The 140,537-nt window shown below is 38.0% G+C and overlaps 1 long non-coding RNA gene across 1 annotated transcript; it reads right to left on the bottom strand.

Annotated features, from left to right (window-relative positions):
* Positions 1 to 43,242: 43,242 nt before the first annotated feature.
* LOC308181572 lies at positions 43,243 to 104,511 on the bottom strand. Its single transcript, XR_013941505.1, has 4 exons — positions 104,374 to 104,511; positions 76,939 to 77,024; positions 53,278 to 53,634; positions 43,243 to 48,540 (listed from the first exon to the last, which is right to left on the bottom strand). It is a non-coding gene; the product is annotated as an uncharacterized lncRNA (long non-coding RNA).
* Positions 104,512 to 140,537: the final 36,026 nt, after the last annotated feature.

Here is a 140,537-nt window from a genome sequence, read left to right as displayed (position 1 = left end):
CTTGCACTCAGGAATGGAGGACACTGCCCAGATGAGAGAAATAAAAGCAGCAATGACATTTTATGCCACTTTGAGGCATGAAAGTGTTCTACTTAGAGAACTCTATATGCTGTATATGTGTTTGCCCAAAATGTAGAAGTTGAAGGAAAAGAATATAGGATACTAGCTTCCTTGAGGAAGTAAGAGTATATCTACATCCCGTGTTAGGTGCTGGCTAACATTAGTGCCATACAGGGGTCATTCTTTCAGCACGTCTTAATTTCCTGGATGCTAAGAACACTGACTGATGAGGAGCCCATTATCTTTGTGCTACAGATGGACTGTCAAAGACATGACAGTGCTCTATCTTTATATGTGCCTAGGAAATGTGCTACTAGCATTGTGCATATATAAGCTGACTAATATATAAATAAACTAATGATTACTCTCAATACATGCCTCTCCTTCTGGAGTTTTGTTTCAACAGATGGTCACAGTGACCTTCAGAATATATATTTTAAGTAATAGACTAGTGGTAGACTGCCTGAGATGCTGTAACACAGGAAAAAAAAAAGGAGATAAAAACATTTTGTGTGAGTACATAATGTACTTCTGATAATTGTCCAAGTATGTGTGTATCAGTGAGTCTATGTAATTCAACTTCTGCCTTCATCCAGGCTAATTTAGCACATGCCTGTAGCTCTCCTCGTAGGGCATGAAGGTGTTGCAGAAAGTCCTTCTTCTTGCTGTGCTTTTTGGTTGGGGGTGGATTGCAAAAAACACAGGTTTTTGTTCTGGTGTAACGGAGGATCTACACTCTTCTTTTGTAAACCCTCTATCAGATCAAGTGTGTAACAACATAAAGAGATTACGGAGTTTTTTTTCTAAAGTTCAATGCTTCATATAGTTGGCTTTTCTAATAGGCTAAAGATTCACTTTAAAAAAAAAAAAAAGGTTTTAAGCACACAAGAACTCCCAGTGAAGTCAGAGAGTTTATCTATACAGCTGCAACTGCATCTAGTCAAACATTTTAACCATGTAGGGCTTAAGCTGCAATCCAGTGGTAAACTGAAGATGTGTAGTCAGAATTTAAATATAGCAGCCTCACAAATTTGAAACAGGCACTTACGAAACTCTTATTTCCACAATTAACAATGTATACTAGGATAATTTTAACACAGTCTAGTGACAGGCAGTACCTGAAATAAGCATTATTACCCCATCTGGTGAGAAGCTAGACACCACTGTTTTATGGAGGGACAATATATCCCTGCGCAATGCTACTGTGAAGTCTCCAACCAGCAGGTATTAAGATCTATTAGTTTTCATATAAGCAAGATATTGCTTAATTAGCCAGTTCAAGTTTCTACTGGAAATTTCTATTGAGCTGGATTTGTTTGGTCTGTAAAAGACAAATCCAAAGCTAGCCTGCTCCACTGAATCTGCTGGACACCGTGGAAGCAAGACCTTATAAGACTCCGCAAAATACCTGTGTCACCTTGAGTTTGTGTATGGCTGCAGCTTCCTTTGAATTCCCAATAGAGTTTGGGGTATGAATGTTTTTTTTTGAAACATTCCACTTGGATCACCTAAATTAAGTTAACTGAGAGAATTTTGGAAATGAAAAGCCTAATCTTCTCCAGTGGCTGCTGTTGAATTTCTTCCTGAGAAAAAAAGTTGTTGTATAAGGCTGTAGTTTAAAGGGAGTGGAGCCATAAATGAAGGGACTGTTGTCATTGTGGATGATGGTCCTGAATTAGCTATACAGGGAAGTTAGTAGGAATAGGATGGTTTCACCAGGAAGAGTGGAGTTGTCTGACTTTTGATCTTACTTCCTGCTATATATAGTATTGTTGCGGCCTCGCCTTGAATACTGTGTGCAGTTCTGAGCTCCACAACATAAAAAGGATGTTAAGGTCCTTGAAAGTGTCCATAGGAAGGTAAAAAATCTGGAAAAAAGGCTGGAAGGCAAGTTCTGTGAAGGGAGGCCGAGGACACCTAGGTTGTCCAGTCTGGAGAAGGGGAGGCTTCAAGGCACTGAAGTGGTCAGGCAGGTGGACTGGATGATTTTTGAAGGTCCCTTCCAACTGAACTATTCCTTTCTGTTCTGCTGTTCTATTCTATTCTAAAGCTAAACACAAATCCTTAAAAAAAAAACACAACTTTTTGTTTCTTTGTTTTTGATGCTATACCCTTTCTGCCTGGGTAAAAAATAGCTAGTTACTTCTGGAGTAAAAGGAGCTGACTAATATTGATCTTTAGATTGGATCTTTGGATCCCCTTCCTCCTCCTTCACCCCAGCTTTATTGCTGAGCATGGCATCGTATGGTATGGAATATCCCTTTGGCCAGTCTGGGCCAGCTGTCCTGGCTGTGTCCTTGCGCACCCCCAGCCTCCTCACTGGCAGGGCGATATGAGAAGCTGAAAAGTCCTTGACTTAGTGTAAGTACTGCTCTGCAACAACTAAAACAACAAAACCAGAACACCTCCTCCTGGACACCATTATCCACTGGGATAATCTCTCTCAGCTCACTGTCTTGACTTATACACACCTGAGGATCAAGCCTACACCTTTTTTCCCTCAAAGAAGTATTGATACTCACAAATGTTAAGTAAATGAAATGTTACATCACAGGAGCTATTTAAAAATGGTGCTTTATCACAATTTCTATTGGAATTAGAAATTACCAATTACCAATGATGGATAATTTTCTACAAAGAAAAGTAGCCAAGACCATTACAAAAGGGTCTGGGTACAACTTCCCAAGACCTTAGTTTCAACACTGTGGTTCAAGGAATAGGGAATGAGGTCCTAAGTATATCAGTGAAAGGATACTCTGAAAAATATGATTGCACTCTAATGTCATATGGTACTGAAGACTGGAAGCCCAAGAATGGTTTATTTAAGAGGCATTAAGAACCTGTGGCTTCAACCTTGTTTAAGAACACTAAAAATGATCCATCTAGTTTTCAATCAGCTCTTACCAGTTTAATATCTGATAGGCCTTGGTTAGGGACCTATATATTAGACAGATTTGGAGGGCTGGGATATGGACTGGGAGCTAGCTCAGTATACTCTGTGTATTAGCTGCTGTTGATTAATGTGCTTCCAGAAATGGGGAAAAATAGTATTGACAACATGACTAGCTGTTTAGGAAGAACACATGAGCCTCACCACTTTCTGTGGTCTGTTCTTCATGTAGGCATTTTGATACCGACTGCTGTAATGTTAGAGATGGCAAAGGATATATCCTTTACTACTCCTTTCTAGTATTTGTTTATGGATTTGGGGCCTATGAATTGTTTTAATCCCTTTCTGAACCTGCTGATGCTGTCTGCTTTCCTGTGGCAGCATATTCCAGAAATTCACTCCACACTGCGTAACGAAACATTCTTTTATCTGTTTGAAATTGATCTCCTGCTATTTTTATCAAGCACTCCCTGTTCTTGTACTGAGGAATTTAGTGAGTTTAGTTCAGTATTTGTCTTAGCCGCTGCCACCCTGAATTTTGTAAACTTTAATCGTATCTCTTATCTCTCTCCTCTCCAGATTGAAGAGTCCCAGCCTTTTTAGTCTCTTCTTGGGAGGCAGCTGCTTTATTGGCTTACCATTTCATCTGATCTCAAACATTGCTATGTCTTTCTTGACATGCAGAGCAACAGCACAGTATTCAGGATATGGGCACTTCTCAGCTTTATATGACACCAATATGATACTAGCTGTCTTGTTCTCAATATTCTTCCTGGTAACTTGTTGGCTTTTTTGGCTGCCATTACATACAGAACTGGTGATTTGAGGGAACTGTTGATGAAACCAACTCCTCTTTCTGGAACTGCAGCTGCCACTTCTGAGGTCAGCATTGTGTAGGTATGGTTTAGATAACTTTTCCCTAGATGTATTTATTATCTTTTGTTCATCTACACTGAGGATCACCTGATATCACTGTTGCCCACTCACTTTTGTGATTTCCTTCTGTAGTGCCTTTTTACTGCTATCTGACAAAAATGAGCTTAGTAGCATCTGCAGACTCAGAGATTTTGTCAAATCCTGCCTCAAGGAGCATGCAGTCCTCTTCTGCGGTTACACTGCTTAACACAACAGGGAATCTTGATTCTTGGCTGGACCACAGGCACTATTTTAATGATAATAAGTATTTAGGCATGAAGTCTTGAGGCATGAAAGTATGGCTATAATTCTCAGGCTATATGATCTCTCTTGTTCACTTACAGCACAATCTTAATGTGTTTGTGTTTCAGTCTAGTGGCTTGACTGCACCACGTGTAAACATGCCAACACTGTTTTAAAACTAGCTTGCCTAGGGACAGACAGCAATTTAGTCATGATAATTGGGGCTTTCTACTCTCAGCTGGCACCTTACATGTGCCTTTCATAGCTATTGCAGCTGAATCCTTTAGTACTTGATTCTATCTAGAGCAAAACTAGGTAGAATAAATGCAGACAAAGCTGCAGAATAGGCAGAAATACCAAAGAAACAAAATCTGGGTTTACAAGAATATATTTTCACCAGTTCTTTAACTCTGTGGAGGCTAATTTCATTCCTAAATTATATTTCAATAGGAATTTAAAGATATGCTTGATACATAATTGATAATACTAAAGGCAGTGGCTTCAATGCATGTAATATGTAACCCGATATTATGTGCTACATGGGGCATCGCAGTGCAAAATTATCTGGCAGTAACAGTGACAGAAGGCAAATAGTCTAACTTTGCTTTAGATAAAAATTACACTAAAAATATAAAGGAAATGCTCCTGAGAAAAAAGTTATGATAGTTTCACCAGCACTTCACATTTAAATACCATAAGTAATAAATTTTAAAAAGAACTAATGTTTTTCTATTAAACTGTCATGACTCCCCTCATCTTTTCACAATGTAATAGTTTGCAAACAGAATACTAAAGACAACTGTGGATCATTGCTAATTCTGTTAACTGGATGATTAAAATGACAAGAACATCTGCAAACAACTGTTGCTAGTATTATTGCTGTGCCTGGAAGCTCTGCTATAGTTAAAGATCTGACAGTGTTTCCATTTTTAAATCTCATTTTAATCCTCATTGGGTTTAAACCTGGCATTCATATTCTCAGTCCAGATGACAGGTTTTGGACAACATTTTGAATTAGCCATATTTAAGTTACAGAATTTTGAGAGAGCCAAGAATGGTTTGTAAGATGCATTTTATGCTTTAGAAGATATTTAACACTCCCCCTGAAATTATTCAAATCGTAAGTTTATTATGATTATTATTTATTCTTGATTATTCTGAATAACAGCAAAATGTTTAAATGATGTGACCATTTGAAGTGGCCAAATACGTGAAGCATGTGGACACAAATTCTGCAAGCACACGTACTTAACTTCATAAACAGGGTTACCACCCCCACCATCTACCCTGAACTTTTGTAGAGTTGTTCAAGGGCAGAAAATGAAATGAACATCCACATCTTTTTTGGGTGGCCAATAAATTGCCCTGGTGCTTGTACAGAAATATGTTTTAATCTCACTGGAGGCCACACTGTCTGCTAGGATGGAATCATATTTAATTGAAGTTGATGGCACACACTGATTAACTTCAGTATGACCCTGATTTCACTATCTAGGTAATACAAATAATATAATTGGCTTTACCTTCACAGATTGTGCATATACAATTCAGAATTTTACTAGTTATTTTGTCACCCAGCAAGGTGGAATGGAAGTGGCACAAGAGAGACTCCCTGGTAGGTCCCTCTGGGTTTTCCTGCATAAATCCCAGCACTAGGACTTCAAGGAAGGTTCAGCAGTGGGAAATGTGCACTGGAGCTACATGTAGGTCCAAATTATCCCAAAGCTTAAAGCATTGTAAATACTGAAATAAATGTAAGTCTTACTTACTTTTCTCATTAGTAGTAACTGTACATGGTCTGAAAAGTTAGCTGTCTTGCGTTCTTGATTTTCCAGCTGGTAGAATTTTGTAAGCACAGAAATTTCTTTACAAAAAAATGTTGCCAAACATTTCATAATCTGTCTCGTTGAAGTTCAGAAATAGGGTGATGTATTATCAAATTACAGAATGTATTTTAAAATACATTTGTAAAGTGCAATTATCTTTGAATGTCTCCATTTGTGCAAAGTGATCTTGTTGAAAAGAGATTTAGTTTATGATACCGCATGTGTCCTATAAAAATCCAGTAGGGATGAAGCCTGTAAACAAAGTGGTGCCCTTTTTGAATTACATATTTTTAAGTAATGGACTTTCCAGCATAAAGGCATATGAATCTTCTTTTGTTACTTATCAAAATTATCAGTTTCCCAAAGACACTTTTGGGATATATATTGAAATATTAAGCTTCCTTTTTTTTTTTTTTTGAAAAGAAAAACAATGCAAAACACCACCGCCACCACCAAAAAAAATAGGCCAAGGACATTCCCATCAGTTTCACTAAGCATAGTTGCAGAAATGTAAGTCATCTAAATAAAAAGACTGTGTTTTCAGAGCTTCTTAAAACATTAGCCAAAATAAAACTGGAAAAGAGAAAAGACCAATACATTTTCCATTTAATTATTGGCACTATGCAAGAGAAAATAGTTTTTCTTAACTGTTTTCAACTAAACTGCCACATTCTGATATAAAGTATGTACCAATAAGTGATTTTCTGACCACAATATAAACATATGAATTATACTGTAGAACACTTTGTGCTAATAATAGGTTATATGAATCTGAACAGTTTAGACTGGTGTGCAATTCTGTTGCAGGTTTATTTGAAAAATAAGGATTCAAATGGAGGACAATTTGCATTCATTTCAAATGAAAGTTGAGTACAGCTGATATATACAGAATATATTTGAAAACTATTATTCTAGCCTCATTAACACAGTAACTTAATTCATAAGGGAGTGAAAATATGATTAATGTGTAGTTTTGACTTGCTAAATAATTATGTGCCATAGTTTCAGTTTTCAGGCAAATGACCCTCACCTTTTTCTTAAATATAAGCAGCTACTAATGTTTTCTCATGGTGCGACTGTAGCTAATCCCTCTGCTTGCTGATATCATCTAATCCTGATTTTCTTCAATTTTACTATATGCTTCCTAGAAAGATGTTGAGTTTAATCCTTTCTGTTTTAAACTATTAGCAACATCACATAGTGAGGAATCTTTTCAAAAATCTGTAATAAGCAGATTATTCAAATCCAGTTTATTCCAGATGTAATTAGAAAAACAATATTTCAACCATTTTTTTGTTTCTCTACCTCTCTCCAGCTTGATGAATGTAGAATCACACTTCACAGTGGTTGAATTAGGTCCAATTTTGCATTTTATGTTTCAATCAATTTACCTGTTTTCCTTGATGGGATTAAGTAGTATTATAATTGTGGGATTATGAATACTTTTCTGTGAATTTTCTTGATCAAATATTTATAATGAACATTTCTAAAGTTTCATTTTGGCTTTCTTTTATTTCTTCAGCTGGCATAGTTTAGAGAAAGACTAATTTTGTGAGGGAACAATCTAGAAGGAGAAACTAGAACCAATTTTTGACTCTTTTTGGCCACCAACATTTTCTTTACTCTGTGGCTAGCGCTCCAGCACTTCCCTATACAGTGGTTCTTATGTTTTGACCTTGGTCCAGCCTCTCCCACCAGACTTTGTGTAACATGGAACAGCGATTACAAGGATTACTAGTACTTGCATAGGAAAGCAGAAATACATTAATGGTTTTTAAACCTAAAAACAAACAAACAAACAAAATAGGAGTTATCTTCTCTACAGTGAAAAATGTCCCAGGACATTATTCTAAATTGTTTTTGATAACTAGAATACATGGTAACTAATGTGTTGCAAACAGAATGAAGGTACTTGAAGAAATATAGATTTAAAGGATCTTATTTCATGTAAGTGAGCTACTAAACTGTTTGGCCTTCATTTTGTTATCAGTTGGTAGCAATGAGATGACTTCACAGCAGCTTTGTCATTTAATGTAGTAATATATATTTTTTCTCATTGTTCATATCAATGACTTTGTTCCTAAATGTGAGGAGCTCAGTGTTTATCCACACACAGTCCATCTCCTTGTGTTAGTGGTTGTTCCTGAGAAGAGCAGTAAATGACTGCTATATGTGCTGATGCAGAGGAAAGAGTAGATGGGATAGAAAAAAAAAGGAAAATTACTTAATATATTTTGAAGAATCCAGGATAAACTTGCAGTGTGACAAACCTACACAATCTCTGTAGCACACTGAATTACTGTCAGCAAAGGATTTGCATTGAGGCATCTCAATTCTTTTTCAAGTATTTCATTTTCAAGCAAATTAAAATTTTCAGACACCTGTTTCCAAGTAATGACCTGAAAAACAGAAGTTTTATGAACAGACTTTGTCCATGACAACTGTATGAGAAGAGTACACCATACTTCTAATATATAGCTTGGTAGCTTGGTTAACAAATCTCTCACTCTAGGCTTTAGCCCATTTTAGGGAAGTCTTGTTTTATTTATATGCAATTTACTGAGTAGAAAATATGCAAGAATATAGTTTCCAAAATGTAGTCAAATTCATCAAAAAGGCTTCCAGAAGGCTGAGACATATTACAACTGTATTACAGTTTGAATAAAAGTATGCTGGAAACTGCTTGATATCAAATAGAAACTTAAAAAAATTATATATATCTGAAATAGCCTAGTAGAAAAAATCTTAGATAAAGGTGGACATAATTTCAGTCTGTGATCAGGATATGTTTACCAGTGCCAAATACTGTTTTTGGTATTCTGTAAGGACTTTGAAATGGAAGGCATTATTCCAATTTTAAAAATGGCTTGTTTGCTTTGTAACTGCTTTCCTCCACTGTGTAAATTTCTACTGTGTTTTTGTGAATCTGTATGTTTGTTTTCCTATATGTGAAATTTTGTAGTTCAAATTTTATGTATAACTTATCATTACAAGGATCAATATTGCATCAGAAATTGTTATAAAAATATACAGGAGCTTATGGAATTGATAGTTGAAGTTTTATATCTATAATTCTCAAGTGGGAAAAAAAAAGGACCTCAAATATCATCTAAACATGCTAAGTGTTGTATAAATAGTATGACAAACTAACACACAAAACATTTTAGTTTTTGAACAAATACAGAGTTCTTTTTTGAAAAGCAAGTAGAAAACTATTTAATGAACTGTGTATAACTGGATGATCATACTGATTCCCAGTCTCAGCTAAACGATGTTTCCCTGGCTTTGAATATGATGTCTAAAATAAGCGAAGGATGAAACCCACAAAGAAATTCAGACTTAAATTCACACTGATAAATAGAGAGAGTTAGGAGCCTGTATGCCTTTGATCTTGTTTTAATCCACTTTTCTCTGGTCGTCAGATATTAAACATCATGGGGCACATCGTCAGCTGGTGTAATTTGTTCTAGTGCTATTGAAAGTTAATGGAGCTGAAATGCCAGCTGAAGGTCTGCCTCTGTAACACTTCAGCTAATGTACACAAATCTGTAGAGCTGTTACAAGTCTCTTCCTCAGAAATGCCTTTCTCAGACACTTTTCTGCTTGCTTTTCCATTTGTTGTATTGTGTAGGAATTGAGGAAAGAGGGTGGCATCTTCTTCTAATTGTAGCTACCGTACAACCAAACCAAATTGGAATTGAAATGCATAAAAAGTAAATTTCTCCTATTCCTAATCCACCATTCATATTACTCCAATTAATCTCATTTTGCAGACAGTAAGAAGCCAGCTTTAACTTGCAGTGAAGGTCAATGGGAATTGAGCAGGGGGTTGTAGTGAATCAGTAGAGCTCCCTAGTACTTTATGAGTACCTTGTTATGACGTAGAGATTGTGTCACTAGCCCCAGGACTTTGAGAAGAGTAGGAATGCAAAATCTGTTTTAAACTAGCCTCACAGAGTCATGTAAAAGTTGTTTCCCTGGAGGAGCTGGTCATGTAGTTAGATCATGTAACTAGGAACATTGTCTTTTTCCTAAAAACACACTTGGTGTACTATAAGACATCATTTCCTTGTATCTTTTTCTTATATTTTTTATTATACACTTTATACTTGTGAGTGTTAGATTAAAAACCTCTCTGAGTGAAAATAATTTGGTGGTATCCCTCTTTGCATCCCTTTCCTCCTACTTTTCATAAAGTTTAAGATACTCACAGGCCAGAAAAAGAGTGTGGCTTCTGATCTGATCTTTAGTATCTCATCTTTAAAGTCCATCTTCATTAATGTACAAATGTGTTATTGCTTTGACAGGACCATCATTGCTAAACTTCATGTGTGCTCTTTCATGAAAAAGAATGAATTTTTGATCAGATTATAACTATTGAATCAAAGTAGAGGATTGATTTTTCACATAATGTGTGTGAACACCATTAAAACTTTAAGTATATAAATTTAACACCATGACTGAATAGAGTGATACTAGCAAAGGATTGAGTAAACTTGTTTTGTGTGTGTCCCATGTTCATTATCTTTAAAGGCATGTGATGTTGATGAAGGCAAAATAGGAAAGAACTAACCTCAAGTGTTTTGTATGTCTTGCTTCTTAGCAGCTCTCAGTATTTTACAGGGAGCTAACACCTTGATAATTAAATTACTTCCACATCTGTGCAGTGGTATCAGCAGGATGCTGCCATATTGCATATGTTTAACAAATTACACCTAATTTGCCTTTATATTTTCATTATGGAAATTGCATTCATATTATTCAACAAGAAGTACCTCCATGTCACAACGAGTCAAGAAAATGCAAAAACAAAACTGGTTTTGAATGTTTGCAAGGTAAATGCATTTTAGAAAAGACAATAAAAATCCTGTATTGGCAAGTTACAAAAGAATGTTGATATTCAGAGGAAACTGATTAATGAGCAAACTATTTACTTCTGTACTGTTGAAAATGTTCATAGCATTAAAAGGTAGAAAGTAAAATCCAAAGGGAATATAAAACTTTAAGCCTTGATGAGGAATGAGACTTGATAGAGCAGCAGTGAACATGCCACAGAGCTTTGGGGCATAATTTGAGTTACTTCAAATTACAGGTTAAATTTAATTGTGATTGTTATCAATTGTTTAGTGAAAACTGTTTTTGATAAGTAAACCTCTATGGGGTTTTTGGATGAATAAGAGAAGTAAACAAATCATCTCAAGAATAATTTTAAACAGTGGTTGGTTTAAAAAAAAAAAAAAGTTGAAAATAAGCTGTCCTCCTGTGGGTATGGTGTAATAAAACTATTTTTCTTCCAGGCAGCCTTACTCAGTACTCTCTGTGTGTAACAAAGGTACAATTGTTGTTGCTGTTGTTGTTGTTGCTGTTGTTGTTGCTGCTGCTGCTGCTGTTGTCGTCATTATTATTATTATTATTATTGATTATGTTGCTCAGAGTTAATAAATTACATAGATCTGATAAGAACTGCAACACCTTAGAATATAGTTCCTTATAGATTAAGGAATGCTGCTTTGTTTTAGTATTTGTATGACTGCATCCTCTTAATTCTTATTCTATCAATTTGCATCCAATTTAGTGATGCCTCAGGTACTCTTTGATTTCTTTTCCCTGTTACCAGGCCCCATCCTTTCTGGCATTAAATACAAACACAACATAAAAAATGGAGAGTTCCCCACAGGTTTTCCTGGTAAATAATTTTATTACTTGGCATTAATCTACATTTGTAATTAGTGAAGAAATGTACTGATATAGGCAACTGTCTCACAGTAAGGGAAAAAAATGGATAGGTGCCACAGTGAGCACAAGCTAAATTTGAGCGGAGAGAGAGGAATGTCTGATTTTTATGGACTTTCACATTGCTGTGTTGACAGGCTCAAGGCAACAACACAGTTTAACAGCAGCTGAGCAGTGGTAGCTCTTAGAAAGGGAACATAATGGCAAGGATCTTGAGAGAATTTGAGTTAGTATGAGATGGTACCTTAAGAAGTTATATTCTTTTGGAATACAGTGCTTTGTGTCTTAGGCACAGACAACAATGTCACTGAGATGAGGACTGAATCACAGAATCATAGAATGGCCGGTGCTGCAAGGGACCCAGAAGATCATCTAGTTCCAATCCCCCTGCCATAGGCAGGGATGCCACCCGCTAGATCAGGTTGGCCAAGGCCTCATCCAATCTGGCCTTGAACACCTCCAGGGATGGGGCATCCACAACTTCTCTGAGCAACCAGTGCCTCACTACTCTTACAGTGGAGAATTTCTTCCTAATGTCTAATCTGAATCTATCCTTGTTTAGTTTAAGAGTATTCCCTCTTGTCCTAGCTTTATCTAACCAAGAGTCCTTCTCCATCCTTTTTATAAGACCCCTTTAAGGACAGAAAGGCTGCAGTGAGGTCTCCCCAGAGCCATCTCTTCTCCAGGCTGAACATGCCCCGCTCTCTCAGCCTTTCTTCATAGGAGAGGTGCTCCAGCCTTCTGATCATCTTTGTAGCCCTCGTCTGGACTCACTCTAACAGGTCCACATCCTTTGTGCTGGAAGCCCCAGGCCTGGATGTAGCACTCCAGGTGGGGCCTCACAAGGGCAGAGTAGAGGGGGACAATCCCCTCCCTCGACCTGCTGGCCACTCCTCTTTTGATGCAGCCCAGGATGCAGTTGGTCTTCTGGCCTGCAAGCACACACTGCTGGCTCATATCAAGCCTTTCATCCCCCAGAACCCCCAAGTCTCTCTCCATGGGGCTGATCTCAACAAGTTCTTCTCCCAGTCTGTACATGTCTGGGATTGCCCTGACCCAGGTGTAGCACCTTGCACTTGGACTTGTTGAACCTCATGCGGTTCACATGGGCCCACTTCTCCATCCTGTCCAGGTCCCTCTGAATGTCATCCCTTCCTTCTTTGATATCAACTGCCCCACTCAGCTTAGTGTAATCTGCAAGCCTGCTGAGTGTGCACTTGATCCCATTGTCTAAGTCATTGATGAAGATTTTGAAAAGCGCTGGTCACAAGACAGACCCCAAGGGACACTGCTCCTCACCAGCCTCTACCTGGACATAGAGCTGTTGTTGACCACTACTTTCTGGGTGCAGCCTTCAAGCCAATTCCTTATCCACCAGATGGTCCACCCTTCAAATCCATTATTTTTCCTATTTAGCGATTAGAATGTCAAGTGGGACCATGTCAAAAGTCTTCCAGAAGTCCAGGTAGATGACACTGGTTGATTTTCCCTTGTCAGCTGATGCAGTCACTCCATCATAGAAGGCCACCAGATTGCTCAGGCATGATTTTCCCTTGGTGAAGAAACCATGCTAGCTGTCTCAGTTCACCTCCTTGTCCTGTATGTGCCTTAGCATTGCCTCCCGGAGGCTCTGTTCCATGGTCTTCCCAGACAGAGAGATGAGGATCACTGGTTTGTAGATCCCTGTGTCTCTTTCTGCCCTTTTTAAAAATGGGAGTGATTCCTTTTTTCCAGTCACAGAGGACTTCACATGACTGCCATGTTTTATCAAATGTGATGGAGAGTGGCTTGGCTACTACATTAGGCAATTCCCTCAGGATCTGGGAAGTATGTCATCAGGCCCCATAAATAAAAGAATAAAAAGAATGTTACGTGTCTTTCCACTCTTGCTGTATACTTGTATTATTATTATTAATAATAGTATTAATATTGCCGAGCAACTTTACCATCTACCTGGACTTGTGCAAAGTGTTTGACGCTGTCCCACATGATATCCTTGTCTCTAAATTGGAGAGACATGGACGGACCATTCAGTGGGTAAGGAATTAGCTGGATGGTCACAGTCAAAGAGTTGTGGTCAACAGCTCAATGTCCAGGTGGAGATCAGTGACAAGTGGTGTTCCTCAGGGGTTAATATTGGGACCAGCACTGTTCAGCATCTTTATTGGTGACATGGACAATGGGATCGAGAGCATCCTCAAGAAGTTTGCCAATGACACCAAGTTGTGTGGTATGGTCAACATGCTGGAGGGAAGCAATGCCATCCAGAGGGGCCTGGAGAGGCTTGAGAGGTGGGCCTGGGTGAACCTCATGAAGTGCAACAAGGACAAGAGCAAGGTCCTGCATCTGGGCTGGGGCAAACCCAAGCACAAATACAAGCTGGGTGGAGAATGGATTGAGAGCAGCCCTGATGAGAAAGACGTGGGGGTGTTGGCTGATGAGAAGCTGGACATGAGTCAGCAATGTGCACTTACAGTCCAGAAAGCCAACTGTATCCTCAGCTGCATCAAAAGAGTCATGGCCAGCAGGTAAAGAGAGGTGAATGTCCCTGTCTACTCTACTCTGATGAGACTCCACCTGGAGAGAATGTTCAGTTCTGGGGTCCCCAACGCAAGAAGGACATGGAAGTATTCGAATGACTCCAGAGGAGGGCCCCAAAGATGATCAAAGGGCTGAAGCACCTCTCCTATGAAGACAGGCAGAGGGAGTTGGGGTTGTTCAGCCTGGAGAAGAGAAAGCTCCAGGGAGACCTGATAGCAGCCTTCCAGTACCTAAAGGGGGCCTACAAGAAAGCTTGAGAGGGATTCTTTAAAAGAGAGTGTAGTGCTAGAACAAGGGTTTTAAACTAAAAGACGGTAGATTTAGACTCGATATAAGGAGGAAATTCTTTACTCATAGGGTGGTGAAGCACTGGAACAGGTTGCCCAGAGAAGTTGTGAATGTCCCATCCCTGTAAGTGTTCCAGTCCAGCTTGGATGGGTCTTCAAGGAACTTGGTCTAGTGGAAGATGTTTTTGCCCATGTCACGAGGGTTGGAACTAGATGATCTGTAAGGTCCCTTGCAACCCAAACCATTCTATGATTTTAAGAGGACCCCCTGTAGTCATGTCTGGTAGACACTTGACTGCATACTTTTGATTGAGGTATTCCCACTTGAGCCTTGTTTTGTTGCCTGGGTGGTCTCTGTAGCTCTCCCCTTTTCCCACCTTTCCTATTTTAAAGCCCTCTTCACCAGCTTTGCTAGCCTGCTACTGAAGATACTCTTCCCCTTCTCTGACAGGTGAACCCCATCAGCTCCCAGCAGACCAGGTTTCTTAGAGTCCCATGGTCTAAGTACCCAAACCACTGGCTGTGGCACCAGCTCTATAACCAGTTTTGATTTGCCAGATTCAACTGGCTCTTTCAACCCCCTTCCTTTTGACCAGAAAGACTGACAAAAAAACCTACCTCTGCTCATGAGTGCCTTACTTCTGCTCCCAGGGCTCTCTAATCCCTCTTGATACTCCTTAGGCTGCTCCTGGCTGTATCACTGGAGTCCGTGTGAAACAACAGCAGCGGGTAATAGCAAATGGACTAAACTAGGCGTGGTAGTCTTTTGGTGACATCCCTGACACAAACCCTGAGTAAGCAACACACCTCTGTACAGAGTGGGTCAGGTTGGCATTTGTAAATGGGCACCTTTGTACCTCTCAGAAGAGAGTTGCCTACTACTACCACTCATCGCCTTTTCTTAGTTGAGCTGGTAAACAAAATTTCCTTAAAATGCAACACATTCTGCACAGAAGAATTTGAAAGAATCATAAAATAGGGAAGAAATGATAGGAGTCTGCTGTGAGAGTTATATATTTGAAAATCTTCTGCTGGACCTTTAGTCCTGAAAGATATTCTGATGTATCTTCCTTAGATGCTTAGCTAAACAATTCATCTGCCCCTGTTGAGCCCCACACACCAGTTTTATCACCCTCAGCTCCTCGTGATACTTACTATCTCACCACCTCTGCGTTTAGTTTCTCGCGTTCCTCCCAAAGACATCCCTGCTCTTTCCTGTTTTAGCTCTTGCATTCCCTCTATCCTTTTTTTTTAAAATATGGACTTCAAATTCAGGACCAAACCTTTATCAGAAGGGCATAATATATCCTGCTATGAATTTTGAGAAATGGTGAAGGTAATTATGAGTCTTATTAAAATGCTTGTTTTGTGTAGAAAATAGTCTTTTTTTTTCCTCATTGTTTGAAATTTGTTGAGTTTTGGAAATATCCGGTAACACTAAATTAACCTTTCTTGAAGGTAACTTCTAGAAAAACAGTCCATGAATCATAAAGGAGGTGATCTGGTCTTTCCCCTGTTTTATGGCCCTGGGCCTAAATATTAGGGAAGGTCATCCTCTATGTTTTCCTTTGCTAATGCAAAGTTCTGTTTTATTATCACTGTTCTGTTTTATTAGTATTGTTATTTTCAACTTTCTGCAGGGAAAAAAGTGCATATCTAGATCTTCTTACCCAAATGTGGAGTTCATATGCGAGTGAGGCAGGTAGTCAGAGACTATACAGAATGATCACCCATTTATTCGGCATTGTTGACGCCACATCTGGAGTTCTGTTTCCAGTTCTGAGCTTCAGACTCAGAGGTGTGCAGTAAAAAGACAAGAGACAGTGGACACAATCCATCACATGAGAAAATCCCACTCAATGAATAAAAAGAATATACACAAAAAGGAAGGTTAAGCTGTGGAACAGGCTGCTCAAGGCTATGGAATCTCTGTCTCTAGGTATATCCAGAGATTAACTTGACAAAGCACTTAGCAACCTGATGGAACTTTGAAGCTGAAGGATGAGCTGACCTCCAGAGGTCTCCTCCAGCCTAAATTATTCTGTTTGGTGTGGCCATTCTACCTCTTTTCCTATTTTATTATTTAAGGACAAAATAGCAGCTCTGCTACCTACCTCAGAGTAAATTCTTCCTCCCTCATTCTGGGAACTAGATATTATCCTAAAAAAAGTTCCCCATTGCACCTTGGCAAGAGTTCAGCCATGGAGGTGTATGAAAGGCTATTAAGATATAATTTGCAGCAGATTGTCATCATTATTAATGAACACAACCCAGGGAGGGAAAAAAAACAGAAAAGCAAATTAAATCCAAACTGAACTATAAAAAAAACCTTTTTCATTGACTTTGCTCTTTTATCTTTTTTGTGAAAAAAAAAAAAAAGTGAAAACATTGCTATAGCTGTTTGTCCATGTATATTTTTTCCATCATTAGCTACATATGAATTGTGCACAAAGAGAGAAATATGGGACATGCAGCATGATGGTTAACATTTCAAAGAAGGTTATTCATCACTATGGGAGGCGTCAGTCATATTCTGCTCCTCCAGATCCATGAGAGTGAAGATCTGCAGCTCAGAATTCAACTAGAAGCTTTCAGCCTTTGACACTTTGTCTTTATGAAGCAAAATTGAAGGAGTTTAAGTGCTTGTAGTGGATCCCTCTGAGAAATGGTATAATTGGTATGGCACTGGTCCACTGTCTTCCCTCTGCCTGTAGGGTAACTGCTACATTCTCAGATTTCCCTCAAGATGAAAGGACTTTGGCTGGCAGATGCCCTGTACATGGAATGCATTGCTATAACCCAAGTCTGTATGAAAAGGAAAATTTTCAATTCCCCTGGAGTCTCAAGAGCTGTCAATTGTATATATGAAGAGAAATAAGAATATCTTTCTAGCTACTACTGTAACTCGTTTCCCCTTTCCTTCCATTCACTATCATTGAATCAGTGCCTGACAGAGGTGGAAAGGAAATTGCCAGGAGCTGCATTCCTAAGATGGGTATTCATGTTCATCACCATTTTTATCAATGTTCATCTCTGATTGTCTCCTGCTTTGACCCAAAATATTGTTGTCTGAGTATTGCAGCATTAGGTTGTGAAAGTAGCTGGACAGCGCATGGAATATTTAGCACCTCACTTTGTTAAAAATATTTTATTTTTTCCTGTCCTTCTCTGACTTTTCCTTCCAAACTCTTATGTTTTTATCCAACTGTCCTCCAAAACATACTCTTCATACTAAATCTTACTTACCCACTATTTTCTTTTTAGTTTCACCCATATTTTCCAATCACCTTTTGGTCTTGCTTTTTGCATACTGCAGTCTGATCTCTATTTATTCCTTCTCTTTAGCCCTTTATTCACAGTGTTCTCTTTTTATCTCTATCCATCTTTTTCCCCTTCCTCTCTTTGCCAGTGCTGTGATTATATTTTCCCTTTTTATTTCTAATCTCTTCTCCTATGTGTGAAGCTTCTGTCTAGTGTGACAAGTCTATTTAATATCTTGCCTCCATTTCTCTTAGTTTTGTTTTGCCACAGATCCTTTTTAGAAAGGATGAAAATATTTCAGTTTCCTGCTTTCAGTTACATGTGCTCTGTATGCATCTGTTCACTTCCTATTTTCCAGTTCCCTTACTATTAATCTCTCAATATTTCATCTAGCTTGTGATCAATGCAATCTCTAGGTACAGATCAACTATCAGTAAGAATAAAATCTTGATGCTATCATCTTCTGTCTGGTTGGATTCTGTTATATGTGTAGTGAAGTCAAAACATTCAGACAGCAATGCTGAGACATTCAGAGATGATCAAAATGCAGTGCTCTGTTCTGTGCAGCAGTATAGACTGGATCCTGGAATTAAAGTACGGGCAGAGTTTGAATGATGCAAGGAAGCAAATCATCCAATTATCCTGGCATCATTAAAAAAGCTGAGATATGCAAAAAGAAAACCAACTAAAGCAAAGAGATGCACAAAGTTTGACTTTTTAAATATAATGCTTCTTGCCCTCAAACATTGTTTTATGCAGTCAAATTATATGATCGGTTATTTAAATGAAATGAGGTTTTGTTTGAGTCTAGCTCAGATTAGATCTCTTTCTGATACAGACAAGAAGTTTTCTTTCAAAAATGCCAAGATATACAGAGTACCAGACTGGTAAAAACAGTGATCTCTTTGTGTCCTGGTACTTAATGGAGTGTTAAACAGATCTAATACTGGGAGACCAGCTTCTAAATCTAGTCAAGAACATGTCTCAGATGCACTTCATTGATAATTATTGGATAATTACAGTGGAGATCAAAATGAAAGTGAGAGAAAAAGGAAGATTTGTAGTGACAGGCTCTTTACTGAAGAAAGAAAGAAAGAACAAAGAGTGCATTTCCATATCTTGGAAGGATAGGTCTTACTTTTCTGATTTGTTTTTCCTGAGATAGAAGTCATCTGTTTGTGGTTTAAGTTCCTTTATTTTTTCAGCAGCTTTCTGGAGTGCAGAATTTTTTATTTTTTATTTTTTTTTATTTTTTTTATTTTTTCCTGAAGTACAGTACACTTTAAGGAATGATTTTCACAGAAGACAATTGGTAAAATTCCATCACTAAAACATTTGCTAGGACAAGCAAAAAAGATCTGGCAGTGATGAAAGTTGCATCATCTATCTACGGAAAGGTATAAGCTGCAGATCTCATGCAAAAAGCTTCCTTCTTATAGTTTCTTTGTTAATTCTAAGGCAATCATTGGATCTTTCATCTGGCTAGTGTGAATAGATAAAGTGAACACAAGCATGTTTTTATGTCTCTGTAGACAGAAGCCACTTTCCATCATACTTGAAAAGTCGTGGCAGTCAGGTAAAGTACCTGGTGTCTAGAAAAAGGGAAACATCACTCCCATTTTTAAAAAGGGTAGAAAGAAAGACACAGAGAACTACTGACTGATAAACCTCACCTCTCTGCCTGGGAAGATCATGGAACAGAGCCCCCTGGAAGCAATGCTAAGGCACATACAGGACAAGGAGGTGAGGCAGCTAGCATGGCTTCTTCCAAGGGCAAATCATGCCTGACCCACCTGGTGGTCTTCTATGATGGAGTGACTGCATCTGGTGATGAGGGAAGACCAACCAATGTCATCTACCTGGACTTCTGGAAGGCCTTTGACATGGTCTCACATAACATTCTTATCTCTAAATTGTAGAGAATTGATTTGAATATGGAATATGGATTTGAACATGGAATATGGATTTCAAGGGTGGACCATTCAGTGGATAAGGAATTAGCTTGAAGGCCACACCCAGAGAGTTGTGGTCAACAGCTCTATGTCCAGGTGGAGGCTGGTGATGAGTGGTTATGGTGCCATCTCACTTACATATACTGAGAAATTGTTAGGCTAGCATTCAGCAAAGGAGCTGAGGCATAATGATGCTCAGCTTAGCATACTAAGAAATTCTTATTCTCCTGCTGTGAGAATGTGACATCTAAGTTCTCTTGAACATGAGACAACATATGATTATAAGAGCATATCACCCAACCTACTCTGAGCTTCTTGCCTTTCTCTCAAAAGCATTTAGAGAACTCAATGAAACTGCAATCCAGAGACTAATGCTACACCTCATACTCAAATCTCAAGATTTTGGTGAGTACATCCAAACTGAATGAAGAGCCCAGAGGCTGCAGACCCCAACTCTAGAACTGATTTCCTTTCTATATAGTCATTGCTAAACATAAAGCGTACACAGTTCTAGGAGGAGGATCAGACCAGTGACATTCATGCTTTCAACTGGGTCCCCGAATTTCTCAATTAAAAAGTCAAGTTCTTCCTGCATGCTTCCAATTTATCCCCATGAGTCTTGCAGCTGGACATACAATGGCCTAGCTACAACAGAAGAGATAGAGAGCATTTCCGTTGAAAATCCCACAGCCAGTTTGTTCAGTCAGACTGTGTAACATCTGTATGTTCAAGCAAAAGAGGATCTACCACCCAGATCTCCCCTCTCTAACACTCCTAAGTGCTGGAGTCACCTGGCTGCTAAATAAAAATTTTATGTTCAGAGGGATTCAGAATTTTTCCATGTGTCACAAAGATAGTAATTAATCTCGGAGCATAGGATTAAAGAAGCTTATTCTCTGCTCATTCTTCACACTGTTATGAAAGAGATCTGTTTCTTTGGTAATATCTCCCTTTTTGATCAGTCGACCAGCTGTTCAAAAAGGGAGATACTACCAAAGAATCAGGGTTTAGCCACCACTTTAATTTACCCTTGAAATCTTTTGCCTTTCTGATTCTTTCACCCATCCCACTGGAGGAAACTGAGTGATTGGCTCTGTGTTCCTTAGCTGCCTACTGGGGTTAAAGCACAACAAATACTTTAATCACAATGCACTTTAACTTAAAAATGCAGTTCTCTTATTGAGTGCAAGAGCTTGTAAAACACAAATACGTGATCCTGTCACAATTTAATTAGCGTAACCTTTGTTAAGTGTGGTAAATGGCTGGAATTGCAACAAATGGTTGAGACAAAGGCAGATAAACAACACGGTAGACAAGGAGAAATGAAAAAAAATGCTTAAATATACCAGAAGTGATTTCGGGCTCTTCTCTCTTGTACCTTTGTTTTTCACTCTTTTCATTATCTTTGGTCACTTGTCTAGATCATCGTTCTTAGAGGTGTTGAGGGAACTGGCAGGTCTATTAGTTCCCTGAGTCCATTGATTCCCATTCTTTCTTTAAGGTCACTGTCAGGAAGATATAAGAAATGGTAAAGCTCTTTGGCTTCTGAAATGCTGGTTTAATACATTCTTCTAGAAGATGTCCAATTAGATGCTTTAAATCTACAGCTACAATACCATATCAGAATGGTTTTAAGCCTTTAGCTGGCCATTTTATTTCTTCCTCCCTGAGTGGTAAACAAAAATAACTCTTTGAGAAGAATTGAGAAAAGTACATGTGTACAGTGAAGAACAGTACCACTGATGGCTGTATTTTTCCTGATCACTGTGTCAATAAACTTCTGGAAATGATTTCTATTTCTTCCTCAAACATTCAATGTGCTTAGCAAGGTTTTGTCATGAATCTAGACCTGATTCTTAAGCACAGGATCCTTCAATCATTTCCCAAAGTATTATGTCACACTTTTGAATCATCGTACTGTAAGCTTCTGAGAATATACAGATGTGAAAACATACAGAAAGAACAGTTTTGTAGTTTAGGACTCTAATGACAGAATACTGCTGCCCGATCTTCCATTTAAAAATAAAGTTGCAAATGGCTTAGTTACATTGAAGTTTATATTCAAGTGGTCTAAAATATTAATCCTAAAATTAAGAGCTAATTTAATAATTGATTAAATGAGCACATGATCTGCTCCAACACACTAGGAGATCAGTATTTAATACAACGTTGATAATTTTATGTAAAGTCTAGTCACACCCTTCATTAAGATATGTTGACAGAGAAATTCATTTACTTGGAGAGCTACCAGGATTCAAAATGTAACTGTTAAAAATCTTGTATAATACGTTGTAATTTAACAGTGAGTAAGACTGTGGGCAAAGTGATTAACTGGAATTAAGATGTCTGTGCACCTGTAAGACTATCCTACTTTTTATCTGAAAATGAGTACTGCTTTGATGTGAGGCAAAGCATTTATCTGGTAGCTCATGGTGTGTACTGCACACTATAATTAGCAAGATTAATGCTTTGTTTTAATTGCTTCAAGCTTTGCATCAAACTGCAAGGAAAACTACCTGAATGACTGTAACAGGTTTATTTTTCTTGTCATCAATTTATGTTTGGAAAATAGCATCTCACTGAAGAAACCGAAGATGAGAAGAGAAAACAAGGGCCACTTTCTTACCAAAAACGTTTGCCTGAGGTAATACTTCAGAAAATACCATGACAGCAACAGTTTTATTCATAGAATCTTATGTAAATGGTAATTTACACAAAGTGAGGTATTCATGGATTAGGCATATCAAGTACATAATTGAATATTTATTTAAAACAGCCACTAATGACTGTTTTTATTTTTATTTTATTTTTATTTATTTTATTATTTTTTGTTTGTTTATTTGACTGGAAATCGTAGTGTTTGGGGAAATCTTGAGTGCTATATATGTGTATATATATATGTTTTGTGTGTTTGTGTGCATGTACAAATTATTATAAGACCTCACAATTGCACAATTGAGGCACTAACTGCAGCTTCACAATTCAAATAAATAACACCTATTATTATGTCCTGCCCCTTTTGGTGATGGCTATCAATTCTTTGGACAAATTGAATATGATCAAAGAGAGTTAAAAGACTGCAATATAATTAGATGAAATTTATATAAGAGCATCCCTCCTCTCACTTAAGCTGCACAAGAATTAAAGAATGAGGAGGCAACAAAAGCTCCAGGAATTTTCCTCAGAAGACTTGTAGATACTCGCTTTTTACAGACCTATGCATTTAAAATAAGGTGAATGGATAAAATCCCCCTGACTAATACAAATCCACCCTGTCTGCTTGGGAGGGAAAAGCTTCCAAGAGGCTTGTCACATCTATTGTGCATTATGTGAAATATTTCACCTTACTTCTGTGTAATCAAAATAGCTATTGCCTAAATGTAAACCTTGCTTCATTTATACTCTATCACTTTTATTCAAAGCAGTTCTTCTTTATCTTCACTCTATAACAGGAAATAATACAAGAAAATGTAATTTATTCAGGACTGTAACACCAAAGTTTTTAGATCAATAAATTTAGCTTTCATGACTCAATCTAAAAAGGATTTGCTATGTTGCATGCATGAAAAATGCCTTGTTTAATAATCATTCTGATATTATGTTGTTCTAAATGCAAAGCTTGATTTAACTGTGCTATTAAAATCTATTCCAAAGAATATCCCAGGGGTGTCTCTTGTCATTTTTACTGAAGCTTGTGCATAAATTTCCAGCTATAGAGAAACATTCTAAATAGCTGTTGTCTTGAAGCAGCTGAATAGTCCTCATGAGTCCTTCCAAGGTTTATAAAGACAGTTTCAGAAATAACTTTTTTCTAGCAAGCTGTGTGTTATATGAATTCAAACACACAGTTCTACCTATAATTTAGTGAATCTGTACACAGAAGTCCCAAACCCTAGAGTATTTCAATGAAGACCCCATAGATTAGAATGGAATCCTGAGAGCAGTAGAAATAAATTCATTCTTTTTGAGTTTTTATTGTAATTCAAGTTGTATGCAACCTAATTAAATATCCCAAAGGAAACCCCTTTTTATGTACCTAGCTGGGCTTAATCCAGCAAGACACACATCCTTATGAAGTCAAGCAAGATCTCAGCTGACATAAATTTGGAATATGAGTTCTGTCCTAGTATATTTTTAAACAGTTTAAACTACCAAGAATTAACTGTTTATAATTACTTTTCTACATTTTGTGTATGGGATGACACAAATAAGAAACCTATGGTTGTGTTAGCAGTGCTTCATCATCAACGAAAAATGTCAAGCATCCATGCTTACATGCAAGTTACATGCTTTTGACAACAGCGATCGTGAAAACCATTGCCCTCCTGCGGGCAGTGCTGGTGCTCCAGCTCCAGCTCCAGGGCTGCCCCTGCCATCCCCGCACCTGCTGCCCAGTGTTGGTGCCAGTGCACAGCCACTGCCAGTGCACAGGCCCTGGCTGTGTGACCCGCACTGCTGAAGTTTGCTTCCCGGGGTCTCTTCCCCCTGATAAATCTTCACATTTCTTTAAGCCTCTTTTCAAGCTGACTCCATTGTTTTGCATTTGCTTGGTTTTTGTTTGTTTATTTTATTTTATTTTTTCCCAAAAATCTATTGGTAATCTCCCTGGTAACTGCTTGATCCACTTGATATTCGTCTTCCTCTTCAACATGACCAGTTTTGTGCAGATCCCCTCCTATGCAGTTTAGTGGATTTGATTCACCCTTGTCTACATCTATATTCTTAACAAATACTATACAAACAGTGCTGTGAATGCACCCCCAATGGGATGTACAAATCATGTTTAGTACAAGGCTTGTCTTCAAGTATAACTTTTAAAACTTTGACCATAATCTCTAGTGACGGTTTTCTCAGAGCCTGCAGGCTTTGCTGAACTCTTGCATATAAGCCTGGCTTCTCACTGCTTACTCCCTAGCCTTCCCTCTCCAAGGAGGCTGGAAATTATGTGGAGCATATTCTTTAAGCAAAAGAAAATTGGTTAGCACAGATTTGTCTGTTTTGAGTAGTATCCCTTTGTGCCTCACTTTTTCTTTCTCCTGTCTATCAGCAGGAGGGAGAGACAGAGAAGTATTTTGTAGACTAATAGCTGGAAAGCTCTGCAAGGAAACTTGGGATGGAACTCACAGTCACACTCAAGAAATAAGATTCACAATATATGTCAATCTGATGTGGTCTAAACAACCATGTGTAGATGTGGCTCATACTGGTTGACCACCTAACGGTTGAGCCTAAATATTATACATCCAAATACATGTAGTTGTAGAAAGATGGAGACACCACTGCTCAGATGAAAGTACTTAACAATGACAATAATGCTTGAAACAGATTGTAAATCAAACAACAAGAAATTGTTAAAAATTTCTGTAAAATAAGAGTTAAAAGGAAACACTTCAGGAAAGGAAAAATAAAGTCCACTGAAATTCAGAGAAAATTTGCAATGCTCATTAAAAAGATCTTGAAGTCACAACTATCCGTTATTTTAAACAAAGTCATGCTTAATTGTCATTAAAAATCGTAGAAACTGAACGATCTAATGGTGATAAAAGCATCTGGTTGTAATTTATGAACCCCATTTCTTAAAATGTCTCACAGTATCTTACTGCTTAGTTAGTCTTTTGGTTAACAAGTTTTCCTGCATTCTCAGGAAACTCTGAATTGACCTGAACTCACAGGTCATTCTGAGTACAAGACAAACGAACAAAAACAAACAAAACAATGCAAAGTGAACAGTTCAAGGTCTCATTTGAAAATAATTATTTTAGACTTCAATCCTGCAAAAAGTTTGTCCATACTTAAACCTGTAAGATTTGAAAGACTCAGAGTTAGTCATCCCTTTTACTCCTTGACCACTAACTGTTCCTATTGTACTTGACCATTTTTAGTGGGAATTTTGTTGTTGCTAGTTTGTTTTTTAATAACATTTTTCTGGGTGGTTGTGACAGTACAGAGTGTTTGTTTAGCTTTTTTATCAGAATGTGCAGATGACAGAGCTAATTCCATTCTGAAACTTTAGTTTGAGGAAAAACACCAGACTGAGCATTGACATGCTAAATGCTTGAGAAAGATTGGTCACATCCGAAATTTATAAATGCAAGTCATTGCATTTACATTTGGCATTGCCTATCTGTGTTCTGTGCTGTTGTGGAGAGGAATGCAATTTATTTAACTTGTATAAACTTGCAGACCTGCAAGAATAGGACAAATAGCCATAAGATGTAAGGGTAACAAAATGTGTTTTATGCAAACCAATTTAGAATTTGTAAATCTAACTTTAGTTTCTGAAGATGTCAGCATTCTTTTGACACCATTTCAAAGAGATTTGTGTCTTATCAGTTTGTTATGGTAACTTTTACAACTGAATATAACATTATTCTATCTTTGCCCATTTTACGTGGACTGCTCTTTGCAGATACATGTAGTATCTTTCTGATACTTCAGTGATCTTTCAGTTCTTCCTGAATTACTTAAGACTTTTCATCTTTTTTTTTTTCTTTTTAGAAAATATTAGAAAAATATCTACTGAATTTGTGTTTTGGATCTACCTTCTGTGCATTTAGGGACATAGATCACAGCTGTATTTAGAGCAAAGTACTATTTAGCTGAAATAATCTAAAAAATAACTGTGAAGCAACTGCGGGAGGAACTTTTTAAGATGAGAATAATATCCTGGAAGATGTATTGAATGGAGTCTGCAGTAAGATAACACTTGGGTAAGAAATGACATTGAAAAGCTTGTTAAGGCAAACCTATGTGTTAAAGCTTGGGTTGAAAAATGTGGAAAGCAAGAAGATTCAGACAAATGATATACTTTTGACAAAAAGGCAAAAGATCAAGAGGCTGACCAGCCAGGACATGGATAGATGATGTTGTTGATCCTACAAAAGTAGGAAGAATTATTCCAGGTAAATCACACAGAATGGTTTGTCTTTCATAACTTAGCAACCCACAGCATGTAGCAGAAAACATAAAATACAGTACCAAGAGACTAACAGTGTCTCTTGTTTCTTTACATGAGAAATATTTTACTTTCATGGGACCATGCCAAACTGTGCATATAAAGTTCTCTTTTTTTAAGCAAGAACACAAAAAATAATATTCTAACAAAAAATTACTTGGGTAGAGCTGAAATGCTATGTTTTAATAAACAAGGTTTAAGCCTTCATTTTTTATTTTGCTTTTCTTTACATGTGAGTCTGTCTTTAAAAAATAGTTTACCATATAATGTATCATATAATGATTGGATTTCTTCCAATCTTTTAAAATAATAATTGAACACAAAGATAATGAAGATTAAAAATTTATTCGTATGTCTGTTGTACTTTAAAATTTCAAAAAAAAAAGTGAATAAACCATTTGTGTGTAGCACCAAAGGTCATATTATCTGTGAACTGATTGCTGTCCACAGTGCACAAGGGTTTCTAAGGCATGAAGAATAGTTCCTAGAGAAACTTATCATTTTAGTCCTAGCCTAACTCAGGAATCTCTGCACTGTACAACAAAGTTTTTCAAAAGTCTCAGTGCCTGAGGATGATGTTGAGTCTTCCTCAGAAAGAATATTCCTAAGAATATTCTTTGTCTTAGCTGTCCATTGTATTTAGTAGCCCAATTAGTAGTCCATGTATCAATATCTCAGTTAATATCATGATCAATATCTCTCAGTTATGTAGCTGAAAAGAAGATATTTTCAACTGGTGGCTGAACATGAACAGCATATGAACAGACATCTGAAATCCCCAAACTCCAGTGATAAGTATTCTCCAACAGTTGTTGCAACAGAATGATCAGAGTGCAACAGAAAAGTGAATTCATTTGTTTGGTGTTCCAATCCAGAAAATAAGAAGTACATTCTTTATCTTCCATGCTAGGCACATGTAAACTCTGTTTACCTGTGAATAGTCTGGGAATGAATCTTCAGTAATAAGTGGCAAGAATTTTTCAGTGAAAAATTTTCCATTTACCACCTTTTCCTTATTCAGTAGTCCACAGAATGCATGAATGTGTGATTTAGAAAAGTCACACTTGAGGCCTGAAACAGGGACTTGAGCTAAGTCTTGTGTGTTCCAGGAGACTGTTACAATCATCAGTGAAGACTGATGTCTGTAGTGTCTGCATCTAAGACACATTTTACTTTGTATTTTGTGTGATACCAGTCTATTTCTATTTTTAGAGTAGGGCAAAATATTTTTGGAAAAATCCCATTTTTTCCAGATATGAATTCCGAAGTATATGAGCAACAAAAGATAGCAAACCAGGTAATTAATCCCAGCCATCACCCTGACATTAATAAATTTCCAAGTGGAAGGAAGACAGCTACGAAGTTGTTGCTATGCAACCTCTTCCAAATGTGCATAAAGCTGATAGTGCTGCTGTTTGCTTATTTTTGGAGCCAGCTTACTTCAAAGCAAAAAGCAAAAAATGTAGGCCTGGAATGGGTAGGTCTAGTCCACTGCTACCGTTTGACATTATATATATCAAGTTGACGTTTGACATTATGTAGGTGCACTTTGAAGCTGAGTATGCTCCATGTTGAAATTATTTCTCTGGTCAGAAACTGGAGTCCCACTCCAAGTTGTGGCACTGACTTATATGACCTTTGGGTTCAAAGCCTAGTGATTTGAATTCATTTCACAGCAGTTACCCTTTCCCAAAGTGTATACGGGCAGACCCACTCAACTTTTCCAAGCAATTCATTCAAATGCCCTTTATCATTGCAAGGAAACATTTTAGGTTTTGTTTCTTTACTTAAGGGACTCCTCTGTCTCAGCCTGCCTGGTCCAGTATAATAATACCCTTGAACTGTCTCTCACCCTCTTTCAGCCCATCTCTCTCTCTTTTTTTTTCTTTTTTTTTCTCATTTCCACAGCACAGTTGTATTGGTTGTGAATTCCCACTACTCGACTTGGCTGAGATCTGTGGTATTTCAGACACTGCAGAGATGGGCACTCAGGAGCATTATACCAGAGTTAATGGCTCTTAGCTGTTGGGAAAATGCAAGTATATATTATTTGTTGGAATACTAACCCAGGGTACACTAGGAGACTTCCATTATCTCACATATGGAGGTGTCATTTGGACTTGGGGCCAGCTCAGAGTCAGCACAGCTGTGAGCAGCCCCTTCCATATGGTGATGCTGGGGACAGGCTCCCAGAAACTGTGGGGCAGTCATAGCCTTGGCTGACCCCCAACCTCAGGGGCTTGCTTTCAGCTGAGGCCCTGCATGATCTACAGATTATGCTGCCCTGCAGCCATGTGCTTGACCATGGACCCACCTGAGCCACAACCACCTGTGGGCTGACAACCAGGCTTGGCCTCAGCGTATCCCCAGCAAGATGTCTTGGCCTCAGCTTATTCCCAGGAAGATGTCCAATGCTCAGGGCTGGAGCAGGGGCTGCCTGCAACTTCCCTGCCAGGGTGGAATGAGTCCTGGCTGCAAAGCCCTGCCCTGCCACTCCCAGGCACTCCCTGCCTCCACAGCTCCCCTCTCCCTGGCGCGATTCTTGCTGTGCTGTAACAAAAAGTAGGACCTCAGATCACAGGATCACAGAATGGCTGAGGTTGGCAGGGACCTCTGGAAATCATCTTGTCCAATTCCCCCTGCTAATGCAGGGCCATGCACATCAAGTTGCCCAGGGCCACATCCTGTGGTGTTTTCAATCCCTTCAGGGATGGAGATTACACAGCCTCTCTGAGCAGCCTGTTTGACTAAATTTACACTGTTTTTTTTTTTTCTTCTTTTCCCTAAATAAATAAATAATGGAATATCCTGTATTTCACTTTGTGCTTATTGCCTCCTCCTAATCTCTCCTCAGATTTTCTTATCTTTCAGGCTTCCACTTGTTGCTGTGACATTCGCTGCTTCATATGCCTGCCTGCTATACCTTGCGGTCTGGAGCCTTTTGCTTGCTTCACAGCAAATAATCTCCTTACACAAAAGGATCTTTATGACCCCGCTCTTAAAAGAACAATCCAAGAGCAACCAAAACAAGTATTTTCCCCTTCATGGGTCAATAACAACAAAATTTGCCTTTTTTTTTTTTTTAATGTTCTTGTGGGCAAGAAACACCCATCTTTAAAACGCACCTGCTGGACCAGTTATTTCAGAAAATAAAAGGAGTAAGCCAACCTTAAAAATGCTAACATGGACTGGGGTTTAATACAGGTGCTAAATTGCTGCAAAGCTACCAGGGTAATTCTGTATACTTAGCGTACTTAAAAATTACTAAAATATCTAAAATCTATATCCTACAGATTTTAAATGTTTCTTACTTTCAGATTTAAAGTCTTTAATTCCTTTTTAAAACCTTAAGTCCTTCTATGTCTCTTCCCTTTCCCAAATATAATGCATAAAAAATAATTCTGTGATTATTCATATATATACATGTGTATATAAGTGTCTGTCTGTCTGTTTGTCTGTCTATCTACCTACCTTGTTATTTCTAATTATACTGTAGACTTTTCAGGGTAAGCATTTTGTATGCCTGAGCCAGTAACATTACTTACTAAGCACAGAATTCTGGCAGAAATACTTCTTGTATCCTAAATGAAGGTAGATGTGAAAGTCAAGTGGAAAGGATTGCCCTGGTTTATCTTGATGGTGTTTGTGAATACCTTAAAACAGTAAATTAGCATCAAAAGCTGTGGTTATTGAAAGCAGGTTCCTGTCCAGATAAGGATATAATGCTTTTCTTCCTTTTATTTTCAGAATTTATAAATCTTAATTTCATATGAAACTATGGTCTTGCAATATAAAAGTTGAAATTAATAACTTCTAGAGAAAGGCTTCTATAGGCCCATCAGTGATAAAAGGAAAACTAGAGAAGTTGTGGGCCCTCTCCATAAGGGAATAGGAGGCCTGGTTACCTGGGCTACAGAGGAGAAGGCTGAGGTACTCAATGAGTTTCTTGCCTCAATCATTATCAGCAAAAGCACTAGCCACATAAACCAAATCCTTTAAAAAGGGGAAAAAAGGAAGACCAGGGAACTACAGGACAGTCAATCTCTCCTGGCAAGATAATGGAGCTGATCCTCCTGGAAACTGTGCTAACTCACATGGAAAATAAGGAGGTGATTGGTGACAGCCAGTATGGCTTCACTAAAGGCAGATTGTGCCTGACAACTCTGGTGGCCTTCTACGATGGGGTTACAGCATTGGTGGATAGCGGAAAAGCAACTGACATCATCTACCTGGACTTGTGCAAAGTGTTTGACATTGTCCCACATGATATCCTTGTCTCTAAATTGGAGAGACATGGCTTTGGTGGATGGACCACTCAGTGGGTAAGGAATTAGCTGGATCATTGAACTCAAAGAGTTGTGGTAAACAGCTCAATGTCCAGGTGGAGATCAGTGACAAGTGGTGTTCCTCAGGGGTCAGTATTGGGACTGGCGCTGTTTAACATCTTTATCGGTGACATGGACAATGGGATCGAGAGCACCCTCAAGAAGTTTGCCAATGACACCAAGTTGTGTGGTATGGTCAACATGCTGGAGAGAAGCAATGCCATCCAGAGGGGCCTGGAGAGGCTTGAGAGGTGGGCCTGGGTGAACCTCATGAAGTGCAACAAGGACAAGTGCAAGGTCCTGCATCTGGGCTGGGGCAATGCCAAGCACAAATACAAGTTGAGAGGAGAATGGATTGAGAGCAGCCCTGATGAGAAAGACGTGGGGGTGTTGGCTGATGAGAAGCTGGACATGAGTCAGCAATTCACAGATTCACAGATTTCTCTAGGTTGGAAGAGACCTCAAGATCATCGAGTCCAACCTCCGACCTAACACTAAGTACTCCACTAAACCATATCCCTAAGCTCTACATCTAAACGTCTTTTAAAGACCTCCAGGGATGGTGACTCCACCACCTCCCTGGGCAGCCCGTTCCAATGCTTAATAACCCTTTCGGTAAAGAAGTACTTCCTAACATCCAACCTAAAACTCCCCTGTCGCAACTTTAGCCCATTCCCCCTCGTCCTGTCACTAGGCACGTGGGAGAATAGACCAACCCCCACCTCTCTACAGCCTCCTTTCAGGTAACTGTAGAGAGCGATGAGGTCGCCCCTGAGCCTCCTCTTCTCCAGGCTGAACAAGCCCAGCTCCCTCAGCCGCTCCTCGTAAGACTTGTTCTCCAGACCCCTCACAAGCTTGGTCGCCCTTCTCCGGACTCGCTCGAGCACGTCCATGTCCTTCCTGTAGCGAGGGGCCCAAAACTGAACACAGTACTCGAGGTGCGGCCTCACCACAGCCGAGTACAGGGGCACAATCACTTCCCTCGACCTGCTGGCCACACTGCTTCTTATACAGGCCAGGATGCCGTTGGCCTTCTTGGCCACCTGAGCACACTGCTGGCTCATATTCAGCCGACTATCCACCAATACTCCCAGGTCCTTCTCGGCCAGGCAGCTTTCCAGCCACTCACCTCCCAGCCTGTAGCTCTGCTTGGGGTTGTTGCAGCCCAGGTGCAGGACCCGGCACTTGGCCTTGTTGAACTTCATGCAGTTGACCTCAGCCCATCGCTCCAGCCTATCCAGATCCTCCTGCAGAGCCTTCCTGCCCTCGAGCAGATCGACACACGCACTTAGCTTGGTGTCGTCTGCAAACTTACTGAGGGTGCACTGGACGCCCTCATCCAGATCATCAATAAAGATATTAAAGAGGACCGGCCCCAGTACCGAGCCCTGGGGGACTCCACTAGTGACCGGCCTCCAACCAGATTTGACTCCATTCACCACAACTCTCTGGGCCCGGCCATCCAGCCAGTTTCTAACCCAGCGAAGCGTACGCCAGTCCAAGCCCCGAGCAGCCAGTTTCTCGAGGAGAATGTTGTGGGGAACGGTGTCAAAAGCCTTACTGAGGTCAAAGTAGACCACGTCCACAGCCTTTCCCTCATCCACCAAGCGCGTCACTTGGTCATAGAAGGAGATCAGGTTCGTCAAGCAGGACCTGCCTTTCATAAACCCATGCTGACTGGGCCTGATCGCCTGCTTGCCCTGCAAGTGCCGCGTGATGACCCTCAAGATAATCTGCTCCATGAGCTTCCCCGGCACTGAGGTCAAACTGACAGGCCTATAGTTCCCCGGGTCTGCCCTCCGGCCCTTCTTATAGATGGGCGTCACATTGGCTAGCCGCCAGTCAACTGGGACCTCCCCCGATAGCCAGGACTGCCGATAAGTGATGGAAAGCGGCTCGGCCAGCTCCTCCGCCAGTTCTCTCAGTACCCTTGGGTGGATCCCATCCGGCCCCATCGACTTGCGCACATCCAAGCTCCGTAGCAGGTCGCCAACCATTTCCTCATGGATAGCGAAGGCCACATCCTGCTCCCCATCCCCTTCCACCAGCTCAGGGCACTGGGTGTCCGGAGAACAACCGGTATTGCCGCTAAAGACTGAGGCAAAGGCGGCATTAAGCACCTCAGCCTTTTCCTCATCCTTAGTAACTAGGTTTCCCCTCGCATCCAGTAAAGGATGGAGATTCTCCCTAGTCCTCCGTTTCGCGTTGATGTATTTGTAAAAGGATTTTTTGTTGTCTTTAACGGCAGTAGCCAGATTGAGCTCCAGATGAGCTTTGGCCTTTCTAATTTTCTCCCTGCACAGCCTCGCTACATCCTTGTAGTCCTCCTCAGTGGCCCGCCCTTTTTTCCAAAGATTATAAACCCTCTTTTTTCTGCTAAGCTCCAGCCGCAACTCTCTGTTGAGCCAGGCCGGTCTTCTTCCACGCCGGCTCATCTTTGGGCACGTGGGGACGGACCGCTCCTGTGCCATCATGATTTCCTTCTTGAGGAGCGCCCAGCCTTCCTGGACTCCTCTGCCCTTCAGAACCGCCTCCCAAGGGACTCGGCCAACCAGCGTCCTGAGCAGCTCAAAGTCAGCCCTCCGGAAGTCCAATACAGCAGTTTTACTGGTCCCCTTCCTGGCCTCGCCAAGAATAGAGAACTCTACCATTTCGTGGTCACTCTGCCCCAGACAGCTTCCGACCACCACATCTCCCACCAGTCCTTCTCTGTTTGTGAAGAGAAGGTCTAGCGGGGCACCACCCCTGGTAGGTTCACTGACCAGCTGCGTCAGGAAGCTATGTGCACTTACAGTCCAGAAAGCCAACTGTATCCTCAGCTGCATCAAAAGAGTCATGGCCAGCAGGTAAAGAGAGGTGAATGTCCCTGTCTACTCTACTCTGATGAGACTCCACCTGGAGAGAATGTTCAGTTCTGGGGCCCCCAACGCAAGAAGGACATGGAAGTATTTGAATGACTCCAGAGGAGGGCCCCAAAGATGATCAAAGGGCTGAAGCACCTCTCCTATGAAGACAGGCAGAGGGAGTTGGGGTTGTTCAGCCTGGAGAAGAGAAAGCTCCAGGGAGACCTGATAGCAGCCTTCCAGTACCTAAAGGGGGCCTACAAGAAAGCTGGGGACTCTTTATTGGGGAGTGTAGTGATAGGACAAGGAGTAACAGTTTTGAACTTAAAGAGGGTAGATTTAGACTCGATATAAGGAGGAAGTTCTTTACTCATAGGGTGGTGAGGCACTGGAACATGTTGCCAAAAGAAGTTGTGGATGTCCCATCCCTTGAAATGTTCAAGTCCAGGTTGGATGAGGCTTTGAGCAACCTGATCTGGGAGGTGTCCCAGCCCATGGCAGGGGGGTTGGAATTAGATGATCTTTAAGGTTCCTTCCAATCCAAACCATTTTATGATACTAGTTATTTAAAAAAATAACTTTTAGCAAAGGGAAGAAGTTATGGTGCCTGAAGAAGTCCTATGTAGCCTGAAGCACCAAATGTTGCTCTCTAATCTTCAGGACTCTGGAAAAAGGAAACTATTCTTTCAGGTTACAGAGCAGCTGCTTCATGTCTCTTCCTCACCCAAAAACCTCAAACAGCCCAAAACATCGAGCTGAAGTTAGAGATTATTCTTATCATGTGTGCTGCAGCTATAGGAGAGGAACAGACTTTATCACTAAAAAGCTCCTGGAGATATCACATATGTTTCTGACATAATTTCACTAAAGTCAATGAGAAAGTTTTCCTCTATCTATGGGAACAGTATTTCTTTGAATAATCTCATGAGAATTCAAGATGTGAACAGGTAGGGGAACAAGGTTTTTAACATGATTATCTTATGCACTCACTGTCTATTCCTCCTGAAGAAATAATTTGTACAAGAAAATAATATTTTCAAATATTACTAAACTTTTGACTGTTTGTTACCATCAGCATAAACTATAGAGAAAAATGCTTGTTTGTCATTTCTAGCAGTTCAAGAAACACCAAACAGATTTTTTCCTTCAAATTGCTGGATAATGGCTCAACCAAGATCTTATTTTTAGAGTTTTTTTTTTTTATTTATTAATTCTTTAAAAGATACCATCAAGACCTTAAATTTTCTTACCAATGTCAAGATATTAACAGTACACAGATTATAAGAACTTAATAAATTTTCAAATTATGCTCTTCAAGTCCCCATTCTTTCTTGCTGTGCAACTGCTTCTGGTTGTTATTTTTTCGTTTATATTAAGGAATATATTTAGCAAAAGAACTGTGTGATATGGTAGCAGGTATTCACTGAGTCAGAAGGATTCTCCCTACAATATATTTCTCTGGTTCAACAGGACATTCCTCTATCTGAGTAGAGGTTTGGTATCTGGTCTTAACCCAGGGTCTGTGAGAAGCTGTTTCTAAAACAAGTTTTCTGAGATATTGGCTAAGTCTATAAAAACTCATATAGTACTAAATCTGTGAATGCACTAAAGCTGTGAATCTGCTCTTCTTTCTCTGTGGATATTAGCATTTTTAAGATACGGGTTGATATATAACACCTTTGCAGTGTTGCAGTATGCAGAGCATAATTGCATGTTTTTTCTGTGACTGAAACTGATGGTAGGACTAAAAGAAGAGAGAAATCTCTTCCTCCATCCTACATAAGCTCCTTCCTTTGACGTCTTCTCTGAACTTCTTACATTGACTTCAGTGACAAATCTAGCTTGTCATGTGCTTTGAGCTATCTGCTGCAACAGAGTCTTTTCATTGACCAGAATGACACTCACTCTGGTGTTCCCTAATTCATCGTAAGCATTAAGAATAATGTTACGTCTGCAAATGACAGTGAATCAGACAAACCTTTTATATACATCACTTATCTACTATTGCAGGCCTTGTTTGAAATGCCCAGTGCTTAACAAAATTCTACCATGCAGACCCGTGTGACATTGAAAAGAGAGTATCAGGATGACTGCACAGATGTTACTGCAAACCCTATACCTTTACCACAGAGGATGGATTTACCTCCTCAATTGATTCTGTGCATAATAAATACAGTTTTGATGATGAATATCTCAAATAACTTAGGGTGATAAGGCTATTTTTCATTATCTTTGTGTTGCCAAAGGAGAAAACTGGGATACATATGGCTTTAAGCTACAGAAGGAAAACTTAAATTCCTATGTTAGTGAAATAGAATCATAGAATCATAGAATCATAGAATATCCCAAGTTGGAAGGGACCCATAAGGATCATTGAGTCCAACTCCTGGCACCACACAGGTCTACCCAGAAATTCAGACCATGTGACTAAATGCACAGTCCAAACGCTTCTTAAACTCCAACAGGCTTGGTGCAGTAACTACTTCACTGGGGAGCCTGTTCCAGTGTGCGACCACCCTCTCAGTGAAGAACCTCTTCCTGATGTCTAGCCTAAACCTCCCCTGCCTCAGCTTGACACCATTCCTGCGGGTCCTATCACTGGTGATTAAGGAGAAGAGATCGGTACCTGCCCCTCCACTCCCCCTCGCGAGGAAGCTGTAGACTGCGATGAGGTCTCCCCTCAGCCTCCTCTTTTCCAGGCTGAACAGGCCAAGTGATCTCAGCCGCTCCTCATACGTCTTCCCCTCTAGGCCTTTCACCATCTTTGTAGCCCTCCTCTGGACACTCTCCAACAGTTTTACGTCCTTTTTGTACTGTGGTGTATGTATCTATGGTTTGGTTGCTTTTATAAATACTTTTTAGCACCTGAACATCTATAAAGGCTTGGCAGTCATTCTAAATCACTAGACCTGTTTATGAAGCATGCAAGGAGATAGTGAACATCATTTGATTTTTCTATCCCATTGTGCTATTCCTATCATTAAAGTATCTGACCATCTAAGCATTAGAAAAATGATGTATGGGAAAAATTTGAAATTTGAAAATTCAATTCTGGTGGAAATGCTGAAAATTTTATTCTGGGCTCAGGTAATAGATAAAATAGTTATGTTCGTAATTGGATTAGAAATTGAAGCATTTCTATTGTGATAGAACAATTAAAATATTACTTCAAATTTATTGTATTTTAGGAATGTGATGTCAATAACAGCATATGTCAAAACATGCCAAGGAATATTATGTTATGACATGGGGTGTCATATTCCATTTCATTATGTGACTTTGCCTTGACATAATGCAATAGTTGACATGGTTTAACCATTACATTACATCAAATTAACATAAAAGTTGACATGTTTTGACTTCATTGAACCCAAAATGTTTCATAAGGTCAAAACAAAGTATAGTTACACTACCAGAACTGCTATTTCTGATACCTTTTAAAAAGTAATTAATATACTCTGGTAAAAGCCTTTCATGTCATGAAGTCATCATTTTCATTTTGTTGGAAGACAGCTTTTCCAGCAAAACATTCTCTAACAACTGTTAATATGCATGTGTGAACCAATAAGTGAATGATCACAATCTCCTTTGATTTTATCCAAAATACACCTTTACAACAGCTGAGGATCTGTCCTAGTGTTCCTCTGCCTCCTCTTGTCAGTGGATGTTTTTCCTTTTATCATGATGTAGATAAAGCTAGGTCAAACATCTGAGCTTTACATTTTGTTTGTGGTCACTCTGATCTCCGTCACAGTGAATTTTTTAGTCACAAGCCAGCTGCTGAGAAAACTGTCTGCCATGCTCATGGGTCTTACTTTGATATTTGACATTTCCAGCTCCCCAGAGGAATGCAGTTGTCATGGGAGGTGGTGATCGGGGAGATTGAGGCCATCCTTTAGGTTGCCAAGGCCAGTCACATGCTGGCCTTTCAAGATCAGGACTTAAATGCTGAGCTTCAAATCACAGTCAGCTGGGAGTCAGCTCTGAGAGCAAAGATGAGAGTGATGCACTTTTGATGGTCTGTGCTGCCAAGTGGTTATGGCTTGTTGCATTCTGGACAACATGCAGGTTTGGAAAGAAAAGGTGAAAAGAGGATAAAGAAGAACACTAAACATTTGATTTTTTTTTCTTCTGTTAAGATAGTTGTACTGAGAGGGTACCCTGAGAGCTGAAAGCTCCCTAGGGCTGGGGACCTGGAACCGTGTGGGATGTCCAGGCACTGGGCACCTCCCTGGGGATGGGGACCAGCCAAGGCCACGCTGGGACATGGGCCTGCAGGTGGGCCCAGCTTAGCAGGACTGTGGCTGGACAGGACAGTGGTATGAGGAGCTGGAGACTGACATCCTATGGTGTAGTTGGGGCAGGGACTGATGGCCCTGAGGGAACTGAAACTAGGTCCTGGGCCTTGACAGGGTGAGGGGAAGGCCCCAGGGTGGTCTGGGCAGGGACAGTGGCCTATTAGTGGTCTCAGGGCCCTGAAACTACAGTTCAGTAATCTTGGGTTACTGCAGATACCCATCTTATTAATTATAAAGTTGGTATCCCATCTTCACCAACCGACTTTTGGAGGAGAAACCAAAGCTTTCAGTCAACTGAAACACTTTTACTCAAAAACTGACTTGTGTGGAATGACTTGGACAAATTTCAGGGACAACATAAAGAAGGCATTCATTAGTACCCTCTAGATATCCTCAACACTGATATCCAAATACTCTGAGAAAAATCCAAATTTAGTCAAAAACCTTCATGCACCAACATATACATTATCCTCACAATTTTAATTGGAACACAATTTAATACAACGCAGGAGACAGCTAGAGACCTCTTCATCTGACCATGTGGCTCACCTGGGGTTCAAAGATCACACTCTGGATGTCACTGCTTCAAAAGAGAAGGTGGAAGTCTAAAGAAATAAGGGTTCCCAGGGTGTGTGACAGACATCAGTAAAGATATTCAGTACTGCAGAAGTCGGGTTTTATTTGTTTATATTTCTAATGAAATATAAATACAATATTTAATATCTCAAAAAGCATTTCATACAATCTCTCTATTAATGTATTGCAAAATGAAAGGCAGATTTCTGAGAAACTGGACTAAACTGGTTTCTGATTTTAATTGATGGTAACCATATACAAACTTGTGTCCCATGAAAGTGAATCTTTTTTTACTTATTTACAGCAAAGGTAACTGAGCTTCATGCAGAGAACTTGTGAGGCTGGCAAGATCCTCTTTACAGTGGTACTACACAAGAGACATGTTTTAACATGTTGGATGCAGAATAGCTGTTACTTCTGTGGAAACAAATATGTACTGTTTTCCTGTACAAGTAGGAGCTCTGGAAACTCATTTAAAGTTGCTTTAAAAGTGTAATATTGATCTATTTTTAACTTTCAAAATTAAGTTGACTTTAATGGCAGTGATTTTAGTGCCACATGGAGAAAAAATGACTTTGAACAAGGCATGAATACCACTTTGTTGTCAATAATTCACAGTTTACAACTGAAATTTACTTCTATATCTAATACTCAGAATAAACATAGAATCTTTAGAAAAGAAAAAAGAACAAATTTGAGGAGTGAATACTGCACATTATTAATATGATACAAAGAAACATAGACCTCTGGGAACTATTTTTCAACCCTAAAAATACCAAAAAGGTGGTATGATCTAAGAGTCATAAAAGCAAAATAAATCTAAGAGCTTGGAGCTGACTTTCTAGTGTACAAGAATATAAATTGCTGCTGCTGCTTGAGTTGACATTTATTTACCATTTTGCAGCATGAGAAAGAGACTCAAGATTAGAACAGAGAAAATCAAATTATGTTCTGTTCCTTTGGCTACTGGGAGGACTGTGTTTTAGAGATAGCTTTAAAGGTACATAACTACTAGTAAAGGCCAGTACCCCACCAAACGTAGTTTATTCTTATATGAACTGTTATAGAATCACTGAGACAGAACTAAAGAAATCAACCAATTTTATTTTCTACTAAATAACCAGTAAATAATAAATATAAACAATATGTAGATAATGATGTCACTTTTGGGGCTGATAAGAAACTTCATATTAAAATCCAAAGTCCAGGTAAAGATGTAGCTAAGAAATGAAGCAGTTCCATATTTGAAATAACACAGTTTTAAATTAAGTAAGATTTTCCACAAATAGCACTTTAACGAAGCAAGAATAATTAACGGTGTTTTGAGTAGACTGAATTTCCCAGCTGTAAAGATTCATTGCAACTATTTATAATGTTAATAACTTTAAATGTGTTTTATTAACAGTACTTTAGGTAGATTCTATGTAATATCAAAGTAAATATTCTGACCAAGTATCTTGGGTCTGTGAAAATCAGGGGGATGAGAGTGTAATATAAAATGAATAAGGTTATTAAAAGCAAGGCTGCTTCATAGCTTTGATTTCATACTAAGCAGTTAGGTATTAAAACATTTATACCCAGGTTTCTGTCAGACCCATGAGAAATAATAGTTTTCATAGGTGTTTAACTTACAGTCATTTACCCAAAATAGACTGTTTACTTTTATCCTGATGGAAAATATATTTTCCTCCTTACAAGCTTTGCTGAATTTATTAATAGTTTTTTTTCTTTTCTTTTACTTTCTGTCAAGTTCCTATAATCTAAATTGCCCTGAGAGAAGACGGTGTGTGTGAGGGGAATATGTTAAATTTATCAAATAAAGTGTGGAGGTGGAAAATATTAATTAAGTATAAGAGAACTGATGTCATAGAATTAGCATGAAAAATGAATAACATAAAAATGATGTGTAGTATGAAGTAACTAGTGTTTTGAGCAGGGATCAGTGCTAGATAATCCTATTTTCTAGTAATCATATCAGGAAGATTTAGAAAAAAAGCATAACTGAAACTGGGAACCGCAGAAATATATTTCATCCTTTATGCTACCACATGTTGAAAATAAGATGAGTATTATTTAACTGTGGTAAACCTGAATTGGAAGACTGGTTTGTCCCTTAGAAATGTTGTGTCTTAATTTTTTAGCTGATTTTCCTTAGCAACTGCAACTCTTTCTTCTTACTTGCACAATAGGAAGTACTTTTTTGTGCCAGCATGCAGACAGTCACTGCAGCTGAATCAGGATCCTCTGCTTGCATTCACAGAGAGACTCACTGACATCACAAGAGCTTTCTACAAGTCTGTATCTTTTTCTATTGGAAACAGTTTCCTGAACTATGTTTTATGTAAAGAGAACAACTTTACAGAGATACACTCTGTAGTGCATCTTAGAAGAGTAACTGTAAAGTCCTGAGAGAGAGCACAATCAATTTTATTGTCTGTATATCAGAAAATATCTTGGTTTTGTGTTTTACAACTCTGCCACATGCAATGCTTATTTAATAGTAGTTTATAAAACATGACAAAAGATAAGCATCCTGGACTGACTTTGCATTTTTTCAGTTGCTGAGGAGAGTTTCTGGGATGCAGTAGCTTCTTTAGTAGCTCTAGCAGAGCAATTACCTTTGAGCAGAAGTCATTCTGATATGGGGCCATATCACTAGATCACTAAACATAGGCAGTTAGTTTAGGCACAGCAATAAGAATTACTACGTCTGGATAAGACTAAATACCCCTTCAGTGCAGAGCCATATCTTTAACAGTAGCCATCTCTAGAAGGATATATATAGAATGATGCTTTCTTAGACATATGCCCTCAGTTTGGAAAAGCTGTAATGCAGATATTTCCTGAGGTGAAAGTTGCTGCATCTTCTGTATAACATTCCCCAGCACACTTTTCTTCAATGATTTTTATAGCTGTCTTTATAAGTATTTGTATCTTTGACATCCATGGCATCTCATCACAATGAGTTCCATGGGTACACTGTATACTGTGTAGTGAAGTATGCTTTCTTTGTTCATTTTGAAGCTTCAGCTTACTTAACAGGAGGTTATGAAGCACTACCACAGGTCAATATAGTAGAGAGATGGCTGAAAATACTGTCATGTAGCAAGGTTTTAGCAGAAGCTGACCTCCAGTGGGCTTTCCTGAGGACTGATAATACGTGCAAGAGTAGGAGGACTAATTCAACAGAATCTATGCTTGTATAAACCTTGCCCATTTATGGAAAAGAAATGAAGGCGAGATCAAAGAAGCTGAGAGAAGGTAGCAAGAAAGTGCGAAAGCAAGACGTGTGAATTTGTATGAAGAGTTTGGCCTCCTTCCACTTCCCTGCTGCTACAATTAAAGCAGAGCACCTGTGTTATGAGGTTGAGTAGCTCTATGCTACTTAGTTTAGGTCAGTATCTACTTCTGTAAGAGCCTTTCTGTGTTCAAAGAAATAGACTTTTCTGTCTTACTAGTAAATAACAATTTTATCAAAAGGATTGTCAAGGTTGCTATAGAAGCAACCAGAAGAGTTCAAATTTTTCAAGTAATCTTTAGCATCAAAAGAAGGCGTATTTTAGAACACCTGGAGTTTCTTAGAGGTTGCTTTCCCATTGTTTTTGAGATAATAATGTATTTATTTGTTTTAGAAAGTTGAAAAAAAAACTTTAACAATACTGAAATTTGGACTTATGCTTTTGATAGCACCAATAGAATAGCACTAGCTACTAGATCTAACTGTACCCCATGAGGAATTTAGAGACAGAATTGCATCCCATGAGTGTTTCACATATATAATGAATTGCAAAACTATTGTCCTGGGTTTCAAGGTGCATGAAATGCTTTGTGATTATTTTATATTCCTTCAGCTCCAGTATTTACAAATTCAGATCTCTCAAGCATTTGTGCCATCTTAAACTTGATAGTCTTCAACACTGTTAAGCACCCAGTACTCTAGGAAATTAGAAATGTAAGCAGCTAAAACGTGAAGTCTGAAAATCAGAAATATATGTACAAGCTTATTTACACCTGCTATTGGAATGAGGTGAAAGGGTAAATACTAGAAGTTGGTTCCAGGGTAAAAATAGTTCTGCCCTTTTTGTCTGACATCCAGTGACTGATGGACTTCTAACATTGGCCAGAGCTAACATAGGCTGGAGCTCTGGATAAAGTGAGGAGCAGTAAAGTCACATCTAGGATTCCACTCCTTAGTGTTTTGTTTCTCTTACAGATTTCTTACACAGTAGTTGTTTACCTGAGCTGTGAGCCTGAATTAATAGTTTGTCTCTATTGATATTTTGAGCACCAGGTTTTCGAAAGCTATACAGTGAACTCCATTAAACTCAAGAGGCTGTTCCTTCAGGAGACTGTCAATATTGCAATTCTTGCACTTTAGGCCTAGACTTTTAAATTTAAATGTTTTAGCTTTCTAATGGTATCAGCAACAAAGCAAATCCTGCCACGGGAGTACTTGGTGTGTGCTCACCCAGCTTCCTCACATACATCAGTTCACTGAGATTACGTGGGTTTGTATTTTCCAGGTGTGGGAGTAGTGTAGGAACATCTTATCTGATAGCATTAACTGTTTTTTATATTTTATTACAATTTTGATGATTTTCAATGTGTAGAAATATTTATAATGCTCAACTATGTATATTTAAGTTACCAACTTCATTTCTTTTAGGATGTTTCATTAATTTTCATATGCACTTCAGGAAAAATCTGCCTGAGGAGGAGTATAGAAGGGTTAGTTTATGAATTTTAGGGAGGTTCTTACATAGTTAAGTTCTGTCTAACTCTCTAAAAGGAGAGGGAAAAGGGGAAGAACAACTTAAAGGAAGTCTGCAAACAGAAATACTTCTGTTGTCCAAGTCTTTACCTTTCTCTACCATATTTAATCTTATTTTATTCCCTAAAAAAATAGCTTGATTCATCTTTATTTTTTTTATTTTTTTTTCTCTTTTTTCTCCCAGATCATTTACAGTAACGTTACCATGGAATCAGATATTACTTTAAATGTAAATAACATTTATGAATTTAAAACCAATGGGTTTTCACATTTATAGATTTAATTTTTGACACATGCTATACACATCTAATACACTGTTTGTATCTGAATTATCTGCATATAGAGAGATTAGAAAAAAGTTTCTTTACAGTTATGAAAAAAATCTGAGATTTTATTTGTCTTTTCTATTTTTTTTCCAAATAAAATTATGTGGAAAAATAGTGTTGTTAACTAAAAAAAGAAAACAAAACAAACAAAAAAAAAAACACAAAAAAAGATATGGCTGCTGAAAAACTAATCCCCTTATTTGAACATGTTAATGAAATTGTCTATACTAATTATCCATTGCTAGTACTACTTAACAATCATAAAATACTTTTCATCTTCAAAGCATACTTTATTAAAAGTGTTTGGAAGTGTCTGGAAGCTTTTGCTATTCAAATATAGATTACTATTAAGACACCTTTTAATAATGGGGACAATTAGCTGGTGGTAGAAATTACTTCGGGGTACGATGTATTATCCATCACTTGAAATCTTTAAATCAACGTGGGATGACATTTAAGGAGATACATTATGTCTTACACCAAAATGATGAGCTTGATGCAGAAATTATCACATGATTTGCCTGCTGTAGAGAAGATTAGAATATATTATAGTAATATTTCCTTCTGAGTTTAGATATATAATTTAAAAATAATTAGTAATTGTTTATTTTTAATTTCTAATTAGGGTATTTGTAACAAAGTGTCTAGGATTTTGCTGTGTTGCTGAGAAGAAAGTTCAAGCCAGATTAGGAGTAAATAAAATTCAAGTTTGAGCACTGTTTTCAGAGTTTAAATTTCTACCATATCACTATTAAGGTCAGTGCTTGAAAAAAATTATTTATATTGATTTTTTTTTTGCTCATTATGACACTCTAATGCTTAATATGCTTCTATATTAATTTTGAGTTATTAGGTATATTTTAAAATAATTTTAAAAGTCTCTATCACCACAACATATATGTATAAAGCAAGTCATTGCTGGTTCTGATGAGTAAGATAGCTTCATTTTTAAGGGCTTGATCAAACTGATCCAACAAATGGCCCAAATCCATGGGGATTCCCAAAAATGGGAAACAATGACACAAGGCTCCTAAGATCATAACTTGGGATTCCAAATACACACAGATGCCAATCAGCTTATTGAAATAAAATAAAATAAAATAATTCTGTTTTCAGAGAGAACACTCACTGTTGACAAAATTCCCATGTGTATCATGATTTATGCTAAAAATGTCTTGTATTCTCATTTTTTCAAAGACTATAAAAACGCAGCAACAGAGCGCTAGCGATTATTCATTCCTGAGACCTAAAAAATATTATTTCTAGCCACATAGATTTCTTCTTAGCTATAAAAAGGAAAAAAAAAATCTGTGTTTTACCTTGTCAGTGGTTTCCCACAAGAATTTACAGGTCAGGTCAGCTGCCAGCTAAAACTAATTACACCTGACATTACTGGTATAGTATTCAAAGTTATATAAATTATATTTCTAAATGAAAGCCAATAAGTCCCACAGGTATGAAAACAAACATTAAAATGTTTACAGTGCCTATTGGAAAGAATGATGATAAGATAACATCCCTGCTTGTGATATTACAGTTATGTTTGCATAGTTTCCAATATAAGCCTCCTTTTAAAGGTTTATCTTCTGACTGTTAAATCCAAGATAAAAGAGGCAAAGAAAGGCTTCAAACAAACAAATATATATATATATTACTTTAATCCTGTGTGGGAAGAAGAAGTAAAGAAGAAACAAAATTATATGGGACAAACTTGAGTTATAGAAAAAGCACTTTACTTATGAAGCTGCTTTGAGTTGTTATTTGCTCCCAAATGGCAAGTAGAACTTTCTAAAATGGCTTGAAAGTTTATTTTTGCTCTAATATACTTTTAAGTGCCCTTACCCTCTTTTCCTTTATACAATTTTAAAAAGCTTTAATAAATGACTTCGAAATAAAAGATAACATGTTTTACTCCAAATATAGATATATTTTTAACAGTAGGTTATTTTGTTCCAATTAAATTTTTCCATTTGAGTTCACTTATATACCACAAAAATGTCACTTGTATTCTTACTCCCATTTGCTAATGGACATTCAAACAGTAGTATATTGTGCTGACTTAGAGACTGTCATGATGATTTTAATTGAAGTTCCTGCATAGTACAGACTAGAGAATTTACTTATGTAAAGTTTCTTTGAATGGAAAATTCACCACAACACGCTGGATTGTTACCCTGCTTAATTACACTCAGGCATAACAATCTACATTTTATTAGTACCCTGAAATTTGTTTGGCCTTTCAATCTTGTATTTTGTGAATTGTCAATATTAGATCTGGATCTGGGCTCTGTTTTTCAGACACCTCTAATTGGTATCTTTCTGTTTATTCATCAACATTTTTTTTTCTTTTTTTTTTTTCTTCATGCCATATTCTTTATTTTAACTGTTTAACTGAATTTTGAAGCAACTTAATCAGTGATTGGAAAGATAGCGTATCCCATTCTGTAAGCAAGGCTTCCATGCTTCCTTTCTCAACTTTAATTTTATTCATACTGGAAATTGCATTGTTTGCAAATGACAAGTTTATCAAGCATTTCAAGCTTCTCTATCTTAATAAGTGGTTCCGTTCACTAGTCTTTGCTTACTTTAAGCATTTTATTCACTTTCAAATAAATCTATAATTATCTTGCATTTTCTTCAGATCAGTGATAAGTACACAGACCACTGCATGATTAGTACCATTTCATCACTGGTTATGCTACAGTACTCTTTACAGCCACCTTTTTTACACCTACAAGTAATTTTTTAACTCAGTTAAGTGTGTCAATTTTCTAAACAACCTATATCAAAAGGTTTCATATCTGTTATGTTGCATATGTTTAAATAATTTACATTAAAAAATAACTTACTTTGGATCCAAATTTTGTTAAAATATATTACAGTTTCATTAAAAATGTTGTTTATTTGTCAGAGTATTTTCTGTAAATGTTGATCACTTAATTTCCTATTAAATTATTAAGTAACTATTACTTTTTTTTTTTTTTTTTAATGCATCTCTGTCAAGTTGTTTGCAAATTCCTGTGCTACAAGACAGTGTTGTTAAATGTTAATGTAGAAGGAATTGTTCAGATTGGCTAAACATCAGCAGGTAGATGTTTAGCCATAACCAGCACACCTGGTTAGCTTTATTTATTTTTCCTGCATAAATGGTGTTAGGCAAGGGTGAAACAATTGTAGATCAAGATGGAGAGTGTTGACTTGATACAGTTTTGTCATCATCAATGAAACCAATGGACTGTATGAAAATCCAGTTCTATTCAAATAGCCATATTGGCTGTCAATCAACTCAGGGGTATTTGGGGTACATATGGCAGAAACATTTTCCTTTTTGATCAACCCATGCAAAAACCAGATGTAGTTGAAAAGCTTGGACTCAGGATAACAGGGGAACTTCTAATCCCTTAAAGCAAACATACTTTGGTTGTACCATTGTACTGGATCGGGCTGGGATGTTAACTTTCCCCGCAGCAGCCCATACAGTGCTGTGCTCTGCACTCGTAGCTAAAACCGCAATGGTATCACACCAGTGTCGTGTCTGCTGCTGTGCAGTGCTGGCACAGCATCAGGACTCTCTCTAACCCCCCTAGGGGTGGGCGAAGATGTGAGAAAAGAAACATCACCAGGGCAGCTGACCTAAACCAACCAAAGGGATATTCCATACCATATGATGTCACACTCAGCAATAAAAGGTGGAAAAAGGAGGAAGAGGGGAGGGGTGGGCTCTCGTTATGAAAACTTCTGTCCTCCTCCCGAACACCGGCTATGTGCGTTGAGGCCCTGCTTCAAGGATGTGGTCAAGCATCGCTCATTTGTGGGAAGTAGAGAGTAATTTCTTTCCTCTGCACTTCCACATAGCCTTCACTTGTTTTGTTTAGTTTTCCCTTTCCCTCCTCCCTTTTCCCCTTTCCTTTTTTTCCCCTTTAGTTAGATTGTTAATTGTTTAGTTAAATTGTTTAGTTAAATTGTTTAATTAATAATAATATTTCCTTAATAATTATTATTTTTTTCCTTCCCTTTAATTAAATCATCCTTATCTCAACCCGTGAGTTGTTCTTTCCTTTACTTCTTCCCCTCCTCATCTAAGGAGGGGGAGTGAGAGAACGGTTGTGGTGTTCTGCTGCCTAACATGGTAAAACCACCACAACCATACTTGGTTTTGCCAATGCCAGGACCGTTATAGAGCCCAGTGTAAATTTAAGACTTGACTGTGGACATCCACAATGTCTGTGTAACAGGCAGGACTGGCAACCTTTAAAAGGAAGTATTCCCAAACCATTGCATTTATCTGTGACTGATCATGTCATACAAAAGTAGATGGGATACGTGGTAGGCTGCACTTGTTTACATTGAAGGCAATCTGTGTATGAAAGCTGATTAAAGCTGAGTGAATCCTTGAGGTATCCATTCCTTGCTCCCCTTTCAGATTTTCAGTTTGTCCTAGCTGTGGGTAGACTTGGAAAACCTGAGATTGACACTTCACTTTATGACAGAGTAGTAAGACAGTCAGAGTGTGCTAAAGGAATAGACGCAATAAAGACATGGCCACAATCTGTTGGGAAGTGGGACTGTAGCAGAGTAAAACAAAAAATGTGAGCATTGAAAAGTGCCATAGTGAATTAAACAAATTCCATCAGTTTGAGTAATTCCTGAAACAAATCTTCTTTTTGGATTTCTCCAGAAGTAATGGGGTTCTGTACACCATTTATATCACCTTGCACTGAATTTGTGTAGTTTCATCCTGTGGAGAAAGAACAGTTCATTTACTGAAAGTAACTTTTATTTTTGCTTGAAAAATGTCTGTGGATATGTCATATTTTTGTGCTCTAGCTTAATATTTACACACACTTATTTAGTCCCAAGCAATGTAAATATAATAAAATGAGATTTCTATTAATATTTTCATCAGTCATACTTGATCAGTTCCTGTTATTGGAATGGGAATCTGGATGGCTTAAATCATTTAATAATCTGATCAATGAGCTGAGGGAAAGATTCTAGATGTAAATAGCTTACAGATTTTCTTTGGCAATATGCTTATGAGTAAGGAAGTCCTTTAGTGCAAAGAAAGGAGGAGGAGTTAGATACATTGCAAGCCAGACAAACCAAAACACCTTATCTATTTGTTCATTTGCAAATTAGTGCCTGCCTCTGATGCTGTACAAACACATACACACAAATGCAGTTGTTTTGAAAAAGTGGGACAGAAATGCACTCCAGAGTGGGGTTTTGGTCAGGAGACTTTTGATCTTGAATATTCCTTAAGAGAGAAACCCACAAACTACCCTTATTTTCCTGGAAGTTTAAGTACAAAAAGGTAGCCTGTATAAAGCTTATAAAGCTTATTGTTTCAATTAAAATTTTTTGAAGACACTACTTCCAAATAGAAGTATATAAGCTTTGGATGATTCTTTTTTTCCCCACAAGAGAAAAAAAACAAAACGAAACAAAACAAACAAACAAAGCAAACAAACAAACAACAACAACAACAAAAACAAAACAAAACAAAACAGGCCTTTTGCAGTTCTTACTGATTTTCCTTAGCTGGAAAAATGAAAATGCAATACAAATATTTATTATGTTTCAGGTAACAGACAATATGCAAGTAGTGTAGTTGAAAAGATATGATTCTCTGTCTCTGTTTTCTATTTTAGTAGTAGAATGATTTTATGACCTTTAAAATCTTCTATGCTTTTTATCAACTAAGAAATACCAAGATTTATACTTTGCAGCTGTGCTTCATATGATGTTTTAAAAGATCAGAGAATTCAGTTTTTCCAATAATTGCTAATTATATTTTACTATAAAAGTATGAATTTAGTCTCTCATAAAGACCTTTAAATTTAAGGTTTCTGTCCTATGACAAGATTCATGTTGGCAAATCCATTTCTATTCCTCTTGATTCCATTTATAGCATCAATGTCTAAATTAAGAATCAGCCAGTGACAGAGTGAGGTCATCACTAGACATGAATGCCTAGGTGAAGGCAGAGACATAAGATGAATTATGGGGTCCACTGAAACCAACAATAAAAATTCCAGTGCTGTATTTCACTTGGTATGATCATACCATTCTTTTCAAGATGAAATGAATGGCTTTTGCTATTTAATAAACATTTTCAATTAAAGACTTACAAACTTCAGTTATGAAAGGGGAGATTATATAATATTTACTGATTTGTGCTTCAAAGTATATTAATAATTAAATGAATTCTTTCACTTTTCTAAGTGTTTAAGAAAAAAGACCAGGATACAGTTTGTAGCAAATATTTAGCCTAAGTGTACATGAAAATTGAAGCTGAATTTTCCTTCCCTTTTCTAACCGTTTTGTGACTGTCTGTATTGCCAGTTAAATATGTAGTCCATACTAATAATAACACTGTGTCTACTAGTTAGTTAGTTAAAATTCTACTGCTACTGGACCTATCTCTAGGGAAGACACTTTATTCAACAAAATCTGAAGCTAACTCATGTTAAAGAGATAACTCCACTCAATCTATCCACTGTATTTTCCTCAATAAAAAAGAAAATATGCTAATAAGTATCACTTGAGAATAAAAATTGAAATAATCACTTATGAATTTACCCACAGCTGACAGCTTTATTAATCTCTGTAGCTGCTGTCATTTGATAAAGAACAACATATAATAAAAACTCTGCAAATTACCTAATTAGGCATTCTGCAGCAGAAGCTCTGCTATTATAACAACCAGTAATCAAGAGAAAAAAGATATCATTCGTCTTGGAAAGAAACAGCTCTTTGAGAATCTTTCTCATTTATGATGATCTAGCTACAAACCAATGAGAGAATAATGATTCATTGTCAACAGCAATATTCTGGCATGTAGCTTTTATTACTAAGAGATGAAGAAGAATCCTTGTGCTTGACAGGAAGTTCGTCTTCCAAAAATATTCTGGTGCATGTTTGTTACAGCTTGAACAGAAATATATCCCAAAACCTGTAAGCACTCTATCAGGAAAGCAAGGAGGACTCGGATTACTTTATTCATAGATCTACATGACTTTCTCCATTCCTTTGTCTTTCTAAGGAGAGATGTATCTAATCTCAAAAGATCTGTATCCAGTGCGAAACAATTCCTTCCAAACACTAATCATGTTTGAATCAGACATGTATCTGGGATAATGGGGATGGGTTTTATCTGATCAGTGGTAGACATCTTCATTTGACCTATTCACTACAGGCTAGAGTAGAACAGGATTTTGTTCATCTCATCCTGAAAAGAATAAAAAAAGTTAAAATAGGTCCTTGGGGACCTGTGATTAAAAATATCTACTTCTTTCACCTGACAGGAAAGGGAGCTAAGTAGCTAACACTGCAAACACCTGAAGCCAAGTGTGGATGCTTCTAAAATGTTTTCTTCCAGTGTGTTTACTGGTGGTATGTGTAACTTTATCTCATTATCGGAGTCACAGATTCTGTAGTCCTTTAATCTTGTGAAATATTATTAAATACTGTGGGAATGGAAAAGTAATAAGCTTTTGAAACTTCAGTAAGCCTGCTTGCTCAGTCTGGCTTTTGAGTAATGTGTCTTCTGCACATGGAAGTAAAAACTTTTTAACCTCCCCCTTTCTTTCTTTAAAAGGCCTAAAGGGAAAAAGAGGTGAAAGAGGGAGGGGAGAACAGAAATTTTCCTGGGTCTGGTTGGGATCAAGTTAACTTTCCTTTTAACAGTCATGTAGCGCTGAACTTTGCACTCGTGGCTAGAACAGTGTTGATAATGCACTACTGTTTTGTATATTGCTGAGCAGTGCTGGCACAGCACCAAGGTTGTCTCCCCACCTTCCCCAGAACAGACCAGTAGGCTAGGGGTGGGCAAGAAGCTGGGAGGGGACATAACCAGGACAGCTGACACAAACTGACCAAATGGATTTTCCATACCATTTGATGTTGTGCTTGGCAATAAAAGCTGGGTGAAATGAGGAGTGGAGGGACATTTGTGGTTATGCAGTTTGTCTTCAGATGCAACCACTATGCATGCTTTCCAGGCTCTGCTTTCCAGGAAGTTACTGAACAATTCTTGCTGATGGGAAGGAATGAATAAATTTCCTTTGTCTTTTCTTTCCGTCCAACCTGTACTTTTATTATTGAACTGCTTTTATCTCTATCCATGAGATTTTTAATCTTATTTTCTCCCTCTGTCCTGTCATACAGGGAGAGTGACAGAGTGGCTGGGTAGCCACTTGGTCTGGAAAACAGCCAGCATTAACCACACCCAAACTAAAAACTGTGTGAGAACATTTTCTTTCTAGAGATGCTTGTTTGTCTTGAAGGTATGAACAAAGCACTTCTTTTCCTCTGGAAATAATTAAAGAAGTTGCAAGAAAATTATGTAACAAAGGCTAGAGACACATTTATTTATTTATTTGTTGTGAATTTGAACTGTTCCAATAAGAAGGTATATACTCACTTTCTAATATCTTCAAGAAGTCTCAGCCCCGTATTTTATTTTATTCTTTCTCTGAAGTATTTCCTGTACATTGCATAGTGTAATTTTATCAGCTAACTGTTGTAGGTTATCATGATGCTCTTTCCTGTCCTAAAGCTTATGGCAGCATTGAATTTTTGTTAGGTTTAGACTTGTACAGAGCATCCAGTGACTGATGGATGTATAAATTTTCAAATTCTAAATTGAGATGAAATTTAAGATTAATTTTTAAGCTTAACAAAGAAAATACAAAATTAATTTTACTTTACCAGAATGTTTTTAATATGTGATTTACTTTCACTAATGTGATTTAATTTCACTAATGCAAGGCTTTAATTGCTTCCAGTCTATATATTCAAAGCAGGGGTTGGCTCTTAATGACAATAGCATTCAAAGCCCAAATATAGAATATGGGCAATCAAATGGTTAATTGTTCAAAAAGTAGATCATGCAATTTATTCTTCTCACAAACCTAAAACAAAACATAGTTCTTGGAAGTGCATTAGTTAAGAAAACATTCTATATATTTTATATGTTGTCCTGGTTCCAGTTAGGACAGAGTTAAGTAGCTCATAGTAGCTGGTAGGGTGCTATGTTTTGGATTAGGATGAGAAGAGCGCTGATAACATGCATATGTCCATATGTCCAACATATCCATATGTCCAACATATGTCCAGTCTATTTTATGCTTTGGACCATACCTTAAAAATATTCATCTTCATGTCTTGAGGGACTGACATGATTGATTCAAAAAACTGGGGGGCAACTCTTAACAACCAGATTTCTACAGAGATTCCTGTCTGAAAGGAATCTGTGTAAAACACATGAAAGAGAAAGACATGCTATTGCAGGCACAGCCAGCTCTCATTGAAGAGAAGTTGTCATTCAAAAGTGTATCATTTCCCATACAAATGGCTTCTCAGTGGTTGTTACTAGATATGCACATATTTATGCTTATTTCCAGGCAAAAATCCAGCCTTTTACACCTATTTTTGCAAGCACATACATTGATAAAAATTTGACATTTATTACCTGAGTCTGCCTGATACTTGACTACTCATCAGTCTTTCTGATAAGAAGTCTTTGGTTCTTCCTTTGTTCTCAATGATCTTATTAAATCTCTTCAAGCAGAAGACAAACAGAAATGCTGGAAAAATCTGAAAAAGACATCATGGGATGGCTCTATGTGCTGTAGCACCATTTTCACATGTAAGGTATTTATTCATTCACAGAATCACAGAATGGACGAGGTTGGAAGGAACCTCTGAAGATCATCTAGTCTAAACCCCCTGCCGAGCAGGATCACCTAGGATCATCCTCATTGCACAGGAGATGCACAGTCATTCTGCTTGAGATGCTTCATTCACTTTTGGTCATCTCACAAAGCTTCTAGAAAAGAAACTTTCAGTATTAGTAAAGCTTGTAACTGTGATATTTATAAATATTAACTTTACATAACATTCAGTAAAACATACAAGCATAATTTAAAAATAAATTAAAAGACCCAGATGGTATACAGTATTACTTTCTCTCATTATTTCTATTTTTTTTTTCTTCATTTTTGATAATTTCATCTGTCCAGGGTTCTTTGTCTTTTCATATATTTAATCTAAATAGGTTTGTATCCAAAATATTTCTGATCAAATATAATGCAAAATACATTATGAGAAATAGAATGTGCAATGTAATATTAAAAAATATAATATTAAAATATTAATTTAGGAAGATTTTATTATATTATATTTATGCTGTGAAAAAAAAGTACTTAAACATGACTTTTCTTTTTCATACTGTAATGCATTGGTAAATTTTTGGAACAAAAATGAGTGATAAATGGGTGATACTTTTTTTCCCCTTTTCCTGTTCCTTTCCTTTTCCCTTTTCCTTTTCCTTTTTTATTCCCTCTCTCTCTCCTCTCCTCTCCTCTCCTCTCCTCTCCTCTCCTCTCCTCTCCTCTCCTCTCCTCTCCTCTCCTCTCCTCTCCTCTCCTCTCCTCTCCTCTCCTCTCCTCTCCTCTCCTCTCCTCTCCTCTCCTCTCCTCTCCTCTCCTCTCCTCTCCTCTCCTCTCCTCTCCTCTCCTCTCCTCTCCTCTCCTCTCCTCTCCTCTCCTCTCCTCTCCTCTCCTCTCCTCTCCTCTCCTCTCCTCTCCTCTCCTCTCCTCTCCTCTCCTCTCCTCTCCTCTCCTCTCCTCTCCTCTCCCTCCTCCCCTCCCCTCCCCTCCCCTCCCCTCCCCTCCCCTCCCCTCCCCTCCCCTCCCCTCTCCTCTCCTCTCCTCTCCTCTCCTCTCCTCTCCTCTCCTCTCCTCTCCTCTCCTCTCCTCTCCTCTCCTCTCCTCTCCTCTCCTCTCCTCTCCTCTCCTCTCCTCTCCTCTCCTCTCCTCTCCTCTCCTCTCCTCTCCTCTCCTCTCCTCTCCTCTCCTCTCCTCTCCTCTCCTCTCCTCTCCTCTCCTCTCCTCTCCTCTCCTCTCCTCTCCTCTCCTCTCCTCTCCTCTCCTCTCCTCTCCTCTCCTCTCCTCTCCTCTCCTCTCCTCTCCTTTTTTCTCTTTCCAAATCTGTTTCCACACTTGTTCATGCATTTATCTTTGATATAACTGTAGACCTCTATTTCAAGCTTAGTTTAGTTAAAATCTTAAATGCATTGGATGATTGATTGGCTTGCTGGACTTAAGTCTACCATGAAAATTGCCATGACCTAACCTTGTAATGTTTTATCTCTCTGCCCTGTCATAGGAATTTGAATGAGACCCATATTTTAATAGCCCTTTACACTGCTACCGAATGCCAAATCCAGTAAGCATGACTATGTCCTTTACAATTATGAGTTGAATTGCTTCCTTCTGCTGAGGAATAGCTTTTATGTTACGCCATAACCTGATACAATTTTTGCTGTATTTCCTTGCCTTTCAGACTAAGAGGGAGTAAAACACATATCATCTCGATTATAACTTTATTCTTCTCATTTCTCCTTTCTTACAGTCTTATGGATTGATCTTTTCACTGTTGGTGTCTGGACTGCTAGAAAAGTTAAACGTTCTGGATTCTCCTTCTCCCTGTGTTGTGCATAGCAGTAACATGAACTTCCATTGCTCCAGTGTCTTCCAAAAAGGTTTTACACCAAAATGAAATAGCCAGCTGAGAAGCAAGTTATGTTTTTGCTTTTGGAAGCATTGAAAGAAAGAGCTTGAATAAAAGTTTTAATTCCTGTTCCTTCTTATCAAGAAATTCCATATTACCCATAAGAAAGCTGTTCTGTTAATATATCCCACATGACTTTTTTTTTTTTTTTTTTTTTTTTTTTTTACTTTTTTATTTCTTTCCTGCAGAGATATAGATTTGGAGTAGAGGTTGTTACTTCTTGTGAATGCATTGAGTATTCACATGACGGGATAAGCAATCCTCCAGCTCCTTTGGTCACTTCCAGTTGAACTGTTTAGGGAGAGGCTCCTTCCTCTGGACTTTTCTTCCCTTGGGTACATCTATGTGGAACTGAAACCCCTCTGTGATGTTCTACATCAGGCAGTGTAAGTCTTTTCTCCAGTCTTTGTCTGTGACTGCATATGATTACAGCACACTGAAAAATGCAAAAACCTGCGGCAGCAGCCAGAAGACAGGGTAAAAGATGATTCCTGAATCTTGGACCTTAGCCAGGGTTAACCCACCAAAAATGACCATGGGACCTAATCTGTGTCTCCCAAGTGAACCTTCGCTGGTCAAACGAGAATCACACTCACACCAGCTCTCTCTTTTCCTCTTTTTTTTTTTTTTTTTCCCTCTAAAGGACTTTGTAATACACATCGTGACATGTTTTACATGGGAGACGGCCTGCTTTACAGTAAGACACCTTTCCAATGCATGGAGTTGAATTTTGTGATTAGATTAAGACACTATTATTTATCCAGTTATCTTTTATGACAACATAGTGGCACAGGTCAACTTAAAGTATTTTAGTATCCACATATGGTTAATGAAAAGGATTGAAAATCATGAGAAATAATGGAAAGTTTGTGGGATCTGAAAGGAACATGTTTTTCAAAGTGAGAAGGGGCAATTCTCAGCGCTCACAGACACAAAGGTAATGGAGTGAAATAGTACTTCTTGTATCATACAATCATTATCAGCTCTATGTGAGTGATGTGTGAGCCTCCAGGAAGTAGCATCCCTTCTGAAAACTCTAGACATGCTGAGACAGTGTCCACACAACAGGTTGTTTTTGTACCGGGTGAATTAGTTCATCAGCAGGAGCTGTATCATGCACAGAGTGAACAAGGAAGAGACTCAACTGTCTCAACTGTATTTCTGGAGAAAATTTATTCTTGAAAATGCTCTCACTGTTTCTGTGTAATACTCACTTACCTGTTACTGACCTTCTAGGTATCCACATATTTGTCCTCTGACTTGTGTTTGAGCTGACTACTGGAAAAAAGGGTGGCTATTTGTACAGCTTCTGATTTAGGATAAGTAAAACTTTGACCTCTACTGAAATAATACATACATTTGAGTACTCCCTCTTTTCCACTCTGCCACAGTTTTTTTTTTTTTTATTTCTCTCCAGGTCACATTAGAATGAAATGTGTTTTCATTAGAAGCCATGAAGTACATCATGCCACATGTTGATTCTAGCAGAAATAGAGGCAACTCCAGAATTTCAGTAGAGTTGTCCTTGTTCAGACTAGAATCAGAATTTGAACCCTTCAAAAATTACAAAAAAAAAAAATCAAAAAAAAAACAAACACAACAAACAACCAAACAAAAAATTCTCATAAACAGTTAGAGCAAATGGGAAAACAACTGAAAGAAAAACATCAAGTATGAGGATAGAATAAAAGGTAGTGTTCCAGTAAGCATCTCTGTAATACCTCTGAACCAAGATGTCCATTTCCTGATATATGTTAAAACAAACAAACAAAAATAAACAAAAAAACTATAAGAAGAACCTGAACTGTTTGCTTCAGTGAAATTAAATGCAGCTCAGATATGTATGTGTATGCAGATGTAAAAGTAAAAATTGGGACTTTATAACAAAATAAGATGGAGGTAGGAGATATTTAAAAAAACAAGTCTATTACTAAATTGCAGACTAAAGCTACAGACATGGATATAAAAATTAAAATAAGACACAGAAAGAATTGAAATTATACAATTTAATTGAAAGTTATGTGCACAAATATATGAGCCAAAAATTTGGAAATTATTTCAAGACCTTATCTGTGCCTCCAAAATATTTAAGAAAAATACTGAAACTGCAAAGATTTTAGCAGAATTTACTTCTGCAAAGATGTGGTCCTCGTGCATACTGATGAGAGAAGCCCTGTTCTCAGGGGTTGTGACTAATTTTTGCCAACGTAAGTTTACATCAGTAAACATACATTAAATCAATCTAGACAATAAACCATATATAGAAGTAGTTCTTTAAGGGTTGTTAGTAGAAGTTGTCTACTAATCTGTCAAGGTTTTACATAGATGGCATAGGTTTACAGGATGTAGAGAAATATATTTTTTGTTGTTGTTGTTTTCAGAATTTTTCCTGGGCTTTCTTGTCAAGCATCACGAAGTGGGAGATCTAAAATGTAGTAGTGAGAATTCGTTTCATCACAGAACCACATTCTGGTGTAACATAGTCCAGTGTAAAGTGCTATGACACCACTACTATCAATTAAGAAGTTAGAGCAAAAGTTCCACAAGAACATGGGGAAACATTATTATTAATAAACTGAAGTAAATCAGGTGGTGAGAATGGCTTCTTTGGTTCTAACAATATGAAATATTGATCGAGATCTGAGGACAGACATTATAGAAACATATATGATGGGATTTCTACATAGAATTATCAGTAGTGTTTTATGAAGCAGGATATTGTCAGCGATGACATTGCGTGCTTTTCCCTTCATAAAAATGGACATTTTAGACAAGTTAATGAATGAATGATCACAGCATCTATTCAAGTAACAAAGCATATTATTAACAGTACTTTTCTTAACCTCTTTGTTACACAAATAAGGCAACAAGCTTAGATGTAGAAAAAAAAGTTTTATTTGTTAGAAAACGTGACTCTATTACCAGAAATCATAACATTTTAGAGGGAGGATAATATCCCAGTTGCTTTACAACCATCATCAAATATTTAAACCTTGAGCCTTATTCTGTTAATGTAAATGTAAAAGCTTACATTAGAAAAAAATACAATAAGAGTAGAATTTTTAAAAGTGCAATCTCTTTAAATCCACTATGTCAGCACTGTACTGCATTTATGAGCTGTGTCCACCTATGGTACTGAGAAAGCAGCAAATGTCCTATAACATCAACTCTTTCTAACCACATATAACATCTCCAACAGAAGTGGAAATGTTCCCATCACATATTTGATGGGAATATGCTTCTGCTATAAGTAAAAGCAAGAATTCAAGCTGACTAAAAATTCAAGAACAGGAAAAAAATTACAGTGTATTCATGCTCTGCTGTGGAAAATAAAAAAGTATAAACAAAAGAAGGAACAAATAACTCATGTATTCATCTTAGAGAGAAAAAGTTTATAGAAAACCCTTGTCAGACTTTAAATACACTTCATACTCTGCTCTGGGACTGTTCTTCATACTCTGTTTCTGGCACTGACATACTGGCCTTTTCCCTGAAGGCCGAGAGAGCTACCATTCCTCTAATGCAGTGCACCTGCAGCACTGGGCTCATCCTCCTTGCAGCACAGCCCTGCTGGTGCTGCTGCACCTTGGCATGCAGCTTGGACAAGGGCTGGGGCCCGCAGCCAGGGGTGTCTGATAGAGCATCCCAGGTGAATGCGGTCAAGGCAGTTATGGTCTGTTGGCATGTTCAGGCACCTGACACCTGGTAAACCAGGCTATATATTTTCTGCCCCACATCAGAGGATAAGCTTACCAATTCAAAAATATGAGATGCTAATTTTCAAAGAGGTGAGACACTGCTTCATCAACAATCAGCTGCTAACTAACTAACAAAAAAGAAAAACACACACATACAAATAAAACAAACAAACAAAAAAAACTAACAAAACAACCTCACCTCACCACCCCCACCCCAAAAATCAATTTGAAGACTAAACCACAGTTTCTGATGCCCGTGGAAATGCTGATATAGACATATATACACACACAAATTCTTTTTGACTGTAGTTAGCTTTGAATGTGACCCATATCCCACAGAGAGCAATATTTCATGATGTATGAATTACAGCAAGCTGAAAATAAACCAAATACTTTCACAGAAAATACTTTCTATAAACTGTAATAATCAAAAGGTTTCCTCTCACTTGCTATGTAATGAATTGAAACAAAATTTAAATTTAACTGAACTGTTGGCTCTATTACACATGGAAGATTTTTCCCCCTCTTTGTCTTAAAGCATGAGCCCATATTCTGAGATTGCTTTTATACAGTATTAAGACTCTACATAGTATAGCTTAAAATGGGAAATAAGTTTACAGGAATGCTGTTATCTCAACTACATTATATAAACATAGGAATTTCTTGTTCTTTGCCAATAAAGGCATTTCTGTAACTGTTATTTTACAGGATATATATATATTTATTCCTGGATAGCAATTTTTATCTTATCATACATGATTATATTGGAAAATATCAAAGCTGTATGCAACAGCTGAGGCTATCTTTCTTTTGAAGTTTTAACGTCTGCATTTCAGAGTAGCTTGTATATTGTTGAGACATAGAGTTTACCACTGAATTAGGCTTAAATTGTTGCATTCCTTCCCCCCCCCCCCCCCCCCCCAAAGTCTAATGAATTTGCTCTTTCAAAATGCATAATTCTGAAGTGCTGTGCACATTCAAGTCCTAAAACAGACAATGATAGCCTTTGCAGGTCATTTTAACTTTTCTCTGAATTAGAGCCTGTGGCTGTGTCAAAATGAAGCCTTAAACAAAACAAAGAACAGTAGTATGTGTCTGATTAAATTTACTCTAGTCTCCTTTGTGTCCTTGCTGTTCTCTAGAAAGGCCAATTACCTATATGAGAAAGTGAACATTTCACTGCTGAAGGGCAATATAAGGTCTTATTTCTCCAACTTAGTCATGGTGAAATACATATGCTACGGTTTTGGCTGCCAGAAATTGTTCTTTTCAAAACAAACGATGAATATTGCGGTTATTTTAGGGGATCTGTAGTCTCCACTGATGATTAAGAATTTGTTCTGAAAATGTCCTGTACTGGAGGCAGCTTTCTGTATAAAGCCTAGTCCAGTGAGCTGCTGACGGTCCTCAGTTGCTGCTGAATTAATTACCTCTTAGGAGTATTGAACAAGTCCCTCACTGCACTTACAGTCATGAATCACTTGGGAAATATCTTTATGAATAGCCAGCAACTGCTTAATTTACCAAAACCACTTGGACACCCTGTTAATTTTATTTAACACACACTGGTAGAGCAAGGAGAGTGACTGAATTCTGTGGGTTGCTCAAGTTTTCTCATTTGTATGTTATCCAACCTGTGTTCATTTATCTTGCTTGGGCTCTACATTTCAATGAGCAAAGTCTTTTCTTATGAGGTCTTTTTCTTTCCTATGTACTTCTCTGTATTTCCTTCTTCTTTTCCTGATATCTTTCCTTGTCATTTTACACAGTGCACCCTGGCAACCAAGAGGTCATTTTTGGGTGCATTAAACACAGCTTAGGCAGCTGGTAAAAAGAGGTAATTAAAGCCACTCCTATGGGGAGAGGCTGAGAGAGCTGGGACTGTTCAGCCTGGAGACGGGAAAGCTTAGAGGGAATCTTATCAATGTATGTAAATACCTGACAGGAGTGTGCAAAGAAAATGGAGCTAGGCTCTTTTCAGTGGTGCCAAGTGCCAGGCAATGGGCACAAACTAGAACACAGGATGTGCCATCTAACCATTAGGAAGCACTTTACTGTGTGGGTGATGGGGCAATGGCACAGGTTGCCCAGAGAGGTTCTGGAATTTCCCTCCTTACAGATCTTTAAAAGCTGTGTGGACGTGGTCCTGGGCAACACCTGTAGGTGTCCCTGCTTGCGAAGGGGGTTTGGACCAGATGACCTCCAGACATCCCTTCTAACTACAACCATTCTGTGATTATCCCTCTATATTTAGAGTTGTTGCAACCTTACCTTTTATATTATGTACAGTTCTGGGCTCCACAATATAAGAAGGATGTTAAGGTGCTTGAATGCATCCAGAAGAGGTCAACAATGCTGGTAAGAGGGCTGGAAGGCATGTCCTGTGGCGAGAGGCTGAGGACACTTGGTTTATCTAGTTTGGAGAAAAGGAGGCTGAGGGGTGAACTCATTGCTTTCTGCAACTTCCTGAGGAGGAGAGGTGCCAGTCCCTTCTCCGTAGTAACCAATGACAGGACATGCAGAAACGGCACAAAGCTGCACCAGGGAAGGTTCATACTGGACATCAGGAAAAAATCCTTTACTGTGAGGGTGGTCAAATACAGGAACAAACTTCCTAGTGAGGTGGTTGATCTCCCATGCGTGTCGATGTTCAGGAGGCATTTTAACTTTTGGTTAACTCCAAGGTGGTCAGGCAGTCAGACTTGATCTTTGTAGGCCTCTCCTCTCCTCTCCTCTCCTCTCCTCTCCTCTCCTCTCCTCTCCTCTCCTCTCCTCTCCTCTCCTCTCCTCTCCTCTCCTCTCCTCTCCTCTCCTCTCCTCTCCTCTCCTCTCCTCTCCTCTCCTCTCCTCTCCTCTCCTCTCCTCTCCTCTCCTCTCCTCTCCTCTCCTCTCCTCTCCTCTCCTCTCCTCTCCTCTCCTCTCCTCTCCTCTCCTCTCCTCTCCTCTCCTCTCCTCTCCTCTCCTCTCCTCTCCTCTCCTCTCCTCTCCTCTCCTCTCCTCTCCTCTCCTCTCCTCTCCTCTCCTCTCCTCTCCTCTCCTCTCCTCTCCTCTCCTCTCCTCTCCTCTCCTCTCCTCTCCTCTCCTCTCCCCTCCTCTCCTCTCCATCCTTATCCTATCCTATCCTATCCTTTTGCTTTTTTTTTTTTTTTTTAATTTTCTTCCTTGTTCTATGCATCCATTCATCAAAAAAGGAAGTTTCGTGTCCAGTTTCTTGTCTTCTCCATTCTTTCCAGTTTCTCAGTTATGGATTTCCACAGTATCTTTCTCCTACTCTAAAACTAAAAAAAAAATATTTTTTTTTCATTCTTTCTTTTGCTCTTTGTATTTATCACATCCTTTTGCTACTGACGCCTCCACAGACTGTCTTGCATGGGATCATCTAGTCATGTTTTCATGCAGCTCATCTTTCTACCACTTTAAACCTACAGACTTTCTGGCTTTTTTTTTTTTTTTATACACACCCTGAGATTCACTTCAGTATCACTTTATGTGCAAGATAAGCTACAAAGTTGTTGCCAAATTATATATATATATATATGTAGAACAAACAAACAAACAAACAAACCAAAGAGCAACACTGATGTTTTGACAGATGTTCCAACATGTCAGGATCCCATCTTATGCATTGCTACCATTAATATCCTTTTCTGAACAGTAAAGAAAACCTCACATGAAACCATTATGGAGACTTCAACAAATACTCTGAAAAAAGGACTAATTAGTGGCATAGAGCTAAAAGAGAAATGTAAGCCAGCTTTAATAACTAATTGGGTAGCTTTATGGAGAAGATAACTGATTAGATAAGGATAATATGTCAAATTTAATCTATTTGGAATTCAGTGAAATTATAGAAATTTTGTCATGAGGGAATGACTAGCAACAGTGAAAAGGAGAAATAGAAGAGAAAGGCAGGAAAAATTGGCTGAACTGGCATAGGCATAGTGGATTGCCTTATTTATGATTACAAACAGGATTAGGATGTTATGCCAGTTATGCTAATAATAATTATTTTTGTATGTCACATTTTGAATATAGTATTGTATTAGACAATCAGAATATGAAAGTAAGCATGGCAATTTGATGCATTTATCAAAAAAGTTCAAATCCAATATTTGTGGTGTTCCAAGTATTCCAAGGAATATTACCCAAATACTTCTACTATATGTAGGAAAGAATTAATAGCAAGGAGCTACCTTAGCAAATCATTGTGCTCGAATCTGATTAGAAAAATTGAAGAAAGCTTAATTAAAAGATAGAATCAATCTGGCTCGGCTGATACGGTGGGAAGCATCTCTCTTGCTAGAACACACTGAAAGGGCTTGGTCTGCTGGAATTCAGTGAAGGCTGAAATAAAATGTGATCACTTTCTTCTTTTTTTCCATAACAATTTTAAGGGCCATATATCTGGGGTATAAGAGTAGGAGAGAGAAATAAAAGAGACATGTTTGTATGAAAACAATCACATACTGAGCACATATGAATCAAGAATATACATATGGTAGAAGAATTATGGTTTAATTAACACTATGAAAAGAAATAGGATTAGAAACCATTGGTTTTAAGAAGAAATTTGTTGCATTCTGCACAGGCTTTTGTAACATGATAGGGAACAGTATTTGCTGACCTGAGAGGTCCTGTCTAGTTCAATATCCTCATGTGTATTGCAAGCTAACACAATACTTTTCCCAAAAGCTGTAGATTTATTTTTCTTACTGCAGATCAGAGCCATGATAGATTAGTTCATATTGTTCATCCTGTTTGTATTGCATCACCAATTTTACAGAGGCAAAAACTGAAGTGTGAGCTTACCTTTGAAAAAAGCCTGGTGTTCAAAGTGCTTTATACCTTAAATACGATGTCCACTGTGCCTTAGGAGCAAAGTAGCATATTACCACTGGCCTGTATATGCAGTGTATTTCCATAAATCATATAATCATGGAACGGCTTGGGTTGGAAAAGACCTTAAAAAATCTTCAAGTTCTAACACCCATGCCATGGGCTGGGATGCCCCACACTAGGTCAGGTTGCCCAAAGCTCCATCCAACCTGTTCTTGAACACCTCCAGGGATGGGGCATCCACAGCTTCACTGTATTCAACTTGTTCTAGTGCCTTACTGCCCTCTGAGTGAAAAATAATTTTGACATTTTTTCTGTCCTTGTTCTTTACAGAGAACTGTCAAGGGAGAAAAGTAACATGAAAACAAAGTCTTAGAGGCTAAATGTTTTGGTTGATCATTTTACTCTACATAGATATCAAATCCAAATGATATCCTCAGAAAATCCAGTGATGGAAACATTGCATAACTCTAAAATTCATTGCTCAGCTATCTTTTGTTATATAGTTTCAGGCATGAAAATGAAAAGCTATTTCAAAGCAATATAACTATATATATGAACATATTAAAATAAATATGTCAGGATAAATAATTGTATATTCTTAAACATGTGCATCAGCCATACACTCAATTCTTCTGTATAAACTCCTGCCTTCTGAGAACTCTGAAAAATCATGAAAGATCCTCAAAACCTACAAAAGGATGATAAAGATCTGCATTTTTTTCTTATAATACCATTTTGACAATGGGTTCAAAATAAAAACTCCTTCTTAGCTCCACAATATAAACGAGATGTTCCCAAGTAGGAGAGGTGATGATGGATAGAAAGAATTTCTATGGAAATGAAAACAAATACTCATAATCGGGTAATTTTTTTTAGAGATTTTTTTTTTTGACTACAGCCTTCTGAGATTTGAGTTCAAAATGTTTCTATCTCCAAAAAAGTGATATTACTGAATGCATGATTTCTTACAACAGTACAAATAGGAATGTATGAATTTTTGTAAAGGAAGGGAAACAGGTTGCTTCTGTAACTCTTGTACTCAGCTGCTTCTTTATATGTTATCCAGGTATGGATGGTGTGAAAGGATTGATTCAGACCTTTGGCCTTGCTACTCTATTCTAGAGCTAACACAATTTACATTCCTAAAATATTCTGGTATTCAGAAGTATTCTGGTCCTTTTTGTTCCAGATTTGGTGTAGGGAGTCAGGGAGTCAGAAAAGAGCTACAAAGATGCTTTGGAAATACAAACAATGTCAATGTGGTGGAAAGACAGGGTGAGATGGAGATAGAAGGAGATTTAAATTGTTTTTTGCTCCCTATTATATTCACACCAGAACACCAGTTTCTTTGATGACTCATGCTCTGTGTAAAATTACTTGCAAAAGGAAGAAATCCACTAAGTTGTGTTTACATACATCTCACATTAATCCTCATCTCATTGGCGTTCTGAGAAAGTACCTTCTTGCTCAGGCTCAATCCACAGTTAATTCTCATTGTTCTAGATGGTTCATCATTCTTCCTAAAATTGTTTTAGCAAGAAAAATGAAAGTCTGAAGACTCTCAGCAATAGGTTTTCCTACATTCCCATGCACTTCCAAAAATTGTGTATGTTTACACAAAACATGCTAGAGCTCTTTAAAAATACCTTAGTTTATTCAAATGAGCTACCCCAGGAATAAGAAGTTTTGTAAGCACATTAGCATGTTATGAGGCCTAGGGTCATTTCTGTTGCTTGGATCCTCTTCTGAAGCAAAGTCTCTGGCTATAACATGATGATAACCACAGTTTCCTAGTTGCAGTTATGCTTCTGTAGCTGAATCTGGTAGGGATTTTGAGGGTATTAGATATTTTCATGCTGAGGCCAAGTGAGTGCTAAGGAAAAATGTGTTCTTTATTTCTGTTATGAGACTTTCTAAAGATTCCAATGGCAGAAAGGTCCAATATGTTGTGAGCTGTATAAGCACTTCATAGAAGGTTAGATCAAAGACTATTTAGACCATATATTTGCATAAAGGGAATTTGTTATGACTTTAGTGTACTGACCTTTCTGCAATTTCTTTCTGGACATAAGCTGAGAAAGTCTATTCCTTTTCAGAACCACTCACTGTTTCTGGTTATTTTGTAAGCTTATAGAGATGTGTCTTTTGCTGAGGTGACCTGATTTGCATCCTCACTAAAAATTGTATTCAAGCAGCGTCACCTCAGAGGAGAATAGGGAAAGGCATATTATCACCTCTACAGTTGTGTATCATCAGGTCAAGGTTGAAGCAAGCCAGAGGGAAAATGTATTTGACTGCTGCTTGCACTTTGTTTTCTTTGTGACTGCATAAAAGGACTTCAGCCTCCAGAGATATAATTATAGCGACTTTCACAGGCACTAAATCTGTGCACACAAAGATGGCATACAGAACAAAAAGCTACAAAGAGAAAAAGACAAACCTTGGGATTTTGGTCTGATTTCTTGACCCTAGTGGGAAGACCTCTATCCTAAAAGGTTATGAAAAAACTTCAGGTTCTGTATACCTTTCACTTTTGTCAGACATAATTGGCATTTGGAAGGATACGCAGCACAGTAGTTAGAAACCATTTGCCAATAAGTGCATTTATAACCAAAGCTTACACCATGCAGGCCAGTAGTTGGTCTCTATTGAAAAGTATCAAACTAGAATTAGCAGACTGGAACTGAAATGTTAATCTTTCCGTTCTAAATATCCTAGGACTTCTCACTCTGTATTACAACTTAAATTAATATAAAAGTTGTTAAAATGAACGCAACAACATATCAGTGAGCTAAGAGCTTTTATTCAACTGTCTAAAATAATAGATGAGGAAACCTCGCTGAAAGATGTGGCTTTCGCCTCTGACAATATTTACTGTCAAAAAAAAAAGAAACACCACTGTACATTCATATCATAGTAATAAATGTACAACAAATTAAAAGAGAACACAGCTCATTAGAAAGCATGCAGATGCCATTTTAAATGCTTTCAACAATAACAATATGATTCCTAGACTTTTAGCAACTTGAAGACAACGGGTAATCTATTTTGTAATAACAATGTTGAAATGCCATATTCATTCCTGTACATTCACCATGATAAAGCTTTCAGTACAAAGGCTTCCAGCTAAGAAAAAGCAAATCCTCTCAGTGTAGAGAAGATATGGACTTTTATGTTAAGATTAGTATTATCTTTAAGAGGCAAACAACATTACCAAGGATCTGCCTTTGATAAGTAATTCATCATACATTTTAAAGAACTCGTGTTCATTATTTAGCTGTTTTATTCTGCTGATGAAAAATATAATTAGGCAAAGATGCTGAATAATTGGTAACAACTATCTGCTTTTGTAATGTTTACCACAATATATAAACATATATATTTGTAGAAAAGTTATTTACCTGAAAATCATCCCCCTGCTTGAAGCATCAGCATTAACAAGACTGGCAATAAATATTAGAACAATGCTAAACTTTTCAAAGCCTTTGGTGACCTGTTTTCTTTATATGTGAGAAAGCTGTGGCAACTGTCCACTGCTAAGGTAATTTAAATAAAATTTAGATAAACTAAAATAGATCCTAAGAATGTCATATTGAATAAGCTTACTGGATTACTCAGTTATAGTATTCAGCCTTCATCAGCACAGACTACCAGATGCAAAAAAATATATAACTGGACAATTACAGAAGAATGTGTTTAGAATGATATTCTTTTCCTATCATATTTAATTAGTCATCAGTTTATGCCCTTAGGTATGAAGGCTTGAATTCTTATTATTGTATCCTACTTAATATTCACAGTTGTGAATATTTCTCAATCTTCATATCAAAATTGAAGCTAAAATACCTCTTTAGCCATCTGTCTTGTGTTGACTATTAATTTTTGACAATGAGTATCATTGCTGGATAATGCACACTATAACAAAGCATTTTAATTTATTGCTTTTAGATATGATTTTAGTTTAACTAAATATCGCTTTTTCTTGAATTAGGAAAGGACAATACCAACCTTCCTTCATACCTTTATGAAGACCCTCGTAGTTCATTTGCAGCTATGCCTGAGTGAAATAGATTTTTCAGTTTGTCTTGGATTTTAACATTTCTCCTATTTAAGCTTTTCCATCAGATGGCTATTATCACTATCTATGTCCTAACTTTCTATGTCTGTCACATTTTTTTCCCCCTGAAATCCTAATATTAGAACAGAATATTCTACAGGTGAATGTTCTCTGATTTAGTTTATGCTTTGAAAATTAAATGATGAGATGACATCTCAGTTTTGTATTTCCAAACATTTTGTTTTAGTCCCTGACATGGGCTGATGAATCCCATAGGCCTGAAAAAGGCAAGGATGCTGTAGCTCCCTTCCTTTAGGTCTAACCAGTATCAAGGCCAAGCACATTTCCAAATAGGCACACACACTGTCTACTACATGTATACATATATACATGACTGGCCATGCAGATCTGTCTAGACAGAAACCACTCAGCATTCACAGAAACAATAAATGACACCAAGAGTTTCATTCTGGTCCCCTCTCTGGCTGGTTAGGATTAAGTTATGTTAGTGGGAAATATAAAAATGTATGTGTATAATGTACAATACGCACAATGACTGGCTTTAGACATTCAGTCTACCTAGTAGCTGGTCCCTGGATCCTTGCTCTCCACAGTTGCCTCACACCCAGAGAAAGACACACATGCATAAATGGGTGTTCCAGCCAATTTCTCAATCCCCAATGTCCCCACCAGTACTGAATTCTTGCTGTCACACTCCAATTGAGACAAACACACCCCTGGCTTCCAGGTCACTTAACCTACTTACTGGCTAGCCAAGCTTGATATTTGCTAGTGATCACACATTGGTGCACACATCCTTAACTTTCTCCACTTGCTGGAACCACAGACACACAACCCTGTGATGCATGGTCTGACTACATCTGCTAGACCTCCATTCACACAAGCACCTGCATAAAGAGCCCCTTCAACCAGAAAACAAACCAAGCAACCAAACAAACAAAAACAGTTAGAAATGGAATTTAATGAGAAGACAGGACAGACCACTCATCAGGTGCAGGGCAGGTATAGGGCATGGCTAGATTAACACACTGACCAGTACATGTGACTGGCCCCTTTTATCTCTTTAACCCCCTATTTTCCTATGCTTGTTCATCCTTCAACCACATAGATCCCTTTCTTTCCCCACTTGTGGTTACTTCCCATAACATGCCTTGTGTAATCCCAAAATGTTCATCCCTCCAACCCATAGTAAGTATTACACTTAAGTAAGTACTACATTATTTGGGTTCCCTCACCTGCTCCTTTGTATGTGTGGACATTCGATTTATATCTCATAACCAGTAACTGCTACTTTACATGGACCAGGGGCATTGTTGGAGCTGTCAGCAATGATACCCAAGTGTCTTTCCTAAGTTCTTTCCATTATTTAAAATATAGCCATGTACATAAGTAAAGTCATTAATTTCTGAAAATCTGCGAGTCAGAAATTGAATTGCTAATACATATGGCCAGAATTAGCCATAGATTCAAAATAACTGGTAATAATCCAAACGTCTGATAAGTCATCTACCAGGTAGATTTGATTCTGGAGTGTGTATTTTAGCTCGGTGTGCTAGAACATTAATTCATATTAAGATGTATTACAGAGCTGTGTTTTAGTTCTCCTGTAACACTTAGACAATTTATTCCAGATACTTAAAAATAAGAGAGAGAGTTTAAATATAACTCCTCTAACTCAGGTAAGAGTACCAATCATTCTACATTTTATCTTGTTGCAAAAGATATATATATATCATTTAAGTATATAAATACACACACATGTATACACATATGTATACAAATTATGTATACAGATACATAATTTATACATAAAAAGGTCAAATTTTCAGGTCCAGTTTACTTTCATCATTTAACATTTGCTTGGGGTTAATAATGCTTTTGATTGTGTAAGGCAGTAGTTGACTTTAGACCAGCTTCTTTATCTGAAAACCAGTATGCCCTTCTGGTAATAACAATTATGTTGGGAAGTTTGGAACATTTGTATGTACATGACAAGGAATCTTTTTTGTTTCTTTGTTTGTGTTTATATCCTAAGAATACACTGAAAGAAAGGTCCTTGCTTTGCACTTAATCCACTGCAGGTATCAGATATCACACAATAGCCACTGAGAAGCTTAGTGTTTTTGAATTGATAGTTGGTGTTGCCATAGCTGACTAGTCTGATGAAGTGATGGGATTTTCAGAGTCTAAATTTAATTTTTCATGACCTTGGGATGGGACAGTTGTAAGGGTTGTGAAAATAGAAAACCCTAGTTTTAGGCTGTGGAAATTTCTCTTTTCTGAGATTAGAGATTATTTTCTGAAAATAAATGTTTTTCAGTTTTAGCTTGGCAAGTGTTTTTTTTTCTATAGCATTTTTTTTTTTTCAAGCAGCTTTCTGTAATTTATCAGTTAATACATTATGTTATAATTTAGCTGGTCACTCATGGTCATTTTTAAAATTATCAGCCTGGGAGGGTTCCACTTTGAGAGATGCAGTTATTGATTAAAAACCTTATGCAATAATATTTTTAAATAGCCACTTTTCCAGCCCCTGGACACACTTGTGACATGGCATAGTGCCCACAGTGGACCTTTTATTTCTGATTTCTATTTATTTGTTTCTAGTCAATAGCTAGCTCTTTTCTTCAGAGCATATAACAGTAGTGAAGTTGTATTGCTAACTAGCTTTATGTCGGAGTTAGTTGGAGTTACTTTAAAGACCATACGGCCTTCTCCTGGAAAGCTGTTTAGTAGAAAATTGCAGTTAACAGCATAAGGAAAAGTTTTCAAGATGGACAACAACAGGCAATCCGTCACTTTTAAATGTGTTTCTTGAAAATGTATTTTCCCAGGTTCTACATATTAGTAGTAGAGGGATCTAGTGCTTGCTTGATTTCGTAACAAAGATATTTATCAACATTTGTTATCAAGAGAAGCTGTCATATGTTCTGCTAATTCTCCTCCTTGTTCCATGGTAAAAGTGGTCCCCTTAAGCAAGTTGCCAGTCTTATATGCTTCAGAAAGTAGCAAAAAAGTGATTCTTGTCTGCCATGAGATTTAAACAGGTGGCTGTTTGCCTTTGCTCATCCCTTGCTGTAGAAAATACCTTAGAATGATTCTATAACAGATTGTTTCACTGAAGGATGTGACTTACATTTCTAGTTACTAGTGTGTGAGTTTTGGTGCAGTGAGAAGGACATAGTGGAGTTTAAAATCCCTCAGCCTAAAAACTTCAAATGTGATCATCGACTTATGAAAAATGACTGAAACCAATGATATGAACAAGTTCATTAGCAAATTCATTGACACATTTTTGGATCTAAATACATTAATTTTCTTTGCCAAACTTGTTAAAAAAATAATATAGCAACATGGACAGCAAAGTAGATCCTCTCAGATGTGCCTTAGACTTTCCAGCATTATCTGTTGTGCTGTTTACAGAGGTTTGTTTGCTCATGCTTAGAAGACATTATTTGTACAGTTAATGTCAAAGCAAATAAGCTGGAAGAAATACACTGTCTGCAGAGTACTTGAATGTATATTTCATCTTTTTCTACTGATTTGAAACAGTTGTAGATATAAAGCATGTTTATTTTATATTCTCTGATTAATCAGATGATAAGTTCATTTGTCAGGAATGCTGAATGAAATGAAATGAATGCCAAAAAGATATGTTAACATCACTAGTGATAATGAAAAAGAAAACAGTAGTAATGAAAAAAAAACCAACTAACTGCTGTATTATTCTTTCATATTATACTAGACTATTTTTTTTACTGAGGTCAGTCTTGCCACCACTGAATTCCATGGACAAGTCTTCAGCTGATCTCAATGGGAGAAGGGTGAGAACTTAGCTACTCAGAACAATGCCGTTTTAGAGGTTTACTGATATTATTATTATTATTATTATTATTATTATTATTTTGCAAATGAAAGATAGTTTAAGGAACAAACAGCAAAGGCTTTTGCAGTACCAAATAAATACAAGCTGGGAAGAGATATTTGCGGTAATTTGATAGGAGATGTCTCAGGATGGGGTGAGGAGTGTGTCTGAGGTCTGCTAAGCTTTTTGGTAGGAATGGTTTTGTGTACATATTTGGAAAGACTGAGAGTATTATTCAATGACAGATTTAAGGGAATAAATGAAAGTGCAGTGTCTGAGGAATTAAGGATTGTTCTGGGAGTGATGTCACAAGTAGGAGAGTAGAACAGGAACAGAATGAGAAAAGAAAGGGAAGAGAACGTATAGCTATGAAAGGTTAAAGATATATAAATAACAAAGAGACCAAGTGAAGAGACAGCAGAAAATGTGAAAAAACATGACAGAATGGGAAAAAATGCAATCTAAGGAAAAAAAAAATAAAAGAAGGAGCACAAGAATCCAGATATATTTTAGCGGATGGCTCACTGACACAGTTTGCTTGCTGGTACACTTCTGCATTGCTTTAAAGAGATAGAGAACATCTTGGATGCAGTGCAGAAGCTTCTCTTTTGCCTTGCATCACCAGATTATGGAATCCAAATCAGTAATGTGGCTGCAGCCCTACCATGGAAGTGTTTGAGACAAGAGCACCATGGCAGGAGAACACGAAACATAGACCCCTGGGTGAATTTCATGCTCTGGTCAATGACCTGGTCAGATGTGAACACTGAAGTTATTAAATAGCAGTTCAATAAAATAAATTTTGCAGCATGTTTAAGCTGCTCATACTTAAAGTTTAAGATAACCATCCAGTAGGACAGCATGAATGGTGGTGTTATATGTCAAATCCCTTCATAAATCAGAGTACCAAGCAGTATCTCCACTGAGAAATAAAATGGCCAAGACCTGAATTTTGGCACTGAACCTAACTACAAGGGCTATGCTTATTCCATGGCTGCCTTTTCCAGATGGGTGGCTAAATCTAAATCGCCTGCTGGAAATGCTTTTGTGCCAGTAACACTTGGAGAGCGCTGGTTGGCTTCAGCAATGCAGAGACTGCCTAAACAGTTAAGATAATTATAGGACCATGCCCATGCTCTGGCACTGTTTCGTTTGCTTGGGCAGGCCTCTGATCCCAAGTTCATTCCAAGCTAGAGCAGGAACAATGGTTATTGTGTCATGGTGCTACCATGCATCAGACTCAGAAACCTGTCTAGCAAATCTGGCAGCAATATTAATATACAGCTTGTTTAGATGTTGCTTACATTGTGATTTTTTTATCTTTGTTTTCAAATACACTTGGCTTTATTTTACCCTGAATTGAAACTTCAAGTCTTTTCAGGGAAGATAGACATTGTCAGGTATTTCATCTGGGAAGAAGCTGATGTTTAGCCCTAGGGGAGCACAATGCAACTGAAACACAGTAAGGAAAGGATCTGACCAGACAAGAGGGAGCAGTCAGTCCAAGAGAAAGTGCTTTGAGAGCCTGGGCAGACATTTTTTGATACCTCAGAGAATCTAGACCAATGTTTCATTTCTTAGCAGTTTTACTCCAACTCTTTTCTTGACTCACAAAGGCAAGTGGTACTGAAAATCACTAGCACTCCGCTAAATCTTTCCCCACTTTGTACGTGTGGGCATGAAAAGTACAGAGCATACTGAAATATACATTTTTTTTTTAAAAAGATGTATTCTTAGCTCTTGTAAAATCTGGGAAGTTTACTCAGTAATAAGTGTAAGGTATCTGAGAGCATCCCTGCTCCCAGAGGTTTGGCTGATGTGGTTTGGGGCCAGCTCAGAGCCAGCAGATTTGAGGGTGGCCCCTTTTGTGTGGTGGCCTGGGGGACAGGCTCTCAAGTGCTGTGGGGCAGCCATGGCCAAGGCCAAACCCTGGACCAGCTTTCAGTCTGAGCTCCTGTGCGCCCCAGCAGTGTGCCACCAAGCTAGGCCCACCCATGGACCAACATCCCGGCCTGTCCTGTCTTTGGGGACTTGCCTGATGGATGGGGCTGGGGCTGCCCCTGGCTGCCCTGCTCTTGACTGGGGCCAGGGGCAAGGCCCTGGCTTCCAGATCCATTCTGGCTGCCCCCAGGGTGAGGTCCTGCTGCTCAGGAGTGCCCCGACCTCAGAGAAATGCCAGCCCTCATAGCACACTTACAGTAAGTCTGACATTTTCACTCCTGAGGATGTGAGAAGCTGTTTTCATTGCCACATTGCTCCCAGTGCTATATATGTGATGCCCTGAAAGGCTTTGCAAACAGGCAGTTATACCAGGAGGCCTATTGGAATAGCTTGGTATTTTTATCTTTTTTTTTTTTTTTCCCCCCTCCCTCCTTTCTACTATTTCCTTTTCAGAATTAAAATTTAAAAGTCTCCTGGGGAGATTAATCCGTTATAACATCTGATCTAGACTCCAGAGGGATATTTTTTTGTATCCAAATATTGCTAAAATTTAAACGTCAAACATAAATGAAGAAGAGAGAAGGGTGTGTGTGTGTGGAGGGGGCCACTTTATGGGAGCATGACCTGAGTTTGTGAGTGTAACTATTTCTGGAACCTGAATGGTAAAAGGTTTGTAGGATCTGAGATATTTTTACTGTGATTCAAAAAATGTAACCTTTTCACTGTTTCTCAGTTTGGTTAATGTGATATTTTCCCTTTCATAATGAATAAATGTAACAAATGACCTTTAGATTTAACTTGATTAACTTGATTATTCATCATTAAAATGTTGTCTGTCACCTTCCATATGGAAAGTATGTAAATTTACCCAGAGAGTGGGGATGTGCTGTTCATGCTGAAACAGATAACATTTATATTACCATTATGTTATTTCTTAGTTTACCTCTACATTGGTTACACAAAAAATATTTCCTTAGGAATTATAATAAGATTTTGCAAATCACTAATTGAGGGCTTCATACTGAAATTTACCATCACTGAAATTTGTTGAAGAGGTTATTGAGCTCACTAAATGCTAAATGCCTTCATAAATACAAGTTAAAACGTAATTTTATATTTTACAGTTGGTACGTATTCATTTTTTTGCATCCAAGTCATACTTTGTTCTCACAACACTTGACCTATTTATAGTAATTTCATTAAATTTTTACAGAGCAACTAATAAACTTGAGCAATTTACCTTCAGTCAGGAAATTTCTCATCAGACGTATGCTGTTCCTGACAACACTTCTAAAGTTTTAAAGTTCATTTTTTATACTTCTAGAAATATTAACATGGATTTTAATGTTTGGACTTCTGCGTGGCATTTTGAAATTAGGAGATGTCTTTAATATGTTAACAGACTAGTAATAAATAATGGATGAGTATAGTTGCACTTTGAAGTTCAGTGGAAAAATAGTTAAATTTAGTGAGGAATAAGTTTGCTGTTGTCAGAAATACAAGGGTGTCAGCAAAAGATGGGCACCTGTTTTTCTGATACTGAAATGAAACCTAGTAAAAGAGAAATTCTTCCTTCAGACCATAAAGTGACCATGTAATTAAAACTCTGTGGTAGTTTCTATAGGCAGCTAACTTTGGTGACACTGTTATTCATGCACAGCTTGAAACAACAAATAACTATAGAATTCACATTTATCTCAATGCCCCTTTCACAACCCTTCCATCCAGCTCCCGGGGGGCACTCTGTGCTCAGAGATGTGGTCCCTCAGGCTTGTCCTCTGTCTTCGGAGAAACCAGTGGGCCCAGCTGATCTCTCCTCAGAGTACACATCTAATTGGAAATTAGGAATGCAGGAATCCACATTTTAGGGTGGAGTGAATTGCTGTGTCTCTGTATAGATCATCGAGGAAATCTGAATGATGAGATGCCTCTGTGTGTATTGTCTGTTGATAATACTAGAAGCTTTGAAGGAAGGTATAGTAATGTAATTGAGACTACTGGGTTTATATGTCCACTGTCTTGAAGTTAGACAAAAAATTAGTACTTTCTGTTAACAGTTGACTTTAGTGGCCCTTTTTCTGTGATAATTCCTCTAAACTGTAGTGAGACCATTAGATTATGCTATTAAATTGCTGAAGTAACTTCAGATATCTTTCATATAATGTGCCCAGTGTGTGTAATGAAAAATGTAATAGACCTTAATTTAATATGTTTATTCACCAGTAGAGTTCATCTGTGATGGTTTGTAGAGGTGTACATGCAAAAAAATGATTGCATGTCTTTCACAAGTAACTGCAGGCTGTTTCAGATTGCTTAAAGTGATTATTAGTGATCTGATACATTTTGCTGTCAGTAAGAAGTTTCCAAAAGCCATTGCATACAAGGTGTCACTGACTAAATCAAGAGTGTCCTACTGAGCACAGCAGTTTAGAAAGAAAGATTCAGTCTGAGAGAACATACTGCAGAAAAACATCACCTGAATTTAAATGACTGGGCAATGGGGAACAAAATTCTTTTGTATTTTTTTTTATAGTTCTAGCTAGCAGTGTATTTGCATGACTTTGTAAAGCAAGCACACATATGGCTGAATGATTCCACTTCCTCCTGAAAGAACTAAATACTATAAAGTACATGTTACTATGTATAAAATGTTTCAGAGGAGATAAGCATAAATACATAACTTGATATAATACAGTGCTTATAGTCTGGAATTTTTATTCTGTTTTATTTGCTTTCCCCCTCTTCCTTTTTGTTCCCTTCATCAGATTTTATAAGCCTGAAATATTTACCTTCTGCCTCTACAGGCTGCAGTCTGTGGCCCATTGAAACATGATACATCAGAACATTCTTTGTGAAATGACTTCCAGTTCCTAAAATCTCTTCATGTTTGCTAGCATCTATATTCAGATAACTCTGGTTTTAACCATTGTTTTGAATTAAAATATTTGTAATTCTAATAACAAAATTATATTTTATAAAGCAATAGCATTTTGGTTACTTACATGCTATTTACTTATCTGTCTTTTCTTCCCTCTAGAGAGCTTTTTCTCTGGCATGAATGATGGCCTGTATATATATATTATATGGTTCAAATAGACTTTTTAAAATAAAAAATAAAACAGAAATCAAGTTACTTACCAGGTGGCACTTTTCTTTGAGACCTTGAGTAGAAAGACTGAATTCTTACTCAACACTCTCCTGTAGTTCCATTGTTTTCAGATTACCTGTAAAACCAAGTAATTAATTCCTAGCAGTGGTACTATGATCGGTGGCAGAGGTCTTGTATCAGGTGACCTTGAACATACATTTCTCAGTGGACAATATTAGCTGGAACTACAGTATGTTTATCCCTTCCACTTTCACAACTGTTTTCATCCTTTCTCCCTCCACACCAGCAATGCTTCTGTTTCCCTCTGTGTAAATCTATGAATGCTTGAGAAGACAGATCACTATACTTACGACAAAATTCCAGAGTAATACAGGAAAAGGCTACAGTTATTCAAACCAAGATCATCTAGGTAGTGATGACCATCAGAGAGGATGGTCAAGGAAAAATAATGGGGTAAGCACATATGCTCTTTCCCTGAAAGATGCTTTCCAGTATCTGACTACGTTCATGTCAGAGTAATTCGTGAGCCTGATGTGATTTCTCTTTGCTAGCTTCTCAGCTGATCTTTCTTTCAAGTTCTTTTTCAGCCTCTCCTTGAATGTATGTACATTTTTTTGTACTCAGCAGGGATTTTGGCACACTGCTCCACTGGTCTGATACCCATTCAGAGAACACTTTTGTTTGTTTTGAATTTGATTCCTGCTAGCTTCACATGATGGCTCATAATTCTTTTGCTGTAAGAGACAATGAATACTTGATCCCTATCCACCTTCTTTATGGTGCTCCTATTTTGTAGACCTCTATTACATCTCTGTAAGCCTCATCTTGCCCGGGTTGAAGTGTCACAGACTAAGCCATTTTTCATATGGAATGGTGTGGTCATATGGAAGTTATGCCATGTCTCTGGAAAGCCTTGCTGCCTGTCTCTGAATCTTTTCCAGTTCTAAAATAACATCCCTCTTTTTGTTACTTACCTATCCATCATTTCAGTGTTCTATGGCCAATTCTTTAATACTATATTCTGTTAATGTTTTCATTACATGTTTTTTTCCATCCTTCAACCTTGGTTGATTAACCCTGATTTATCTGAGGAAGCAGGTGACAGCAATGAAAATGTGGTTGCTCAGAAGGATGCAGCAAATCTTCAGGTTCAAAGAAGAGCAATGAAGCTGGTGGAGGGGCTAGAAAACAAGTCTTACGAGGAGCAGCTGAGATACCTGGGGCTGTTTAGCCTAGAGAAAAGGAGGCCCAGGGGAGACCTTATTATGCTCTACAATTACCTTAAAGGAGGCTATAGTGAGGTGGGGATTGGTCTCTACTCCCAGCCACCAAGTGACAAGATGAGGGGAAGTGGCCTCAAGTTGCACCAGGGGAGGTTTAGGTTGGATGTTAAGAGAAATTTCTTTACTGAAAGAGTTGTGCAGCATTGGAATAGGCTGCCCAGGGAAGTGGTTGAGTCAACATCCCCCAAGGGCTTCAAGAAACATGTAGATGTAGAACTTAGTGACACGGTTTAATGGAGGAGTTTAGTACCTGATAGCAGGTAGTTGCAGGGGTGACCTCTGTGAGAAGTGCCTAGAAGCTGCCCCATGTCAGATAAGAGCCAGTTCCAACTAGTTCCAAAGGGACCCACTGCTGCCCAGAGCCAAGCCAGTGAGCAATGCTCGTTGGGCCTCTGGGAGGGCAGATTTAAGAAAGGGAAAAAACCTGCTGTGTCACAGCACCTAGGAGAGTGAGGAGTGAGAACCAGCCCAGCCGACACCGAGGTGGAAGAGGGCAGGAGGTGCTCCAGGCATGCAGCAGAAGCTCCCCTGCGGCCTGTGGAGAGGCCCCTGGTGGAGCAGGCTGTCCCCCTGCAGCCCATGGATCCCACATGGAGCAGATCTCCACACTGCAGCTAAATAGAGCTGGACCCAATATTGACCTCTAGTGTACAGCACTAGTTACTGGCCTCCAACTAGACTTTGGACCACTAACCACCACCTTCTGGGCCCAGATGTTCAGCCACTTTTAAATCCACATCTACTAGCATGTGAATTTTCTTGGTCGATCTGTGGTTTAGAGATCTGCAGCATGTACATGATGGTTTTGATTATCACAGTGCCATAACTGACCCAGGCTGCCCGTCACCCTCTTGGGCACCGTCCTCCAACCTGACCTGCTCCTGCTCCCTGCCTGGGTACAGTAGGATGGACACCCCTGGTGAGGCTCCTAGTCTGACATATCCCTTGCATCTCTGTATGCCTGGCCCCAGGGAGCTGCCAACCCTTTCCAAGCCTTCACATAACCCTTCTGATGGATTCTGCAAGACTCACTGGAGGGATTTTTGCTGCTGTCATGTTAGATGAAGGCTTTAAAAAAGTTTTCATTCATTTCACTATTTGCTCTTCAAACCCTTTCTTGGCCTGCATAGTTGTACTTTTATATCTAAGCTGTCAAAATTTATGAGGCTTTTATCTATTTTTGTACAATATTTTGATAATTACTTTCTGTTTTCTAATAATATCTTTTTTTCTAGGCTGAGTAGCCATGCTGGCTTAATATATTTTCCTTTTTCAAATCTTGTTCAGCAGATGACATGCACTGTTGTTGTGTTTGCTATATGATATCTTTCAGAAATCTGCATGCTGCTGGGAAGGGTTTAATTGTCTTAGCTATCTCTTTTGGTTTCATTTTAAGAAGCTTCATCTTTTTTACATAGCTTTCTTCTCTAAGTAGAACACAATGGTAGTACATCTTTAGGTCTTTGTTGTTTCTGTCTTGATGTTGAAACTAAGTATATTCAGATCAATGTTACACAATGCTACTTCTGCTTCACAAGATTTTGCTGTGGTTTAACCCGGCTGGCAGCTAAACACCACACAGCCGTTCGCTCACCCTCCCCCCTCCCTCTCTGGGATGGGGGAGAGAAACAGGAAAGCGAAGCCTGTGAGTTGAGATAAAGACAGTTTGTTAAGACAGGAAAATAATTAATAGTAATAATAATAATAGTACTACTACTAATAACGTGTACGAAACAAGTGATGCACAATGCAATTGCTCACCACCCGCTGACCGATGCCCAGCCTATTCCCGAGCAGCCGGCCCCCCACCCCGGCCAGCCACCCCTATATATTGTTTAGCACGACGTCAGATGGTATGGAATACCCCTTTGGCCAGTTTGGGTCAGCTGTCCTGGGTCTGTCCCCTCCCAGCTCCTGCTGCACCCCTAGCCTGCTCGCTGGCAGGACAGAGCGAGAAGCCGAAAAGTCCTTGGCTTGGTGTAAGCACTGCTCTGCAACAATTAAAACATCAGCATGTTATCAGCGCTCTTCTCATCCTAATCCAAAACATAGCACCCTACCAGCTACTAGGAGGAAAATTAACTCTGTCCTAACTGAAACCAGGACAGATTTCATAAGATTTCATAAGCTTTCTTCTGTAAGATTTTGAGCCATTCTATATATTACTCACTAACAAGATTATTACAGCCTTCAGTTCTTTCAGTAATTCTTTGGGGAAATAGCATGTTAGTTTGAATGCCCTTAGGTTGAGAAGAAAACTGAACTCAACACTCCAATGTATGCACAAATTTACTAACAATCAAGCTATTATAGAAAGATATGTAGCAATTCCCTCTCCAGCTGTCTATAAAATGAAAAGAATGATCTTTGTTGCATCCTTTTGAAAAAAAGAATGTGGAACATCCCTTCCAGAAGAGCATTGTGGGTGGAGTGTACTGGGGAAAAAAGATGCTTTTGTGAAGCTCTGCCCTAGCATCTGCAGTGTAACAGTGTTTTGTGTGCATCTGTGTGCTCATTGTTTCCTCCCAGTTTGCTCTAAGAGCTTTCGTGCTCCTTGCACTAGCTACTTCAAATAGCCATTTAAGTAGCCCATAGCTGCTTCAAATAGCCATTCCTAGCTTTCTCAATACACTGAGCAGACATTTTAATACGGATATTGAACTCTGGGTTCTGGAATCTGTGCGGAGGTCCCAGTACCTAAAAATCAGGCACTTTTGCACCTGAATTGTAAGCAGCCAAGTCTTTCAGGGTACAGCTTTTAACTTTAAACTCCAGTTTAGTCAAGCAGTAATTGAAGTATATTTTTGTTCTCAAGGCAAACATAACTCAGCTCCATTATGAACATTTTAGACAAGTTTTCACACTCAGATATTTTCATTTGTGGAATGTGACTGCTATAACATTTGAATCAGGATGATTAGTAAGTATCTTCTACCCTTACCTTCCTGAAAGTTGTATATATTAAACATTGCTAATGGCAATAGTTAAATAGAAAATAGGTTTCTAGGATCTCAGAAATGCATACCATGGTGTACAAACTGGATTTCATTTCCTGGCAAAGATTTAGTTGTAATATTTCAGATCAACATCACATTTGTATCAACAGCACAAAAATGCTGCTGCAATAGTATATTCATACCATGAAACAGATTTATCAAGAAAAATCATGCTGTGGCAGTCTGGTGATTTTGATTTGAATTAGTGACCTTATGAGCCACAGTCCAAAATCAAGGCATTAGTTTTAAATGCTGATGGCCTTATGTAAAAATCCAAATGTAATTTTACATGTATAAAACTGTTAGTGTAGCTATAAACCCAGCTACAAACTTCCCTCAGTCTTGGACAGCTATATTTTCGAATTAAAATCTGAAGCATGAGACTTACCAGAGGAAAAACCCCAAAGCAAGCAGACTTTTTTCCTACACACAGTATTCCTAACTATGAAATACAGAATTAAAATACAAAAGACATTCCTAGCATTAATGACTCTGACAGCAAGGGAATGTGATTTAAAAGCTTCTGAAATGTGTTCTCATTAACAAGAGCCTGAAGTTATTTACTGTAATTTAGTGTACACCAAATTTTGGATAAGGCTATGTTTGAGGGTAGAAACTGCAATAAAATGTTTAATAGCTTTTGAATTTCAGGAAGTGCAGCAGAGTATTATCTACTTACACTGTGTTTTCCTTCAGTGGCTTCTTTCAGTCCAATCACCACCATCAAAATTCACACCTATCATGATCAATTTGTGTTTTTGTTTATTGATATTTTCCTCTTTCAATACTCTTGTTTTTATATTCTCATCTAAGCATATATTTGGAAGCATTTATTGGATACAGTGTTCTGAACTGTGAAATATTATCTTACAGTTCTTCATTCAGTCTATATGGAAGTATTTATTTGCTTGAATTCTAAAGCCTTTTTTTGCAACTTTATAAAATCTGTAAAAATGCAATGTCTCATTTCATTCAAAATGTATTAATGTCTTTGCTTCAAAGATCATCACAGAAACCTTTGTAATGATCTGAGTACACTTCCCTGCAACTGAAGTATTCCATACTCTGTCTTAATAACTACAATAAAATTTCCACTTTTAACTGCTGTATTTTCAAACATTTTACAAAGAAAAAAGGACAGACTCTTCTGCTCTAATTTATGCTTAATGATCTGAAATATCATCTACCCATAAATGAAGTAGTGTTTGAAATGGAGAGAAACAACCTAAATATTTAGTAAACATTCCTTTTGCAAGAGGGAAAATAAAATGCAGAGAATTTAAATGATGTGCTCCAAAGCATGTAGAGTCAGCTTCCAGTTATGGCTGGAAAACATACTACTATGCCTCTTAAATCAGTGTTCAGTCCATTGGCTTTTTTTTTTTTTTTTTTTTCTCCTTTGTCAGGAGTGGTAAATCCCTGCTGTTTTGCCTTCTGGTTATGAAGTACTTCACAAGACTTGAGAACCCTCTGAAATGACTACCCAGTGAAGAAATTGCTCTGCTAATAGATTGCAGTTTTGGTTCAGCAAGGCTAGTCTTTGAATCGGTTCTGTCCATACTTGAATCATCATTTCTTGGCTCTGTTACGCTAACAAAAAGCACTTTCTCTTCCAATAGTTGTCTCTCACAGTGATGTGTTGTTGCTCATAATCCCTGCACTTTAACTTGTTAAAGTCCATCCTGCTTTACAGGGAAAGAGGATTGCTTTGCATGAGCACATGCCCAGAACGTTCTCAGTTACAGGGAGATCTGGCGAATCCAGATCCCCAAATCTGCGAGTGGTAGAGCTGGTCCACAGACTGCCAAAACACTTACAGCATTTCTAACAGATTCAATTATCTTTATGCCCTTAGTCTGGTAAGAACCAGAATGTTCTGAATTCTTTCAAATAAACTGTCCCTTTGGTAGTTTTATTTATTCTAAATTGAACAGGCAAAATCCTCTTTCAACTGCTGCAGTTGCTTGGTAGTGTGTAGACTATAATTCTTTATCAAGAAATGAATATGGAATATGCAAACATTAGGAAAGCCCCAGAAGACGGGTAATGTAACATCTGAACTCCCAAATCAGGAATATTGTGTGAGATCCTCACATTGAAGCTGATGCTCTGTGTCATTCACAGAGAGCCATATCTGCTGTAGTCTGCTGTTCCTTATTGGCCATCTCTGGGCAGTTTATTACGCATCCTAAGCACTAGTTTACCTAAGTACCTCAAGAATCTCCACAAGTATCTAGTTTTCTCTGGGCTGAAGACCTGTGAAGGAATTTAGGCTGTGCAGATGCCTCTCTCAGTATCAGTTGAATGTCTATACTGCTCACTTCATTCTTGATGCTAAGGAGCTCCTACTAAAGAGACCACTTCTCTACTAATATAATGAATTATTGTTCTGTGAATAATCTTTCAAAATAGGTTATTACGTTCAAAAGCAATGGAGTATGAAAGTATGAAAAGGAAAAGACAGAAGACAGAATTTGTCAAATAGCTGATATGTGACAGAAGTTTACATGTGTAGGAGAAAGAAATGTCTGTATTTCCTGTTTAGTGCTCTGGAATACAAAAAGTCCTATTACATAGGATTAAAAATGCAGTGTACATAATAACACAGACTGGGAGCACTTTTTAATAACAATTAAGAACTACAAAGTATTCTGATTCAGCAATGCTCAATTTATGATTATGCAAGGGTGAAATAAATGTTGAAAACTTGCCAAAAAAAAAAAAAAAGTAGGAAATTGACAGTAATGAAATTGCATGATTACCAGTCAAATCTCTCAAATATATTCTCACTACCACTCTGGTGTTTCTTTCACTGGAACAGTGTAGGGGGGTTACCAGATTCTGTGATCAGCGTGTGATAAGCATTTATATTCTTGCAAAACACAGATTAAAACCTAGCTGAAAAATAGCTAGAGCTTTAAAATTCAGTGATGGAAACCATGCACAGCATAGGCAGGAAATGTGTCTGACAAGGAAGAGAGGTTATTTTGCCTGCAGAAAGGAATGACACACGTAGCTGAGCTACTACCATCAAGACACCTTTGAGCACAGTGAAAGATGCAAGAAAGGTATAATCAGAGAAAAGAACTATAATTTTCCAGAACAAGATGGGGAGATTGAGAAAAGACTATTTAACAAGACAAAGGAGCACTCCATTTAAGTGCCAGGCATACATGTTCATGCACAGATGTTGTCTACCTGGGAGAGGGCTTCTCCTGACAGGTCTGTCCTGCCAGTCAGGGGAAGAGGGAAACATCTTTGAACAGAGCAGGCTTGCAGCCCCCATGCTGCCACATTGCAGCCTTGAGCAGTGCCCATGATTGGGAGAACATACACACTGCTTGTCTCCTCACTCCTTCCCATACATCTGTTCCCACTGATGCTGGAAGATCCTCCCATCAGGTCAGAACAAGTTCTCATTACCCTCTTTTTTTGGCAGACCATTAGATCCTCCCCTGTGCTGCTAAGCTCTGTGCAACCCTTTTGATGCTACTCACCCCAGGAGTATTGTGTCTGACCCGATCTTCTCATTGGCTACCTACTTGCCCTCCTATTCCTTCTGTTATCTGCCATGCTGCCTGAAGAGGTGAGGTACTACATTCTTTGCTTGTCCCACTGTGCAAATATGTTTATTTTCAGGAAGTCAACATGCTTGTGTATCAGTTTCTTCCAGTTTCTCCTTTGGAACCCTCTAAGCGTATACATTTATTAAGTGCCAGCCTGTGGTGAGATGGTTTGTCTGCTTTGTTCTGATACATTTCTCTTAACAGGAATAACAAGGGGATTAAGATAGTCTTGTGTATTTTAGTAGACTGTAAAGGAACAGAAATGCACACATCATGACAGACCTTTTAGAATGCACAGGGGCATAGATAAAATAAAATTTCTGACACTGACCTTGGCTATGACAATATTGATAGAATTAGAAGAGAGTTGATATTTATGAAAAACATTGCAAAACCAGAGCTCTTTTGGTAATGTAAATGGGAAGAGAAAAGGATGGAGATGGAAGACGAGACAAAAAAGCGCTAGATCAAAGCTGTTTGTAAATGCTTTTTTAGATGGGCAAAATTCATTATTTTTTCATAGTGACTTAATTAACTTTCTGTTAGCAAAATGCAGTGAATTTTCACACAGTGAGTCAATTATAGGGCTCTGAAAACGCACATCTGAAAAATCAAATCCACATTTAATTGTATAGAGTGGTCTTGTACAAGATCTTTTTTAGCAGTCAAAGGGAGGCAAGTGCAGACTGAAGGGAATGGAAATGAATAAAATCAATCATATTGCAACAGCTTATGAACTTGTCATGTATTACCTCATGTTATGAGCATATATTTTGCATCCTATTTAATAAGTAGATCATACCTGTGGCTGTAAGCTAATGCTTTCTGTTTTTCAGTTTGGGTAAGGAAAATGGGTAAAAACCCAAAGTGGTCCATTAGTGTGACTCATGAAATGAGATTAGTTTGGTGAACTATCTTTTCTGCTTTTTGGTCCATAACCCAGGAGTTCCACATTTAAATAGTGACCTCTATTTCGCTTTGACAATATCATATTTTTCTTTTCTCAAGGCTTGTTGCTGTCATTCTTTCTTATTGCTAGTTGGAAAGACTTAAAAATAGTATTCCAGTTACATCCGTCTTTTTTTTTTTTTGTTTGTTTGGCAAAAATTTCCTAATTAATTGTATTCCAAGTTCCTTATGAACATACTTTTTTATATTTCCCAGTATAGTAACACCAAAATATTTCATTGTCAGATTACTTGCCAAAGAATATCTAATTAACTTCAGATTCTAGAAATAAAATTCAGCACTTTTTAATGGTATTGTGGATGCCTAATTTTGTTATTTTCCACTCCTCAATCTGGTATAAGGAGCAGATTTTCCCCCTTAAAAACAGTTAGATCTCAAAAAATCTATTGGATCAACTTGACTCGTGACAATCCAGTTCAATGTTTATTTAATGTTCCTTGTGCTATACTGAGTTTTCAAATGCCATCTTTGGAAGACCCAGATGAATCAGACTGGCAAAAGGCATGCTGAACTGATCTATTACAAAGGTGAAATGTCCGGTACTGTACACACAGTGAACTGTAAATAGTGCACCAAAATAACAATTAGGGGGCTACCTTCGGGTAGCAGACTGTTCTTAGACACTCATGCATGTCCATGGTGTCCACATCTCACTACTTTTGCTCATTATTTGGATGACTGTAACTGGAATGGGGAAGTAGGAGGACAAAGGCAATATGAAAAGTCTGAATCATAAATGTTTTGAAGAAAAAAAGGATATCCACTACTCTCTGTCATGATCTTGTAGAAAGTTATAAATAATCCTAGTATTTTAGGATGAGATGCAGAGGTTAGTTTCTGATAAACCCATCTCTCTGCTCTCCATCTGCCCTTTTTGTCTTCCAACTAGCAATCATTCCACCACGATTACTCTTGGCCCTCAGTTATGAGTTACCTGTGCTGTCTTTGAACCATTGGATGTGCCAATAAAACAGATATTCCTTCCCTGAAATTTTCTTCCATCTCCCAAATCTAACCCGTGCCCACTTCAAGCCTGAACACCTCAGTTCCTGTAGCCAGCACTGAAAGATGCTTTACTCCTTCTGTGAAACCTTTCCTGTTGCACTACAATCACTCTGTGACCTGACAGTGTCAGAGAGCCATCTACCTGGCTTCCCTAGAGGAGCCTGAAAATTTCTTCTCTCCCCCAAGGTTACACTCTCTGTTTAACTCATTGACCTTCTATTTATTGCAAGGTCAGAAGCAGCAGCAACAACCTGGAAAAGACAGCAACTTGCAGGGAGCTCAATATTCAGCTTTTGTGGGGTTAATGAAAAGGAGTTCTAGAGAAACCGCATCCTTCTTGGCATAGTCAGCATGTCTTGCAGAGTGGTGGCACTGAAATATTCTAAAAGTTGCCCAGGTAAAAACAGACCAAATTATTTGTTGGCACAGGGGATCCTTCAAGTTATCATACATCAGGCATGTTGTTCTCTGTTTGCAGTGCAGCTGACATAGGAGGGTTACGAATAACACTAAGCCTTACTTATTCCTTGCATTCTGCTCAGTCCTTTCACTTGATTGCTGGTGACAATATCAAATGATTTCATTTTTTTTCTTATCAAGGGTACTAAACAAGTGTCAATCCTTTCCTGCTGGTGGTCAACAGTGCATTTATACATTTTTTTGCCTTTTATTTTCCCACATTGTACAATGTTCTCAAGGGGTGTGCAAATGGAAAATCTGGGGCAGGATGCAAAGCCAATATTCTGTCATTAAATTAAAAATATGGATAAGCAAAAAAACAACAACAACAAAAGAAAGTGGGCAAATGTAATTCAAATTCAAATGTAGCCTTTAGATTTCTGTTCTTATCTAAAAAGTCAAGGAATTAGTTTTATTTTTCAAGGTAATTATTAAAAAATATGGCTCAAATGAATAAATAATTTAATATGAATTTAATTCTACTGAATTTAATCCCATAGACTTTCCTGGTTGGTTTGAATTGCACAGGCTTACAGTCAGAATGTTTTTAGGATAGTTATATTCTTCCAGGCCTGAATATTGTCTAAAGGGTTATTGCACTGGTAAGATAACTACTTTTTGCTCAGTACTCACATTTTTGTAGCTCATGCTCTAAAATGTCTCTGTTGCATGAAACATACACCAGTCTCACATTAAGATCTGACTATATTTACCATAATTTCTTGATTTGTTGCCTTAAATTCTTGTTGCAAATACAGTGCTTGCTTATCTCACTGCTTTTTCTGATCAAGTGTGAGGGTTTATTCCTAACCCTTGATGAACACTTATTCACGTGAGTAGCATCAATGGCACCAGTGTAAGAGCACACAAAATGCAAAATACTGAATGTTTTCAGGGATTAATATTCTAACAAAACCCTCCTTTTCTTCAAAACATTTCCGAGCTATGAAGTTTAACACCATGAAACAAAAATATTTTGGGATTTTGGATATACTAGCATGCATTTTTTAAAGATCTCTAAAAAAAGATAGCATATCTTTTACTTGTCAGATCAGTTAAAGCTAGTTTTATGATTAATTTTAAGTATGAAACAATGCATTTATTTAAAGCTAGTAGCTGTAAATTTGTAATAGTAGAACACAGATGAAAAAATACAATCTATTAATGTTGTACCTAATGTGTGCCTTTATTGGTTATTTCAGCATCTCTTATATATATATATATTTTGTATATACATGAAGCTGACTTCTTTTATTGATTTGCCATGATGATTATGTTTCTGTTATGACTGTTATGATCCCCGTCCCCATAGTGCTTATCAGAAAGTTAGTGTCACAGATCAAAAGCTATGACCTGCCTATATCATGTCAGGTTAGAATGCTGTCATCTTGCATAATTCCTTATAACAGCTTCCACCTGCATTTACTGTCACTGGGTAATGAAACATCAAATGGTGATGTGAAGGATGAACCTTCTATTCATTTTCTAAGGTTGGTTGAGTAACTTTTTGCTTGTATACCTTATGAAGAACATTCCTGTCTAAGTCCCTCTGCATAATGTTTTCTCTGCTAAAGACACTTTCTGAGATATGTTGGTAAAATGACTTAAACCTTGTTACGAAAAACACAAGATATCTAATTTTCCAACTAGGGGAATGAGGATTCTTTCCACATGATGACTGTATATGATTCAACCTCAAATGTAACTGAAAGTGCTCAAGATGAATGACATTCTTCACTCTTTTCACCCAAATCTGGGATGGTGTACTCGCAACATTAAATTTAAATCTTTATATAATATTGTAATACTTGGGCAGTATTGAAATCACAATTCCACAGGAAGGCAATTCCTTTTTTTGAAGTAACTCTTGGATATGGGAGATACTTCAAGTTTTGGCTGGAATTAAACTGAAGAGTTATTACTGGTAAATATTTTTATTATCTATGTTACCAAACTTGCAGTATTCCAGACTGAAGGTTGCAGCTGGGAATCCATGCAGACATTAAAACAAAACAAAACAAAACAAAACAAAACAACAACAACAAAACACACAACACTATCTGAGCTATTTGCTCTTTTGTAAGAGGAAATTATATGGAGGGTACTTATCACCAGTCTTTTCAGGGCTCATTTATAAAGCTCCACGACAAAATTTGGAATTTTTCTCTTGTCTAGTAGGAAATCAGTGGCTGTCACTTTTATCTTTCTGCCATTTTAGGTACTGCACATCAGCAAATCTCTCTCTCTACTGCTTGGTGTTAATTTTCCATGCCAAGAAATAAGGGAACTGGTTTTCAACCTTATGTTAGTACTTCTGTACTTCTGTACTTCTGTATCACAACTCAGCTATGAACATGAAAGGCACTTTTTGTTCATGTTCAATTCTAAAGTTAAGGAGGATTCAGATAAGTTATACTGATCCCACCCCCTCTCCCCTGAATTGATTCATCTATTTTTAGTTCATGTGTTTTCTCACTGATAGAGGCTCCTCTCTGATAGTTTGGGTTTTACTTTCAATTAGAGTATATCTTGTTATCTAGAAGAAAGTTTACTAAAAGCATGGCCTTGAGATTAGTTTAAAAGTGGTATTCATTGAACACACTTAATCTTCTAAATTCCTGACTATTGATTTGCAGAGAGAAGCTTATGTCTGTTGATGGAGATTTATTTCTGTAGTCCAAATTGATGATGACCCTCATTCTATCATATTGTTGACCAATTTTCTCCCCTCCTTTCAGGGACAATACATCATCTTGATAAATTTTACATTACTAAGTTTCAAAATAAACTTTGCCATTGCAAAATACTGCCTATTGCTAGTATGGCAGCATATGTAGCTTCCAGTTATAAAAACAAGCAAATAAACAGAACATATGGATTATCTGTTGTTGTTCACAGGCCAAGGTTTAGGATTGTTTTCAGAAAGTGTTATTGTGTTTTGATAAGTATTTACCTACCACAAGTACCTTCATTTTGCAAAGTGGAACAAAATGTTTGCTTCTCATCAAAAAACACAAGGGGGCAGTTTAGGATAACAAACCAACAAAAGTATAGCATATATATATATATATATAAGATAAAGAGTTCAGTTTTAGAAAAGTAGCTTTTCTAAATCTTCAAATTTGGGTTGCATAGATGCAGAGATTACCCTTAGCACCCAGAGACTTCTGGACTAGATTTACAGACAAGAAACATAATAACACAGAATGTATTTTAATACAAAACAGGCCTTAACTCAATGAAAGGAAAAGAGGGAAGAAAAAACTCATACCAACTGGGTACGTTGGAAAGATCTTTCTCAGAAGTTTTCCTTTTATTCAATAACCTACATACATCAATTAACAGAACAGATTAGACAATGCTTCAGTTCACAGTTTTAAAGTGATAAACATTAGTGCAGCAGCTGCAGCTGCACCATAGCACTGAGATTTTGGATTCGTTTATAATTTACCTTGTTTCCTTCAGAAAGTCTAAAGCAAGCTTTTGCAACATAGGCTAAATTTCTGTACTGGAGAAAGAGTACCAGGAATAAAAGCTGTGCAAAGAATAACTAGATGTGCCAGTTCAAAGTTTTGTCTTGCCATGAAAAAATGAAAACAGCCTCTCCGGATGTATGGAAAGCTCCTAACATTTTTATTCTTGCATATTCTAACTACTATACTGCAGTACCATATTGACCGCCATAACACTGCTTAACCAGGAGCATCCCATAATGATTCACAATTCAGTAAAAACTTGCAGATCACTTGTAATGTGCTCTTGCTTCACATTAATTTTATGTCTACAGGTAAACTTACAGGAAGGTGAGGATTTTTGTCACGGTAGGAAGACTCTTGGGAAATTGAGGTAGGAGGTGGGAAAGTTAACATTTGAAAGTATATCCACAGGCCTGCTTATGTAACCCTAACCCTAACCCATCACCCTCCAGTGTGTTGGAAAAATTGAGGGATATGAGAACCAGGAGAAATTCAGACTGACTTGATCAGAACTTATTTTACATGCTCTTGTTGCAGTACTTACGGAGCAGGCAGCTATAGCACCACAGGAGAACATACAGCACTTTCCTTTCTACAGGCCAGATTGGCTTCAGCAAAGTTGTTTCACCATGAATGCTCTCGCTGAACCATTCTGTCCTGGCAGTCCGTGGACAGAGGCTGGAGCAGCAGCAGAGTCTGGAGCCTGAACTTTTTGCCTGCTTAATGCATAGCTCTTGCATGGTGGAGCGTAGGGAAGGAAAAATGCTTAATTAACGCCAGGAACGTCTTTGTACCATCAAGCTAGGAGACTGGATAAAAGTGAAAAGCTTAAATATTGCACTCTTTCCAAAGAGTTCTGGGACTGGATTCCCCTCCTGTAACAAGGAGCTTCTCCACACTTCTGAGGGTGGCCTAAATGTGTTGCAGGGAAAATGAAACTGAGAGTACACAAAAGTAGCTCTGCGTGCCTGAACTAATTACAGTGTGACTGCATCGTTTGGAACAATTTTGGTGGTCCTCTAGTTGCTTTTGGAACTACTTAGAAGAGAAAAAAAAAAAATTGTAACATAACCATGGGATTTTTACTGACTAGAATTTTTCCTGTGTTGATTACAGAAGGTGCAGAGCACTGTGAGCATATCCAATAGGAGGACACTCCCACTCTTAAATCCTTTACTAAATCAGAGTTGGCACTAGGTAGAATTAAACCATGATACTTTCTTCACAGTACTGTAGTCTAGGTAGCTACCCCATGATTTAGTCAAGGTATCATTTAGTAGGAATCCATGTAGGAATCCATTCTACAGTAAAAGCTCTTAAAATGAATATTCAGATTAGCAGTAGATTCAGATTAGATTAGAACATTTGGCAACAATACATAGGGATATATTTTCTGTACAGTATGTGCTTCTGTCAAATTTAATGGTCATAGGGTCCTCAATCCCTCATATTTATTTCCTGAAGAGAATTTAATCTAATCAGCTTTTCCTTTTGGAAGGTAGAATTGTCTCTGTATGATATTTTGCAAAACAGGATAAGTATCTGTCAAATGAATGAATAAAAGTAAACTAAAAAGAACATGATATTGAGGAGCAGCTGGTAATTGTTGTCAATAACAGGGTACTTTCAATGCACTTGGATTATTTTATTTTATAACTAAGAATGGGAGGAATATTAAAAAGGTTCACTTTGGCAGTTTTTGCATTTCTTCCAAAGCATAACGTCCTCTTCAGATTTGCTGCCACCTACTCACAGCTTATTCCCTATCTGACACTTGAGTAATTGTTATAAACCATTTCCATCTGTGATTTACTTTCTGTTTCCTATTGCAGTTGACAGTTAATGTATCTTGTCTGCTGTTATGAAATTAAAAAAAATGGTCTGAAAATGTTAAGAACAAACATTTGTAAAGACGAAGGCATGAAGAAAAAAGCTTTTAAACTTTCAAAATTCACACATTTTTAAATCTCTCAGCCCACGATATTATCAGTGCTAGGATGCCTAAGTATTTCTTTAAAAAAACAATAAAAAAACAACAACAACAAACAACACTGAGAATAGGATAGCACTACTTAAAAATTTATATTTCCAGGTTAAATTCATCTAGCTACAAAAGTGACATAGCAATGATTTGGTGTTACAGATTTCCACAGGCTTGCTAAGCTTACTATGCATTTTGCTTCAGACTACCTTCAGCTGAATCTACTGACATCAGACGAGTTATAGCATGTGTGAGCTGTTTCATGTAAAACAACAGCAAAATCTTAAGCTAACAAAACTTGATTGCCACTCTAAGGACAAAGTTATAACAAACAAAGCAAGGGTAGGTGTTGTTAGTTCTGGAGATACCTGTTGAGTAGAACTTCGCAGCTGGAAGTGGTACAGATCAGGAAGTCACACACCTCACTCAGAGAGTGGAGAAAATATTGAGCAAACAAGCTATCTTGGAGAAAACTATAAGTTATTGCTATTTCGTGCCTACCATAATATATACAACGTCTTAATTTCCAAAAGAGCTGCCTTTGAAAGAGAATGAAATATCTATGCAACTGTTTCACTTTCCAAACACTGACAGTTTGGTAATATTAGGAATGAATTTTACCTGTCTCTCAGCTAGTTTAATTAGATACATTTTCTAGTACAAAGGGTATTTTTAATTTCACCATGACAACTTTTGCTGCACAGAAAAGAAGTACAGCTCACTCATACCTAGATACATCCATAATCATTGTAGTTCAAATTAGTGATTCAGAAAACATGGTCCACAACAGGAAAATCACAGTGGCTGCAGTTTTGATAGATAACAACAAAATTAAATTGTGTTGAATGAACATAGTTTCAGATGGCAATAAAACACAAAGTATCTGGGGTAGATACAGATGCCATGAGTGTACATGGGAATTGTGAGCCTAAACTTATTTATAGTAGAAAATACATATTATATTAATATCATTCTTTTAGGTGATTCCATGTTTAAGCATCTAGCTAAATCAAAATTTTATGAAGAGTATTTCTGGTGGAAAGCCCTTAGCTCTGTACATTTTAAAATGGCTTTTTAATGCACTTGAACACTCTGTAACATGCAGTAAATTATGTTCTCTTTAGGAAAAGAAGTAACATTTGCAGCTGTGCCAAACTCATGCTGTCTTTCGTAAATCACTCTTTTTTCCTTCTTTCTTTATGTTTATATATATTATAGATAATTTTGGATTATTATGTAGATTATTGAGGATAACTTTAAAAAATGAGTAGGCAGCTAATCACCACACAGCCACTCACTCACCCCTTTCAGCGTAATGGAGAAGAGAATTAGAAGGGTAAAAATGAGGAAACTTGTGAGTTGGGATAAAGACGGTTCAATAGGTAAAGAATAACCTGAATGTGCAGGCAAAGCAAGCTAAAGAATTCATTCACTGCTTCTCATTGGCAGGCAGATGTTTAGCCATTTGCAGGAAAGTGGGATCCATCATGCGTAACTCCCAATGTCTGCTCTGCCCCTTCTCCCCACCCTTTTTCTCCTTCTTTCCTTCAGTTTGAATTACTGAGCATGAAATCATCTGTTATGAAACATATGGAACTGTTGGGCACTTGGATCAGCCATCTTTGGCTGCGTCCCCCCCAGCTTCTTGTGCACCCTCACCCTACTCGCTGACAGGGCAGTAGTGTAAGAAACAGAAAAAAAACTTGAGGTTGTGTAAGCACTGCTCAGCAACAGCTAAAATACTATTTTGTAGATACTAGGTTTGTCACAAATACAAACCATATCACTCTAAGAGCTAATATGAAGAAAATTAACTTTATCCCAGCTAAAACCACTGCAATGAGAAAGTGTGATTTAGTTCTGTTTTTTGAGAGGGAGACTGATTAAGTACTTTGTCAAGTCAAACATCAGTGGAAAGTGTGTGGAAAAGGCTAGTGGAGAAGTGACAGGACTATGCACATAACTCTTTAGACATGAAGCTTCTTCTTGGTGTTCTAGGACTTAAAACTACTAGATAGTGCTGAGCAGTTCCCAAAGACATCAAAAGGAATTTAGGGTATGCAACAGGTCACAGTAGGTCCATAACACCTGTCTGGCTTCTGCCTTAACATTCAGAAAAACTTTCAGGTTTTTGTGACTAATGTGCTTAGTTTTATTATTTGCTCATCTTTTCATCCCCTCCATATCAAATTTTCATCAATCCTCTAAATAAAGCCTCAGCTATAATGTGATAGTCACACACCTTCACTGCACTTGGATTATTTTATTTTATAACTAAGAATGGGAGGAATGTTAAAAAGGTTCACTTTGGCAGTTTTTGCATTTCTTCCAAAGCATAACGTCCTCTTTAGATTTGCTACTGCCTGCTCATGGTGGTGGTTAAACCAAGGTTGTAGTAAAACTACAACATTCAGCTTGATGATAACTCCTTTTCTGCCAACCAGAATATGTAACAATAAATTTATCTAGGCTTTATTTTTCTGACTTTCACAATTGTGGAGAGATAGCTGCTCCATAGGTTCTTCTGAGATTAATTTAATTAGGCTTTTTAAAGACACAGAAAGAAAGTACAAGAAAAGACCAAAGACCTCTGAAAACATCAAATAATATGTTTAACACATTAAATTTTGATGCATGGAATTTTCTGTTTAAGAGAAATGTTGCTTAGATGACTCAAAGACATCAGACTTAGGAGTGCAATTGTTCTAAGTTCCCTGATGTTGAGAAAGAAGAGACAAAGACAGGCACTTTTAGAAGATGAATCAGTCCACCTGTGCTCTGTATGTCTTTGTGTAAACATGAATCTCTTTCCACTGATATAAGTGTCACTTAATTCCTAGCTTTGACCCCTAAATTAAGCTCCTGAAAGTTTGGTAGGATAAGTCCAGACTTCTGCCCTATCTGGCATGTCTAAACACTTTCTCTGTTACCTAAACTGATTTCATTCACTCTTTGTCAAAGCAAACTTTTGCTGCTCTTCCATTAAGTGCCTAAAATTAGGATACATGAATCCAGTAAAATCCTTTATTTGAGAGCACAGTAGAAACCACAACCATAGTTCTGGAACTGTCTGTCATGACAGTAAAGTGATCAAAAGAGAGACAATGATAGCTGCAGGATAACCATTTTTATTAGAAGAGTTGCTGTAATTATTCTTAGATAAAACCCTTGAGGTAGTTTTCTTCATCCTGTTTAAAGTATGAATCCCTCTTTAATATCTAGTGGTGAAGACAGTTACTATAATGCAGATTTTTCTTTCAAATAAGACAGAGAATAAACTTCTTAGAAACTATCCAAACACTAAAATGCAAAGCTGATGAAACTGAACCTTAATCCCAGTTATGAACCTGCAAGGATTTAGCCCATAATAAAGTTAGCAATCATTAATTAACAAAACAGGACACATAAGCTATAATGAACAATATCCTCAACACTGGAGTTCACTAAACATGATGCATTTCAAACTAACTATTTTGGCAGTAACTAGGATATATCAAGTCAGCAGTGCCTCAAACCAACATCAGAAAAGACTATAAAAGCAAGCATACTGAAAGCACAGAACACAGGAAGAATATACTCATTAACAACTCCAAAATTTTGTAGCTGCATGGTATCTACAAAACAAAAACAAAGCTAAAAAAAAATAAAGACTTAAAAATTCAAAAGACCAAACTTCATGGGAAAGTATTAATTGAAAATGATATCTGCAAAGTATAAGCAAGACAATTAAAATATTTAGTGGTGATTTGGGCATCATTTCTGTAACAGTAGCAGATTATCAAAAATTAATATTGTATGGCTATAGAAACTTATTTGAAAATGTCTTGTTAGATGTCAACATTTTGTTTGAGATGAAAGGAGATTTGCTTGCCGATTTTTCATAGGACTTGGAAAAGAAAGAAATATATATACAGATAGTGTCTCTGCTTCTCTGTATCTTTTTTTAAATTATTGCTGTCCTGAAGAAAGGGAAGGACACTGAGAAGAGACAATCTTGAAACAGATAAATTTAAGGGTAGAAGAAGTTTAATATTTTGATAGCAATGAAGTGCCACAAATAATACTCCTAGTTTTTCTGGTTACTCACTGAATTTTAGGCTAATCCCTCATCAGTCCCAAATAAAAGAAAAACCTCAATAGTTATGTGCAGCCTTAGTGAATTGCTATATTTGACAATGGTTTACTTGCTTTCATTCTGAGTCAATAGCTGAGAAGGAAAGGGGAAGAGGAGGAAGGAAGAGTGAAATTCTGGTCATTATGAAGAGCTAAAACTCCTCATGGTGTTAAAAAAGAGTTAGTCTTGTGCTTTGCATGTGTGATTTAAAAGAGAAATCAGCCTGTTCCTGGAAGTAAAAATGCAATTTTGAAAAAGAAGGCTTATAAAAGAAGGTTTATAACTAGTTGTCTGTGTAGAAATGTGTTTTTCCTCTCCCCTAAGAGAACAATAATCATTCTGAGCACTAGTAGGTCCAGTGACCCCATATTTATGTGAACTTTTCAAGGTTGCATGTAATTCTTATCCAAGAGGGTCAGGAATTACAAATCTAAGCTTTTCTCTCTAATATTCTTCCTGACATTCTCAGTTGCACATTTGCAACCTTTATGGAACAAAACAGAATGAAATTCAATAAAAATAAAAATAAAAAAGTATTTTAAAAATAATGATTTGTTACATCTAAGCTGGTAGTATTGGCTCAAATCAGCATCTTGAAAAAGACAACAAACCTGTCACTTTTTTTTGCATGATGATTTGAATTATGGTTAAGAATTTCAAAGTTTGCTCTGTATACTTGGATCAATTCTCTCAAATGGACTCAATAGTATTTTTTCAGGTGTCACATCAGTGGAAGGAGCTGAAAACTAAACAATGCTTCACTCAGCTATGATTTTATTAGCCTCAGTGCTGTACTTTGATTTCCCAAAAGCCACAGCATTTAGCATATTTCATGACTGAATCATCTAACTGAATGTCAGGCAGGTGATAGTTTTAAGTCTCAGCAGTGTTGAAAGGGGTTAATTATGGCTTAGTTCGAAGTTTTTTGAATGGGTCATAGTACCATGAGATGAAACTTTCATTGCTAATAAGTACTTGCACATGTGGTATCATGATGTCTCTCATATTATTTTATCTCTTGATTGCGTGGTGTCAATATTTTATGTCCAGGAGTACTTAAAAGGGTAATATGCTTTGGGAATATGATCTTATTCCACAGAACAGGATATCATATTCGTAAATACATACACATCATGACAATCATATCTTACTCCAAATATTTTCCTGCATCCAGGCATTAATGACTACTTGAATTCACAAGTGCAATGATAAAGGTCTTGTCCCAGCTCCTCAAACCTACGTTTAGTAATACTTAATCACTAAGTCTACTACATTATTATTGAATATCACTGAGATGGCTATTTTAAAAGTCACAAACTTATGACTGGTTTCTCTATATACTCTTGTTAGAAACTACTAGTGAATGACATTTCTGCTTTTTCAGGTCATAGTTTATTTATGAGAACAATTAATTTAGAAATACATAGCAGCATCAAACTTTAAATAGATTACATGGTCCATGTTTCATAAATCACATTGGTCACACAGTCTTAACTTTCCAGAAAGCTGATTTTTTTTTTTTTCCGCTAAGAACAGTGGATGCCCCTGTAAAAATTACATTAAAAAACAATTACTTAACTTTTGTAGATTATTAAAAAACAATTACTTAGCTTTTGGAGATTATCTATGGACAGATTTTAAAGGTAAATTTGTATTTAGAAATTTTTCTTTCCCTAAATGTGCTTGAAGTATATCAGCAGCATTTCACACCAGGAAACACTACTCTTTTTACAGCAGTACTGTTTTCACAACAGTACTTTGTAATCTGCAAATCAATGTGTTTGTGTTCTTCACATATTATCTGTTCTAGATGATGTACTGAATGCAATATGTTATATATTTATTCACACTTCATTTTGGGGCTGACAATTTTAGCATATACTTCTCTTCTCATACTTCAACAATTACTTTAACCCTGACCTCCATGAATAAAATTTTCTGCATTAATGAGAAGTAGCTGTCTCAATGAAGAGCCTGAACTGAGTAAACACTCTGAGCTGTGTCAAATAGTGGTGAAAAACAGCTTTCACTATTTATTTATGGCTGCTGGTGCTGAAAGGAAAATTCACACCTTTTTGAGTATCTGTTTATTTGTAAGCAAAAGTCTACTGTGAAGACCTGAATAGTGAGGGAATATGTATTCTAAAAATTGTTTCATTTTGGGGTTAGACTGTGATGTATTTACATGAATTTTGTATTGTTGAAACCTTGCAGTTGTTATGCTCAGGTTCTGGTTCTGAATGGGCACTGTGGAATAATAACAAATTTACAAGTACAATAGAACTTGACAAGCATCTAACGTTGCATTTAACCCAGACATTAGAACTGGTCAATACTCAAAACTTCTTTATCAATTCTGCTTCAAACATTATCAATGAAAACGTAAAAATCTTTAGAACTCCTCATAGAACAGAAATTCTGACAGTTTACCTCATTTGTACGTCTAATTTTTGAGATAAATAATCTGTAAAGGAAAATGATACATTGCCTGTGATGAGCCCCAAGGAGTTTCTTAATGCTTTTGCAGAGTTTCAGGCATCTGCACACTTCAGGGAGAACAATCTACCACCAAATGTACACGTAACCTTGTAACAACTGGAGATATCAGTCAAAATCAGACAAAAGAAAGTATTCAGTGCCTGATGAGTTTGTGTAACACGTTGTGACGGGAGTCAGCATTAGCTGCTTTAAAAAGAACAAATTCTTGTCCAGTACGTCCATTAATTTGTAGTGGGAAGAATTAATATCAAGGATGCAATTTCTAATATCCCTAACACAAAGAACATGGGGAATGGAGCACAAAAAGGGGTTAGGCTCATGTATTGTCCCTGGATACTTGGTTCTCCTGTCACTTTCAAAGACAGAATACTGGGCTGGATGGACCATCATTATGACTAAATTGGGCATTTCTTGATACCTTTAATGACAAACTTGAATTAATTCTATCAGTTCCTTCTTCTGAGGACTGAGAATTGTATAAAATACTAAAGCAAAAAGCATCGTGCCTATAAAAGGACAGTAAGGAAAAAAATATAATAAGAGAATATGGTATCTAAAAATCATGTTTGAATATTCCTTGAATAACCTGTAAGGTCTTGCTGACATATGCAGCCAGAAATACTTTCAGAAAATTAACCGAGAACAGAAATACTAATTTATGACTTGGATGGCAAATCGGGTTAAAAGCTTGTTATGTAATACTTATCTATTTATATTATTTTATGTTGGGCAGTGTTCAAGATAAACTCCAGAAGAAATCTGTGTAAAAATTTCTTTGTTGTACTTTAACATTAAAATTGTTAGCCAGTGTAGTATTTTTCTTAAGTCTACCATCATTTGAAATTCTCCTTTTGATCAGGCCTTACATAGAAGAGTTAAATTGCTTGCTGCAAAACAGGTAAATTTGGGCTGCATGTGTACTGGAGTATTGAAACAACATTCTCATGCGTATTCCCATGCAAGTAATTTGCATGAAAACATTGACTAAAAAGAGGCTGTTCTGAGAAATCAACAAAAAGTGGTCCAATGACTTGGCTCAAAAGGCAAAAAGAAATGTGTTCAGCCTGGCTAAACAATATTTTTTTCCTTCCTTCCTTCCTTCCTTCCTTCCTTCCTTCCTTCCTTCCTTCCTTCCTTCCTTCCTTCCTTCCTTCCTTCCTTCCTTCCTTCCTTCCTTCCTTCCTTCCTTCCTTCCTTCCTTCCTTCCTTCCTTCCTTTCTTTCTTTCTTTCTTTCTTTCTTTCTTTCTTTCTTTCTTTCTTTCTTTCTTTCTTTCTTTCTTTCTTTCTTTCTTTCTTTCTTTCTTTCTTTCTTTCTCTTTCTTTCTTTCTCTCTCTCTCTCTCTCTTTCTCTCTCTCTTTCTCTCTTTCTCTCTTTCTCTCTTTTTCTTTTTCTTTTTCTTTTTCTTTTTCTTTTTCTTTTTCTTTTTCTTTCTTTCTTTTTCTTTTTCTTTTTCTTTTTCTTTTTCTTTTTCTTTTTCTTTTTCTTTTTCTTTTTCTTTTTCTTTTTCTTTTTCTTTTTCTTTTTCTTTTTCTTTTTCTTTTTCTTTTTCTTTTTCTTTTCTTTCTTTCTTTCTTTCTTTCTTTCTTTCTTTCTTTCTTTCTTTCTTTCTTTCTTTCTTTCTTTCTTTCTTTCTTTCTTTCTCTCTCTCTCTCTCTCTCTCTCTTTTTCCCTTCCTCCTTCCTTCCTTCCTTCCTTCCTTCCTTCCTTCCTTCCTTCCTTCCTTCCTTCCTTCCTTCCTTCCTTCCTTCCTTCCTTCCTTCCTTCCTTCCTTCCTTCCTTTCTTTTCTTTTCTTTTCTTTCTTTTTCTTTTTAATCCCCAATAATATATGTGTATATATATATATATGTATATACATTTTTTTTTAATTCCTGGATAAAATGTATAAATGAAAGAGCAATTAGCAATTGTAAGCTGAGCCTTTCACCATTTGGCCTCCTGTTACCACTACTTGATTAAAAAATCAACTTCTAATTTTCGTCATCTCCTTCCTACTCTTCTAATTTGTATGCATAGAAACCCAGCATTAATGGAAAAGGTAGGAATTTCTCCTAGGTGGGCTACTCTGTTGAGGATGTCACATATGCCTCAAAGTGGGATCTGTGACTTTGAATTTGTCTAGTCCCAAGAGGGAATTGACCTGAAATGTTTTTGATTTCTTATCTCTCATAGACAAGCTCCATCAGCTCCATCTCAGTATCAACTAACACTGGTGTTATCCAGAAAAATACCTAAAATATGAAATTATGAGATCTCTTAAGACGATGGAAATGCAAAAAGAAAGTGTAAAAGTCCAAATGTTTTGTGCTGGGCATTTTTGTTGGCTATCTCCTCATCCCCTTTGGTTTATGATGGGAACTCATTCTTTCTGACATCTTTAGTTAGCTATCATTGGAGGGATATATCTTTACATGCCAGTTAGATATAGAACTCTCACTGTAGCCAATGGTGATTCTGGAACTGAAATGCTTATGACTCATAATGATTGACACTCTTGGGGGTTGCCTGTTTAGCTTGTGCATGTAAAGGTATATCATAGCATTCAGAGCCCTTGGAAATGTTTTAGACAAATGTATAATTGTTGTTAACTTTGGCTCTAATCATTTCATTGTATTAAGCTTCTGAAATACCTTGACTTGGTTACTTAACGAGTTTAAAGCAGCAGGCAGATGGCTTTTCGTCTATTGTTAAATTTAAAGGTCTTACTAGAACTAATTATTTTGAAATGGATTCCTATGGTATTATGCATTATATCAATGAATAATGCAGGACTGGCAATTTATTGGCAGAACATTCACATGAGTGCCATAAATCTAGAAACAACATAAAAGCAGAGTGGATACATATTTTAAAAGCACAGCTTGGGGAATCACATTAGTGCAAATCTACAACCCTTTTTATAATGGTGCATATTTTTAAATATGATCAGATCAGGAGATTTTTGATGAGAGGTTGGGGTTTATTCTATGTATTGTCATGACAGCTAAGATACTTAGTTTCTGAAGTGTATTGAGTCTTGTACTAGGTTCTGTACAAACTCAGGAGAAAAATACAGTCTCTTCTCTCAAGCACTTGCAAACCAGATATATACCCAAATGCAGCACCTGGGTAAAGTCACCCCACAGGTGACAGAATAAGAAACAAGACATGTATGGCTAGTGGGATAGGATCAGGGTGGCAGCAGCCTGCATTTTTTTTTAAGCACCTCTCCAAAGAAAGGTGTAAGAATTAAAATGAAAACAGTCAATGGTCAATGAAATAGCTCTGCAGTAGTTTCCAAGCAAGCTGTTTCCAAGTTTGAAGAGCAGTTAGAAAATTGAACAGCAGAGAAATCCCCTGCTAAATACAAGGAGAGACAATAAAATTTGAAACAAACAAACAAACAAACACAAAAAGTGCACTTTTTTTAGACCAAAATATGGCTTTGTATAAGACTTTTTAGTGTAGGGCTAGTGACACTCATGAAGGTGCATCTGTACAGTCTTTTTGTATTTAACCCTCTGACAACTTAAAGGAGCATTGGTTATATCTGGTATGTACTGCATTTGGTTGAGTTGTGGATTTAGACAGCTGTTTTTACAGCTGCAATAACATTTAAAGACATGTAAATTATCTGCTAATGGCCACTACTGGAGGAAAGGTACTGAGCTAGATAAACCTTTAGTGTGCTGCAGCATGACAACTCCTGTGCTCTGTTCATTAGATTTGTCTGTAGTATTGATATAAATCTTTTAGTACTGATTCTTGATAACCTTTACTGTAAGGCAAATCTTATCATACAGTAGGAAATATACACAACAGGAAATACTTCTAAAAATGATGATACTATAGAGCAAATACAATTGGCAAGATAATAAAGCAATCCTTGCTGTGTATAACAAATCAGAGGAATCAGGTTGTCTTTGGTTGTAGAAATATGCTGAGACGTTTGTAAAAGAAATTGAATATCTTATAGCTAATTTAAGAAAGTGAAACACTACACTCTTTTGAGATTACCAATTACTATATTGTATACTTAATAAATTCACAGTAAGGTTCAGAGTAATATTCAGCACATGAATTCACAATGAGCATGAAGAACCCATACAGCTGCTATGTATTGCAGCAGTTCAATCAGATTAACAATTCATAAACCAAAGAGTGTGCAAATAGGACTCGACATTATGGCCGATTTTTGGAAACCAATAATAGCTGAAAAGTAAAGAATGAGCATTTAAAATATACTGGCATATAAAAGTTCGGTATGCTAAAGAATATAAATTTAAGTATAGAAGTAGTGTATAGTAGATATAATCACAATATAAAATTAGGGAGTCATAGCTCTGAGAACATTTCAGTATATTATTTTATTCTTAGGTACAAAGCTTTCTTTTATTTATTTATTTAATTGTGGTGAAAATGTCCTGAAAAATCAAATTGAAAAGCCAGCCCAGTCTTCACCTTCTTGCTGAAATAAATACATTTCTAGAAATGAAGTATTTATGAGAAACTATACTTATCCAGGGTGACTTTGTGGAAAGGGTTAGTATAAAAAGACTCCTAAAATAACATTTGATAAAAAAGAATCCAATAATAATTTATTTAAAGATCATTTTACATCTCACAGTGTAAAGGATCTTTTGGACTTGTGTCTAAAGACCTTGGACAAAAACATGGGTCACAGATGCAGTTTATACATATACAGCAAGCTTCTACCAAAAATTATTGAAATATATTGACAAAAGATTTTAGAAAATAAGCAGTATCATCACTTCCACCTTAAGAGAGAGCAAGGGAACTCTGTTCCAATTTTAGAATATATTAAATTTCCTAAGTTCATTTTTAGGCAGTAAAATAAGACTGTTTTCCTTATACACCAAAGACCCATTCAGTCCCATTATTTGTTATGGAATTGTATAAGTTATTCTATGTTAACCATTATGCAGATGTTGAACGTGGCAAGTATGCTAAGAAAATGTAGCACTGTCATATACACTAGGGTTTTCCACGTTTGTTTGGAGGAAATGCTAGACTGCAAGAATAGTGGTAATAACACTTAAACTACTTTAAAACTTTAACCCTATGAAAAGAAAAAGAAAATAAGAATACTCAAAAAACTGAAGCACCAAAGTCTTACCTTATTTACCATGAGGTAAATGTGCTGCTCTCATTGGTTTTTGTTTTGTTAGTTTTTGTTTTGAGGATCAGTTCGGTCTAAATCATTCTAAGAAAGCCATATTATGAGCTGATTTAATTTAGTTGTCTTAACTTCCTTGGAAAAAAATTGTTGCTCCACCTCCAGAGATATTTATACTAACCTGATAACTTGCCTCGCATGTCCGGGCACTTAAAGTGACTATACTATGAGTTTTGGGTATTACTGTTTTATATCAAGAGTAGGGCTTTGTTTATTGCAACAGGTTTAATCTATTAAGTTCCTTAAACAATAGACAAGTCTCTCAGTAGTGTGACCAATTGAAATCAGTGTACTGAAAAATATCATTTGAAGAAAAGTGTAAAAATTTTTCCATAGAGTAGCACAAGGCCTGTGGCCTCCCCAAGGGATAATACAGTAGTTGGTGAGGCAGAATATTATCAGCATAAGGTAGAAACAAAGAAAATATGGAATTATAAGAGTATTTTATTTTTTTTTAGGAATTAAAGTATTCATGTTTGGTTGATGACAGTTTACATAGCTCAGATAGCTGAAGCAGTATATCTGATTTTAATTAGCTGAACTATATAGTCTACACACTAGTAAATAGAAACTGGCTGAGAAAAAAAAAAAGATAGAAATTTTACTTGTCTTTTCATAATTTTCTGTGGGTTTTGCTTTTCTGTAAATAACCTCATTCAGTGCCAAAAGGTGCTACAATTTCAGAATGTCATGCCTATAATGTGTGTTTATATTCAGGACTATTGCTTTGCCCTGATCTGTACAAGGTGCTTTTGGAAAATCTAGCACAATTAATTTGTATGCATTTTCCTAATGTCTAGCAAGCCTGAGGGTTTTGGGGGTAATTGTTGCAAATATTTCAAAAGCAGTTTTGAGATCGACAGACATAAGACTTTATCATTTATTACATTTGGGCAACTCCTTTCAGCTGCTAAAGAAAAAAAAAATAGAAATTAAGGGCTGCTAGATTTATCTTCAGGTGGAAAATGAGGGATAATTTACAGCAGAGAATTTTTCTATCCTTAAGGTATATGAAAAGTTAGATTGTATAATAGTGACTGATTCACTCACTTATAAAGAGGTAAATGCTTAATCCTAGCGTCAGTTGAACTATCAAGTTAGCCACATCCACTCTAAATAAATTATGAAACCAGTTTTGAACTCTCTTGATCAATATATTATTATTATTATTAATTTTGTTATCCTGAACATATATATGGATATACAAGACTTCTTTAGTTTACCTAGAATATAAAGGAAATTATTGGATTCATTTCTTCCGCATTCTTATTTTCTTGACTTTCCATGAAATTAACCTTTACTCTACTGCTTTTTCCTGATCTTTCTTTCCAGCTGAGTTTCTTTATAGACCTGACAGTCTAAAGCCTCTTGGAAAGCCTGCTATGTACTGGATGTCCTCATTCAGCATACAGGATAGTGACTGTCATGATCATAATTCTAGTAACATAGTCATATCAACCCTGACAACACTGCCACCTCCCTTTTTGGTGGTGCCACAAATCTCTGGAGATGTCAGCTCGCAGATAAGCAAGATCAACCCAAGTTTGTCTTGTTGACTCTATTTCCACTCTTAATGAAAAGACAGTAATAAGCTGGGTTCAAGAACCACATTTATGTTGTGGTAAAATGATTGTTGATTTGCAAAGAGTGTGATAACACTCCACTTAACAAGGGATAGTGTTTCAGACTATGCTTATGCTCTCAAAAGTTAGTGTTATGTCAGTGTTCATTAATACGAGTTTTTTAAATAGGTATGCTGACTGAAATAAATTGTCAAGACTGAGTGTTGTAGGAAACTCCATGAGGTACATTTAAACCTGAGAACTTCCTGAGAGTTGGAAATGCAGAGGGAGGTGCCAGTCTCTTCTCCTGGGTAACCAATGACAGGACATGTGGGAATGACATAAAGCTACACCAGGGGAGGTTCAGACTGCACATTAGGAAAAATGCCATTACTGAGAGGATGGTCAAACACTGGAACAGGTTTCCTAGAGATATGGTGGATACCCCATGCCTGTCAGTGTTCAGGAGGCATTTGGATAATTCCCTCATTAATATTCTTTAACTTTTGATTAGTTCTGGAGTGGTCAGGCAGTTGGACTAGCTGTTCTTTGAAGGTTCCTTCCAACTGACCTGAACTATTCTATTCTATTTTTAGAATTGACAGGTTAGGTTTATACAGATAATCAAAGTACAGATTTGGAAGTATTTTATTTTATTTTTTTTTTCAGCTAGGGGTGAAAAAACAGATTCAGTAGCTTGTAACTACAACATATTCACGTAGAAAGGTTGAGCCTTCCTTTCAGCAGCTCTGGGAAATGGAGAACTGCTGGAACCAAAACCAATCTTGAGACTCGGTGAAATTCCAAAGTGCCAAGAAGAGCTTGGATAGAGTCCCAACAGGGAAAGCTGCCTTAATTCTGAAACAAAGCCCAGGACCTGGGAGAGCAGGTTGGTCTTACTCTCACATTCTTGGTTTCTCAGCTTCCTAGGTTTACACGGACAAAGCACCAAAGATTTCAGACAGATACACAGTATCTTTCTGTCTTCTCAGGTTTCCACTAAGCTGCAAAGGGGTTGCTGAGGTCCCAGTGTTGTTATGTCATAAGAAGCTCAGCACATGGTGTGACCAAATGACTGTAGACTTCCTGCTTCTTTGGCAGCTAACATGACGAGCTGTCTGGAAACTTTGGCTTGTTCTTTCATCAGGAGTTCTCTAGTTCCCACTCCTCTGCTTTTTATTCACAGAATTCCTGTCTGAACCCTTTTTTAAAGTCAATATTCTGTCTTTAGCCCAGGAGTTTCTTTCTCCTGTAAGGCTGTGGAGAGCAAGATACAGTAGCTACTGTCCTGTAAACTCCCAGACTGCAGTATTTGCTTTCTTAAAAACTATGATTCAAGATTTTGCTTCCAATTGAGACAAAATAAAAATCTCAAACAGATGATGTTTCCCAGAGATAGTTCAAGGTAACAACTCAGCAACTCGTGTGGGTTGTCTAAAAGTTAACAAAGCAAATTGCACACTGCTGGTCTCAAAAATCTGAGTGCTACAGCACTTTACATCCTATGAGATCTTCTACTTATATAATATCTTTGACAGTTCTAAAGCCTCAAATGCAGAGACAGAAATGAACTACATCTTCTGAGCTGTCAACTGCATGAAAGTTGTCCTACCAGTAGCAAAGCGAATTAAGCAGGTAGTAGTAATGGATACTAACATTTTATAACATAGACAGCAATACAAAGGGGCACAGCATGGGAATGAATAATAAGAAAAACAGTTTTACTGTAACAATTGAACAATTGAACAATGTTTTATATTGTTTTAAATTACATTGAAAAAAATCACATGTACTAACTGATAGGAATATGCATGTTGAAAAGTGTCTAGTTCTAAGTCACCATAAAAATTTGGAAATTCTATAAGGTGCTGTGCTATGGGAAATGCTTTAATTCTCTCTTATGTTCACGTTACCTGATTTGTGGGAGCATCAAAATCAGTATAGAGAATTCCACTGTTAGATATCAAAAGGTTTAATAACCTATTTATCTCTTCTTATTAACATTCCACATGGTGCAGTTTTTTAATAAGCATTCACTGCTAGGACCAAGCAACCTACAGATTTCATCTAAATTAACTAAAGTTTTCTGTAAGAAGCCTGTATAAATTACTGCTTAGACATAATTTGTTTGTATCCATAATTGACAGACTTTTATTCATTTCTTATGTCCATACATTCTCGGATTTTTTTCCCCCTTAATTCCTGGAATGTGTCTCTATTTGTAAAGATGTTCTTTCCACTTCATTAGAAATAGTCACGTAGTTCATGAAGGAAATAAAGTTTTTCCCAGTTTGTCCAGTTACCACCCCTGTCCCAAGTTTGTCTTTAATTCAAACTATCAGACAAAGCTTGTTGTAGAAGTCCTCAAAAATATTGGTTGTATTTTCTTCTAACAAACAAACAGCTTTACAGTTTCTGTCAATATTTTCTACACGTACATTTGTATATGTCAATTTTTCAGTTTTAACTTTTTAGTTTGCCCTGAGGTTTATAAGAAAATTGTTTTTACCATTACGTGCTATTTTAGAGTTCTGACTTTGAACAGTATATAAAACGCAGATCTCTAAACAAATGTTTTAATAGTGTTCATGTGACCAATGGAAAGAATAGTTATTGATACTTATTGCGTGCAGTCACATATGAACGCTTAGTGTGTACTAAAGGAAGTACTCACAGGATCACAGAATCACAGAATTACTGAATGACTGAGGTTGGAAGGGACCTCCAGAGATCATCTAATCCAACCCCCCTGCTCAAGCAGGATCACCTAGAGCATGTTACACAGGATCACACTTGGGCAGGTTTTGATAAACACAGGATCACATTGGGGTGGGTTTTGTCCTTTCCAGAGAAGGACACTCCACACCTCTCTGAGCAGCCTGTTCCAGTGCTCTGTCACCCAAACCGTAAAGTTCTCCCTCATATGGCGATGAAACCTCCTGTGGTTCAATTTATACCCATTACCCCTTGTCCTATCTGGCCACCACTGAGAAGAGTTTGGTCCCGTCCTCTACATGGTCCCCTAAGGTATTTGAAGAGATCGATGAGATCCCCTCTCAATCTCCTCTTCTCTAGGCTAAACAGACCCAGCTCTCTTAGTCTTTCCTCATAGGACAGATGCTCCAATCCCTTAATCAACTTTGTGGGTCTACACTGGACCTTCTCTAGAAGTACTACAACCGTCTTGTACTGGTGAGGCCAGAACTGCACACAATATTCCAGGTGTGGCCTCTCCAGAGCTGAGTAGAGGGGGAGGATCACTTCTCTCAACCTGCTGTCCACACTCGTCCTGATGCAGGCTAGGATCCCATTGGCCTTCTTGGCCACAAGGGCACACTGTTGGCTCATGGTTAACTTGTTTTCCACCGCAACTACCAGGTCCCTCTCCGTGGAGCTGCTCTCCAGCAGGTAAACCCCCAACATATACTGGTGTCTGGGTGTTGCTCCTCCGCAGGTACAGGACCCTGCACTTGCCGCTATTGAACCACATGAGGTTCCTCTCTGCCCAACTCTCCAGCCTGTTCAGGTCCCTCTGAATAGCTTCACAAGCCTCTGATATGTCAGCTACTCTGCCAAGCTTTGTATCATCTGCAAACTTGCTGAGGGTGCACTTTGTTCCTTCTAAACATTTCTAAATTTGGTATTTTTTTCCCCACTATTAACAATTTAAATTTAAATATAATTTAAATAATGATTAAATGATTAAATAAATTTAAATATGATACATACTTTCCTTTTTTTTACTTAGCCTTCAGAAGGGTTGTGGAGAATTAGGACTAGATATTTTTTCCATTCTCTTTAGCCCCATCATCTACTAAGATGATGAACAATTTAAGGAACAGCATTGCATATAGGTCCAATATCTAGTTCTCCATTAGGTTAGCTTCATCAAGTTCATAACATTTTCTCCTTCAATTTTTCACTTTTTTTTTTTTTTCCTCAGATAACTTTTCTATTTCCAGTGATGGTTTTGCAGTCCCAGAAAGTTGAGTTAGGCTAGAGGCCACTGTTATAACCACTGCCAGACATACAATTAGCATGGAAGAATTCCAATGACGTGGAGTTATGGTTTTTTGGGTCTTGTTGTGCCGTTGTGCCATCAGAAGGCAAAAAGGCCTTACTGAATTTTGTTTTGTAGCTTAATCTTGTGACAGAGCTCAGTGATCTGTCTCCAAATTATATCCTCAAGTGTTAAAAATCCTTAATGATCCCTTGTATCCTTGTATATGTATTATTCCATGTATACATCTTTGTACTGAGAAAAGGGAAAAGGAACAAGTAGGAAGAAGTATTTCAAATTTTTATCTTTAAGGTTGGAATTGAAAGATTTCCTTATAATTGAATAAATACTGTGATTGTTACACAATCATTTCTTACCAGCAGTAGAATTTGAAATTGTAAGTAACATAAAAAATACTGTGAAATTCAAGACTAAGTCAGTGAAGCATAAAGCAGGAAAAATTGGTAACATAGGTGCAGATTTGTGGAGAGGTTTCAAACAAATGGAAGAAAGCTTAAGGTTGATATAGAAGTTTAAAAATTGTGTCCTAACAAAGAAGTTGGACCATGGCCAAAATAACCACCAGGAGAAAGAAAGAGGTAAATTGATTTGGTCAACATGATAAAATGTAGTCTGCAAATAAAGTATACCAACACGGGTGGGAGTCATTTCACGTAACTACAACTGCCTAGGAAAGAGATACTTAGTCAAAACCAGTGAACTGGGGTCTTTCAGTAATTAGCACAAAAGAACAAAAGCTTAAAAAAAAAAAAAAAAGAAAAAACAAAAACTAATTCATCCTGCTTATTTTCACAGAAAATCAGAATCACAGAATCGTCTAGGTCCAAGATCACCCAGTCCAACCTCTGACCTAACACTAACAAGTCCTCCACTAAACCATATCACTAAGCTCAACATCTAAACGTCTCTTAAAGACCTCCAGGGATGGTGACTCAACCACTTCCCTGGGCAGCCCATTCCAATGCCTAACAACCCTTTCAGTAAAGAAGTTCTTCCTAATATCCAACCTAAACCTCGCCTGGCACAACTTTAGCCCATTCCCCCTCATCCTATCACCAGGCATGTGAGAGAATAGACCAACCCCCACCTCGCTACAGCCTCCTTTAAGGTAACTGTAGAGAGCGATAAGGTCGCCCCTGAGCCTCCTCTTCTCCGGGATAAACAATCCCAGCTCCCTCAGCCGCTCCTCATAAGACTTGTTCTCTAGACCCCTCACCAGCTTCGTTGCCCTTCTCTGGACTCTCTCGAGCAACTCCATGTACTTCTTGTAGCAAGGGGCCCAAAACTGAACACAGTACTCGAGGTGCGGCCTCACCAGAGCCGAGTACAGGGGGACAATCACTTCCCTAGCCCTGCTGGCCATGCTGCTTCTTATGCAAGCCAGGATGCTGTTGGCCTTCTTGGCCACCTGAGCACACTGCTGGCTCGTATTCAGCCGACTATCAACCAGTACTCCCAGGTCCTTCTCTGCCAGGCAGCTTTCCAACCACTCATCTCCCAGCCTGTAGCGCTGCTTGGGGTTGTTTTGCCCCAGGTGCAGGACCCGGCACTTGGCCTTGTTGAACTTCATACAGTTGGCCTCAGCCCATTGGTCCAGCCTATCCTCCTGCAGAGCCTCCTGCAGAGCCTTCCTACCCTCGAGCAGATCGACACACGCACCGAAATTGGTGTCGTCTGCAAACTTACTGAGGGTGCACTCAATCCTGTCACCCAGATCATCGATAAAGATATTGAAGAGGACTGGCCCTAGCACCGAGCCCTGGGGGACGCCACTAGTGACTGGCCTCCAACCAGATTTGACTCCATTCACCACAACTCTTTGGGCCTGGCCATCCAGCCAGTTTTTAACCTAACAAAGCGTACGCCAGTCCAAGCCCCGAGCAGCCAGTTTCTTGAGGAGAATGTTGTGGGAAATGGTGTCAATAGCCTTACTGAAATCAAGGTAGACCACATCCACAGCCTTTCCCTCATCCACTAAGCGTGTCACTTTGTCATAGGAGATCAGGTTCGTCAAGCAGGACCTGCCCTTCATAAACCCATGCTGACTGGGCCTGATCGCCTGGTTGCCCTGTAAGTGCCGCGTGATGACACTCAAGATAATCTGCTCCATGAGCTTCCCTGGCACTGAGGTCAAACTAACAGGCCTATAGTTCCCTGGGCCTGCCCTCTGGCCCTTCTTGTAGATGGGCATCACGTTTGCTAGCCGCCAGTTGACTGGGACCTCCCCTGATAGCCAGGACTGTCGATAAATGATGGAAAGCGGCTTGGCCAGCTGCTCCGCCAGTTCTCTCAGTACCCTTGGGTGGATCCCATCCGGCCCCATCAACTTGCATACATCCAAGTGCTGTAGCAGGTCGCCAGCCATTTCCTTGTGGATAGTGAGGGCCACATCCTGCTCCCCATCCCCTTCCACCAGCTCAGGGTACTGGGTATCCAGAGAACAAGTGTTTTTGCCGCTAAAGACTGAGGCAAAGAAGGCATTAAGCACCTCAGCTTTTTCCTCATCCCTTGTAACTAAGTTTCCCCCCTCATCCAGTAAAGGATGGAGATTCTCCTTAGTCCTCCTTTTTGTGTTGATGTATTTGTAAAAATGTTTTTTGTTATCTTTAACGGCAGTAGCCAGATTGAGCTCCAGATGAGCTTTGGCCCTTCTAATTTTGTCCCTGCACAGCCTCGCAACATCCTTATAGTCCTCGTGAGTGGCCTGCCCTCTTTTCCAAAGATTATAAACCCTCCTTTTTCTGCTAAGCTTGAGCCACAACTCTCTGTTGAGCCAGGCCGGTCTTCTTCCGCGCCAGCTCGTCTTTGGGCACGTGGGAACAGACCGCTCATGAGCCATTAAGATTTCCTTCTTGAAGAGTGCCCGGCCTTCCTGGACAACTCTGCCCTTCAGAACCGCCTCCCAAGAGACTGCCAACCAGTGTCCTGAACAGCTCAAAGTCAGCCCTCCGGAAGTCCAAGACAGCGGTTTTACTGGTCCCCTTCCTGGCTTTGCCAAGAATAGAGAATTCTACCATTTCGTGGTCACTCTGCCCAAGACAGCTCTCAACCACCACATCTCCCACCAGTCTGTCACTGCTTGTGAACAGAAGGTCTATCGGGTCACCTCCCCTGGTAGGCTCTCTAACCAGCTGCGTCAGGAAGCTATCTTCCACGTTCTCCAGAAACCTCCTTGACTGCTTTCTCTGGGCTATGTTGTGCTTCCAGGATATGTCTGGGAAGTTGAAGTCCCCCATGAGAACAAGCGCCGACGATTTTGCAACTTCTGCCAGCTGCCTGTAGAACTCCTCATCCGTTTCCTCATCCTGGTTTGGCGGTCTATAACAGACCCCCACCAGGATGCTTGCCTTGTTGGCCTTCCCACTGATCCTAACCCACAGAGACTCAACCTTATCAGTCCCAGACTCAAGTTCCACAACATCAAAACACTCTCTAATATAGAGAGCCACACCACCACCCCTTCTATGCTGCCTGTCCCTCCTGAAGAGCCTATAGCCAGACATTGCAGCACTCCCATCATGAGAGTGGTCCCACCACGTTTCCTTGATTGCAACCAAGTCATAGCCTGCCTGCTGCACGATGGCTTCCAGTTCCTCTTGTTTGTTACCCATGCTGCGTGCATTAGTGTAGATGCACTTCAGTTGGGCCATTGCCTTCTCCCCCGGCCTTGCCATTATTCCCCCTGGCACAGTTCCAACAAGCCTAATTTCAGCCCCGTCCCCCTTCTTACCTAGTTTAAAGCCCTCTCAATGAGCCCTGCCAGCTCCTGGGCTAGGATCCATTTTCCCCTTAGAGATAGGGACCCGTCTGTGGCCATCAGGCTGGGTGCCGAATAAAGCGCCCCATGGTCAAAAAAAACAAAATTTCTGTGTTGGCACCAGCCTCTGAGCCACGTGTTAATCAGGTGGGCTTTCCGTGTCCACTCTGTACCCCTCCCTTCCCCCGTAGGGATGGACGAAAACACCACCTGTACTCCCGCTCCATCCACTAACTGTCCCAGCCCCCTAAAGTCCCTTTTGATAGCCTTCAGGCTTCTTTCTTCAATATTATCACTGCCAGCCTGGACTATCAAAAGCGGATAGTAGTCAGAGGGGCGAGCCAGGTTGGGAAGCTTTCTGGCAACATCCCTGACCCCAGCCCCAGGGAGGCAGCAGACTTCCCTATGGGTAGGGTCAAGCCAACTAATAGGGCCTTCTGTCCCCCTGAGAAGGGAGTCGCCTACAACAATTACCCTTCTGTCTTTCTTGGTGGAGGCAGTCTTGAGGCATGGAGTCGACCTCCTCGCCCTAGGTATCCTCCTGGGTAGACTTTCTACCTCATCTTCACCCACCGGTCTCTCAAGCTCTAGGGCCTCAAACCTGTTATGTAAGGGCACCTGGGAAGGTGGGGGCAGTAGGGGGGGGGGGCGTTGCCTGCGAGATTGAGCAGGGACCAGTCTCCATTCCTCCTCAACTCCTAGGTCCCCTCCCTCTGCCCGACAGGGCAGGGGGTCCACCCCCGTTTGGGGTGTCTCACCCCGGTACCTCTCCTTCAGGCCCTGCAGGGAGTTGCTCCACCAGTCTATCTCCCGCTCACACTCCCTGATAGCCCTCAACCTTTCCACCTCCTCCCTGAGCTCCGACACCAGGCGGACCAGGTCGTCCACCTGCTCGCACCTCACACACACAGTCCTTCTGCCTCCCTCAGATGGCAGCAACAGGCTCAGACACTCCCTGCATCCAGAGACCTGAACTGCTACATTTTTGAGCCGGCAGTCAGTCTGGGTGGTTACAGACTTTCTATTTTGGGCAACTATTTTGGGCAACTATTTTGTTAACTGAACAGCCCTGTGGAAGTGTTAATCTCCCTTTGCTGAGGACAGAGGTATTCTTCATGACTGGCTCACAACATACAAATATTTTATGTGTGTAAATCTAGCTAAAGTTGTAATCACTCAAATACTCATCTCACTTTAAAATTATCCACTTTTAAGAGGCTCCCACTGTTGTAATTCCTTGCTGAAACACTATGACTCAGTTCAGCCTTCCTGCACATTCAGAAATTCCAGACCACAAGTCCAAAATATGGAATCTGAGACCTGTTAGACCCTTCTGTGACGGTAGGTTTGGCAAAAGGCAAGAACTGACTTCCTATTTATAATGATGGAATAGGTAATGAATTTCAAATATCCATCAAAATTTATTGCCAAAGAAGATTGTGGAGATGTTATTCCTACAGCTAAGGAGATGCTCAACAGCTGGTTCTGTAAGCAAAAAAATAACTTCTCATATGAAAAAAAAAAAAAGAATCATATGAATGAAATACTGAGCTATGAAACAGTGACTTGGAAATTCATTAATATTTCAGATAAGCACTCGGGATTCAATTGGTTATAAACTCATGGCTCTAGGTCCAGCCCATCAGTCTGTACAGTATACATCAGTATACATATGCACAGTTTCCAAAAGGAATTTCTTGAATAAATTTTATGACTACAGTTGAGGGAGTATTCTGGGTATTTGAGAGTTGCTAATCATTTTAAAGTAAAATAAAATCACTTATCAAACATCGTATTCTGTCTTACACTGGGAGTATCTCCTGCTCTGCATGCTGCAGATTGATTAAAAGAGGAGGAAGTAATATTATTCCAAAGACCTAAGAACTGTCAGAGAAATGTGAACAGAGCCAATAGTGACAGAGCCATCCTTAACCTCAGATTCTTCTACACATTCAAGTATACTTTTTAGTCCATTTCATAGTGATTATTTTTATGTTGGCAAAAGGATGGATATCTTTGAAGAAAGGGCCATGTTTTGAGATAGTATTTTAGACTGTATTCTTTGCCAGTCACTATGCATGGGTAAAACTATTTTGTGCCTATAAAAAATTCTGGTGACAACTCTTTAAGTCACTGGGTTGCCCGTTGGTGCTTTCCGTCAGGTAACATGATCTTGTTATCCAGTCACCAAGAAAAATACTTTTTATTTTTGCAAACAATTTCCACAGAGACTTTGTAAAAGCATAATTCTCCTGCTGACCACATCTCTGCATCTGCAAATGGACTTTTTGATATGACATATTGTCTAGTTATCACACGTGCTTTCTGTCTGATCAGAAAGTGTAGCTTTACCACATGGTGTAATGGTGTACCTGCAATGGTCCAGGCAGTTTTACCACCTGGTGCAATGTCAGGTCTCAGGTGCAAGGCAAGTTGGACTGAAGCAGTCTGTAGGTGGTAGGTTGTCACTGAATGGGCTGGAATTTCATAATTTGGCATTTTTCCTACACATTGGTCCAAATATAAGTCCATGTCTAGAGACAAGGGAGGTAAAGGGTCCGGGAACTGGTACTGCACTCAAGGCAAGAATAAGAATATAGATAATGAACAATGTATTGAATATGACCTGTGGAGATGTGTTCTGTGTTCCTGCAACTACTGAACAACTTCAAGGAAGACACTATGCTTCTGTTGGTTATCTGTAAAATAGAGGTGATGTTTTGATATTTTTTAAGAAAAAGTACTGAATAAAATAAATCTACCACTATAAAAAATTAGATAAATTATGAACCCTGACCATGTACATTTTCATGTCAGTTATTTTAAGAAATGCTGAACACAGCATCTTAGCCAATTTTCTAGTCTTATGTTTACGTTCTGCTTTCAGAAATGTGCCCTTTATTTTTCTCCAATTTATTTCACCTTTTTATGTTTTTCAATGTTGTTGTGTTGTTCAGTACTTCAAGCAGCTGCTGTATTCATCCCTAAATGTGGTTGTATTTCAGAGGCAAATAAGTAAGCCATATATATGCCTAACTGAATTCACAGTTGAGCTGTGAGACTTAATTAAGAGTTCCTTTGTGCCCAGCCCAGGAACAAGAGGCAATGAAAAAGATCTTTCCAGGATGTTATTGTGTATGTACTCCCTCCTATTTTGTCTTAAATTAAATCCCAAGTCATTTTAAGTCTACTGTTCTCACAAAAGATTTTAACTGATATTTAACAAATTCAATCCAAATAATAACAAAAACTTCTCCACTCCCCACTGAAACATAACCCTGTTACATAGATATTAAGTAGATAGATCACATACTTCCATATAATCTCTTCTCTCATCTTCCCTCCGTTATATGTTCACATTTAATCCCATTTGCTGTGAGTGGATCCATTAGCTTTAGCTTTCCTTTACAATTACAAAGCTTCTTCACATGTTTCTTGTGAAAGAATGTAAGGTTCTCTGTAAAGTAGGCACTCAGCTGCACGTCTCATCTCTCAAGGGTACCTTTCTTTGTGCAGTACAGATCAATGTACCAGCATTCATAGCCTGACAACTCTATTTACCCTACACTGATAGTGACAGCTGTCCTCAAATATGAGTTTAAAATTTCAGTAAAAAAGCCACATAAAACCAATGATATTACAGTATCAAGGCTCCTACTCATGAAAGTCATACTGCAGCACAAGCCTGTCCATAAACTTCTGAATGTTGTACCTGTGCAGATAGCTAAGATTATTACCTAACATCTTTTGTATATTATGTATTCATTATCATTACTGTATATACACTGAATGGGCTAGACACATTCCAAATGAGGTAGGGGACAACATCTTGGTCCAAAAGAAAATAATCAGAGACTTTCTTGGACGTTTCAAAACAGAACCAAAAACACAACACTGTTTTTACATACAGGCCTTGCAGCTGGATATGTCTAGATTCCAGCTTTTATTGTATACTGTATATTTTATTGTATATTGTATGTTCTAGCAGTAAATGCCTTCTTGGAGAAACCAAATGAGGGACTGCGTTTTTGTAAAAGCTAATTACTTCAACAATTAATTATACACCTGTAAGTTAAAGTATGAAACATGTTAGTTTCCTTGCTAGATGGGTACAAATCAAGAACATGGTTGGATGTATTTTGTGAAGGTCAGGATAATCCATACGTGCTATATTTTAGCTTACTGAAGACATGAATATGATTATCTCTAATAAACTGAGGCTATCATTAGCTGAGACATCCACAGGTAATAAATCTAGGGTAACTGAGTCAAGCAAAACAAATCGTATTAATCGAAAGTACGTTTTCAAGTGGAGTATTCAAGAGTACTCTGACAGCTGAAAACTATGGGAAAATCTACTTATTTGTTCTTTGTAAAACAGTAGTCTTTACAGGAAGAAGAGAGGATAGTTAAGAAATCAGAGAAAACAAAAGTCTTCAAAGCACCAGTTTCTCAGCAAGTTTAGTTGGACCCTGTTTTGGGGGCAACTATAAATTCATCACAATGTAACAGTTTTTATGCAGAGGCAATTGATAAATTAAGACAAAAAATCATTTAATCATTTTCTGATTGACTCTTTTTTTGATTTTCCTCAAGCTATATAAACCGCTGGAAGTTCTGAGCATTCACATTTTTGTGGCATTCAATAGTTGTCCAAAAAAAAATAAATATTATTGTTTTCTTCAATAGTTATGGAATATTTTACATTAGGTATTTTAGAGGTAGGCATACCATCCAAGAATTGGAGATTTTAGATATAAATCCGAACAATCTTTGTGTCAATATGAAACAATTATTTCCAATCCAGGCTGTATTTTTTAGACTGACTGTATTATATAAAGAGCTGGTGGAAATGCTCAACTTATTAATTCTTGTGTGGCCTATGTGGTTCAAAGCTATGGAGAACTAGGAAGACTAAACTGGAAGAAAAGAAAAAAAAAAATACTGGGAAAACTACAAGTAGTTTTCTAAATACTCTGTTCCTTTCCCTTTCATGTCTTTCAGTATCTGGACATTCTTCTTACCTTGCCCACCCTAGAAGTTACAAAGGTGTCTTTGGTTTATTATTTATTTATTATTATTATTATTATTTTTAACTCAACTGTGCATCCTGTCATTCTGACATATGCTTTTCTTCCAAACTATTTTTTAAAAAATTATTATTATTTTTGAACAATTGGTTCTAAAAGTGAGTAGTCACTTGGAAAATTGAAAATTTCACTTGGAAAATTTCACTTCAGGTCAGAATTTAGACTATTCATTCACAGTCACAATACTTTGTGGAATTTTTATTCTATTCTTCATTTCCCAAATTTCCTTTTCAAGTTCTGTAATCTAGGACTTGATTACTCAGGATGCATGATGTTATCTCTCTGTTATCAAACTTATGGGTGCCAAATGGGTGGGAACTGAGCACCAGAACTGATCCTCCTATAAAAAAATTTGATTTCCATGGAACACTGTTCTCTGATGGGACATGGATTGCCATGGTATCTCTGATGACATTTAAAACTTTGGAACTCAGAAGAACATAGAAATAATTTGTCTAGAGATAACACTTTAACTCTCAAATTTTGTCTCTTAGCATCTGATTTTAATTTTAGATTAGTATCTGGTGTTTTCTTTTAATGGATCATTTGTTGCATTCCTAGGGATGCATGTTAGTGGCATTCTTCGGTTGCCTCACAGATATTAAAACCAGGTATTAAAAGGCAAATTCATGTAATTCCTGCTGAAGTTAATTGGATTTCTATTAATGCAAATGAAAATAGAAGTATATTCTAAATGTCTTGATAGACAGAATTACACAGAATGGTTGAGATCAGAATGGACCTCTGGAAGTCATCTGGTCCAAACTTTCTGTTCAAGTGAGGTCACATAGAGTTAGCTGCCTAGCACTATTCCTAGAAGGTTTTTCACAGGATATGTTTCAGCCACTGCTCAGACACCATTATGATGGTGCCTTGGGTGTACTGCATTCACTCCAGTGAATTTTTAATTCTATCCATTTTCTTTTATGTTTATTTCTTGGTTTGTACAGTACAGGTGCACCCTTTATGACATATATGACACCTATATGACATAGAGGTGTATCAAGCTTTTGACACAGCAAACCAAGACTGTTAAAGGTACACTTCATTATTTCATTCATATTAAACACTTGTTGGATTTCAGGAGGAAGGCCTATATAGCCAGTGTGAAATCTCATTCCAAGGAGTCATGTGGAGATGCAACGTTGAAATTATACAGAATTAAGAAAGAACAAATGGAAAACACAAAACAAAGAAAAAAGACAACCTTCATTGTTTTGGTAACATGTATAAGAGAAATATTCAAGATTGTGTGTAGGGCTTAAGATAGCAGGAAAATAAAACTGATTTCATTTTAATACGTGAAAGAATTGCATATGAAGCACAGAGGAAGAAAATGAGATGGAAACTAGTAAAAAGACTTGCTACCATTAAGGTCAAAAAGAAGAATTAAAGGCAAAAGGCAAGGGATGTAAGTAAGTATTGTAAGACGAGAAGAAGAAACTTGCATAGAGCATGTAAAGCAAGCGAAAATTAATGAACAGATTAAAATAGGTGACTGCCACAATAAGAGCAGAGGGTGAAGTGCCCTTTTTTGCTACAATCTTTTTGGGTGACTGGATGGAGGAGTTAAATGAGGTACTAGTAAAATGAGTTAAATGAGGTGCTAATTTAAGTATTTAATTTTCTGTAACTCTTCTGAAATTGTTCTTAAACACCTATTGCCTTCGCAATTTCTGAAATGACATTAAATATATCATTGCATCAAATTCTTAAACATGTCATTAAAAACTGTTCTGACAAACAAATTCTGAATTCCTTATCATTACAACTGTAGTTAACATGAGTGACATGATGCTTTAACTCTTATCATTTTATCGGATAAATAAAATTGGGCTGTGTTTACAGATATTGGAATTCACAGTATCACACTATCACAGATTTCTAGGTTGGAAGAGACCTCAAGATCATCGAGTCCAACCTCCGACCTAACACTAAGTACTCCACTAAACCATATCGCTAAGCTCTACATCTAAACGTCTTTTAAAGACCTCCAGGGATGGTGACTCCACCACCTCCCTGGGCAGCCCGTTCCAATGCTTAATAACCCTTTCGGTAAAGAAGTACTTCCTAACATCCAACCTAAAACTCCCCTGTCGCAACTTTCGCCCATTCCCCCTCGTCCTGTCACCAGGCACGTAGGAGAACAGACCAACCCCCACCTCTCTACAGCCTCCTTTAAGGTAACTGTAGAGAGCGATAAGGTCGCCCCTGAGCCTCCTCTTCTCCAGGCTGAACAAGCCCAGCTCCCTCAGCTGCTCCTCGTAAGACTTGTTCTCCAGACCCCTCACCAGCTTGGTCGCCCTTCTCTGGACTCGCTCGAGCACGTCCATGTCCTTCTTGTAGCGAGGGGCCCAAAACTGAACACAGTACTCAAGGAGCGGCCTCACCAGAGCCGAGTACAGGGGCACAATCACTTCCCTAGACTTACTGAGGGTGCACTGGACGCCCTCATCCAGATCATCGATAAAGATATTAAAGAGGGCCGGCCCCAGTACCGAGCCCTGGGGGACACCACTAGTGACCGGCCTCCAACCAGATTTGACTCCATTCACCACAACTCTCTGGGCCCGGCTATCCAGCCAGTTTCTAACCCAGCGAAGCGTACGCCAGTCCAAGCCCCGAGCAGCCAGTTTCTTGAGGAGAATGTTGTGGGGAACTGTGTCAAAAGCCTTACTGAAGTCAAGGTAAACCACATCCACAGCCTTTCCCTCATCCACCAAGCGCGTCACTTGGTCATAGAAGGAGATCAAGTTCGTCAAGCAGGACCTGCCTTTCATAAACCCATGCTGACTGGGCCTGATCGCCTGCTTGCCCTGCAAGTGCCACGTGATGACCCTCAAGATAATCTGCTCCATGAGCTTTCCTGGCACTGAGGTCAAACTGACAGGCCTATAGTTCCCTGGGTCTGCCCTGTGGCCCTTCTTGTAGATGGGCGTCACATTGGCTAGCTGCCAGTCAACTGGGACCTCCCCCGATAGCCAGGACTGCCGATAAATGATGGAAAGCGGCTCGGCCAGCTCCTCCGCCAGTTCTTTCAGTACCCTCGGGTGGATCCCATCCGGCCCCATCGACTTGCGCACATCCAAGCTCCGTAACAGGTCGCCAACCATTTCCTCATGGATAGCGAAGGCCACGTCCTGCTCCCCATCCCCTTCCACCAGCTCAAGGCACTGGGTATCCAGAGAACAACCGGTATTGCCGCTAAAGACTGAGGCAAAGGCGGCATTAAGCACCTCAGCCTTTTCCTCATCCTTAGTAACTAGGTTTTCCCTCGCATCCAGTAAAGGATGGAGATTCTCCTTAGTCCTCCGTTTCGTGTTGATATATTTGTAAAAGGATTTTTTGTTGTCTTTAACGGCAGTAGCCAGGTTGAGCTCCAGATGAGCTTTGGCCTTTCTAATTTTCTCCCTGCACAGCCTCGCTACATCCTTGTAGTCCTCGTGAGTGGCCCGCCCTTTTTTCCAAAGATTATAAACCCTCTTTTTTCTGCTAAGCACAAGCCGCAACTCTCTGTTGAGCCAGGCCGGTCTTCTTCCACGCCGGCTCGTCTTTGGACACGTGGGGACGGACCGCTCCTGTGCCATCACGATTTCCTTCTTGAGGAGCGCCCAGCCTTCCTGGACTCCTCTGCCCTTCAGAACCGCCTCCCAAGGGACTCGGCCAACCAGCGTCCTGAGCAGCTCAAAGTCAGCCCTCCGGAAGTCCAAGACAGCAGTTTTACTGGTCCCCTTCCTGGCCTCGCCAAGATTAGAGAACTCTACCATTTCGTGGTCACTCTGCCCAAGACAGTTTCCGACCACCACATCTCCCACCAGTCCTTCTCTGTTTGTGAAGAGAAGGTCTAGCGGGGCACCACCCCTGGTAGGTTCACTGACCAGCTGCATCAGGAAGCTATCTCCCACGCTCTCCAGAAACCTCCTAGACTGCTTTCTCTGTGCTGTGTTGTGTTTCCAGGATATGTCCGGGAAGTTGAAGTCCCCCACGAGGACAAGCGCCGACGATTTTGCAACTTCTTTCAGTTGCCTATAAAACTCCTCATCCGTCTCCTCATCCTGGTTCGGCGGTCTATAACAGACCCCCACCAGGAAGCTAGCCTTGCCGGCCTTCACGCGGATCCTAACCCACAGGGATTCAACCTTATCATTCCCAGCCTGGAGTTCCACAACATCAACATCAAAAGATTCTCTAATGTAGAGAGCCACGCCACCACCCCCTCTGTGCTGCCTGTCCCTCCTGAAGAGCCGATAGCCAGGCATTGCAGCACTCCAGTCGTGGGAGCGGTCCCACCACGTCTCCGTGATGGCAACCAAGTCGTAGCCTGCCTGCTGCACGATGGCTTCCAGCTCCTCCTGTTTGTTATCCATGCTGCGTGCATTAGTGTAGATGCACTTCAGCTGGGCCATTGCCTTCTCCCCCGGCCTTGCCATTATTCCCCCTGGCACAGTTCCAACAAGCCTAATTTCAGCCCCGTCCCCCTTCTTACCTAGTTTAAAGCGCTCTCTATGAGTCACGCCAGCTCCTGGCCTAGGATCCGTTTTCCCCTTGGAGATAGGGACCCGTCTGTGGCCATCAGGCTGGGTGCCGAGTAAAGCTCCCCATGGTGAAAAAACCCAAAATTTCTGTGCTGGCACCAGCCTCTGAGCCACCTATTAACCACGCGAGCTTTCCATGTCCTCTCCGTGCCTCTCCCTTCCCCCGTAGGGATGGATGAAAACACCACCTGCACTCCCGCTCCCTCCACCAATCGTCCCAGCCCCCTATAGTCCTGTTTGATAGCCTTGAGCCTTCTCTTTTCAACATCGTCACTGCCAGCCTGGACTATCAAAAGCGAGTAATAGTCAGAGGGGCGAACCAGGTTTGGAAGCTTCCTGGTAATGTCTCTGACCCTGGCCCCAGGGAGGCAGCAATTCCATATCTAATTGCTAAATGTTCCCATCTGATTTCAGCACGAGTTAAGATCCCAGAATGCAAAACAACTATACTACCTTTTGAATATATACTGGTTACCCAAACTATTCTCAGCTGTTTAAACTCTTCCTACAGTGTATTTTAATACAACTCTATTTGTTGTTTCTAATCTATGAACAAAACATATTTATTTCTATCCTTTAAAATTAAATTCTTCATAGTTTCAGGGACAAAGAATGTTTCTGTGATAAAATAAATAGCTTGTTATTTATGCTCATTTCAATCTCCATTTCCTCAGGTTAACTTCACAAAAGATTACAGCCAGGATGAGGACATTTGTCCAGGAACTACTGTAATAAGGCACCAATTTATAGGGCACTGGACAGCTATCAAAGAGTAGACAATATTATTTATGCTAACATAACCTATGTTGGAGCCATGAACCTGATGTGAACTGCTTTTCAATCTGTCAGTTCTCTCAGCCACCTTGTCATCGTGTGTTGTCTCCTGCCTGCTTTCTGTTCATTTCCCGAATTGATAAGTGTCCAGGAGAACCTTTAATTTACTTGAAAATGTTTTTCTTCATGTCTTGAAAGGATGTGTTTACACTTACCTTTACAAAGTAGAGTCACTTCTGATGTACCACAGTTTGAATGGCTTTCCTTTAGTGTCAGGTATCCTGTTCCTATATCCTGAAGTGTCAGGTACTGTTGAGAAAACTCTTAAGTGCAATTGCCAAAAATTGGCCTCTTTTGACTTTCCCATATGGCCCTCTAACTGTCACTTCTCCAGATACTTAATTTTAGGGAAGAAATAAACAATTATCCTTTACAAATATTCTCAGGGTATATAGCCACTACGTTGACTGATTTTGATCACATTGTCAATCAGATCAAATAAATGCATGTAAAAATATACATAACTTATAGGATATTTTCTTATTTGTGTGATGCACTCCAGGGGAGAAACTGCCTGTATGGTCCAACAAAACACACTCAGCCCATCTTAAGGGCATTACAGGAAGAGTACTGTGAAGGACCTCCTTCATCAGTAAGACATTCAGATGACTAACTTCAGTCCTCTAATATCAGATTCTAAGTCTAAATCAATCATCTAAGCTCTCTAAAATTGTTGGAGAGATGTAGACATCAAAGTTGGGGTAAATGAATTATCTATGGAATTTTGTCTCTCCATAAAGTACGCAAGAACCTTTGTAAATAATTTCTGTTTTCCTCCAAAATTCCAAACTTTCATAAAACTCAGAAGGTACAATGAATCTAATCCTTTATGCAAAAACCTTTGATACTGTTGAATTAGTATATAGGTTCTTATCCCAGCTTCATTTTCTCTTTCATGTTACAGAAAGGAGCTCAGTTCTCTGGTTTAATAGTTTTGTCTTTGTGACCTGCTGGAATCTTCCAGTATTAGATATTACAGACACACATTGATTTTTAGGGAATAATATCAGGCCACTATCACTTATTGCAGAAGACAGCACTCACAGAGTCACAGAATAGTTGAGACTGCTGAGGATCTCTGGAGCTCTTCTTGTCCAACCCCTCTACTCAACCAGCAGGGCCACTGGCAGCCAGCAAGTAGGTCCTTTTTAATCTCAACCATTCTTCAAGCAAGGACACCTATAGCAGGCTGGACAGATGGCTTTTGAATATCTCCAGGGATGGAGACTCCACAAACTCTCTGAGCAACCTGTACCAGTGCTCACTCACCCTCACAGTGAAAAGGTGATTCCTGATGTTCAGCTTGAACCTCCTGTGTTTTAGTTTGCACTCATTGCCTCTTATGCTCCTAATGGGCACCACTCAAAAGAACCTGGCTTCATCTTCTTTACACCCATCCTTCAGACATTGATATACATTGATAAGATCCACCCACTAGTAAGAAGTGCCTCAGAACTGGAAGTTGCATGAAGATGACAGAGAGCTTTCTACGTCAAGCTACCTCTCATATAGCAGACAGGAAGATGAATCTAATTTGGAAGAAAAATACATACAGTTATAAAGGGAGAAGCCTCATGGAACCACTTTGAAATAAAGCTCTACTGTCAAGTTAATTTTGATGTTCATTTTTGCTCTCACATCCCTCTACATAAAGTACAACTATATTTCTCTCTGTCATAGAATGTTTTTTGACATGCCTTACCTATGGTACTTCTAAAGATTTGCTTTCCTTTCCAATGCTAAGTATATAAGGAGACTAGAACAAAATTTTAATAGAATTTACACTTCTAAAAAATACAGTATGGTTCTGTTCTGCTTTGCTGTGAACAAGATATATGTGTGCAAAATTTTTATTTTGATTCATGTGTGGCTTCAGCCCAGTGTAAACTCAGCTATTATACGATATATTTTCCAAATATTGCATGAGATTTACATATGCAGTGACCACAATATTTATTTTTATAATTTGTGGTAAATTTAAAGTAAATATATATATATATGTTATAGTGCTTATTGAAAATTATCTTCCCTTAAAAACTATATTTTTTTATATTTTATATTCCTTCTTTCCCTCTGGATGAAATTCTGATCTTACCTACATTAAAAGAACTTCAAAGAAATCACTAAATATTTCCAATTTTTTAAGTGCATCCTCATCATTCAGATAATGTTTTTTTTTCCCTCTCTCTTCTTAGCTTTTTATACAATATATATAATTTCTCATATCATTTTAGGGCTGCTTGAAATGAAGAGAAATCAGTCACAAACAGCACAAAAGAGTCCTACTCCTACAGAAAACTCTTCATGAGAACATTATGCCATGGGTTTTATTGTTCTGTGGTTTGAAAACATTAAGTGAAATGCAGGTAGCCAAAAATCAAGCAACTTTTTTTTTTTTAAATAAAATAAAATTACAATTTAAACTATGTACAGCAATTTTCAGAAATACTGCAGTAGTTTTTGTGGATATGCACATACCCTGAAATTTAAATAAAAACACAAGTTAACAAAAAGCATGTTTTTAATATATAGAGTTTTCTTTAATATTTGAAATAAAATTAATAACACTGTCAATGACTACAGTTCCTTGTGCATCTCAAGTAAAAATTGAAAAGACATCTTTCACCTGCTGATCTGCACTTCCTATCAGCAGTGCCTTATTAAACTCTGCCAGTTGAATTTGCAGGGGAAGTTTTGTGCAGCTGTAGATGGTCAAAATAATTTCAGCAAAAGTTAAAGGAACTCTTTTTGCCTACTTTCTCTTACTTTCTCCTAGTCTTGAAATAAAGGTGAAAAAAATTACCTAAAATATTTATTTAACCATTGAGACTGAAGATGTAGTATTGAAACATACTGTGACAATCTGCAATAATTTTAAAACTATTTTCATATTGAATGTCAAAGTCAGAGAAGAATTGAGAAATACAGTGTATATTTCTAATGTCCGTTCCACTCAATGTCATTGTTAAAATTTTGGCTTTCAGAGGTACGGGTGCAACTTCTACTAGAATAAATAAGTCTACTTGCAGAAGTTAAACCATTACTTGTACTGTGGAAAGAGAAGAAAACTAGCCATTACAGAGGTTAAATCTAGGTACGTTTTATCTTGCTATGTTTCATCATCCCCTTGATGTGTATGAAAACTTTGGTATCTGGACTACTTGGTACTGTTTTAGTATCCATTTTGACTAAAGGTTTAACCTAAGATTGATTTTATGGGCAAAATCAAAAGTATGGACAGTAAGGAAAACAATCTAGAACCTGTAAATATTGCATCCCACTGGGGATTTTACTGATAATAATCTGTCCACAGAAAGAATATTTTACAGAGTGGAAAAGATATTTAGCTCTAAGGAAGTGTTTGTAGACTCTTCCTTAAAAATATTTTTTTTCTGAATATTTATAGTATTTATAAATCATATTTTACCAGAGTAATTTTATTACTATTATTTAAAATTTTGGTTGAATGACTAGTTATTAAATATGAAGAATACTTTTACACATGAATTGCAGGGCTTTTTTTTTTTTTTTCTGCTTATTACAGTTGCTTATCCTTTAATGCAATAACAAATTTGTTTTCATTTGCACACAGCAGATAATTTCAGTTCTTGATATGTGAACTAAATCATTGTTGCTGTATTGTAAGATTAGATTTACTGTATATAAGAAATTAATATTAATCTGTATCATTTTCAACCTTGGGAGAATCAACTCTAGGGTAAAAAAGACTATTTTGAAGCTTAAGTTCCTGGTTTTATTTTTAAATGAAATGACAGGATCTTGCAGAAAAAGAATAGAGGTGGCAAATTCAGAAAGTAGAGAGAGAATAGAGTTCTTCTCAGTTCATCTTTGAGGAGGGAGGCAACAAAACAATTTCTCATTCTGAAATGGCAGATATTCTTTCCAGCTATATCTGTGAATGCCCTTTTTATCTGATTTCTTTTCTTTCCTGTTGCTTGTTAGATGAATTATATTTCAGTTTGCCAAGTGACTATGTTGACTCTGCAAATTATTTGTGTTGCCTCCCAAAGCAAGAGGAAAAAAAAACAGTCCTATGTTAATTTCTGTAGGCTCAACATACAGTCATTTCTCATCTCACAAGTGTTTTGTAAGGGCAACGTTACTGCTTGCAACGCCAGGGAAACAAAAAAACAAACCAAAAGTTTTGATCTTTGGTTTGCCTTTCTCCACCTCCAAGAACAGTGGTTGATTGCCACTGGAGGTTCATTAAAGAACAACAGATTTGGACTAAGTTACCTTTGCATAGAGAATGATTTTTGTTGGAACCTCCTCATAAATAATGACAACTCTCAAGAAGATGTATTCAGTTTTCTTTATGGATACATTTTAAAACAATGACTTCTTAGCACATCAGTGTCAATTAAGTATTGCATCATTTCATTTGATTTTATAAAATTAATTTTCTTCATATTCTGACAAGAAATAAATGTTCTGTAGTGTTCTTCTCATTTGACTATAGATGTATAATGCAACTGTCTCCACTTAAACTAGTTTCTTAAGCTCCTTTTTTAGCAACAGAGAATTGTAGGACACAGTTCATTCAATCTATTTTAGAAAATTAGCGTGATGAGCCATGTTATAGAAGTACCTTTTCCTTTCATTCCCAGAAAAGGAAACTATTAGGCTGACTTCAATATTTTTTATAAAATAAATTCTCTCTATGACATGTAAAGTTTTAAAGGAAATTAAAGACAAGAACTAAGAACTGTAGAGCATCTCCCATTAAATTCTTTGTGTCTTGGAAAGAGCAGTAGATGTTATGATGATCAGTTTTGTCTGATTCTCAATATCTCAAGAAAAAGTGTACAATATGATGTAGGGGGACCCTGTACATTTAGGCAAACAATATCATATTTAACCTCCCAAAAGTCCATGTTGTTTGTTGGTCAGGAGCTTCCTCAAACACTTTTCTGGTTTTGGAGTAAGGTGTTCTTGTACACTATTCAAGCATATGCAAATATCTTAATTTTCATTTCTGTATTATAACATTTATTGTATTGCTGGATGTATATATTTGATTCTTCTTCAGCTAAGTGAATATTTTTTTTCAGTTATTTTCTAAATGCATGATAGCTGTAGTAATGCAGCCATTAAATTGAAGCATATGAAAAAAGGAGCTCATTCTATTCATTATGTCACATACTAATGGAAGCAAGCTGCCTCTTCTTGTTTGTCTCACATCTCTAAAATTTCTCTGTAAATTTCGCAACATGATAAATTCAGTGAAGAGAAAAACACTTTTCCCATTAAGTCCAAGGTCTAGGATCTTGGTCTTAATAATCATAATTTGTTATGTTTAACTCTATAATTATAAACCCACTTAAGAATGTACTAAAGTGTAGGCTCCATTAACGGCCAGTAAGCCTAACATGAATCTCATGAAGATTAATTAAAATAAGGATCATTAACTAAAATTAAATATTTTTATGAAATATTTATAAATACTGCAACTGCAGTTCTGCATAAGACAGAAAATTTACTAGGGTTAGCAGATAAAAGAATCACAATTCAATATATTAAGCTGAGAGCTATATAAATACATAATCACATAAATACATAGGATGAAAATGTTGATGACCTGTACTGTAAGCTAATAAAAGCAAAGCCTTTTCAATACACTATATTGTATTGAAATATTTTAATTTCTGTTTCCTTGTTTCTCCCTCTTCCTTAGTTGCACTAGAAATAATTTTATGATTACTTTTCATATGTAAATTTTAATTATATGTCTCCCTATTTAAACTAGAATGTGGTCTTAAGCAATACCCCTAATTATAATAAAGATCTTTTTATCAACCGTAATAGCAGAATTGACCTAAAAATAGCTTCTGCTGTTCTGATGCTAAAAAAATAATATTATATCACGAAATAACAGAAAATTCCATCTCTTGCAGTCCCCAAATTAAACGATGATAAAGTTATCTTCATTATGCTGGAATCTCTTGTATTCCTTTCAATATATGTAAAGTATTTTTGTTCTTGGAAGTTTTTTTCTTGAAATTCAATGGCACAATGAAAAATTAATGCCAAATACTAGATTAATAAGGCAAAATATTGACATAATAAACTGTATTTTTCTAGATCCACACATAGAGACATCAGCAAGCAGATGCTTGGTAAAGTGTATCATAATTGTACTGAAAAAATTAAGACTGCATATTAGGTCCATCCATAACATGAAGTTATTAAAAAGTTAATATAGATAAACCTTCTAATCCAGGATATGTAGAGAAAATCTGCAGAGGCAAGGCAGCTAATTTTTAAATGCTAACTCAAATATTATGCTGGCAAAATTTCATTAAAGAAATAAATAAGGCTAGACTGTGCAATCATGTCAATGAACATTGTTGTTCACTCATGTAAATAACCTCCTTTTTTATCACAATGTCATCACCAAAGCAACAGCAAACAATTCTGGAACAAAAGTGTTCTGTAAAATATATATTAAAATAAATAGGTTTTGACTTGATTTAGAAATCAAGTTTCCACTACAGCAATACACTCAGCAAAATGATAATAGTGGGAAGGATACTTTCACTTTTGAGGTCTTCCACTATATTTTTCTGTACAAAAAACTAATTCAGTACCTGTAGGCACACAAAATGTGTCAGCAGAAATAACTGATAGAGCAGGTAAATGGCTAAGAGTTAGATAACTAATGATAGATAATATGTTAGACATCATTATTATTATTATTGTTATTATTATTTTGTGTAGCATTGAAAATGACATGGGTAAATAATTATATCAGCTTTTTATCAAGGTACCAATTAGTCTTTTAAGGAAGTCTAATTATCTATATCAGTCTATTATCAGTTCAGCAGTAAGGTGTTTCTAGCTTTTAATTCCAGTTACATTCCAGACATAGAAGTTATATAAAATATTTCTGTTAAAGAGAGAAAGATTATGAAATAAAAATAAATACATAATTCTTTCGAAGGAAAAGTGCTCCACAAAAACATATGTAGTATAACAGAATGTTCATAAGGAGTCATCTGAGGGCTTAAGCACTTTTGTTACCCCTAAACTGAATAACACATCAGAGTTGTACATGTCTAAGGTAGTCAGTGTGCCAAGATGGGAAATAATGCTTAGTAATATAGATGATTTACCTTCCCCAAACACAGGTTGGTACTTCCAAGGTCAGAAATAAGGACCATCTGAATACTAAAAAGTCTGACATAGCAGTACTTTTCTTTTTATTTATGTAGGATACCATAGTTGAACAAATGGTATTTTAACAAAAAGTCAATTCAGCCCTTATTGCATTCTTGAATAATGTTCTAGTCATAATCAAGTGTGAGAAATACTACAGAAATACATAAGAGAAGAAATAATGCGTCAGGTATAGTTCATCTATTCACAGGTAGTTTGTGTACTTTAATGGGTATTTTGTCAGAGATGTATATAACTAAATGTTTTACACCTAAAATCCCTTCAAGTCATTTTTGCAGGTTCTTTATTATTGAGTAATGACACCAGGAAAAAATAATCTCAGCACATGATACTGTAAAATTGTGTACGGATCTGAATATTCATTAGTCCGGTTGAAGTCAATGGGAATATGACTGTTGGTACGCTAAAACACTGAACTGCAAGAGCGACAAGAGTCAGGCCAAGAAAGGAATTGGGCAGATGTGTCCAGTATTCTGATCTTCAAAATCTCACACTGCACATGCAGTTAGTATGGTTGGGCTGAGATGTGATAACTTGTCACTTGGTACTTTTTAGTTTATAGTAAGAAAAACAGAAGACCATTCTCTTTCTCGGATGGTGAAAACCAAAAGCAGGTGCTGGACAGCAAAGCATGGTTGCGGGCTGTGAATAGGGTGAGGGTAACCCCAGGAAGATTCCTAAATCTAGGAGATAGTTAAGATATAAAGTACATCTTTCCCAATATGCCCTGTAAATTTGTTTCTGGTTCCTGCTTAGTGTAACTGATGATACAAACCCATTCTTAGGTGACTACATTTTCCCATACTTCCCATAGAAAACCATATGCCTTAGCAGTATTTGCTGTGTTCATTAGGCAGATAGGTGCTGTAACAACGGTGGCCCATCTTTTAAGCTGATGAGTGTCTTGCCCTCTGAACAAGGGTTACTGTACAGGGCCAGAGTAGATCAGATCCTGGTTTATATTTAATTTGGCAATATACTGTGATGCTGTGTTTGTTGTTGGCATGTACACCAGCCTCATTCACACCTGTTGAGAAAAAGATAACTTGGAAAATCTTTAATGAGGTGACCCTTGATAAAGCTCTTATGAGAACATACTCCATTTTCCACCATGGAAGTCACCTCTGGCCTCTGGAGTAGTAGTATGGTAGAATCTAGGGATTTCCATTAGTCAAGGTATAAACAAATAGTCCTGGAGTTATGCCACTTTAGAATAACTACAGTAGGGATCACGTTAAAACAGATATGCTAATTAGTTTATTTTCTAAACCAATGGTACTTTGATAGGACAAGGGAGAATGGTCTTAAACTAAAAGAGGATAGATTTAGACTAAACATTAGGGGAAAATTATTCACTGTAAGGGTAGTGAGGCACTAGAATAGGTTGCCCAGCACAGCTGTGGATGCTCTATCCCTAGAGGCAGGTTACTGGCAGGTTAGACTGGTTCATCAATTTCTCTTTTTCCACCAAAGAAAAGAAATTATAGATTCTGCCTAGAAATGCATATCACAGTGCTTTCAAGCCTGTCATATCAAGTTCCAAAAGTACTGAATATGACTTCAGGCACCTATAATAACTACCTTATTTGCAATGTTTGAGCCCTGTCTTGCAGATTCTTGCACTTTAAGCTAGGGACATGACTAAACCTGGAAGGTAGTCAGCAACAGAATTCTGTTTTTCAGATGGGCACCATAATTCACCCTAGTTTGCTTTTTGTCTTGTTGCTGTAGGTGACTAAGTTTAGAAACTAGGGTTTAGAAGAAATTAAATATGATGTACAGCCTTACTAAGCTGTGAAGATTCTTAGAATTGTAAATAACTTTTCTCATTGGTTTAACATTGGTTTGCATACTCTGTAAATTCTTGCATTCTGATTAAATCTTGAGAAAAAAATGTGGAAAAGAAATTATCAGTAGAAATCCATTAGAGAAAGGTGAGACTTCATCAGCAACAGACACACAGGACATCCTGAACAGAATGAACCTGTGGTTTGACAGATGTAGAATAAATACAGTGAAATTTTATCTACGTAATATGAAGACACAAGGCCCAAATGCACTTCTGAGACCAATAAATATGTATCATCTAACACACTCATGGCAAATATTTATTCCCTAACATTAGATTACAGACTCTGTAAATAGGCAATATCTTCAAGTTTTGTAAACTGAGATGAAATGAAGGAGACATTCAGGCAGACTCAGATTCCTGAAGTTAAGAAGAATTATCATAGGAAGCCAGATTCATCTCTCTTTCACTCACTTGAAGCTAGTGGATCATAGAATATGGAGAGTAGGATTTCATTCCTCATCTCAGTTGTATCTTCTATAAGACAAAATTCCTATCGACTTTTCTGAGGGCATAATCTGTTCGGTGACTTCAGAAATAACACTGCATTCTTGAATCATTATTTTGGTCTAAAAACTTACATTTTTTTGTTCTAAAAATATACTATTGGTTCCAACCTCCCTGGAAAGTGTTTACTGATGAAAGGAATTCAGCTTTGTTGAGACATTTTAGAATTTAGCTGTGCAATCTCATATCATTTTGTGTTTACTTGCCATTTTCAAATCAATTTTAGATGGTAAGAGAAAACTGTTTTTCACCTAATTTCAGTAATAAAAGAAATAGTTCCCTAGTAGATGATATAAGTTCAATGGCTTAAAATATTCATTTTTTGATTGTAGTGTGTATGATTGTGTCAGATCAACAGTTATGAAAATGAAAAACAGGTACACTGCATTATTTTCTCTCTGAGTATAATACTACTTTTCATGGAGTTTTCTGCAGAAAGTGTTTTTTGTGGGACATGAGAGCACTAAGAGAGAAAAAATCAACTTACTTTATAATATTTTCCATTTAGTTTATGACATATAAGAAGTGGAGAATGCAATAATCAAATGAAATTTATCAACTTTAAAATTATGGGTCACACATAATAGTTGTGTAAATCATAGATAAATCCTTCATCAGTTACTCTGGGTTTATGGCAGTACAATGATAATGGGTTGTACTGGTTAACCAACCCGATCAAATACTAGCATTATAATTATTTTACACGCATCTTTTAGTAAAGGCTCACTTTCTTAAATTTGTTTTTCACTTTACTTGTTGCTCTTGAAGCTGTGAAAATGGAAATCATATATGACCTTTTTTACGTGTTTAATTTTTGTACTTCAAATGCATGAGTCTGACATCAGTTTACTCATACAGTGTTTCAAAAATCCATTTATCATTACAACCTTAAATGAGCAGAAATTTGGTATTAAAAAGTGCTGCTATGTCTTCAGAGATACAGTGGTCATTATCAAAATGGTTGGTAATTATCAAAAAAAAAAGTCAAGTAAGAAAAAAGCTCTGAGTGCACCAAATACACAAACCACATTGTCTCTCCACTAAATAATAAATTTTAAGAGGATATGGAAGATTTGCTTCCGTTTAGAAATCTATAATCATATGTCAATTACTGACAAGTGTGGGTGGGAAGGAATAGTAGTACATAGTGTGGTCCTTCTCTGACAAACAGACTTTGAGGGCTGCAGATGTGATCCCTCAGTGTAAGAGAAAATTAAATCCCTGAATGAAAACCTGTATCATGTATTATGCTACCCAGGGTCTAATGGTTTTAAGTACTAAAATGAACTACGTACCTGAATGTAGCATGTTCACAGAATCACCAAATCACAGAAGGTGCCTCTAGACATTGTCTAGTCCTACCTTACCACTCAGAGCAGGGTCAACAAGAGCAGGTTGTCTCAGGACTTTGTTCAGTTGGTTCCTATCTGCAAGGGTGGAGGCTCCGCAAATTCTCTGGGCAGCCCAATCCAATGTTTCATGATTCTCACAGTAAAAATTCTTTTTTCTTATTTAATTTTACATATTTCAACTTGTTCCCGTTGCTTCATGTCCTTTCACTGGTTATGACTGAGAAATGTCTGGCTTCATCTACATCTTTACTCTCTCATCACAGATACATCTTTACTCTCATACACAGACTTTATTCAGGGGACAGATACTGTAACAAAAGCAAGGACTGAAGTGAACTTACAAATACTCTTTCATTATATAACTCTTAGGCTTGAACCTCTTTGTAGAATTGTTTGTATTGTGATATTAGAATAAAATAATATAATTAACACTATACATCATTAATGTTTCATTTTATGGTAGTCAGCATTTCTGTTTAAACTTATTCTTTCTCACACTTTTCACACACCACACATCTGCATCAAACTGGCACTTCCCTCCTGTCCTCCATTTTTGCATTTTTGATTTCATTTTGCCAAGGAGTCTGAGGTCTCCTCAATGATTTGGGATAGTGAGAATCCCCCAATGTGTCTGCAGCCTAGTTCTTCACAGCAGTTGCATTAGATCATACTCTCATTACAGAAGGCAGCTTCTGCTCATCCAGTTTTGTTTTACTAGTGCCTGGCCTGAGAAACTGAATTTCCATTAGTCATATTAACTCTCCTTTGTAAGGAGTGGTCTGGGCCAGCAGCTGACAGATAATCGGAGTTGATGACCATTACTGCTCTGTGGTGTGATCAGCCTTCAGGGAGGTGACAGACACTTATCCTCAGCAAGGATAGTGTTTTGGAGTACATCAAATAGGTTTACTTAGGGCTACTTAAAGACCTCTGAGTCACACATGGAAGGGAACAGCTGTGGTTTGTGAAGCATTGCAGCCTCAAGCTGCTCATCCTGCCCCTTTGATGAAGGTTACTGCCATCACAGAAGAAGCTGTCAGAAGTGAATCTAAATTCATATTTCAGCAGTTCCACTCACAGGCTGATTTATGAGAGCAAACTCTACAGCTGAGGTATGGATTGACATCCTGAGTGGCTGAGATATTGACTGTTAGGATCAGCAACACTTCAAACTATTGAAGCTAAATCCAGGAGTGACTTAACTTCATAAAGCTTACAACTATGATTTTGAAATTTATTATACACTGTACCCCTGAAATTGTCTTATGAAACTAGAATAATGTGAAACTAGGCATTCATACAATGCCAGGTTTCCAAATTAAAAGGATTTCAACTTTTAAAATTCATCATCTTAACATTGTATTACCATAAAACAGTGCTTATAAGAGAAATTACGGAAAAGAACAAGAAAAATGAGCAGAGTTCTTGAAAACATGACCTCTGAAGAAAGGATAAGGTTTGAAGAAAAAGAATATGACTGGAAAGGATATAAAATAGCACTCTTTGATATGCAGAAGATAGTTACAAAGAGGAAAGGAATAATCTGTTCACTGTGTCAGCCTTGGATAGAACAAGAAGTAATGGTCTTAAATTAGAGCAGGGGAAATTTAGATTATGTATTAGGAAAAGATTTTGAACCATAAATCATGGGAAAGGACTGTCTAGGGAGACTGTGGAACTATCTTTACTGGAAGTTTTTGAGAACAGACTGACAACTTTCAAGGCTGAATAAGGTGGAAGTGATCCTGTCCTGGGACAGCACAACTATTGAAGTTCTTTTTGACACCTATTTTTGAATGTCTAATACTTCACATGAACATAAGTACAATTTAATTGAAAAAAAGGCAAACCTGTGACCAAGTTGTGAAGAATGATGATGGCTGCACCCAGAGAGAATTGGTCAATGGTTTTATGTACAGGTGGAGGCCGGTGATGAGAGGTGTCCCTCAGGGGCCTGTCTTGGGACTAGTGTTTTTCAATATCTTCATCAATGACATAGACAGTGGGATTGAGTGCACCCTCTGCAAGTTTGCAGACAACACCAAGCTGAGTGGTGCAGCTGATGCAACAGAAAGAAGGGGTGCTATTGAGAGGGACCTGAACAGGCTAGAGAAGTGGGTCCATGTGAGCTGAATGAGGTTCAATAAGTCCAAGTGCAAGGTGCTGCACCTCGGTCGGGACAATCCCAGACATGAGTACAGACTGGGAGAAGAACTCATTGAGAGCAGTCCTGTGGGCAGAGACCTGGGGGGTTCTCGTGGACGAAACGTTCAATGTGAGCCAGCAGTGTGTGCTTGCAGGCCAGAAGACCAACTGCATCCTGGGTTGCATCAAAAGAGGAGTGGCCAGCAGGTCGAGGGAGGGGATTGTCCCCCTCTACTCTGCCCTTATGAGTCTCCACCTGGAGTACTGCGTCCAGGTCTGGGGCCCCCAGAATAAGAATGATGTGGAGCTGTTAAAGTGAGTCCAGAGGACAGCCACAAAGATGATCAGAGGGCTGCAGCACCTCTCCTATGAAGAAAGGCTGATAGAACTGGAGATGTTCAGCCTGGAGAAGAGATGGCTCTGGGGAGACCTCATTGCAGCCTTTCTGTCCTTAAAGGGGTCTTATAAAAAGGATGGAGAACGACTCTTTACTTGGGTAGATAATGATAGGACAAGGGGGGATGGTCTTAAACTAAAAGAGGATAGACTTAGATTAGACATTAGGAAGAAATTATTTACTGTAAGGGTAGTGAGGCACTAGTTGCCAAGAGAAGCTGTGAATGCCCCCTCACTGGAGGTGTTCAAGGCCAGGTTGGATGGAGCTCTGGCCAACCTGATCTGGTGGGTGTCACCCCTGCCTATGGCAGGGGTTGTTGGAGTTAGATGATCTCTAAGGTCCCTTCCAACCCAGGCCATTCTCTGATTCTATGGTTTATGGTTCTGATAGTGGTTTATCAACTAACATTACACTGTGACTGGCTTACTACAATGCTGTGAAATGAATGGCATATTAAGTGATTTAGCATAGCCAGTTGGTGAACACACAATCAGAAATGACCAAAGTCCCCTCCTTCTTCTCTTCTTTTGCCTTTAAAAATATTTTAAATTCTTTTCTGTACTGATTTGATTGTGATTGTGATGGCTAATGAAAAAAACGTTCTCTCCACTCCCCTTTCTGCTCAGGCCTTAAGTATCAGCAGATTATATACAAGGATGATCCTTGGTATCCAAGTAATTTTTGAATGGTATGTAACTGCTATGTAAACTGCCCAGCTGGTCTTATGTATATGAGCACGGAGCCAGTATCAGATCTATCAATGCTGTTAAGCAAATTGAGATTGAGAATTTGTGGTTTCATTCACAAAACAGACCTAGGAACATTAAAAAAAATCTATTTACATTATGCAGGTAGTCCTTTTTGGAAGGGGATCATCATTAGCCTCATGAGAACTTACTCTGAAAGGGCGCTTTCTCTGTGGTATTTTGTCAGTTTATAGCAATCTTGTGTTGTATACCAGATCCATCTGGTGAAGTGAAATCTAAGATATGACTGTGGCCAGCAATAACAGCTGCCCTTTGCAAGGTATTCCAGGGGAGGCTCTCATTGTGGTAATACTTAACACTGCATATTTCACTATGAGGTTAGAAATATAACTGAAATATCTTTAGTGTAATTTAGCTGAAATAGTTCACAGTTTATTAGTTTATTAGGATAATTAGCTCCACAAAAAGTCATATCAGGTAAACTTAGAAAAGTAAATTAGAAAAGTATGCATCTTGAGATTAAATCACAGAATTACAGGAACATTGTGGTCAGAAGGAGCCTTTGAAGATCATCTGGTCCAACATCCTTGCTCAACGCAAGGTCAGCCAGAGGAGGTGTCACAGGACTGTCCCCATTCAGGTTTTGAATATTGTTATGAGTGGAGGTTCCACAGCCACACTGAGCAAATATTCCTATGTTGTGTGTTCAACAGCAGAATAAAGAAGTTTTCTCTTCCCCGGTGTTTCATAGGATTTTAGTTTGCCATTTTCTATCTACCTTTTCATTATCACTATTTTGTCTCTCTCCTGCAAAGCATTTTATATAGAAGTTGCTACTGAAAACAAAACCAAAGCTGCATGGAACTAGTAAGGTTAGGTACAAAGATCTTTGGAGTAAAATGCACAGAAAACTGAAATAAATTTTAATGGAAAAACAGATCTTTTTTTTTATGTCATACCTCTCTTCAAGCTCCCTAACAGGAATTAGTTATTTTATAGAACTATTATGGATGTAGGAAGTAAATACGGAGAATATTACCTTCAAGAAAAACAAAGTTACTTTGAAATTCTATTCCACAGACACACACATTTTGAAAAGGTTGACATGAAAACCAGGAAGCTGTGGGAGCACTCAACAACATAAGACATTCCATAATTTTTGGGCTGGTCTCTCAGCTATGTCGGACTCTGAAAAAAATGGGAAAGTCTCTCAAGACTAAGACACTGATGTCTTAGTTGTTGCAGTGCAGTGCTTACGCAGAGCCAAGGACTTTTCTGCTTCTTGTGCTGCCCTGCTCTGCTGTAATTCTAGCAAGTGGCAATGACCAATATTTAATATTTTTCTTATAATGTCCTATTTATTTATATGCATTGAGTGAAGATACAATCTGAAACAAGGTTTCAGTGGCTAACATTAGTTTCTAAGACAACAACACTACAAGGGGAAGCTAGGGACAGATGATGAAAATAATAAAAAAGATGTTTGATGTTTTCTTTCATAAGCACAGTAATGGATAATATTGCTAACAAATGTAGTTAGACCAATGGACCAATCTGGCTTTTGCATACTTAAAAAAAAATTCTCTGAAATATATACTCTAAGCAAAAAGTTTTAACTATGATATAAGTAACATACCAAATGTTAAAGTAATGGGTCTAGAATATGTATTTTGCCAGATTTTCAAATATGGTTTAGTACTGCAAATAAGAAAGACATTTTGAACATTAAGAGGAGTTAATGTTCTGGAATTTTGGCATTTAAAACAAGCTCCCTTAACCTTTGTTGATGATTTTACCAAATGTAGGAGCAGCTTTCATTACCGTCGCAATGCAGACAGTGAAGCTTTAAAGAAAATGTCAGACATTAAGAAAGTGCCTGGTAGGTTCTGTACTTTTTAGTAGCTCTTTTCCCAACAGTATTTGCAAGCCTGACTATGTCCAAATTCATTTTGCTAAGGAAGATAAGAAAGAGGCATATAATATGTCAGCTTCAACTGCTGATGTGAGTTATTTCCCTTTCTTCTCCCCTTTAGTACGAAAAGAGTAAGGTATATAAAGTAAAGAGTAAGTGATACCTTGGAGAAAATCCAGATTATTTTTTCTCTATGGTGAAACCTTAAGTGACACTTAATTTGAAATAGCAAGAGTTGC

Source organism: Anser brachyrhynchus (assembly GCF_964034855.1).
Source record: "Anser brachyrhynchus genome assembly, chromosome: 1".
NCBI classification, from domain to species: domain Eukaryota; kingdom Metazoa; phylum Chordata; class Aves; order Anseriformes; family Anatidae; genus Anser; species Anser brachyrhynchus.
Note: the sequence above shows the minus strand (reverse complement) of the source record. Positions and strands in the feature narration are given on the sequence as shown.